Consider the following 125,973-nt stretch of genomic DNA (forward strand, 5'->3'; position numbering starts at 1 on the left):
ATTTCTTCATCTGTCTCCTCTTCAAGACAATCAACTCTGATGTTTGATGTGAGCACAAAGCCTCATTTGTCTGGTCCAAATATCCAGATATGTGGGCGGACGCATTCTACCGAGGAATGTCATCAAAGTTCATGTCTGCAGATTCCACAGCATGAGGCATCTGACCATTTGCCTCTCAGAATATCCTGTAAAGAGTTTTTTTCTACCTGAAAATAAGTTGTTTTCACTCCCTCCCCAAATGTATTATTGACAATGAACCACATGAAAGGCTCTCTACAGGTTACTACACAGGCCTTAAAGAGAGATAAGTAGGTTCCTGCTTTTGTAAAGAACTTTATACATCACATACTTAAATACAGGTCTCAGACTAAGTTCTCTAAAAGGAGATGGTAGTATATTTGTCTCTCTATCCTCAGAGGTGGTGATATAATTTGACTAAATTAATGAATAAAAAGTAGGGGGGGAGTGAATGCTCTGTTGAAGTCCTTTCCTGTTCTAAGATACCAACCACAAGAAATTATTTCTACTCTGTATAGTCTGATCCCAATTGTTTAAAAACAGGATAAGGACTGATGGGCCCGAGAACTAGTACAGCTAACAGGGTACTTGCCTTGCACTCAGCCATCCCGGGTTTAGTCCCCAGTTTGGTTTCAGGAAGGGCAATGTCACTTCAGCTAAAGCATGTACTATTCAGAAGAATTATTAAATTGTCGAGCCTGCTATTTGCACAGCATAGGATATGAACATCACCTGGCATGGTTCTCTGCGCTTTCATTACTGGGTCGGCATTTCTGCTTGAAATCTGGTTTTTGTGCCCTTTTTATTTTATTATCTAGTTATTTATTTTAGCGGCTGCACTCAGCAATGCTCAGGGGTTACTTCTGACTCTGCACTCAGGAATCACTCTTGGTTGTGCTCTGGTACGGAATGCCAGAGATTGATGCTGGTTGAGCTATGTGCAAAGCAAACATGAAACTGTCTTTCCACCCTCTCGCTTTAACCTCTCTAACAGTTATCCAACTGACCTAGTGTGGTGGTAGAACACTTGCCCTGAGGATGTGAAGCCCTGAGTTTGGATTCCAACACCACAGCAACTAAATAAATAAAACAAAAACTTTCCTATGGTCCCAAGTATTTTATTTATGTAAGCTATAGCTAATGATACGTAATACATTACATGTTAAAATTGAGAGCATTTCCAAGTATTAGTTCAGACCAGAAAAGAAAGTGTGCATCTTTTTTTGTTTTTTCTACATAAAGAAAAGTTCAGAAAAAAAAAAAGATTTCAATATAGCTTTTTTAAAAGGAAAATGAAATTATACTGATCCTGGCAGACATGACACAGGGAGCTAAGAACAGTATAGAAGTGTGAAACTTTACATCTCTATAATGAACATAAATATTGGGGACCAGAAATGTGGCTCAGTGATGCCTTGCAGGTAATAGGTCCTGGGTTCCCCCTACATAAGGTGGGATGGCGAGGATTGGGGCGGGGCGTAGGGGGGGAAATATTGATAAACATTCTACCATAGAAAATGATAAATAGAAATCACAAGATGATACATGCAGACGTTCTATTAGCAGAGGGATGACATAGTTGCATATCAAGTTGCTAATGGAAATTTCCACGGTACATTCACAGGAGAATAAAAGTGAAGGCATATCCTGTCTCATCATAATGCAAATAGTTTCGACCACTCCGGGGTCGAAACTTGAAAAAGATCTCGGAGAAGTCCCAGGCCTGGCAGATCCCAGGGAGAACTGGTCCATAAATATTCAGGTGACTTCCCACTTCAGTGTCCTAATAAGGTGTCATTTTCTCCTCCGACTCTTTCGTTCTCCTTTCCCGGACCACCCTCTCAAGACACTTGGCAGGAAACTCCCGAAGACCTAGGCTGGTGGGATCCCAAACTCCAAGGGGGGCTTGGCTGGAAGCGCCCATCGGTAGCCCTGCTGAGCACAGACAGAACTGAAATGCTACGCTGAGTTCGCCCGCTCGACAAACGAATTCCAAACCCGCCACCCGCGCGCCCAAGGCGGAGCCAGAACCGGCGACAGGCTGCCGGGCTCGCCCAGAGCCCAGGGCAGAAGCCTGGGCGGCAGAACCCAGCGACGCGCGGCTTCTCCGGAGACGCCCCGCCGAGGCAGGGCCCGCGCGGTGCGAGGGAGGCCGGCCCCCGGGGGGCGGAGCGCGGCGGGCGGCCACAGGTAGCCGCCGCCTCCCGCGGCCACTGCCCCGCTGCGCCGCTTCCCGGATCGTCCCCGCCGCCAGCCAGGGCGCCGCCGCCGACCCCCGGCGCCTCCCGTCTCGGTGCGCGGCCCTGCGAGGAGCCAGGCCCGGAGCAGCGCGGCGAGGGGCGTGGACCGTCGCGCCCGAGCGCGGGCAGCATCTCACCGCCCCACCGCGGGGCTCCCCGCGCGCGGAGCTGCTGGAACATGAGCGCGGAGCTGCAGGTGCGCGGCGCCCAGCCCAGGGGGAAGGGCTTTGACTCCAAAGTCGAGGAAGAGTTGACAGGTGCCCGTTCGGCCTCCGGCATCGTGGCGGGGGAGAAAAAAAACCTTTTGCTTCCAGGCGCTGGCTCGGGCCGCTGTGCCCGCGCGTGTTGGAGGACAGCCGTCACCCGCTCCCAGGGACCGAAAACACACGCGCGGGCCGCCGTGGGCGCCGACTCCGTTCCCCCAGGAACCCCCGGTGCCGGGCTGGGAGAACTTTCTGTTCTCTCCTTTTCACTTTGTATTGCTGTTCTTTTCGTTTGTTTCAGCTTGTCTGACGGTTTGCTGGACTATGTTGACACTCTTGGTTCTGCTCGGTCAACTGCCCAGAGTTACCGTCGCGTTTCCTCATTGCACAAGAAGACCGCAGGAGTCCAGGCATGCCGGAGAAAGTAAGCGCGCAAATCCGAGCTACGTTGGCAGGTCTCAAATGAGAAGGGGCTAGCAAGTGAGGGGCTTGCCTTTAGCAATCACAGAAATACTAAAAAAAAAAATGTTTTTTTTCATTTGGTCACTGGCCTATTTGGTCGTTTTGCGGTTGTTGTGTTCAGGTTCAATCTGTACAAATTATTTCTATAGGTCTTCTTTGGTAAGTATATGTTTAATTAACATATGGTTTAACAAGCTGAATGGAAAACCTATTGCAATTCGAGAAAAAACCACCGGGTGCTGTTTTTTCTAGATGAGGCTTACTTGGTAATTATAACGAACATAATTACTTGTGCTTCCTGGAAAGATGGCATTCAGGGAGTCCAGAATCTAGCCCGGACTTGTTGTGAGATACTGGGCAAGTTTCTTACCCCTTTTCAGCTTGAATTTCTTTGTAAAACAGTGGAAGGAAGTGAGGAGCGATCATGGGTCCTTACTGACTGGTTAGTTTTGTTCAGGGGGGTCACACCTAGCTCATGGGTTACTCCTGGCTCTGTACTCAGAAATTACTCCTAGCAATCCATGGGGATCATAAGGGATGCAGGGGACTAAACCAAGTGGCAGAGTGCACAGGACCAATTCTTATTGATTTTTAAGTGTCTGATAATTAGGACTTTAAAAAAGTCAGATGTTTCCCAAAAAATTAGATTTAGGGCTTGCTAACCTACATGCCTCTTGAGTTCCTGTCCTATACACTCAGACGCATTCTTGCCCATATTTTTAAAACCTAATCTAGAAAAATAAGAAAAGGGGGGAAACAAGGAAAAGAAACCTTTGGCACTCAGCCTTCTTTTTCTGTGTGACCATTGTGTTTTCTCACCAGAACCAACGCATTAGATCTACTCCCCCACAACCCCCGTCCCTCATTCCTTCTTAGCTGCTCCTATTCTCAGCTTTCATTTGGGAAGAATTCGTTACACTCTTACTCCTGAATTACTTATTAATCATTAATATAGCTAATTGTGTTCAACATCTTAAGTGTATGTCTTTGTGTGTACATGCATGTGTGCATTAGATAATACCAACCTGGGATGGCAAAGCAACTGGATAGTCTAGAGAGATTTTGGAGGAATATTATTAGTATCTTCCAGGTTTACTCACATATAAGATTGATGGTCCTTAATGGGACTACAGACTGATCCCCAAAATATTTGTGAGTGTAGAGTATAAGACAGGAAAGACATCAGAAACTATGAAAGGAATTTAGAGGTCATGCTTGAATGGGAAAGTCTGGTCATGTCTGTGAGAGATGTAAATAAGGGATCCTATATATTTTAAAAGCTGATTTGTTCAGTTAGTAACCATTTTGCTTAACATATGCTATGTGTTAAACTTTTTTGCTGCTTCATGCTATGTATTGAAGATGCGGAAGTTAAAGGCTATACGACTTTTTTTAAAATTTTAATCTGGCAGAGGCTCCATAAAATATATGGCAGAGGCGCATATGCTGCCTGAGCCCATGTGCTGCTTGCGCCCACGTGGCCGAGCACATTCGGTGCCTGAGCATATGTGTCGCCCGCATCTCCCCTCATTTTTTTTGTTTGTTTTTTGGGTCACACCCAGCAATGCACAGGGGTTACTCCTGACTCACGCAATCAGGAATTACTCCTGGCGGTGCTCGGGGGACTGTATGGGATGCTGGGAATCGAACCCGGGTCAGCCGTGTGCAAGGCAAACGCCCTACCCACTATACTATCACTCCAGCCCCCCACATCTCCCTCTTGAGATGTGTACTTTCATGCTTTCATGTCTAGTGCTAGAATGTGTGTAGAGCTCTCTCCACCCTTGGAGAAGCCCACATTCTCTCTTGAGCACGCTACTCTTACTCTTCTCTCTCCCACTTATCCCTTCCTCCTTTCCTCAAAAACCTCTAAATAAAATATGTTTACTTCAAAAAAAATATGGCAGAGGCTGGAACCCAGTGCCAAAAGCAGAGAAAGAGTAGGGATAAGGTGTGGGAAGATGGCTCGAAGGGCTGAAGCACATGTTTGCATGTAGGAATATCAGTTTTGATCCTCAACACCACATGGTTACCCCAAGAAGAAACTGGGAATAGCCATAAACATGACTGGGTGTGGTCTAAAAATAAAAAGTAGTGGTAAATCTGTTTCTGGAGGAGCTGGAGTGATAGTACAGCCGGTAGGGTGTTTGCCTTGCACTCGGTCAACCCAGTTTGATTTCCAGCATCCCATATGGTCCCCTGAGCACCTCCAGGAGTAATTCCTGAGTGCATGAGCCAGGAGTAACTCCTGTGCATTGCCGGGTATGACCCAAAAAGTCAAAAAAAAGAAAAAAGACTGTTTCTGGAGAATTACATGTGGAAGCAGTCAATGCTCTCTAACTGCAAATGGAAGTCAGGAGGAAAATAAGAGACCTTCCTCTGAATCCTGATAAAGACTTAGGGCAGAGTTGAAAATGACTTCAAAGGAATTTATAAAACTATGGAGATAAAATATAAAATTATGGGAAAAGAAAGGAGGAAATAGACTATCTGGATTAATGATTTGAAGCAACAAAATGTGCTCTTCAGATGACAACAGCCTTCGAGGATAGCTACCAAAAGAGACTAGTAATATAAAGAGAATCTGGGGAGCCATTACAAAAGCAAAGAATGTAGGGATAAACAATGGTGCTTAGTGGCAGAGCCCACTCTTGCATTGTGAGGGCTTGGGTTCAATTTCTGGAACTATCAACAAAAATTAGAAAAAAGTCACTGGAGAGATAGTACAGCAATAAGGCACTTGTGTCACACACTGCAGACCTGAGTTCAATACCTGGTACACTATATGGCATCCCGAGCCCTTTCAAGAGTGATCACTGAGTACAGAGTCAGAAGTAAGCCCTGTATAGTCCCAAAACAGCAAACAAAAAAAAGAAGAGTGGGGTTGGGGTATTGATAGTAGGGCTCATAAAATCATAGAGAGACAAGGGAATGTTTTATAAGACTCTGAAGGTCTAAGGTCAACCACAAACAAATTGAGCCAGAGAGAGTGTAGAGTGGCTAGAGCATTTGATGTTTGGCATCTCTATGGTCCCTCTACCACCTCTGAGTGCAGAGTCAGGAGTAGACCTTGAACACTGCTTATTGTTGCCACCCCCTCAAAAAATCAGAACAAACAATTTAAAAATAAAATACAATCAAAATATAAACCTTCACACTTAGGAAGCTCAAAAGGACAACATATTTCATGAGGGATAAAGATTTTCATTGGCATAAATCTCATTTCAATGGCAATAAAAGTTTTTCTCAGTAGTTATTATTTAAATTGAAAGTAGGAGAATGGGAAGGTAGGGAATATTTTAGGGTTTTCTTTTTTTTGGTTTTTGTTGGCTTTTGTTTTTTGGGTCACACCCGGCGATGCTCAGGGATTACTCCTGGCTCTGCACTCAGGAATTACTCCTGGCAGTGCTTGGGGGACCATATGGGATGCTGGGAATTGAGCCTGGGTCGGCTCAATTGAGCCACGTGCAAGGCAAATGCCCTGCTGTGGTATTGCTCCAGTCCGAAGGTAGGGAATATTTTTATTAGATAGCATTGTTGAACAAAAGACTGTGCTAGATAAGAAATTTAGAGTGTTTTTTTTAAGCCAATAAAATGTAAAACTTGACGTGTATGTGGAATGTAACAGTACAGAAGCAGAATTTTTTTTTGCTTTTTTTTGGGTCACACCCAGAGATGCACAGGGGTTATTCTTGGCTCATGCACTCAGGAATTACTCCTGGCGGTGCTCGGGGGACCATATGGGATGCTGGGAATCGAACCTGGGTCGACTGCATGCAAGGCAAACTCCCTACCCGCTGTGCTATCGCTCTAGCCCCAGAAGCAGGATTTTAATTCCCCTTTCTTTTATGGGTGGTAGGATTGGGTCACACTCAGAGGTGTTCAGAGGCTGTTCTTGGCTCTATGCTTTGGAGTGACCCCTGGAGGTGCTTGGAAAACCATGTTTGGTGCCTGATATCAAACCAGAGTCAAATCAGAGTCAACATTCGAGGCTTTATGTCCTTTATTCTCTCCAGCCTTGTTCTCCATTCTAAAAATAGATTTCATATAGCAGGTATAGCTAAGTCAGTCTCATTACTAGCTTAGTATTTCAAACCCCTTGCTGGGCCAGAACAATACTACAGCAGGTAGGGTGCTTGCCTTGCATGCAGCCAACCTAGGTTCTATCCCTGGCACCCCATGTGGTTCCCCCAAGCATTGCCAGGAGTGATCCCTGAGTGCAGAGCCAGGAGTAAGCCCTGAACACAGCTGGGTGTGGCCACCAATCAAAAACAAAAACAAAATACCCTAAGCCAAGCTAACTATCACCAACTATACTTATCAAATTGCTTCAACAGATAGATTTGAGGTTTAAGACTTTTCCCACTATAGGAAACTTTTTGAGCACCTCTTATGTGACAGGTACCAACACCCTGCTTATGAAGCTTCTTTTCTCAGTGAAGGGAGCAAAGAAAATATTTTTTTAAAAAACTATTGCATACCAGGTGATGATAGGTAGTACTGAAAAAACAAAGTCTCAAAGGGTCAGGGAGTGACAGGGAACAATGGGTGGAGATGCTGGTTCAAGGTAACACTAAACCAGATACCACAGGAGGTGAGAAAAAAAGCTCAAAGTTTATTGAAGGAAATAGCAAGAATAAAGGCAAATGAGGTTAGGCCTTGACAGCCATAGCTGCTCCAGAATGTTAATAATAACAGCAACAGCAACAACAACGGGCTATAGGAGAACAAGGAGACTACTTAGAACTCTACTTAAAAAAAAAACAAAAATTAGGGCTCGAGCGATAACACAACTGGTAGGGCATTTGCTTGCACGTGGCCGACCTGGGTTCAATTCCCAGCATCCCATATGGTCCCCCAAGCACTGCCAGGAGTGATTCCTGAGAGCAGAGCCAGGAGTAACCCCTGAGCATTGCCAGGTGTGACCCAAAAAGCTAAAAAAAAATTTTTTTTTAATCATAGCCATTGCAAGAATGTTGATGTGTGTTGGTAGAAATTTGGACATTTTTAGTTCTATCCCCATTTGGTGGTAGCATAAAACTACAAGAATAAAAAGGAGATGAAAGTACAGAAATATTTCATCACATTGGACTGCCTTTTAGAGTATGTCTTCAAACAACTACTCTAGCTTTTCCTTGGATTCAGATAACTCATCTGCCTTAATTAGAACATAGGAACAATTACTCTAGTATTGCATTAGTCAACAGAAGCCTAATGACTACCATTTAACAAATAAAAAATTACATAATAGCCATCTTAGAAGGGTTGAAAATTTATATTTATTATAATTTTAGTAATAAAATTATTACTGTACTTAATCCAACATGTCTAAAATAGTTTAAAATATAATTAAAATAAAGATTATTAGTGAAATATTTCACATTATTTTTAAAACATAATCTTTGGGCCAGAGTGATAGTACAACAGGTATGGTGCTTGCCTTACATGTGGCCAACGCAGATTCAATTCCCAGCACCACATCCCCCAGGGCCTCCCAGGAGTGGTCTGTGAATGCAGATCCAGGAATAAGTCCTGAGCACTGCAGGATGTGGCTGGCCCCCAAACCAAAATAAAATAAAGTCTTTGAAATCTTGTGCCTGTTTTACACTTAGAGGATTTTTTAACTCAGATGAGTCATATTTCACCTTCTCAGAAGCTGCTGAATCTAGAGGATACTGTACTGAACAGAGCAGCTGAATAAGATTCAGAGTTATTTGGAAGGGCGATTATTTACCGCAGTGTTTCCCAAAGTGGTCAATATGCTCAGGAAGTGCACCCCCATCACTATCTGGGGAGGAGTAATGGTCGCAGGTACAATAGGGTGGTGCTGTTGTTCACTTAATAAAGGTAGATTTTTCTAGGGACACTGAATGAGATATATTTTTTAAGTCTGGTAGATCAAATAAGTTGGGAAACATTTAGTTTAATAGAAAAATATCCTGGACAAGGCTTGACTGTTCTCGAGTGTTTAGGAGTAAATATCAATCTGAGATGGCTCAAAAATCCTGCTGGTTTTTCAAGCCATGCTCTCTCAGTCTTGAGCTGCCTTGATTGTCTATTTGAATATAGTCTTCCTTTTTATAGTAGGTTACAGTGAGAAAAACAAACACTTTTCAGTTCTTTTAAGCATTTGTGGGGTGGGGGCTGTTTTGCTTTCTTTTTCGTTTGTTTCTTTCTTCAGTGTCAGAGAGAGAATCCAGGACCTTACACATGCAAGGCAAGTTTATCCGACCACTGAGTGATACCCCGGTCCTTTCCCCTTGGTGTAGTTAGTCTCAGAGAGTTTCTGAGTTCCAGTCTTGGTAATATGAGCTGGAGCAAGATCATTAGTTTTATTTATGTGACACCCAAATGGGTCTCAACTTTGTGAGTCTTGGGACGCAGGATGTAGCTAGATTAGAGAGTTTGTGTCTTCCTTGGGCAAGGTCCTGGATGTGATTCCTGTATTATTTATTTAAATATTTTACATATTTAAACTATTCTTTTAAAACTTAAAAACCTAAGTGATTATTTAGTTCATGTCCTCGTGAAATTTTACCGGCGGTACATGATACATAATTAATAACACCAAATCAAAACTAATAATCTCTTTCCTCTAATTCTTGGCCCAATACCCTGTGCATTACATCAGTCTAATTTTCCCAGTGAAGGTAATCAGGAACTCTTTAGAAATAGAATATTCTGGGTTAATGGAGCGATAGTACTGCCAGTAGCGCATTTGCAGTTGAACCAAGTTCGTTCACAGGCATCCCATATGGTCCCCTGAGCACTGCCAAGAGTAATTCCTGAGTGCAGAGTCAAAAGTCACCCCTGAGTATGACTGGGTGTGGCTCCCAAGATAAAAAGAAAAAAGAAATAAAGAAATAGAATAACATGGACTTTCATTAATGGGAAAATAATTGTCTAGGGGGAAATTTGATATTCAGACAGTTGGCTCTGTTAATGATTTTTAATGTAATCAATTATACTAATATTTATAGTTTATATTCAGAGAAAGTTATTTTGCTAATGTTCTCTCTGCAAGATTTAAAAACCATGCAAAAAAGTCTGGTGCAGGGCCGGAGCGATAATACAGCAGGTAGGGCGTTTTTGCCTTGCATGTGGTCAATTCAGGTTCAATTCCTGGCATCCCATATAGTCCCCTGAGCATCACCAGTAGTAGTAATTCCTGAGTGCAGAGCCAGAAGTAATCCCTGAGTTTCACCAGGTGTGACCCAAAAAGCCAAAAACAGAAAAAAGAAAGTCTGGTGTAATTTAACTACGTCTAAAGATCTGTCTATTTTTCATACAGTTAAAACAGCAATTTTCTGCCTTTTTTTTTTTTTGGCTTTTTGGGTCACACCCGGCAATGCACAGGGGTTATTCCTGGCTCTGCACTCAAGAATTACCCCCTGGCGGTGCTCAGGGGACCATATGGGATGCTGGGAATCGAACCTGGCTTGGCCACATGCAAGGCAAGCACCCTACCCGCTGTGCTATCGATCCAGCCCTTTCTGCCTTATTTTTTTATAACTGTTTGAAATTTTTCTTTCTTTATTAGTCTTTACATCAAAAGAAGAAGCAAGCCTTTTCATACATAGACGCCTTCTATATAACAGATTTGATTTGGAGCTCTTCACTCCCGGTGACCTAGAAAGAGAGTGTATGGAAGAACTTTGTAATTATGAGGAAGCCAGAGAAATTTTTCTGGATGAAGATAAAACGGTAATTTGATTGATGATTTGGGGTCAGGGTTGGGGGAGAACACTGGGCCATACCTGGCAATGCTTTGGGGTCGGTCCCTGGAAAGCCATCTGCTGTCCCATATGCAAGGCAAACATCTTAACCCCTGTACTTTCTTCTGGCTTCTGGTTGATGACGTTAATTGAAATTTATTACATTTTAAGAAAATGGCACTCTTGTTATTAGTGATTTTGTGGTTAAAATAAATCAGAACTGGGAGCATGAGAGATAGCATAGAGATAAGATGTTTGTCTTCTGGTGGCCCTAGTTCCATCCCTGGCAATGCATATGGTCTTGCAAGCAACACCAGAGTTACTCCTGAGCACAAAGCCAGGAATATCTCCTGAGATGTGGCCCAAATTTTTTTAAAAGATAGTGAGGAGCCAGTGAGATAGCATAGTAGGTAAAGGTGCATCCCTTACGTGTGGCTGACCTGGGTTCAATCCCTAGAACCCCAGATGGTCTCGCAAGTCTACCAGGAATGATCCCTAAGCACAAACACAGGAGTAAGCCTGAGCACCATCCTGAGCACAGCTGGGCGTGGGTCACTGTCACTGTCATCCCGTTGCTCATTGATTTGCTTGGGCACCAGTAACATGTCCATTGTGAGACTTGCTGTTACTGTTTTTGGCATATTGAATACGCCACGGGTTGCTTGCCAGGCTGTACCGTGCATGCAAGATACTCTTGGTAGCTTGCCGAACCCAGGTCGGCCGCATGAAAGGCAAACGACCTACTGCTGTGCTATTGCTCCAGCCCAAAAGTCAGGATTATGTACCTGTCATATCTTTCCATTTTATTGAGATGCTAACAGCCTATTTCAGCTTGATTTTGTACTAATTGTCATAACTAATGAACTATCAATTATGCTGTGGTTTTTATGTGTGTTTAGTGTTACATAAAAAAATTATGAGGACTGGAGTGATAGCACAGTAGGTAGGGCATTTGCCTTGCATGCGACTGACCCGGGTTTGATTCCCAGCAACCCATATGGTCCCCTGAGCATCGCCAGGAGTGATTCCAGAGTGCAGAGCCAGGAGTGATCCCTGTGCATTGCTGGGTGTGACCCAAAAAAGCAAAAATAAATAAATTTTAAAATTATGAAAAGAAATCATAAAACAGTGAACTAAACATCAGGATATTATTTGAATTAGTTCTCTGACCCAGGCTTCAATCATCCAAGGTTCAAAGCAGTGTCTTTTCTCAGTGACCTTACCTTTTTTGATTTCTATATTTATATTTCGAGTATGTATTAACTCTACTATAAGCCAAGTGCTTTGCTAGTCCCTGAGGATCACTGTATCACTGTATCACTGTCATCCTGTTGTTCATCGATTTGCTCAAGCAGGCACCAGTAACATCTCCATTCATCCCTGTTGCGTGCTAGTGTAGCTCAATGGCATATCAGGGGCTCTTTCAGGATCAGAAGAATGAGGACCATCATTGTTACTGTTTATGGCATATCAAGTACGCCACGGGTAGCTTTCCAGGCTCTGCTGTTTGGACGGGATACTTTCGGGTTCTCCAAGAGGGACAGAGGCTTTTGGGGTGGCCTCTAATTGTCCTTACATGTGCTCCCGGTCTACTGAATGCAAGCTTTTGGTCGACTGGCACGTTGTAACGATCTGCACACTGACAAACACGCACCTGCCTGCGTCTCTGGGCAGTACCTGTTGGTTCACTCTTCGCCGGTTGGCACCGTTGCCACCCTCCTGCCACGATGAGACAGTGAACCATCAAGGGGGTCCCTGAGGATACAAAATATAAAACTCTCGAATTCAGAAGTTTTATATTTTGGTATATATGTAATTTAAGGGAGAAACCTTTGTAAGGTCTTCCTTAAAGTACAATTAAACCCTGTTTATTGACCTAGACAAGGTACAAAAGAGACAGATAGCACTGTCTTGTGATAATCTGACATTGTCTTGAAGAATGTGACTCATATCTTGACTTTTGTAAGTTAAATAATGCAGCTCTTTTCCCCCTTTCTCAGGAGTTCCATTTCACTCTTTAGTCATTAAGTATCTTCCCAGGTATCTTGCCTAACCAGCGTAATGGAACCCAGTTCTTCATTCTTCAATTATTGTTCCCCCTCCTCCCATTTCCCTGCAGGCATCTGTTGCACTTTACTGGAAAGAAAAACAAAGTGTGTGTTTTATAGTTGGTCCTGTTGAAATTTTGCTCTATTTTTCACAAACTTATTTTCTAATTTCATCATGGTACCTTAAAATCTACTTTCATTCTTTTATGTAGCAATGAATTTGAACAGTTTCAGGATGTCTTTCCAAATCAGCAATACTTCTCAAAAAAAATTGTGTTAATAAAGGAGCACAAAGCTTAGAAACATTTTGACTTCTTTTCACTTCACTCTTTTTTTTTTTTTTTGGGTCACACCCGACGATGCACAGGGGTTATTCCTGGCTCTTCACTCAGGAATTATCCCTGGCGGTGCTCAGGGGACCATATGAGATGCTGGGATTAGAACCTGGGTCGGCCACGTGCAAGGCAAATGCCCTACCCGCTGTGCTATCGCTCCAGCCCCATTGACTTCTTTTCATAACTAAGGAGTCCACTGCCTTAATATTAACCTTTGGTATAAGTTCACCAATTTTTTTCTACTTTTTTTTCCTTGGTTTTTGACCTGCACCCAGGGCCCTGCCTTCTGAACTGTTTCTCAGGCATACCTGGTGGTACTCAGGGCTTGCTCCTGGCTCTGCTCTGAAGGATCATTCTTGGTGGGACTCAGGGTCCAGGGGTACCAGGAATTTAACCCGGGCCAGCTGAGTGCAAAGCAAGCACCCTGCCCACGGTACTATCGCTCTGGCTCCTCACCAACTTTTTACTTTTTTATTTTATTATTACTTTTCTCTTTGGTTTTGGGGCCACACTGGCGATGTTCATGGGTTACTCCTAGCTCAGCACTCAGGGATCACTCCTGCTGGTGCTCAAAGGTCCATATGGGATGCTGGAGATCCAACCCAGATTGGTTGTGTGCAAGGCAAGTGCCTTACCTGCTGTACTATCTCTGGCCCCTCACCAATATTATTATGCTAAAATTTTTCTTGATGTTTGAGTTGTGGCTCTTGGCAGGAGACAGGAGAGTAGTGGGGTACAGTGGTAGAATGCTGGCGCTGGTGGTAACTTCCTGAACAATTCTGGAGTTGGGTGAAACACTGGTGAGTGGTAAATTTAATTAAAGTGAGTCATGCCCTCCAGCTTGAATGAACTGGTCTCATACCTGTAACATATGCCAAGAATATACTGCCCCAAGTCTTGGTCAGTGTGACCAAGTGAGATGATAATAAAGACATTAAATAAACATTAAGTAAACTTGATGTTTTTAACTTCTTCTTAGATGAAATTTTGGCAAGACTATTCAACAAAAGGACCCACCACAAAAACAGGTAACGCAAAAATGAATGTAATCGAATATTTTTCCCATCTCTCTAATAGGTAGATATATTAGTTTCATTGTTCAAGTTGGGTTGTTGCTCAACATGCATGCCTTGTAAATCCAAATAATTTTTCTCAATTACACAGTAGGCTCCTGAAACAGAGAAAGCCATATTCATCTACACACTGAGAATCAAGTTTGGTGAGATACTAGGGAAATGAGATAATTGGCTAAAAGGTATTTTAAACAGCCAACAAGTCAAGACTTGTACAGAATAAAAATAGGACCTAATTAGTTTCAAGTAGTCAACTTTACAATTTTTTTTACTATTATAGATAGAATTAATATGATTCTAGAGAAATTAAGATATCTAGATATTGGGATTAGGGGTGGGAACATTGTTTACCTGAAAAATTATTGTAAACAACTATAAAAATCACTATATCACTGTATCACTGTTATTTAATAAAATAGATAAGACTGCTTGATAGTATACCTAACTTCTAGGTAGGGGATGCCTTATTTGTTTAATGTATTAACCACTTCATATGCTTTTTAGGCAATTTTTTCCTAGTCACATTTCCATTTTCCTTAAGTAGGATCCAACCTAGAGAGACAATATCATAAATAACTACACTATAGTTGTTTAATACATTAACCTGAATTAATGCCAAAGTGTATGTAGCTGAGCAAAGACTGTATCTATTCCACTTACTGTTCAATATCCATTTAATATATCCTTTTAAAAAAGAAATATAGCCATAATTGGTGCCAGAGCAATAGTGCAGCAGGTAGAGCACTTACCTTGCACACAACCAGCCTAGATTCAATCTTCAGACCGTATATTGTCACCCAAGCTCTGCAAGAGTGATCCCTGAGTGCAGAGGCAGGAGTAAGCCCTGATCACTGTTGGGTGTGGGAGGAAGAGAAGGAAAAAGAAGAGAAGGGGAGGGAAGAAATAAAACCATAACAAGAGATTTCAGGGAGAGCATTTAAAATTCATTGAGATCAGGGCTATAGAGACAGTATAGCAAGTAACGCACTTGCCTTGCACACATCAGACCTTGGTTCAATCGTCAGCACCCCATATGGTTCCTAAGTCCTGCCAGGAATGATCCCTGAGCATAGAATTAGGAATACATCCTGAGCACTCCTGGGTGTGCCCCCCACACACACACACAAAAAAAAATCATTCAAGTCTTATTTTCAGTATAGTCTTCTTTGGAGGGGAGAGGGCGTATTTGTTGTGCTGATAGGGTTGGAACCCTGGGTTTCACACATGAGAATCATGCTGTGTAACTGAGCCACACCCCAGCCCCTAGCACAAAGGCTTTTTAAAGAATCAGTGTTAATTATGAGACACCTAATGGTATGCTTAAACCCTATTGAAATCAAAAGGTAGTGCTTTTCACATGTTATATTTATGTCTTTTAAATTCTTTCTAAGATGAAAACAGAGAGAAAATTGATGTTATGGGCATTCTTACTGGACTGATTGCTGCTGGAGTATTCTTGGTCATTTTTGGATTACTTGGGTACTATCTTTGTATTACTAAATGTAACAGACAACAACATCTAGGGTAAGTATCAAAATTTAAAATACTTCATTCACTATTATGTATTATGTGTTGTGATTTTTAAATAGATTGAGCAAACAGCTAAGTTTTGTAACTAAGTTTTTTATTTTGGAAAATTTTAGATAGATATAAAAGTTGCAACAATAGCACAGAGTCCCCATATATCTTTCCCTCCATTTTCACAATTACCAGAGTGCATTTGTCAAAACTGAAACACCAACACAGGTACATTGCTATTAATTGAACTCCAGACTTTATTTAGATCAGTTCTTTTCAAGTGCCATTCTTCAGACCATTGTGCCACCACTGACTTTAATGTTAGCAGTTTTTCTATTGGTTTTCTCTTCCTGCTCCAAGATTGAGATACCACATGGCATTGAGCTGTTGTGTCTCCCCAGTTTCCTCCAATCTGTGACACTTGTCCATTCTTTACTTAACAACCACATAAACATCTTGGTGATGTTATTTCTAACGGCCTTCAAAAGAATTAGTTCCACAAATGTCAGCTTGATTTTTTTCAGCATTTCCTTCTAAGACAGGAGGCAGAAAGCAATTATTTCCAAAGGTAAGAGCTCCTGCAGTTTGTTCTGAGTCAGAGAGTTAACTGATTGGGTCATGTGATTACCAAAATTGAAAAATAATTTTTTATTATGTTTTTAAGGGTCAAAGAGATAGTACAGTGAGTAAGGCACTTCCTTTGCACACAGCCAACCCGGATTTAATCCCTGGCACCTTATATGGTCTCCCAAGCACTGCCAGAAGTAATTCCTAAATGCAGAGCCAGGAGTAACCTCTAGCATTGCCAAGTGTGGCCCAAAAGTAAACAACAACAATAAAAATCTTTTAGTATCCTTGTTAAAATTTAAAGGTTACTATATCCTATACAGCTAGCAAATACAGGTATGTAAGTATAGAAATAAGGCTATTCCAAAACAAAATCAAGAACAACAACAACAAAAAAATACAGGGCTGGAGACATATGCTTTGCATGCAGGAGACCAGATTCAATCCCTGGCACCACATCGTCCCCTGAGCACAGAGTTAGCTTTAGCTAGGAGTAACTCCTAAGCACTTCCAAATAAAACAAACAAGCAAAAACAAAAATTATGATGTGCTGACATTTACATAACCCAATTCACACTTTTAAATTCTGTAACTAAGCTCTTGATGGTGAAAGAATTGTGGAACTAGTTATGATATGCATAATTCTGTGAATAAAATTCTGTCACTGTCATTCTGTTGCTCATCAATTTGCTCGAGCGGGCACCAGTAATGTCTCCAAGTGAGACTTGTTACTGTTTTTGACATATCGACTATGCCATGGGTAGTTTGCCAGGCTCTGCCATGCGGGCAAGATACTCTCGGTAGTTTTCCAGGCTCTCTGAGAGGGATGGAGGAATCGAACCCAGGTCAGCCACGTACAAGGCAAACGCCCTACCCGCTGTGCCATAGCTCCAGCCCCAGGTATAAATAAAATTAATACCACTCAATTACACATATTAAATATTTAAAGGGCATATTTTGTTATATATATGCATACATACATATATGTATGCACATATATACCTTGCTACAATTTTAAAAAAGTTGTTAGGGTAAGACTCTGAGGGAACAGATGTGATTTAGGAGTCATCTACTGGCAGATCAAAGCTAATGCTGTGAGAGTAGGCAAGTTCCTTGAATGAGATGAGAGAAAGGACAGAAGGATACAGATGTACAGGATGCACAGAACCCAAGTGAAGAAAGAAAGCAGGCTGAAGATATAAACATAAAATAAGTTTATATCCCCAGGCTGGAATTCCAGAACAGCCCCATTGGGAATTAACATGACTTACGAGCAAGGCAAGTGCCTTAACCCTATATTCTCTCTACTCTAAATTTTCCTTTCTATGTTGAGGTATACTTGACATTATTATTGTTTCAGGTATAGAATATAGTGGTTTTGTAAGTTTAGTTTGTCCATCACCACACATAGTTGCAAAATGTTTATTTTGTTGTTTAGTTTTGTTTTGGAGGCACAGCTGGCAATAATCAGGGGTTACTCCTGGCTCTGCACTCACTCCTACTGGTGCACTGGGGACCACATGGGGTGCCAAGGGTCAAACCAGAGTTGGCTACGTGCAAGGCAAGTATCTTACTTGCTGTACTATCTCTCCAGCCCCAGTTACAAAATATTTTTTCTTGTTTATGAGATCTGTTAAGAACTATTCTTTATAACCCTCAAATATATATGCAGCATGGTATTTGTTCATCTTTTTATTTTTAGGAACACCACACCCAGTAGTGCCCTGACATTCCTGGTGGAGCATAGCCTGAGTGGGCAGTAGAGCTCACGCCACTGGTCAGCACTGCGGTCACCAGACTCAGGGGTCACTAGAGTTGCCCCGGTAGTGCTCAGGGAGACATTTGGTGCCAGGGATCCAACTCAGAATCTTGCATATGCTAGCCATGTGCACTACCACTTGAGTATCTCCCCAGCTCAATACAGAGTTAGCTTTGGTCACAATGCTCTACATTTGTAATTTGTACTAATTTAGTTAATTACTGGAAGTCTGGACCTTTTAATTCCCTGGTTCTAGCAACTTACTTTATTTTTCTTAATTTCTTAACAAAATTATCTTTTGTTTGTTTGTTTGTTTGCTTGCTTTTTGGGTCACACCAAGAGATGGTCATAGGTTATTCCTGACATTGCACTTAGGAATCACTGCTGGCGGTGCTCAGGGGACCATATGGATGCTGAGAATTGAACCTGGGTCGGCCGCATACAAGGCAAATGCCCTACCTGCTGTGCTATCGCTCCAGCCTCAGCCATTATCTTTTAAGCAGACAGATTTCTTTGGGGAGTGTTGGGGGATCAGTACCTGGGAACTGTTCTTGGCTCTTGCTTAGGAGTTGCTTGTAGTAGTTTTTTGGGGGGCAGTGTGTGGTGCCTGGTATCTAGCTGAGGTCAACTGCATGCAAGGCAAGCACCTTAATCCCTGTACCATTTCTCCATCCCAAGCTTTGTAGTAAAGTTCCTATTAAACAGATAGGAAATGAACCAGGTCATTATGTTTTCTAGGATTGTGGACTAAGGTTTTATTCCAAATGGCTTTTTTCACAAGTTGGAGGACTCCTGGAAACTCAAAGATGATGAAGAAATAGGCAAAAAAAATATTTTGGAGATTCTTCTTGCCTTTTATCTTACCCTTCTTTTTTTTCTTTTTTCTTTCTTGTTTTTTTTTCTTTTTGGGTCATACCTGGCGATGCACAGGGGTCACTCCTGGCTCTACACTCAGGAATTACCCCTGGTGGTGCTCAGGGGACCATATGGGATGCTGGGAATTGAACCCAGGTCGGCCGCGTGCAAGGCAAACGCCCTATCCGCTGTGCTATCTCTCCAGCCCCCTTGTTTTTCTTTTTACCATACTTGGCAGTGCTCAATGCTTACTCCTGGCAGGCTTGGGATCATATGGGATGCCAGGGATTGAGCCCTATCCTTGCCCACAATAGACTGGCCTATTGCCCAGTCACTTAACTCACTCTTCTTTCTTTTCCACCCTACTCATATTTTCTCCAGAAAGTTTTGTATGCCCTCATGTTACGTTTCACTTGGCATTTATGATAGCACAGCCATTGTTCAGTGTCCTCACATGTGCTATTTGCTTCTCCCATCTCCTCTGTTTTCCTTCCAGGTTTCTACTCTTCTGCATTGCTATATCTCTCTACCTGATACCTTTTAGCCATGAAACTTAGCTTCTTCCCTGCATGAGAATAGAAGCATAATTCAAAGACAGGGAGAGCAAAATGGTATCATGATGGTGTTGATCTTCTATATATGTCACTGTACCATTGCTGGGGTTTCCCCCAAAAAAGAAAAAGACAGTCCTATTGCCAAGGAAGCATTTGATAGTTCTCCATTGCTAAGAATATAGAGATATTAAGTCCCGCTGTTTGTTACATAACTTTTCTTTTTCCCTCCTTGCCCCGCGCCACCAAGTTCACGCCTGTTTAGTAATCGCCACGCTGCCTGACAAAGGGAAAAAAACCGAAAAGGATGGTTATTTCCCGTCATCAGCCGGCGTGGGGCTCTGGCTTAGTTGATAGTCTAGTAGAGTGTCTGCAAGCACTTTCTGGAACCAAAGGTATTGTGCTGGTATCGGCTCCGGCTCGATATTCCACCAGCGTCCTGCTGTTCCATGTACATAATTCTTCCCCTTGTATCCCATTCCCACGCCGCCAGGTCTGTTTGCTTAATGGACATCACACTATGGTTGACGCCACGCCGCATTTCTTTTTTTTTTTTAATTTAAATTTTATTGAATCACCATGTGGAGGGTTACAAAGTTCTCAGGATTATGTCAGTTATACAGTACTCAAACACCCCTCCCTTCACCCGTGCCCATATTCCATCACCAACCACCTCATTATACCTCCTGCCCCCTCCCGCCCCCCCAGTCCCCGCCCTTGTAAGTGATAAGTTTCACTTCGTTTACGCTTTATCTTGGTTACAGTCCATGTTTCAACACATAATTCACTATTGTTGCTAGGGTTTCCCCCCAAAAAAGAGAAGACAGTCCCACTGTCAAGGAAGCATTTGATGGCTCTCCATTGCTGAGAATGTAGAGATATTAAGTCCCGCTGTTTGTTACATAACTTTTCTATTTTTTCCCCCCTCGTCCCGTGCCACCGAGATCACGCCTGTTTAGTAATCACCACGCTGCCTGACAAAGGGAAAACAAACCAAAAGAGATGGTTATTTCTCGTCATCAGCCGGCGTGGGGCTCTGGCTTAGTTAATAGTCTGGTAGAATGTCTGCAAGCAGTTTCTGGAACCAAAAGTAATACGCTGGTATCGGCCCCGGCTCAAGATTCCACCAGCGTCCCGCTGTTCCAAGTACATAATAATTTATTCCCTTGTATCCGATTCCCACGCCACCAGGTCCGTGTCAGCTTAATGGACATCATACTATGGTTAACGCCACGCCTCGTTTCTTCCCGAGAAAGAAGGATATTTCTTCTCAGCCGGCGTGGGGATATGGCTTAGTTCAGTCTATAGAGATGGCTACCACTTTGGTGGCCTTCAATATTTCAGCAAAAGACTTACTATTCTTGTTAGGATTTCCCACCAAAGTCCGACCCGTTAAAAGGGAACCATTTCATATTGGTGATGATTAAATGACAATAGGTTGCGCGGCCATGGCAGCAGCCTCGCGGCTTTGAATTTCTGTATAAAGTCCAGGGAAAGTACAGCCAGAAATTACACATCGCTACAAACTTTAACCCTATTATGGTCCCCCCAAAGTCCAACCCATTACAAAGGAACCATTTCATATTGCTGATGATTAGATGACATTAGGCTGCCGCGGCCACGCGGTTTTGGGTTTCTATATAAAGTCCAGGGAAAATTCTGCCTAAAATTCTATCGCTACAATCTTTTACCCTTTAACAAAAAAGCTTAGTACTATTGTTTGGAGTTTCCCCCCACGTTAAGCCCTGCCAAAAAGGAACATTTACACGTTGCTGACAATCAAGAGACATTAGGCCGCGCGGTTTTGGATTTCTATATGAAGTCCAAGGAAAATTCTTTTGGTAATTGCATCACTCGCTGGCAGCGCCTGGGCCAGAAGCTCCCAGCACACAGTTTGGAGGCATTTTGGGGGCGCCGCTCCTGTCCAAAGTGGTTCAGTTGCCTCCGGGGTTGATCTCGCGCGGGGCCGCAAAGGAGCGTCCCCACATGGCTCTGTGCTTAAATGTCGGCCGGCACAGGGCGGATCTGGGAGTCCCGCCCATCGGCTATCCCGGGCTTCCTGTAGAGTCTAAAAACCGGCTATGGTCTCGCTGGCCACGCCGCGTTTCTTCCCGAGAAAGAAGGATATTTCTTCTCAGCCGGCGTGGGGATATAGCTTAGTTCAGTCTAGAGAGATGGCTACCCCTTTGATTGCCTTCAATATTTCAGCAAAAGACTTACTATTCTTGTTAGGATCTCCCACAAAAGTCCAACCCGTTATAAAGGAACCATTACATATTGCTGAGGCAGCGGCCGCGCGGTTTTGGGTTTCTATATAAAGTCCAGGGAAAGTACAACCAGAAATAACATCACTACAAACTTTTACCCTTTTATGGTGCTCATAAGATGGAGAAACCTAGAGAGAGGCTCGGCATCTCCATTTTGCGCTCAGAAAGCCATGGACCCTGCGCTGTGCTCGGGAGGAAGGGATTGAGAGAGAGAGGTTAAAAGAATTGGGGAATGCCCGGTTTCCACTCTCGCAGCCCGCCATGGGGTCTCCGATCCTGTGCCGGAATTAGTTCAGTGGGCTGCTTGGAGTCCAAGGGCGCTCTTTTGGGGTCTTCCATCATGCTCGATCCGCAGCAGGGCCCAAAGGCACACTCTCAAGTCTTCAAGTGGGAGAAAGGTGAGGGAATAATTGAGAAAGAAATGAGTGAAAAATAAGATCATCACCAGAAAAGTTTGTTTCTCAAAAATAAAATTCCAAGAAATGAGAAATAAGATCTTCTTATTTCTTAATTTCTATAATTTTTGAAGGAAAAAATTAGATTATTTGAGATGTCACTGATGCATATGTTCTGTTTTCAGTTATTTGAGATGTGTGTCAGAAATTAATTTGGAGAGCTAGAGCAATGTGTAGTACAGTGGGTAGGGTGCTTGCCTCCCTGAAGGTGACGAGTCCAATTCTCAGCATCCTATATGGTCCCCTAAACCACCAGGAGTGATCCCAGAGTGCAGAACCAGAAGTCCTGAGCACCACCAGGTGTGGCCTAATTATTGCTTATAGTGTCAGACATATCATTCCCTGAGCACTTGATTTGTATGCAGAAGGCATCTCTGTGATATCTGGAGAACCTTCCAGAGTGAGCCCCAAATACAGTCAGGAGCAGTCCCTGAGCACTGTCAGGTGTGACCTCAAAACTAGAAAAAGGGGAAAAAAAGAAACTACTGTGTAAATATTTAAATTACTTTGATGATAATTTTATATTATTTCTGTATCTTAAAGTTTGAAAATCTGGGTCAGAGTGGGTAAAGCACTTGATTTGCATATTTCTGACCCAGGTTTGATACCCTTCAAGTCTCACCAGGAGTGATCCCTGGGCACAGAGCCAGGACTAAGCCCTAAGCACCACTAGGTGTGCCTCACACCTCCAAAAATTTGAAAGCCAACAGAGAAGAATACAAATAGAACTTCAGTTACAAGCAATAAAAGTGGCAAGTGATTAGCCTACAATAAATACATTCCAGATTTCTGACAGCAGGACTATGTTAAGCCCATAACTAGATCTGTGATGCTCTTAGTCACCTCTCCACTATTTAACGACTAATATTCCTGTTCCTATATCTATACATATCTTCTGTTTTTCTTCTCTCTTTCTCCTTCCCTCCAGTTTCTTTTAGCAAGGCACCACATCTGGGGTTCTCAGGGCTTACTTCTGGCTCTGTGCTCAGGAATCATTCCTGAGGTGCTCAGGGAACCACTGGTGGTACCAGAGATCAAACCCAAGTTGGCCATGTGCAAGACAATTGCCCAGTCCACTCCAGCCCTGCTTCCCTCCAATTTTAGATCTTATTACCTCTCAAGAAAACTGATTTAGTTTGGACAAGTTTGCAGTATCGTGGGTCTGCTACACAGTCTACTTATTGATTTGAATAGTGTAAATACTGACTAGAGTATACTAGAGTATACTAGTCATAGACTACTGTGAATTTTTAAAAAACATTTTGGGTCGGGGCTGGAGAGATAGCACAGCGGGTAGGGCGTTTGCCTTGCATGCGGCCGACCCGGGTTCAAATCCCAGCATCCCATATGGTCCCCTGAGCACGGCCAGGGGTAATTCCTGAGTGCAGAGCCAGGAGTAACCCCTGTGCATCGCCAGGCGTGACCCAAAAAGCAAAAAAAAAAAAAAAAAAACATTTTGGGTCACACTCGATGAAGCTCAAGGGTTACTCCTGGCTCTGTGCTCAGGAATTACTCCTGGCAAGCTCAGAGGACCATATGGGGTGCCAGGAATCAAACCCTGTTTGTTAGTCTCATGAAAGGCAAACACCCTACTCACTGTATTATAGCTCCAGTCCCTTACTGTGAATTTTGATTTTTCTTTCGCCTTTACTAAACAGCTCGATTCACAATATTTATTTATTATTAAGTTTAGATTTGGGGGCTACTCTGTGGTGCTCATGGGCTACACCTGGCTCTGTGATTAGGAATTGCTCCTGGGGTGCTGGGATCAATCTTGGGACTCCTGCATGTAGAGCATGCACCCCAGCCTGTTGGGCTCTCTCAGGTTCTTGATTTTAAAGCTCTTGGTCTTTCACCATACCAAGACTATTTCAGAATTCATGAATAAAACTAATTATTTTATTTAATATATTAGGTTCAACTTTTTTCAAAGTAGTTTGGTCTCTTAACTTTGCCATCTTAACTCTTATAGACCTAAAATGCTGCCTTTTCTAGACCTTAATGTTGTTTTTCTATGTTTAGTTCTTCGACTGCCTACATGAGAAGGGACAGACATGGCCCCACCATCATTTTCAGAAGCCCTGAAGAAACTTTCTTGAACCTACCACCACCTTCAGTGGAGGACTCAGCACTCCCTTCTTATGAACAAGCAGTGGCACTGACCAGGAAACACAATGCTTCGCCACCACCACCATATCCTGGGCCAACAAAAGAGTTTAGGGTGTTTAAAAAGTCTATGTCTCTCCCATCTCATTAAGCCCATCTCATTAGGCCTTGGTGGAAGAGGACATTTGTGTTATGTGACTGCATTTTCCCCCTAGATCAAAAAGGGAACATCGCTTTCACACTTTTATGACAAACTGCAGGGAATAAAGGAGGAATAAGCGTGTGTCTGACACACTCCAGAATGTCTCTCACACCCTGAAACTGAGTGGGCTGGAGCAATAGTACAGTGAGTAGGATATTTGCCTTGCATGCAATGGACTCAAGGTTTGATTCCTGACATCGCAGATGATCCCCAAGCCCTGTCATAAGTGATCTCTGAGTACAGGGCTTAGGAGTAAGCCCTAAGCTCCACTGGGTTTGGCCCAAAATTTTTTTTAAAGAAAGAAGAAGAGAACCCTTCTGAGGCTGGGGCGATGACTCCAAGTACACATGTTATGCGTGTGGGAGACTGTTTAATCCTGGCTCCACATGGTCCACTGTGCACCTCTTGAATGATCCTCACGCACTGAACTGGGAGTAGCCCTCAGTAACACTAGGTGTGTCCCTCGAGCTGTGCCCTCAAAAAAAAAAAAAAAAAAAGAAAGGAAGGAAGGAAGAGCACTTTTGAGATCTGGGAATTCAGGAAAAGCAGCCTACCTTGCAGGTATGAAGCCTTGAGTTTGATCTGCAGCAACACCCACATGCTGAGTTCAGTCCAGTCAGCACTGTTGTGTGCATTCCCTGTGTCACAAAAAAGCTGTATGAACTCTGGTATACCACAGGCCAGTGTGTAAGAACACAGAGATGAAAGTGTAAGTGCATGGCAACCAAGTATGCAATCCCCACTAGCAAATCAACAACAAAGGGAAAGGAAGGGGAGGAAGAAAGAGTGCATTTTGTTTATGTTAACAGTTTTTTTTTTAAAGTGTTGAGCCAAAAAGATAGTCCAAGAATAAGGCGCTTGCTTTGCATGCAGGTGACGCTGGGTCAGTCTCCAGCATTGCATCTGGTCCCCTCAGCGCTATCAGAAGTAAGCCCTGAGCACTTCCAGGTTTAGCCCCAAAACAAAACAGATAAAAATATTATTTTATGGATGGCATAGCTAAAACTGGCAAGCTGTTCATAAATATTTTTTGTGTGAAATCAAAGTCCTAGATTTTTTGTGCTGAATATTAAAGTATTAGACTTTCTAATTATTATATGATCTCAAGTCATAATATTGGATCCACTCTTTATAAGATTTCATTTTAGTTATAAGAACTTCAAAGAATTTAACATTTCAGTATAAACTGGTGACTTGATATAATCACTTTGTTTTACATGTATGTATTATTTCAGTGCTAAAGATTGAACCAGATTGAACCCAGTCCCTCACACATGCAAAGCTAGTGTTCTGCCATTCCCATGGTGAATTAAATCCCCATCTCCTATATTTCAAATTATTTCTTAGAATTTACCACATTTTGTAGGTTTTACTGCTAACTTGTGCTACCAGTCATGTTTCATTATAAGTGGGGTGAGTGAGTTTTTTTTAAGAAAAAACAAACTTAACAATTGAGGCGTCAGAGTGATAGTATAAGTGCAGGTAAGGTATTTGCCATGGGCACAGCCATTTTGGGTTCAATTGTCATCACCACATGTGGTCTTCCAAGAACCACCAGTAATGATCCCTGAACTCCCTCATGTGGACCAGTGTCCATTCCACACCTCCACTCTTCCCTCCCCCGCAAAAAACACAACTTATGAGAGCTCTCACTCTTTCTGTTGCCCTGAGGTGAGGTAAGGCCAGAACCATACACCATGTTGAAGCTAAGTTGAGTTTCTTGAGGTCTCAGGAGCCCAGACCACAGGTGTGTGATCTGGATCATCATGTGGGCAAGACAGGTCATGTCGAGGCTTCCACTACACCTCAATCTGGGCCGGCAAGACCTTTCCATCAACAACTTCTGTGAAGTGGTCAGCAAGAAGAGCGGAGATAAAGAACATCAAAGAAGATAACTTTCCTGCTTACCAAGATTTTTGTGCTGCCTGAAAGGACATTTGGAATAAAACCTGGGCACTCCATTGTTTCCTATTTCCTGAGAGTACCAGCTGAGATTGAGCTGAGACTCTCTATTAAAACCAAATCATCTTATTTGTTTTGGGGCAGTTTGGTGTATGTGTGGAGAAGGCACACCTACCTGTGCGCAGGGCTTACTCCTGGCTCTGTGGCTTACTCCTGGTGGGACTCAGAGACCATATGGAGTGCTGAGATCAAATCCAGGTCAGCCACATGCAAGACAAAATGCCCTACCTACTTTACTGTCTCTCCAGTCCCTAAAACTAAATCTTAAATCAGATAAAAACAAGACCTCAATCCTTTCAGATGCCAAGGACTCTCATTTTAGATTCTCAGAGACTGTTTATTTATTGCAAACAAATCATCTGACAGCCTTAAGCTGGAATTATGAAAATGTTCTTTTTGAAGTTATTATATTATCTATTAAAAGTTTATTACTATTAGTCATACTTTGATTTTTACATAAACACTTTCTTTAATCCTCTTTGAAAGATCAGAGATAAATTCTACTTTGCCCACATTTTTTTGAGCTGGGAGACGCAGGGGGAGGAGCTGGCTCTCCCAAGTTTCTCAGGAGGTTCAGGCTCCCCACAGCAATTCACAGCCAATGGGGCAGGTGGCTCAATGCAAAGAGCAGAGGATGTGATGCTGCTCCAGCCCTGCCAGGCCAACAGCAAGGGCCTCTAGGGCCATATGCCATGGTGCTCAGGGGCTCCAGGTCTGGACCACTCAATGCTCAATGTTTGGGGGACAATATGGAGCTGAGAATCAAGCCCAGATAAAACTGCTGTAATATTTCCTGGCCTCTTTATTCACCTTCAACAATCATACTAAGGCAGAGAAGAAAAACTTGCCCCAAGCCCAGAATATTAGTCAAGGCTAGGTTTAGAATCAACAAAAACACTCTGAGGCCCATTTTTTAGAAGCAAAATTGTTAAATCCAGACAACTTGTTACTTAATTTTAAGAATAATTTATAAGCATTACCATATGAATATAGATACAATTATATTCACCTCATACATATTTTTAGAGTGAATATAAGTATTAGATGTTGTATTTTTATTGAATCATAATTTGAAATATTCCAGTAACTTGTTTACTCCCATTGACTCACAAGAGGTCTTTTGCAAATTAACCTCAGAACCTGTGACAGTCACTTCCTCCCATCAGCCGCCTAGATTTGTCATAATCCATTATTGGGTGTCAGACTGTTGCTCTAAATGGAGTGAATCTAGAATTCATCATCAAGGTTGTGAAATCAGGGCTGGAGTGATAGTACAGCAGGTAGGGTGCTTGCCTTGCATGCAGCCATCCCAGGTTCAATAACTGTCATCCCATATGGTCCCCCAAGCCCCACCAGCATTGATCCCTGGATAAGAGCCAGGAGTCAGTCCTGAGCACCTATGGGTATGACCAAAAAAAAAAATTGTGAAAACACTAATATTTGTACGGCACTCTATGTTGTACTCATAATTCTTAAATATAAAAAGGAAACTGCAATGGATTCATAACTGACAAATGCTAATAATAATCAAAAGGAAAATGTCTCCGTATAAAATTAATGACATATCTGTCTTGTTTACCTCTTCTTATTCCTGTTTTACTTTTGATGGTGAATATTTTTTTTTATTTTTAAGAATTTTATTTTATTGAATCACCATGTGGAAAATTACAATGCTTTCAGGCTTAAGTCTCAGTTATACAATGCTGAAACAACCATCCCTTCACCAGTGCCCATATCCCACCACCTAAAAAAAAAAAGCACAGTACACCTCCCATCCCACCCCCGCCGTTCCCCCCCCACCTTGTAACTGATAAATTTCACTTTACTTTCTATTTACTTTGGTTACATTCTATATTTCAACACAAACCTCACTATTATTGTTAGGAGTACCCCACTAGAGCGAGACCTGTTGCAAGGAGATATGAGGTTGTGCGGCCATGGTAGCGACCGCGCGGTTTTGGATTTCTGTACTTTAGCAACTAGGTCCAGGGATATTTCTTCTAGATATTAGATCATTGCAAGCTTGTAAACCCCATCTGTGGTCGTCATAATATGGCGGTCATCACGCCCTTCACCCCCGGCAAGGAAGAGGCGAGAGAGAGAAATACCTTTCCCCTCCTGGGTGGGCATGGGGCCGAGGCTTAGTTCTCAGTCTGGAGACATTCTGCGAGGAGCTGCCCATGCCGGAAAATTTAGCTGGCGTCTGGAGTCATGCTCGTGCAGCTGCGGAGAGGCCGCACACACGTGTGGCCCCCGGGATCACATCTTGGCAGCAGGCGGGGCCGGTGCCACCCACCTTCCCAAGAGCACCCTCGTGTCCTATTGCTGCAGTTCCGTAAATCCCATCTGCGGTCCTCATAATATGGCGGTCACCACGCCCTTCAGATGGTGAATATTTTTTTATTGCTCTATTCTGTTGTGTTTCTTTCCAAGGCAATGGATTAGCATTAATCCTTAATCTGTTTTAACACAGGTTTTATGTGTAATTAAATCAGTTTTCCCTATTCTCACAAGCAGGAAATTAGTGAAAGATGTATAAAAATGGTATATGGGTGGCCAGTGCTGTGACTCAGGTGATGAGCATGTTCCTTGCTTGTACAAGGTACTGGGTTCAATCCCCAGCATCACATATCCCCTCTCTCCTGCACCGTTAGAGAGTGACCTCAACACACACAAATATAAGGAACTGTAAGCCCAGAGAGAGAGAGAGAGAGTTCAATGGATTACATGCATTCTTTGCATGCAGGATTCTCAGGCTTGATCCCCAGCACCAAATTCTACCCACCCTCCTGAGCACCACAGGAACAACTCCCAAAATTAGAGCTGAGAGTAATCTTTAAGCACTGCTAGGTGAGGCCTAAACCAGGGAGCGGGAGGAGGAGGAGCAAAGAGAAGACTAGAAAAAGACATTATAACGTTACACCTTCTGTAGGAATGATACTTACCACAGAATACTCTCTTCAAAATGGAAAAAAAAAAGCACAAATTCTGATTGCCAAACTTTTTGCATCTGTGAATATGATCGCCAAGACTGGGATGAAAATTCAGAGTAGAATTAAAAACTAGAGCAACAGGGCGCGTGCCTTGCACACGGCTGATGCTAGACCTGTCCACAGCACTGCATATGGTTCCCTACAGTCCACCCCAACTCTCAGAGCTGACATCCCTGAGTATAGATCCCTAGCTGTGCTCAGGTGTGGGTGCCCCCACAGAAAGTCCAATACTTGAGTAAAGTATCTTCTGCTTCCTGTTTACCTATAAAATTCTGATCATTTTTTCTATTTCTTAGATAATTTTTATCATATGCATATTTCTCTATATTTAAAAGAAAACGTTTTGGGGCTGGAGAGAGAGTACAGAGGGTAGGGCATTTGCCTTGCACACAGCTGACCCACACTCCCTATGGTCCCCTGAGCCTGCCAGGATTACCCCTGAGCATCACCAAATAAAATACAATAAATAAAAGAAAATTACTAACATGTCGCTAGAGATTGAGCCTTGTGCACTAATATATTTTTTTATTGAGATAGATTGCCTTCTACTTTACACCCCATAAAATGTGGTGTCTACTCCTGGTACATCAGTGGTGTGGCATATGAGATGTTACACGGCCGCAACGCAGCCTCGCACTGCAGGAATTCTAAAACTTTAAATAGGGTGATACAGCTGGAGTTAAATTTTTAACTGGATGGTGACTTTGGGGTCCAGAGGCATCTCTGCAGCTTGTTGATCTCTTCTGACATTTATTTGTGAGTCTCTGGATCATGGCTGTTAATGAGCTTATATGGTACCAGGAGCAGTTTATGGGCGTGACTGTCAGGTTCTAGAAGAACAGAGAGATTGGTGTAGATCACACATCCCCAACTCCATGTGAGCTTGGAGACTTCAGTCACAAAACAGGCATACCGGAGTTTTTCAACAAATTTACTCATGGATGAGCTCATCCCAAGGTTTTAAAGATCATAATAAGCATGATAGCTATTGAGTTCTAAAGGTTTTAAGCTGTAGGGGCAATATTGGGGCAGGTAGAGGGACTCACTTGCCACCACTTATCTGGATGCCCCAGATAAGACTCAGTCTAGTGAAGAGTCTGGAGGCATCAGACATCACTCTTGGGTTTCGGGGACCATGTGTAGTGCCAGGGATTGAACCTGGGCTGGCCTCATGCAATTAAGGCTCCCTAACCACTGTACATCTCTCCAGTCTTCATCATCCTTTTTTTTAAAGCACAGTGTATAGGGCACCTATCTTTCATGCAGCTGGCTCAGGTTCAATCCTTAGCACCACACATACACATTTCCAGGAGTGATTCCTGAGTATAGAGCCAAGATAAAACCCTGAGCACTGTCAGACTTGTCCCAAATAGCAAAAACAAACAAACAAACAGGAAAAACCATTTTCTTGAGGCTGAAGAGATAATACAAAGCTTAAGGTATCTTGCATGTAGTCAACCCCAGTTCAATTCCTGGAACCAAATATGATCTCTCAAGCACCTCCAAGAGTGATCCCTGAGGGGGCCGGAGCGATAGCACAGCGGGTAGGGCGTTTGCCTTGCACGCGGCCGACCCGGGTTCGATCCCCGGCATCCCATATGGTCCCCCAAGCACTGCCAGGAGTAATTCCTGAGTGCAGAGCCAGGAGTAACCCCTGAGCATCGCTGGGTGTGACCCAAAAAAGCAAAAAAAAAAAAAAAAAAAAAAAAAAAGAGTGATCCCTGAGCACTGGGGGGCATGTTCCCAAGAGAAAAATAAAATAAAACTATTATTTTGTACATTTCATCTTTATGGAAATTTGAAACATATATGACATACATTTATGCCTTCTGTATTATGTGTTTCCTCCAATAAACTTTGTTTTTAAAAAAGTGGTTTTCGACAGTATGGATGTTTCTCAAAAATTAGAAATTGAGCTCCCATTTGACCCAGCAATACCACTTCTGGGACAATTCCCAGAGATGCAAAAAAGCATAGTAGAAATGACATCTGCACTTGTATGTTCATTGCAGCACTGTTTACAATAGCCAGAATCTGGAAACAACCCAAGTGCCCGAGAACAGATGACTGGCTAAAGAAACTTTGGTACATCTACACAATGGAATACTATGCAGCTGTTAGAAATGATGAAGTCATGAAATTTGCATATAAGTGGATCAACATGGAGAGTATCATGTTATGTGAAAGAGTCAGAAAGAGAGGAACAGACATAGAAGGACTGCACTCATTTGTGGACTATAAAGTAACAGAATGGGAGACTAACACCCAAGGATAGTAGAGATAAGAACCAGGAGGATTGCTCCACGGCTTGGAAGCCGGCCTTACATGCTGGGGGAAAAGGCAGCTCAGATAGAGAAGGGACCACCAAGTAAAGGATGCTTGGAGAGCCCACTCGGGATGGGAGATGTGTGCTGAAAGTAGACTATAGACTGAACATGATGGCCACTTAACACCTGCATTGCAGCCCACAACACCCTAAAGGAGAGAGAGTATAAGGGAATGTGCCTGCAACAGAGGCGGAGCATGAGAGATGGGGTGGGGGTGGTGGGTGGGATACTGGGACCATTGGTGGTAGAGAATGGGCACTGGTGGAGGGATGGGTACTCGATCATTGTATGACTGAAACGTAAGCACAGAAGTTTGTAAGTCTGTAACTGTACCTCACTGTGACTCATTAAAAAATAAAATTTAAAAAAATAAATAAAATGTAAAAAAAAAGGTTTTTGAACCCAAGAGATAGTTTAGTGCAGCAGATAAGGAGCTTGCCTTGCATACAGTTGACCTGGGTTTGATTCCCTGGCATCCCATATGGTCTCCTGAGCACTGCCAGGAGTGATTTCTGAGTACAGAGTCAGAAGTAACATTGTTGTTACAACATTGAACATTGGACCCAAAACAACCCTTCCAAAAAGTTTCAGTTCAAGATAATCTACTAGAAATAAAAATGTTGCATTTTCATTATCTAGGAAGAGTGATAATTTTGAATACATATTTTTCCTAAACTTCTCCAGGAGTTTAAGCACTGCTAGATGTGAACAAAACCCATCCCTCAACAGACAATCTATTGTCCTGTTTGCTCTGTTGATGTCTGTCTATACTATCTTTCTGACTAACCTTAGTTTTCCAATTTTGCCAAGCCCATACTATTTTGTATCTTGTACTTTTGGAATGTCTTGAAAACAAGCAGTGGAAATCCTCCATCTTTATTTTTCTCAAGATTAGTTTGATTAGTTTGATTATTCAGGTATTTTGCACTTCCCAGTGTATTTCCATCTATAATGTTAATATGTTGAAAACAGCTTGTTAATCTCTATATAAAAAGGCTTTGGGATTTTTAAAATAGGAATTGCATTTAATTTATAGAAATTTGAGGAGATTCAGCTCCTTAACAATTTTGAGTCCTCCCATCTAAAATATACTTTTCAAGATATTAAGGTCTTTAAATGTTTTCTCAATGGAACACCAGGTAAAGTGTGGTTTGAGGACCCACACGGGATAGAAGATGTGCACTGAAGATAAACTATAGACCAAACAAAATGCTACTCAGTGACTCTATTGCAAACCACAACACCCAAAAGGAGAGAGAGAACAAAAGGGAGTGCCCTGCCACAGAGGTGGGGTGGGGTGGGGGGATGGGATGAGAGGGTGGGAGGGACACTGGGAAAATTGGTGGAGGAGAATGGGCACTGGTGAAGGGATGTAAACAAAATGCAAACATGAAAGTTCATAAGTTTGCAACTGTACCTCACGGTCATTCACTAATAAAAATTTAAAAAAATAGTTTTCTCAGCAGCATCTATTTGTTTTAGAGTAGAAATGTTGACTACAATAAATATATCCTTCAGTCTTTCATAAGCTTTTACTATTTCAAATGTATTTTTAATTTGATTTTTCATATCCTAGATATGTAGCCAAGAGAATTAAAAACATATGCTCACAGATTTGTATACAAATATTCATTACAGCAGTATTCATAATAACAACAAGATTTTTAAAAAATGCCCACCAAACTACAAATGTATATACAAAATGTGGTATAAAGGAAATTTAGGGAGTTAGGGAATGTAGCACAGTGGTATAGGACTGCATTGTACACATGAGAGCCCAGGATCAACCCTCAGCAGAAAAAAAGAAACAAGCAAATAATTAAAAGGAATGACTACGGTTTTTTATTTATTTATTTATTTTTTTTTTTTGCTTTTTTTTTTTTGGGTCACACCTGGCGATGCACAAGGGTCACTCCTGGCTCTGCACTCAGGAATTACCCCTGGCGGTGCTCAGGGGACCATATGGGATGCTGGGAATCGAACCCGGGTCGGCCGCGTGCAAGGCAAACGCCCTACCCGCTGTGCTATCACTCCAGCCCCTGACTACGGTTTTTTAAGTAAATTGTAACACTGTAGCACTGTCCTCCCATTGTTTATCGACTTGCTCTAGGGGGCACCAGTAATGTCTCCATTGACCAGGCGATGCACAGGGGTCACTACTGGCTCTGTACTCAGGAATCACCCCTGGCGGTGCTCAGGGAACCATGTGGGATGCTGGAAACCAAACCGGGGTCGTTGGTGTACAAGGCAAACGCCATACCCGCTGTGGTATCACTCTAGTTCCGTGTTGTTACTATTTTTGGCATATTGAATATACCACGGGGAGTTTGCCAGGGTGTGCCGTGTGGGCGGGATACTCTCAGTAGCTTGCCAGGTTCTCCGAGAGGGATGGAGGAATCAAACCCAGGTCAGCCTCGTGCAAGGCAAACGCCCTAACCACTATGCTAAACAAAAGGAATTATGTCCTGACATATGCTACAGCATGAATAAACCTTGAAAACCGTTGTGCTAAATGAAAGAAGTCAGACACAAAAGGCCATCTATATTGTATGGTTGCATTGAGATGAAACGCCAGTCTGTAAAAGAGAAAGTCGATTAGTGATTGTCAGGGGCTAGAGGAATGAGGGACCTAGCTTTGCCAATGAATGAGGTTTCTAGGAGCAGAGAGAGGTGGGGTGGGAAATAATATGAATGTTCTAGAATTAGGTGGTGGTGATGATTATTGTACAATATTAAAGATATACTGAAAACATTATATCCCCTGATGATTTAATATAGAGGTCATCCCCATAATGCTCTGCTCAGTGGTATACACTAGACGCTGGTTCGCTGGTTCGGTGCTGGACCCTGTGGTGAAGGAGTGTGTCAACCCTGGGGACCATCAGGGCTAGCCCTGACTGTGAAGGGTAAGGAGTGTGTGTGGTATGGTGTGGGGGCTGGAACCCATGTGACCTCATGCATACTAAGCATAGACCCCATCACCTGATTTATCTTTCTGCCTCCTGAATCATACACGTTAAAATGCATACTTTATTTTGGGGTGTAGCCAGCGATGCTCAAGGGTTACTCCTGGCTCTGCATTCAGGAAATACTTTTGGTGGTACTCAGAGGACCTAATGGGATACAGGGTATTGAACCAGGGTTGGCTATATGCAAGGCAAGCACCCTACCCACTGTACTATCTCTCTAGGCCCAAAATGTAGATATTTTATGTTTGTGAATTATAACTTTAAATTTGTTATTTTTCTAATTGTTTTTGTTATTACATATAAAAAATGTAATTTTAGGGTCCAGAACAATAAATAGGTAGGGCACTTGTCTTGTACGAAGCCAACCTGGGTACTAGCCCCTGTACCATGTAAGGTCCCAATGCCCTGACAGGAGTGATCCCTGAGGGCAGAGCCAGGAGCAAGCCCTAAGCACAGTGGGTGTGACCCCAAAACATATGTGTGTATGAATGTGTTGTGTGTATGTATATATGTAGTTTGTTGACCTAGTGTCCTGTAACCTTGCTTAATTCAACTGTTTCTTTCTCTTTTTTCCAATTCCTTAGACTTTTCAAAGACATAGTCATGATACTCACAGTGTGTGTGTGTGTGTGTGTGTATGTATGTGTGTGTGTGTGTGTGAGTGTGTGTGAATTTAGGGATCAGAAATCAGAACCACTAGCAAGGCAAATATGTTACCAGTGAGCTACATCCCTTATCTTGAGTTTTACCTTTTCTTTCTGTTTTTCTCAACTTATTGTACTGACTAAATTTGTGTTTCTCAGTCTCTTGACATGGATCCCTCCCCACCTTGCTTCCTTCCTTTCTGCCCCACCTCTCATACCACCTGCTGGTCCCCTAGTCTCATGCATTTACAAATTTTTAATATCTCAAGGGCCCAGAGGGGGATCCCTGATAAAGAAATGTACTAAACTATCACTGGTATAATATTGGTTGGAATTGTGTGTGAGGTTGAATGCAATTGTGGGGGATGATGACATTGTTGGAATGATAATGAAAGGTATAAGGGTCCTTCATACTATACTTTAACTTTATTTATGTCAAAAAAAGTTCTAAACAAATGAGCAATCACTATGTGCTAAGAAATTCTCTTAACATGTATGATGCTATTGAATTCTCTCACCACCTTTATAAAGCAGCTATACTTATCCAATTTAACAAAAGGAAACTGAGGCACAAAAAAATTAAGTTCAAGTGTGCTTTAAATCACACAAACTTATAAAGTAGCAGAGATAACATTTGAAATAAAAATGACTGACCCAGATTCTGTGTGTTAATCACTGTGCCTTTCGACTATCTTCACCAAGGTCTCAGAGTTTCACAGATTGCATGGGATATTGTGCTGGGAAACAAGGGAGACTCTACTTTTATTGTATTATATACTTAGAAGGAAAGTCAGCTTTTGTTTTGAAGAGTCTATAGTGTTTAAAAAATTTAAGACCTGTTACTGGTTCTGCACCTCCTATGGATAACATCTTTGGGATTGTTTCTCCTGGTTCTGATGTGAGGATGTAACTTTCAGCAGCATACCTTCCCTTGTCTTGTCCTCTTGGGCAAACTGCAGTCAATATGGTGTTGATTCAATAACTACTGAGATCTGAGGACAGCCACTTTCCCCCCTCTTTTTATTTATTTTTATTTATGTATTTATTTTGTGTGTGTGTGTGTGTTCCAACACCCATCCCTCCACTAGTGTACATTTCCTGGCACCAGTGTCCCCAGTTTCCCTCTCATCACCCCTCACCCTCCACCCCCTTTGGCACTTTTCTCTCTCTCTCTTTCTCTCTCCTCTGTCTTTCTCTCTTTCTCTCTCTCTCCTCTCTCTCTTTCTCTTGCTCTCTGTTTTTGGGCATTGTGCTTTGCAGTACAGATACTGAAAGGTTAGCTGGTATATTTCTTTATCTACTTTTGACATTCAGTTCTTATTGTCCGTGATAATTTCCAGCTATTATTCTTTATCTACTTTTGACATTCAGTTCTTATTGACCGTGATAATTTCCAGCTATTATTGTCATACTGTCCTTTCTCTATCTTACCTATGCTCCATCCCACACACACCTGTGGTTGATTTCAACCATTGACCAGTCCTGCATTGACTGCACTCATTTGTGGTATATAAATAAATATATATATATAGACATAGACATATTAGAAGATTAATATCCCCCTCTTTTAAAACTTCACTTAAGCACCATGATTTATAAAGTTATTCACAATTGTTTTAGGTATTTAATGTTCTGACACCAATCTTACCACCAGTGTGTTCAATGTCCTCAGTGACCAATGTCCTCTGTCATTGTCCCCAGTTTCCCAATGTCACCATCCCAAGCCTGCCCCCTTAGCAGGCACAAAATACTTTCCTTTATATTGCTTGTTACAAAATATACTAAAATATAAAATTACTCTTGCATTACTCTTTTAACAACCCCTTTTTGTAGTGGGGGTAATTTCTGGGATGAATGAGGTGGCATATGTATACTGGCTTTCTGAGGTTGCACATGTGTTGTGGACAGCCACTTTTTAAAAGGCATACATAAAAACTTCAATCACAACTGTCACTGTCATGTTCATCCTGTTGCTCATCAATTTGCTTGAGCGGGCACCAGTAACGTCAATCACAACACTAAAATAAAATTGTTATATAAAATAATAGAACAAGCCCGGTTTTCCCCAAAGCTGAACCCCAGATAAAGGATTGAGGCAGATGTTTTATTCAAGAGGGAACAAAAATCCTACAACAGGGGCTGGAGCAATAGCACAGTGGGTAGGGCATTTGCCTTGCATACGGCCAACCCGGGTTCGATTCCCAGCATCCCATATGGTCCCCTGAACACCGCCAGGGGTAGTTTCTGAATGCAGAGCCAGGAGTGGCCCTGTGCATCACTGGGTGTGACCCAAAAAGCAAAAAAAAAAAAAAATCCTACAACAGAATTGCTCCTGTCAGAAACACTCAAGAACTCCAGTGAGTTCCTGTGATACTAAAGAAAGCAGAATGCACAGAGACACATGGCAGGGCCTTGGAGTGGACAGGTACACCTGGAACGAGCATGAATTAAGTTAGAATTATTTTAGAGACAAACCAGGGAGTGTGATCTAGATGTAGGCACCAGAGGGACCCTCTATGACATGTCTTGAGCAATATTTTCAATGAGTTTTTGTTTGGAGGAGGGGCACACATGGTGTGTGCTCAGGGCTTACTCCTGGCTCTGCTGGCTCTGACTTAGGGATCACTCCTGGTAGAGCTTGGGGAACCTTTTGGGATGCAAGGGACTGAATCTGGTTTGGTCATGTACAAGGCAAGTGCCTTACCTGCTGCACTATCTCTCCAGTCCCTCTAGGGAGGTTTTTAAGTTATGAACAGAGCCAGAGAGATAGTATAAGAATTAAGTAGATTGCCTTGCATGCTACTGATATTGGCACATGGTCTCCTGAGCACTGCCAGAGGTCACTCCTAGGCAGAGTCTAGAATAGCCCCTGATGTCTACTGGGTGTGGCACGAGAATTAAAATATCAAACTTAAGTTGTGAGCAAGCAGCCCAAAAATAATTATATGAAAATATATAGGTGGTCTAACCAAATGCAGTGAGCATAATGAATAGTATAGTACTTACTATGTTATTTTCTTAATTTTCTCTATGAATGAATGCTTTCTGTGTGAATTCTATTCAAAAACTGAATTTTAGTGTCTCTGCTGAACAGAGAATTTGCTCATGAGAGCAGAAGAAAACTGAAAACACACAGATCAAGAGATTGGGTTTTCTCAGAAGAGATACCAACGCACTTTTGAACTTCCACAAGATTTTTGAAATGACTATATCTGGTACAAAAGAATTAAGAAATCCTTAATGACAAAACTAAATGTTACCAAGTAATTATATGCTTAGTAGTTAGTATTTATAATAACAAGCATGATAATTAGGGAAATTTTAGATGCTTCCTTTACCATCACCATATCTGGGGTTTTAGGAATCAAGAAACCACCCCTTAAGGGAGAGTTTAAGTGAGCCCTGCAGGGAAGCTTTCTGCTCAAATTATACCTAGTGTCTTTGGACTAGACTGTAGATGAGAGGAGTTGGTGCTTAAGAGCACTTGCCGTGGGTCAGAGAGACAGTCTGTATTTTATAGTCTGTATCCTAATTTTTATGTAGAATGTGACTTTATTTGCAGAGAAAAAGAAAAGGGTGTAACTTTGCAGTTGTAATTAATTAAGAATCTTGAGGGGCTGGAGCTATAGCACAGCGGGTAGGGCGTTTGCCTTGCATGTGGCCGACCCGGGTTCGATTCCCAGGATCCCATATGGTCCCCTGAGCACTGCCAGGGGTGATTCCTGAGTGCAGAGCCAGGAGTAACCCCTGTGGTGCATTGTCAGGTGTGATCCAAAAAGAAAAAAAAATCTTGAGATGACACCACCTTGAATGACCCAAGTGAATCCTAAATCCAGTGGTAAGTGTTCCATAAAGGACAGAAGAGGAACTGGGGGTGTAGTCTAGTGATAGATCACCTGATTCACTCCAAAGCATGCCCAAAACAGTAACAACGATGGTCCTTATTCCCCTGATCCTGAAAGAGCCCCCAGTACAGTATTGGGCTCCACTAGCATGCAACAGGGACGAATGGAGATGTTGGAGACAATGGAGATAGTGTCATCCTGTAGTTCGAACAGGCGCCAATAACATCTCCATTGTGAGACTTATTGTTACTGTTTCTGGCATATCCAATATGGGATATCCGATGAGCAACGGGATGACAGTGACAGTCACAGTTTTTGGCATATCAAATATGCCATGGGTAGCTTGCCAGGCTCTGCCGTGTGGGCCAGATACTCTTGGTAGCTTGCCAGGCTCTCTGAGAGGGATGGAGGAATCAAAACTGGGTCGGCCGTGTGCAAGGTAAACACCCTACCCGCTGTGCAATCACCTGATACAGTGATCATCATCATCCCGTTGATCTTCGATTTTCTCCAGCGGTCTCAATAACGTCTCCATTCATCCTAGCCCTGAGATTTTTAGAAGCCTTTCATTACTCATCCTTCCCAATAGTGCTGCATTGGAGGCTCTTTCAGGGTCAGGGGAAAGAGACCCATTATTGTTACTGGTTTTCGCATATGAATACGCCACAGAAAGCTTGCCAGGCTCTTCTATAAGGGCAGGAAATTCTCAGTAGCTTGTCAGGTTCTCCTTCTCTATAAGAGGCTATAAGAGGTCTTCTAGGAGCTTTGTTTCATAGTCTCTGGATCTTGGCCATTGGTGAGATTACACCGCGCTGGGGGCAGTTTGTGGGTGTGACCGCCTAGCTACTGGAAAATGGGGGATCTGAGCGGAAGAGGCCCAGTCTGATCTGAGCAGGCTTAGAGATCTCAGACTCGGGTCCAACACACCTGGGTTCCTTCCTTCACGAGCAAGGCTCATCCGAGCATGTGGAGAGAGGCCTTGAGCATGGCAGTGGCTGGGTTCTGGAGGTCTTCAACTGTGGGGAGTCTGCTCGAGGCAGGGAGAAAAACTCAACCCACCTCCTCCAAGGGATTCCAGTGAAGACAGCCAGGTGTGGGGACAAGCTGCCATGGTGCAATGATACAGTGATATATATATATATATATATATATATATATATATATATATGTATTTTGTAAAAGTAATTCACAATAGTTCATTATCCCTATCTTCTTATAGAACAAAAAAAGAACTACTAAGGTAGGAAAGTAAAGGCAAAATTGATTGTCTTTCATGAAAAGAAGAATCTTAAGTATTATAACAATTTGGCCAAAATCAATTACAACTTTGAAAGCACATCCTCTGGCTTGCTAGAAAACTAATCCAAGACCCTAAATTGGAGTTTTTAGCATGTCTTCTCTTCACTGCCAGAGGTTGTCAGAGATGCAGTTTTGCCCTGTAGAAATTACTAGCTTTGACCTGAGCATGGTGTGGAAATTACAGCCACCTTTCTGGATGAGGAAAGGATAGCAAAAAGATAAAACTGGAGCCCACCATCAAAAGTATAGTTTTATAGACAATTGTCTGTGGTATCAGTGGTGTAGTGGGTTTGCCACTTTATTATATAGCTCAGGAGATCATGTGCTTAATATCTTCAGGATGCTGAAGAAGATCAACAGGCTTCAGAATGAATTTGGCAGTTAGAACAGCACCACCTCAGGTGATGAATGTAGCTCAGGGGCAAAGCACATGTCCTATATGTATGAGGTCGTGGGCTAGAGCCCCCCAATTTTTTTGGGGGGGGCTTTGGGGTCACACCTGGTGATGCACAGGACTTACTCCTGGCTTTGCACTCAGGAATTACTCCTGGTGGTGTTCAGGGGACCATATGGAATGCTGGGGATCGAACCCGGATTGACTGTATGCAAGGCAAATGCCCTACCCACCGTACTATCGCTCCAGTCCATTTTTTTTATCTCATTTTTTGGTATTGTGTATTTAGTTACTGGAAAACACATTTGTTCCCTTTTGAATTCCCAATATAAGACTGCTACAGTTGGGCCAGAGAGCACCAAGACTGAAGCAAATATTTTGTATGTGGAAGCCCCATGTTTGATCCCTCGTTCGATCACTGACAGGTGTTATTCCCAACAAATATACTCTAGTCACAACACACACACACACACACACACACACACGTAAAAGAAGACAAGACAGATGCACAGAGAAAGCAATGTGTAGACCAGCTAGATGTTGGAAGAATGTGGCCACAAACCAAGGAACGCTACAAGAAATAGGGAGTGATGAGGAAGAACTCTTTTCTAGAGTCTCCAGAGTACTTATGGCTCTGTGGTATCTTGATTTCTGATTTCCAGTTCCCAGAACTATGAGCCAATTAATTTCTGTTGTCTCTAATCACCAGCTTGCAATCATTTGTTGTAGCAACCAAAAGAAAGTAACATAGGTGGTAAAACCAGTGGTGAAAGAATGTTACCTCAGGAATTTACAAAGGTCTTAATGTACCCACAACACACAACATACTTGTTAATTATAAAAGAAAACATAGTTACTCTTCTGTGGAGAAAATTGCTATAGATCCTGAAACCAAGTATTTTTCTGAGGAGAGGGCGGATATTATGAGTTAAACATATCTGGTCTGGGGATCCTCTGGTACTATTGTTAATTTTCATTTGTTTGCAAGCTTTGGGGAGTTATTTAACTGTATTACAACTTAATTTCTTGGGCTTGTGAAAATAGCATAGAGGTGGAGATTCTTTCCTTGTATCAAGCAGACCCTGGTTTGAATCCCTGACACTAAGTATGATCTCCTGAGCACTGTCAGGGATCACTCCTGAGCACAGAGCAAGGGATAGCCATTGAGCGATGGTCTGTTGGCTATGGTCTCCTACCCCCCACTCAAAGATTCAATTTCCTAAGAAATGGGGATAATTATCAGCAACACCCTCATATTAAGGACATTTTGCTTTCTGTGCTGGCACTCATTGTGAGGGCACTGGCTGCCCCCTCATCATGCAGATCAATAGATGAGTTTGTAGACCTGTATATATACAGAAATGCTCCCTCAGCAATTGTATCATCATCAATGCCGAGGACCACACATGCACCTGAATAAAATTTGGGATGGATTAAGTGATGGGTAGGTTCAGTGGCTAGTTTATTATTTTTATTTTTGTTATTACTATTATTATTTTTATTTTTACAGACTTACAACTTTCCATGCTTGTGTTTCAGTCATACAATGCTTGAGTACCCATTCCACCACTAGTGCCTGTACTCCACCACCGATGATCCCAGTATCCCTCCCACCCTCCCACCCCATCCCCTCCCACCCCGCCCCACCTCTGTGGCAGGGCATTCCCTTTTGTTCTCTCTCTCCTTTTGGGTGTTGTGGTTTGAAATAGATGCACTGAGTTGCCATCGTGTTTGGTCTACAGTCTATTTTCAGTGCGCATCTCCTATCCCCTGTGGGTCCTCAAACCACGCTTTACCTGGTGTTCCCTTCTCTTTCTGAGCTGCCCCTTCCTCCAGCATGTGAGGCCAGCTTCCAAGCCTTGGAGCCAACCTCCTGGTTCAGTGGCTAGTTTAAAATCCAGCAGGGGACTGGAACGATAGTACAGTGAGCAGGGTGTTTGCTTTTCATGCAGCTCATCTGGTTCAATACTCAGCATTGCATATGGTCCCCAAGTACTGCCAGGAGTAATTCTTTTTCTTTCTTTTCTCTTTTATTTTTTGCTTTTTGGGTCATACCCAACGATGCACAGGGGTTACTCCTGGCTCATGCACTCAGGAATTACTCCCGGTGGTGCTCGGGGGACCATATGGGATGCTGGGAATTGAACCTGGGTTGGCTGCATGCAAGGCAAACGTCCTACCCACTCTACTATCGCTCCAGCCCCAGGAGTTATTCTTGAGTGTAGAGCCAGGAGTCACCCTTAAGCATCACCGTGTATGACCCAAAGAATCTAAATAAATAAATAAATAAAATCTATGTGGGGCACATTCTCTGGTGCCTACAACATAGTCCTTGATGTGTCCTCTCTTTCTTTCTTTTCTTTTTTTTTTTTTTTGCTTTTGGGTCACACCTGGCAATGCACAGGGGTTACTCCTGGCTCTGCACTCAGGAATTACCCCTGGCGGTGCTCAGGGGACCATATAAGATGCTGAGAATTGAACCTGGGTCAGCTGTGTGCAAGGCAAATGCCCTACCTGCTGTGCTATCACTCCAGCCCCTCTCTCTCTCTCTAACCCACTCTCTCATCCATTCTCTTTCTCTCTCTCTCCCTTAAATTTTTCTAAATAAAAGTATTTACTTAAAAGACGTAACTCGATGTGGTGTCCAGGATCAAGGCCAATGGCTAGGGGGGCCAAAGAGATAGTACAGTGGGAAGAGGGTTTCCCTTTCATGTAAATGACCCAAGTTTGTTCCCCACTACCCTTGAGTGATAGTACAGCGGGTAGAGTGTTTGCCTTGCACGTGGCCGACCCAGGTTCGATTCCTCCATCCCTCTCGGAGAGCCTGGCAACCTACCGAGAGTATCCCGCCCACACGGCATATCCTGGCAAGCTCCCCGTGACGTATTCGATATGCCAAAAGCAGTAACAAGTCTCACAATGGAGATGTTACTGGTGCCCGTTTGAGCAAATAGATGAACAACGGGATGACAGTGCTACAGTGCTACCCTTGCCAGGAATAATCCTGAGCACAGAGCCAGAAGTAAGCCCTAAGCATTGCCGGTTGTTGTACCGCCTCCAAATCTATTACCTAAGATACAGCACATATGTATTTAATACATATTGATTAACTGGAGATTTTGTCTACAGAACCGAGCTTACCCGGTGGGGGTTGGCTAAGAGAGGCCATTGGAACACTGGTGGAGAAAAGTGGTATTCTGGTGATGGACGTGGTGCAGAAACAATGTAATTATACTTTACGTGGCACCTCAATAAAAATGGTAAAGAGGGGCTGGACATGTAGTACAGTAAATAAGGCACTTACCTTGCACACAGTTGACCTGGGTTTGCTCCACAGTGCTCCGTATGGTTGGTCCTCTGAGTCCACCAGCAGTGATCCCTGAACACAGAACCAGGAGTAAGCCCTGAGCAAAGCTGGGTATACCCTGAAAGCAAGCAAACAAACAAAAAATGGTAAAGAAAAAAAATAAAATAGCAAAAAAAAAAAAAAGAAAGAAACTCATGATTGGAATCAGAGCAATAGTACAGTAGGTGGGAGGCATGCCTCGTATGCAGCTGACCCTTTTGGATCCCAGGCACCACTTATGGTCCCCTGCCCCGTGAAGACTCATCTCTGAATGCAGAGTAGGGAGTAAGCCCTGTTGCTTGCCTTGCATATGCCACCCAGTTTTTGATCCCTGGCACCCCATATGACTCCTGGAGTCTGCCAGAAGTTGAGCACAGATCAGGAGTAAACTCTGAGCACCACTGGATATGGCACAAAAACCAAGAAAAGAAAAAAAGGGGGTGAGGGGGAAGAATCTCATGATCTGCAAGATCTGTATGATCTGTAAGAGAGAAAAGATATGCAACTAATTGTAATGCAAAATGGTAGTGTTGAATATTGTCAATGTAATGAGTAGCAAAGGGCAGTTAAGAAGAAAGCAATTGATGGGGGAAATGCCATGTTTGAGCTGAATCTTGAAAGATGAGTATTTCTACAAACCCTCATTTGTAGAAATGAATAGAAAAACGGAATGAATATTGGGGCTGGAGCAATAGCACAGCGGGTAGGGCATTTGCCTTGCACACAGCCGACCCAGGTTTGATTCCCGGCATCCCATATGGTCCCCTGAGCACTGCCAGGGGTAATTCCTGAGTGCAGAGCCAGGAGTGGCCCCTGTGCGTCACCGGGTGTGACCCAAAAAGCAATATATATATATATATATATATAATATTATTATTTAAGAGCAACAAAATCCACTGCAAATTTTTAACACTGTCTAGATCAGATTTAAGGAGCTTGGTTGCCTAATACTTGAAAGACAGAATCAGCATGATAAGTTTAGGGACAGCAGTATATTTCCAGGAGGGAAAGACATTTTCCAAATAATATGAATTTTACCAAAAAGGATTTATTTTATTTTATTTATTTATGCTTTGCTTTTTTGGGTCACACTCGCCGATGCACAGGGGATACTCCTAGCTCTGCACTCAGGAATTAACTCCTGGTAGTGGTCAGGAGACCATTGGGATGCTGGGAATCGAACCCGGGTTAGCCCTGTGCAAGGCCAATGCCCTACCCGCTGTGCTATTGCTCCAGCTCCCCAAAAGGATTTATTGATGTTATCTGCAGATACATTACAACACTGAAAACATACTTATATGATTTAGGGTAAACTAAGGAAATTTCATTTACAAGGCAAAGAAACATAGCATGTTTAGTAATAATATTTAAAAGTACTTGCTAAAATTTCTCCTTAATATTTTTTTCTGATTTATGTGGCATAAACAAATTACATAATGGTGTGAGAGACTATAAAGGTTTTATTGCTGCTTGTTTGGTATTGCCTGCATAACTCACACTGAGTACCAGTTGTGGGTATCTTAAACTAAGTGCCATAAAACATTTATAGCACACTAGTCCACGGCCTACACTTACCGTAGAAGAAAAAAAAATTAGTGCTCACAAAAATACTTATAAATGCAATTGCTTGAGCGAAAACTTTTTGTTTTATTTAGATTACAGATCTCCAGGCTGCAGTAAGAAAATAAATGCTGTAACAAAGATTTATGTGTTTTCTCTGCAGGATCTCAGATTATCAGGCAAATTCCATTCCCAAGGAAAACCACTTTCCAAAGATATCCTCAGTTAAACGCATTCTGGAATTAACATAAAATTGGCAATGTCCCTTGTGACTACAAGTTTGAATTCATTTGTAAATAACGGCCACTCACTTCCTCGCTTCCCCACCCCCGGACCGGACTCCTAGCATCACAGGTGCCGAAAGGCTTTCAGAAAGGAATGAATAGGGACAAAAGGATGTAGGCGCCTGGAGGAAAACAATCTCTTAGAACTGAAATAATCTCTGACCCGCAGATCCAACAGCGGATCCAACCAAAACTTAAACTGCTTTAAAAGTATTGATTAAATTTATTAGGCCATCGACTATTTGCTTAAATCTTTATTTTAGGTTTGAGGGATAACATAATAGGTGTGAAAACAGTATTGATTTCCTAAGCGTAGTGGACAATACATAGTTTCAAGTTTTAATTCATGCAGTAAGGACCAAACGATTACTTTTTATGAACTCCCAGTTTCACTATTCACGCGTCACACAAATCGGATACACAATAGATCCTCAAATAAAGATCAAATTACGCCCGGACCCTACAACAGCCTGGAGGTCAGGTCGGTAATGTTTGGGTAGAGTCCGGCTGAATGAAGTTTCCATACTCAAACAAACAAAAAACTCCAACGCCGAGTGTGCCGAGTGAGTTTAAATTTATTCTAATTAAAGTCATCCAGATGGCGGCAGGATTAATCAATGAAGAGGCGGTATTTATCTTGGGATAGACGATTCCGAAAATGCAGAATCAAGAAAAATCCCCAATGTGGGGGTGGGGAACAACTAATAAGCGCCCCGGGGAAAGATCCTTTCAACCCAGGACTGAAAACAAATACGTCTGAATTGGAATCTCTTTGAATATAAATCTCCCCCTAACAGCAGGAAAAGGGTCCTCTGAGCCCAGCGAGTTCAGGGGGCAGGAAGGGGAGTCAGCGGAACTGGGAAACAGCGCGCTCAGCTGTTTCTGCTTTGGGACTCGGCGCCGAGGAAAGAAGGCGCGAAGTGTGGGGAACTGAGTTATTTTCGAGTCGCGCGCACACACGCACGCACGCACGCACACACACAGATGCGCACACATCCGAAGACACACAAAACTCCCAGGGTCAACTATCCCACCCCAGGCACGGCGTTGACATGCCTTCCCGTGGGCAGCCCTGGACGCTGGGTTTCCGCTGCGCAACCGCCTCCCGGGCGAGGGGCCCCCGCGGCCGGCGCCCTCTTCCCACGCGGGGCGCGCGGGGACCGGGGCAGCTCCCCGAGGGGCGGCCGCGGGCTGGGGACCCCCGCGACCCGCGGCCCCCTCTCCCCGAGGCCGGGCTCGCGCCTTCTCCCGGGGCCGCGGGGCGGGGGGGGGAGGAGAGGCGGGGCTGAGGGAGGTGGCGGTGTAGGGGTGGGGGGGGGACGGGAGGTGCATCCTGGGAAATCCAGCAACATGGGGCGCAGCGGCCGCCGCCGCCGCCGCCGCCGCCGCCGCGGCGAGTCCCGGCCGCGGGAACCGCCGCTTCGCTGACGCCCAGCTGCGGCCTGGCCCGCGCGCGCGTCGCGGCGGCCCGGGTGCCCCCCGCCACGCACTGGCCCAGCCCGCCCTCCGCCCAGCCCGCGCGCCGGGGCCATGTGAGGGGGCAGCTCCCTCGGTCGCCGCCTCCTCCTCCTCTTCCTCCCCCCCGCCCCCTCCCTCCCCTCCCGCCCCCCTCGCTCGGGGCCCTGGAGGAGCCCCCGCTGCAGCCCGCCCTCCCCTGAGCAACCCCCACGATGGACAGGAACTACGCGACCTCCGGCTTCGCCGAGCCGCCGCCGCCGCCGCCCGCGCCCCCCGTCGCCCCCGCCAGCGCCGCCGCGCCACCCCCCGCCCCTGCCTGGGCCTACGAACCCCGCGCGATCGCCGCCACCAGCAGCAGCAACGGCGGCGGCAGCGGCGGCGGCGGCGGCGGCAGCAGCAGCGGTAGCGGCGGCGGCAGCGGCGGCAGCAGCCCCAGCCTCAAGCCCAGGTAGCGAGGGTGGGCGGCGGGGTCGTGCTGCGCCGGGCAAGGCCGGGGATGCATTTGGGGCCTTCGCCCCTTGTGCAGGCGCAGCCCCGGGGTCCGGGCGGGGCGAGGGAAGCCCGCCACTCACCCCCCCCCCCCCGTCCCACGCCTTCTTCTCCCCCCCCCCAGCCTCGGCTGGAGAGGAGACTGAGGACTCCCAACGGGGGCGTGGGGTGGAGGGGGGGGGAAGAGGGGCGTCCGGGGCAGGATTCGCGCCTGGGGCTGGCTCCCGAGACGCCCCGGCTGCAGGCAGGCAGGGCCGGGCGGGAGAGTCGTGGGTTTTCCCCGTCACCTCCCGGGTCCCGGGCTCTTCTCACATGGTGAAGTTTGGGTTCGTGGCTGAACTCGGCGGATCCCGGAGACTCTCGGGAATGACTCCGGGCCGGGAGGTGGTGGAGGGCGCCCCCCCCGCCCCCACCCCGCAAGGAGTCCGGGGCAATGACATTCCATTGTAAGGAACCTCGGCGGCCGACAATGTGGTCTGGGGTGTGGGGCTGGGGGCCCGCCGGCGCAGGGGAGGGGAGGCGGGAGTGGGAGAGGCGCCGAGCCGGGGTCCCCCTGGCACTGGGGGGCGGGGGGCGGGTAGACCCGGGATGGCCGGGCTGCAGAAGTCCGGCCCAGGAGGGCGCCTGGTGGGGGCGCGAAGGCAGCGCCGAGGCTGGCTGACATATGTTTGCAGCGGTGGCCCGGCCAGGAGCTGTTTCTCGTCCACGCGTTCAAAGTTACTCAGGGGTTTCCTCCCCTTTCCCCAGCAATAGGAAGTGAGGAAATCTCTTCGCCTTCTGTGTCTTGGTGGGGGGGGGGGTGGACTTAAGAGTGGAGCAGCCACCGGAGAGATGGGGATGGGGGTGGGGTGGGGGGCGTTGGGGGAAAGAAAGCTGCAGAGGGCCGTTAAAGGTTGCAGAACCGGCGCCTGCTTCTCCGGCCTCGGCTTCATTCTCCAGCCCCGGGTTCATTGTGGAGCGCCGAGGTTCAAGAGTTCATCTTTTTTGCTCTCGCCTGACCGAGGGAATTTAAAATGTTGACTCTCGCTCCATCTGGAAGCTCGCGGGAAGCGTGTGCTAGTGGCCCACTGAGAAACGGTTCCTTTGAGTGATGGCTGGAAGGCGTGGTCTGCTTGGGGACGGTTCGGAGCGGGGTGTTTCAAAGCCACCTCCGGCGAACAATGCAGGATCTGGTAGGTGCGGGCTCTGAGCTCTGATTGCGAGGGGACCGGGGAATCCTGGGTTGCTAATGACTTCATCCCCAGCTCCCCGCAAGCAAGCAAGCTCCGCCGCAGGGTGATCGCATCAGATTTCTTCTTATTGTCACAGCAGAAGTGAACTTTTATTTATTTTTACCTTGCATATTTTTACAGTGTACTGGGTTCGCCTCTTTGTTTTTTTTTTAGGAAAAGTTCCACGTTCGTGATTTGGAGACGGTGTGGGAAGGGTAGCTGTGGCCTTTGTCTTTCGTAGCACCTTGGGGGTGATTGTGAAAGAATGAGAAAAATTTGGTTCCAAAAAAGGGAAATAAGGCTTCTTAGAATATTTTCGGTGCTTTATGAAAACCAAACAAACACACTAGGATTTAAGAATAAAGAATGTGATAGATCAGTATGGAGCTAAATAATTAAATGCTGAAGGCATTTAGAAATAGTCTGAACTTTCTATTATATACAATAAAGGCATTTTAGGAGTTTTATGAAAGATGTTGGGCACTTTCCCATTAATTTTTCTTTCCTTGGTAATTTGATTATCATTATTCACTAATTTTTTCATTGAATATGATAGTTTACAAAATAAGAGTACTTTCTCTTCAGTGGAGCAATGACAGAGGTATTTGTGCTACATTTTTTTTGTTTCAAGTAAAAAAATGTTTATTAGGTAAAATTAAACTAAAATGCTGCCTAGTTATTTCTATTATTTCTTTTAGCAGAATACTTCTGAGGCAAGAAACTAAAATCTACTTGTCATATTTTCCAAATGTTATTTATCAAAGTAACAAAGAATGACTTCCAAACACATTTGAAAACAGTAAGTAGATTCATTTAGAACACATAATCTAAAAGAGATTTATTTATTTCTTTGTTTATTGGAAGTTATTGACTCATGTTAATTCGTCCAACACCTTTTTGAAAAATATTTTAGGGGTGGGGTCAGCTAAATTATACCATGTAAAATTCAGGCTTTCCCCCCTCCCCCACCAACTTGCTTTGTTAACATTTTGTGTTGGGATCAGGCCATCTGTACAGGGCTCCACACATTTCTTAATTGTACCACATTTTATTCCTCAAACTGTGCAGTATCTTCAATTTCAGATAGAAAATACTGAATCTGAAATATGCCCTGCAAATCTCTTACTATGTTTTCCGATGCTTATTCATAATTTTACAATATTGAGAATGTTTTTTCAGAATACAGGCATCAGTTGACTGTTCTTGTTTGCCTTGTGGCAGTTTCTTCTTGAGGTGCAAATGAGTACTAGTCCTGATTGTGATATGGATACTTATTCATAAAGAATTAGCCTGTCTGTCACATTGTTTCCAGTAGCCTATTCAGAAACTCACAGAAATGACACTCCGTTTCTTTGTTACTGACATAGGATCTAACATCCCACTTTACTGCATTGCTTTGCTTAATCCTGAATTGCCAAATGGGCAGGAACTGAAGGGAAAGAAGCATGGTAGACATTTCTTAGAGTTTGAAAGGATACTTTTTGGGGTATAGCAGTTCCATCAGGTGCCAGGTATTTCTATTGTTTTAGCAATTGAAAAAGGGAATGGAGAAACCATCAGCATTTTTACCTCTTAAGGCTTATATTTCGACTAAGTAGAATATTTCTACTAAGGTTATGCTTTGAAATTCAGGAGTAAGAACTGTCTTATAAATCTTTTTATTTGTCCTCTTCTCAAATGAGCCTATCTTTGTTTCCAACCATGCACTTGGAAATACTTTTCTTGGAACTCTTAGACAATCTGAATGCCACTGCCTGCACTTGGAAATAAGACTGTCAAAAGAAAACTGCAGATTGGCTTTATCTGATAGTTATATCTTGTGCAGAACAGGAGGAGATAGGCTGCTTCATCATGGTGATGTTAGATGATACTTTCATAGTTGAATATGTACTAGAAATTGACTAAATGAAAATGTTTTACAACACCATATGTTTGCTTTTAGCTTTTTTATTTTTTGCTTTTTGGGTCACACCCAGCGATGCTCAGGGGTCACTCCTGGCTCTGCACTCCGGAATTACCCCTGACCGTGCTCAGGGGACCATAAGGGATGCTGGGAATCGAACCCGGGTCAGCCGTGTGCAAGGCAAACGCCCTACCCGCTGTGCTATCACTCCAGCCCCTGCTTTTAGCTTTTTTTTTTTAAAAAAAAAAAAACTGGAACAGTCAGGTAGTGTGGTTTATTTTTCCCCCATCAGTTTTATAGAATTTCCTAATATTGGGACCAGAGATAGTATAGTGAGGAGGGTGTTTGCCTTGTACACGGCTGATCCAGGTTCGGTTCACATCATCCCATATGGGCTCCCAAGGACCACCAGGAGTTATTTCTCAGTGCAGAACCAGGAATAACCCCTGAACATCGCCAGGTGTGACCCAAAAAAGACCCCCCCCAAAAAAAAGAATTTCCTAATGTTTAGTTCTTCCTGTTACAGTATGAATGTGTAATAGATATGATTGTTACCATTCCCCCAGTGACCAGCTTCTATATGAAAGACATTATAGTAAGTTTTAAATGTAGAGTTTCTTTGTGGGCTTTTGAAAGACCTTGTAAGATGACAGTTGTTAAGGACCTCCAAATAAATTATTGAAAGGTCATTTTAAACAAACTGTTCAGAAATTAATTCCCATAGAAACCATTGGAATAGTTATTATTTACCAAGCCACTAATTTGTATTTGCTAGCTTGTTTTAAATAGTACACTTCTTTAGGGGAGGGCGGATCACACTCAGCAGTGCTCAGGGTTCACTCCTGGCAGTGCTCAGGGGACCACACTAGATACTGGGGATTGAACAAGCATCCTATCCCTTATTATTGCTCCACCCATCCCCCCCTTTTTTTTCCTTTTGGTTTTGAGCTACACACTCAAGGAATATTTTCAGCTTGTTGCTTGGGTATTGCCCCCAGCAGTGTTCAAGAGAGTACAGTGCCAGAAATTAAACCTAACCATGCACTTAGCCCTTTTAGCTATTACTCTGGCTCCAATACATTCATTTATAAAAATTCTCAGTACAGTCTTTTAATGTAGTAGTTATTGTTGTATTTTTTTTATTCATCTTTTTTTTTTTTTGAAATAGGTTTATTGGAAAGGAAAAGGGTAAAAGAAGGAAACTTCCCCCAACACAGAGGAACTTAGTATAGGACTAAATTCTTTTTTTTTTTTTTTTCTTTTTGGATTACACCTGGCTCTGCACTCAGGAATTTCTCCTGGTGGAGCTCAGGGGACGATATGGGATGCTGGGAATCGAACCTGGGTTGGCCGTGTGCAAGGCAAATGCCCTACCTGCTGTGCAATTGCTCCAGCCCCAGAACTAAATTCTTACCTTGTTTTTTGAAGAGTACTATACACTAGCCACATGGTTAGTAAGTAGTGGAACTGGGATTTATATGTGGCCAGAAGCCCACATTTTTAACTATATTCCCCACTGCTGTAAGGTAAAATAGTTTAGTGCTGTAATATACCTGTATTATGAGTTAAAGGAGCCTTTGTTGGCTGGCCTGAAACCTAATCATTGTTAGTATCCTTATTTCGGTATTCTTTGTTATTGTTAATTTCTAATTGGAGCATGCTTCCTTACATGTCATAGCTCTTTCCCGCCTCAGTCTCTGGTTCACTACTTCTACCCTTTTCTTCACTAGTTCTCCCTCTTCTGATCTAATTTCCTCATGTTGGGATTAATACTATTTTTTGTTCATGGTGTGCTCTGCGCTAAGTAAGTGTATTACTTCTGTGCCCAATACAAGATGCTGTGCCCAATGTAGTGTATTATTTCTGTGTCTGTGTATGTGCGCCTGAAGCCCAAATTTCTTGCGAGCACCTCATCACATACCCAGCTTTCTCCTTTAGCTTTTATGTGAGTAGATAAAGGGCATTTAGTGATAAGCATATGTTTCCTCATCTGTCCACCTCTGCTTCTCTAATGAAGCCCTTCTTAGTAAGTTACAGAATTATCCACCTGGGTATTCAAGTCAGAATCTGGTAATGTGTTTTTAGTCACCAAGCCATGATGCTGTTGTCTCTCACTCTGGTTTTTGGCCATGCCTAGTAGTGCCCACCAGAAATGGGCTCTGGGGACCATATATGGTGCCTGGGATCAAATATAAATTCTGCCATACATACAGAGAGACAGTATAGCCAACTACCCTGTTGGCTATACTGTCTCTCTGGCTCCCTGTTGCTCTCACCTAAATGTATCTTAAAGCTGACTGCACATCCTTGTTTTCATTCCTCCATGCTAATCAAAGCTATCATTACTTTTCACTTGAATAACTTTAGTAGCTTGCTAAATTATCTTGAACATTTTTTTGGAGGGGGGGTGGCTTTTTGGGTCACCCCCGGCGATGCATGGGGGTTATTCCTGGCTCTGCACTCAGAAATTAATCTTGGCGATGCTCGGTGGACCATATGGGATGCCAGGGATCAAACTTGTTTGGTTGCATTCAAGGCAAATGCCCTACCCGCTGTACTAGTGCTCCAGCCCCATTGAACTTTTTCTTCCTCCTTCAACTCATCCTTTTAGTAGTTTCCAGGATGATTTTTTAAAACAAAAAATTAGCTTCTCCCCATCAACTCCACGAAGAGATTGTATATGACTTTCAAGCACAATTTATCCAAAACATGATTATCGGTCTAAGTTATAACCTGTTCTTCCTTAATCTTCCCCACCTCAAAAAATGATATACCAGGGCTGGAGCAATAGCACAGCGGGTAGGGCATTTGCCTTGCACGCGGCCGACCTGGGTTTGATTCCCAGCATCCCATATGGTCCCCCGAGCACCGCCAGGAGTAATTCCTGAGTGCATGAGCCAGGAGTGACCCCTGTGCTGGGTGTGACCCAAAAAGCAAAAAAAAAAAAAAAAAAAAAAAGATATACCATAAATTTTGTAACTTAGGCCCAAAGACTAAGTGATCTACAATTCTTTTTCTGTTTTTGTTTGTTTGTTTGTTTGTTTTTGGCCCACAGCTGGCTGTGCTTAGACTTACTCCTGGCTTTGTGCTCAGAGATCACTCCTGTGGGGGCTCAGGGCACTCAATGGGGATTGAACTTGAGTTGACCATGTGTAAGGCAAGTGCCTTACCTGCTATACTATTGCTCCGACTCCTACAATTCTTTTTTCCTCCCACCCATCCTAATCAGCAAATCTTGTTGGTTTGATTTCCATATTCATACATGTACTATTTCAGTTGCTTCCTTTCTTTCCTATTGCTTTCATTTGTTTGGTGTCACACCTTGTACTGCTCAGTCCATTGAATGTCTCTCTGACTCTGAGCTAATGTTAATGTTGCATAAATAGAATAAGGGATTAATTAGCAAAGAGTCTTTACAGTTTAAAGAGGAAGGAAGCAGAATCTTCTAGACCAGTTTAGGATTCATCCTCAACAGATAATAGCATCACAGTCTACTTACATCAGAGTATTGATGAAAACAGTCTTGGTCCCAGTGTGAAGTTATGGGTGTGAAGCTATAAAAGTGTGTTTCACTGAGTAAGTCACCATAGAAACACTCTACCACAGTAGATTATTAATATAGTAATTCCTTATATTAGTCATTATTGGGTACAGTTCAATAGAATAAATTCTCCAGATGGCAACCTTAAGTAAAACAATGTCTCTTGAAAGCTGGTCCCTGAATATTATTCATGTCCAGTGGAAGCCAGGATTTTTGTTTCAATGTTGAAAGCAGTATTGAAATAAATGAAGACCTGTTGTACTTCCTAGATTTTAGAAGGCCTTTGATGGCAAGCCATAGACTTTATTCTCTATCGCTAATCGAGGAGCTGTGTAAGGTTTTTGAGAAGTATAATGATGATTGGAGCCCAAAAAGTGTTTTGATAAGATTAGTTTGGCAGTGAAATGACAAATGGATTAGAGCTGCTAGAGACTGAAAAGAAGATACGTATGAGAAGCAATTCATGACACCAGACAGGAGGAAGGTTATATTAGGGTTTTCTATAGAAACAGAGCAAATAGGAGGGGAGCAGAAAACTATGATATTATGGGAAATTAGCTGGGGTCTAAGAAGTCCCTAGACCCAGGGAAGCTGGTAATGTGATTCAGTCTCTGTCCTATGGCCCAAGAACCAACGCCCAGGATATAAACACAAGTCTGAGGATAAGACGAAATGTCCCAGCTCAACAGTGAAGTGAAGCAAACTCCTCCCTTTTGTTGTATTAATACCTTCAATGCATTGAACCATGCTCACCCACATAGGGGAGAACATTCTAATTTTCTGAATCTATCTATTCAAGTGCTAATCTCATCCAGAACACCCAGAAATTATGGTTAATTTTGGTAGCCCGTGGCTTGTCAGTTGACATGAAACTAACCTCCTTAAGTCCACCCTTGTCAGCTTTCCACCCATGAGCGCTTCCTTAAACCTCACTTAATCTCTAAATAAAGACAATAATGGTTTCATATTTTTTTTCTTAACATGATATGCCTATCCTGCATAGAACTGAGAACATGCCTTTTTCCCAGGAAAGGAGATAAAATCCTTGAGTAATATTTTCTCCTGGATATCCCATGACTTCAATACTATGAATGCAAGATCAGCAACACTTGAGTAGTGAGATATAAAAATTAGCTCATCTTTCATTTCATGATAAGGGAATAAGGGAGAAAAGGTGGAAACTCTCCAGTTCAGTGGAATAGGATTTCCTGCTGGAGTATTTCCCCATTTGGACCTTGGATCTCTAGGATAGCAGAACGTAAAAGCTTCTTGGAGGGCCAGGGTGGTAGTACAGTGGATAAAGCATTTACCTTGCACATGGCCAACCCAGGTTTGTTCCTCAGCACCCATATGGTCCCTGAAGTCCTCCAGGAGTGATCCCTGAATGCAGAGCCAGGATTAAGCCAGGAGTGGCCCAGACACAAACAAAAGTTCTTGGGACAGGAAACAAAAATTTGCTAGTGGTCCATAAAAGGTGTTAGTAATGGTGTTTCTTCCATCCCATCCCTCGTTTATTGGCTCTTTGAATCTTGACTCTCTTTATCAGGCATTGGCACCCAACTGGTGCTTTTAATAGTTTTCAAAAGGTCATTCCATTGTTCTGTTAAGTCAGATGCTTCACCTTGGTGTCAAATATGAAATACCATTTATTTCCATAAGCATGTTTTACTGATTTTTATAAGAAGCATAGCTGTGTAGAATACCATCATTGCAGATAAAGTACTGACAATCTCTCACTCCACAGATGGTAATTTTGGCAGAGTCATTGTATATAGGAAAGGCAAATCCATATTCATATTAAGCATCTATTTGATAGGAACAAGACACTGTTCCTTCCATGGTGGGAGATGTTCCATATAATCAGCCTGTCATCGCCTGTCAGGTAGCTGACTGATCACCCTGGAGACTAGTTCCATATCAGAGGCTCAGTGTTGATCACTGGTTGCCATGTTGGGCACTTAGCAATGTCCATAATCAGATCGGTCAGGTTGCATAAGCTTCCATTCCTGCCTTCATGGGTACTTTGTTCATGAACTCAGCAATGGCTGTGAAGAGAGAAGTTGACTAGTAACCAAAGAAGGGGTCATATTATCAGCTTGGTACAGTCCTTCTATGCTGAGGTCACCAAGGTTAAATGGAACACAAATATCTTCCGTATTTTGCCCATTTACAGAGGCTAATAATGCACACCTCTTATCCAGATTTCTTTGTCACCAATTTTTCCTGGCCATCCTGCCAAAACATTTGCTTCATTAGTCAGAATATAAGTGCTCAGTAAGTTGTTTCTCCTTCCAAGCAAATGGTCCACCAAATGTGTTTCTTGAAGCTCTTCCCACTGGCAGGATTTCCCTTCACAATTATTATTTCTCTTCACAAGGATGTCCCAGAGGGGGCTATCATGCTGCAGCTATTCACTCTTAGGTGGTCCCTGCAATATCTCACAGAAACATCTGTCAGTCATGTGTAAAACGGAAGGAAGTCTTCTCTTCCTCTGTCAATGGATTTTGAGTATGCAGACAGGGAGAGAGAAGGAGAGAAGGCAGTGTGGCAGGAGTTGGGGCCATGGACATTTGAACACTTCTTTCGCTAACTTTTGCCTTCAGGACTCCCCTGGTTATACCATATCTGTTTAGTGATGGAGTATGTCTGTGTATGCCCAACCTTACGGTTTCATGAGTCAGGTATCAGCCACTTCAGAATGGTTACTTCAAGTTGGTTGGTATCTTGGTTAAAGACCCAGCAGCAGGCCAAGAACTATTTCTCTACTTTCCCTGGAGTGATAGCACAGTGGGTAAGGTGTTTGCTTTGCACACACCTGACCTGGGTTCAACCTTTGGCACCCATGTGGTCACCTAGCCCACCAGGAGTGATCCCTGAGCACAGAGGCAGGAGTAAGCCCTGAGCACTGCTGGGTGTGGCAAAACAAAACAAAATACCACCACCACCCCAGAGAGAGAGAGAGAGAGAGAGAGAGAGAAGTAATTACCCACAGATAGCAGGGTCTTTCCAAAGGAGAGAGAGAGAGAGAGAGAGGGAGAGAGAGGGAGAGGGAGAGAGAGAGAGAGAGAGAGAGAGAGAGAGAGAGAGAGAGAGAGAGAGAGAGAGAGAGAGAGAGAGAGAGAGAGAGAGAGATAGCAGGGTCTTTCCAAACTTCTAAAAGCCTGTGTGTAGGGGCTAGCCAGAGGCTCCAAATGACATCACTGTCTGTCATACTGGGTCCTTCAGGAGCCATTAAACTTACTGGATCATCTCGCCCAAGTTGCAGACCGCCACTTTCAGTAACTTTTGTTACTCAAAATGAGAACTTTGGGGGTCACTTGGTACATGGCATATAACAAAATATCCAAGCATATTTTGAATGTGCTACTTCTAAAATCTGAAGAGGGTAACTTAAGAGATCTGACAGGGAATAAGGCTAGCCTTGCATGCAGCTAGCCCTCGTTGGAATTCTCTGCACTGCATCTGGTCCCCCAAACACCACCAGGAAAAATCCATGAGTACAAAGCCAGAAATACCCCTGAACACTGCTGAGTGTGATTTCCCCCCAAAAAAAATCGAGGGGTTCAAAAGATAGTATAGGGGGTAGGGTATTTGCCTTGCATGCCTTGATCTCTGGCACCCCAAGCTCACCAGGAATGATCCCTGAGTGCAGAACCAGGAGTAAGCTCTGAGCACTGCTGTGTGGGCTCCCTACCCCCACCCCCCAACCAAATCCAAAGAGAACTTTTAAGCATTTCCTACTTCTTGGTTGTAGGAGTGTCAGAGATAACAATTTATCTTTCACCTCAGGGATATTTCAACATGTCTCATTCCTCTGGACTCCGAGGAACTTCACTGAGGTAGAATACCCATGAATTTTATTTTATTTATTTATTGTTATTATTTTTTAAATTTTATTGAATCACCATGAGATAGTTACAAGCTTTCATGCTTGGGTTACAATCTCACAGTGATCACCCATCCCTCCACCAGTGCACATTCTCCACCACCAATATCCCGGGTATACCCCCCTTTCCCACCCTCCCCCTGCCTCTATGCCAGACAATATTCCCCATACTCTCTCCTTTTGGGCATTATGATAGCCATGAATTTTAGTCCAGTTTATTTCCTATCCTGCACATTTAAATAACCTACAGTAGTTACTTAGTTACAACTTGCTTATTATATCCAGTCAGCTTAATGTTTTTGGTGTAATAGGCTAATTTGGTATGTAGTGAAAGGAAAAGGTAATTAGATTCTCTGAACTAAATTTGACATCAGGCTCAAGAGTGATCTACCCTCTCTCTACATATATGGTAAGGGTGAAGATGTATTTATTATTCACCTTGCCAGGTAAAAGCAAACTGTTGTTAGTGGGCATTATGACCTTGAATTATTATTCAGTCAGTTACAAGATGATCTTCTACATCTGATTTTTAGTGATTTCAATGTTACCAGGAGAAAGGAGGCTTACCTAGAAGTAGTTGGGTTTTTTATACAGTTCTTGGTTGAACGGAGAATTCAGATATCTGAGTTTTCCTTTCCTCTCACCACTTTGTCAGCCACATTTAGAGTGACCAACAATATACACCTGTTTTCCCATAATCGATTGACTCTGCCCTCAGGAATTACCCTTAGCAGTGCTTGGGCGTAATCATATGGGATGTCAGGAATCAAACCTGGGTCGACCGCTTGCAAAGCAAACACCCTACCCACTGTGCTATCACCCCGTCCCTTCCCATACTATTTGAATGTATAATATAGAGAGTCATTTAGACTCATGTGTCATGTAAGGGATCTATCAGGAGTACCCAGTAGTAGTAATGAAAGGGTTGATGTAGGAGCCCTTAAAGATTAAATTGCCTGAAGATGTTGTAAAGCACATATTAAAAAGCTAGTAAAGGAGAAATACAGACACTTCATGGTTACCAGAACAATAAAGCTGTAAAGAAAAAATTTTGAGCTGGAGAGATAGTAAAGCAGTAAGATGCAGCCTTGCATGAGGCTGACCAGGGTTCAATCCCTGGTATTATTCCATGTGGTCCTCTCAGCCAAGCAGGAGTAATTTCTAAGTGCAGAGCCAGGACTGACCTCAGAGCACTGCTGGGTGTGGCCCCAAAACGCAAATGAAAAAAAGCAGAAATGTTAATTCACTTATTTTAGACATTGTGGATTCAGTGTCAAGACAGATTAATTTTGGTGGAACTTACATTCTTGAGAGACGAGTCAGACACTCAAATAAACAAGAAAATTCCCTCTGTGGAAAACAGCATGGAGATTTCTCACAGAAAGAAAGCAGAATTACGGGACGAGCCAGCAATTCCTCTTTGAAGCATGTATTTTGAAAAGATAGCTGCATGCCTATGTTCATTGCAGTGCTATGACGATGGCCAAGATCTGGAAACAACTTGAATATGCAGTGACAGAGGAGTGCTAGAGAAGTTCTGCTTTATCTAGCCACACAACTGAAGACTACGCAACTAGAAGAAAAGATGAAGTTTTACTTTCTGCTATAACATGAACCCAAACAAGAAACCAAACCCGGTCAAGTTACAGCAAAAGGAAAAAAAGAGGCCTGGGAATGTAGGCCAGAGAAACACCACTGTGTGCAAAAGATTTTGCCTGCCTGGAGAGGAGCAGACGTCCATCCACAGAAAGATGGGTGAGGGCACATGCTTTATGCAGATGAGTTTCTCAGTCAGTACAGTTCCGTACAGTTCTGACTGGTGGAAAGCTTGTCTCATGATGACGCTTAAGTTTTAATTCTGGCTGGCTTAGTTGGCCAGTGTGGTTCAGCTGTGTCTGGGGCATTCCTGAGCATTCCTGAATCTTGGTTCTCAGTCATCTCCTTCCTAGTTAGTTACCCAGTCTCCAGTGACTTCAGAAATGGATTGCTATTTCTTCTGAGGATGAGGTAGAATGTGCAAATGAAGCCAGAGAAGGAACTAGGGTCTCTGGAGATGAACATTTGTCCTGGGAGGTTCTGCCATTAGTTATTTTCCCAGAGTATACTTCTGCTAAGTTTGGGGGGTGGGTGGGGGGAGAGCAGGGAATCTGATTTTGTGCGCCTATACCATAAAATATGTCATTTCAGAGAGCTCCTATCATATATCTGGAGTTTGGGATACATTGTGAGCAAAATCAGGGTAAGCAAAAGTCCTGATAGAGGGAGACAGATGTTAAATAATAAAACTAAGTTACCTAGCAAGTTGAAGAGGCAGTGAGAAATAAGTAATGGAATGTGACTGGGAGACGCATTACGTTTTTCAGTTAGGTAAACGGCACAGGCTCATGGAGATCCTGATCATTGAACAGAAATTTGATGGTAATGATTTTCAGAAATGAAAGGCCTGTTTCCCTTTTGTTTTCTTTTGGGTTGCGCCACACCCAGCTATGCCCAGTGCTTATTTCTGGCTCTGTGCTCAGGAATCACTCCAGCTGGTGCTCACGGAACCATATGTGGTATTGGGGATTGACCCCAGGTTGGCCACGTGCAAGGGAAGTGCCCCGCCCACTGTACTATTGCTCTGGCCCTAAAAGACCTACTTTTCATTGAGTGTTTGATTTACTGGCCTGCTTCTTGCACAGTTTGCTGATTTTTACTCAGACAGGTCTAACTAGACCTTTCAAGTCTAGGCTTTTTTACTGTTAGTTCTTTCTTTCTTTTTTTTTTTTTTTCTATTTTGACCAGTAGCAAGCATTTGATCATCATTGTGCAAACTGTATACACATGTTATATAATATGAAAGAAGTAAATGGGAGAATATGGGCTTGGCTTCAGCATATCACTTATTGATTGCAGCGGAACCATGACTAGAGCCTACCTTTACTTCTGTCTCTCTTAGTTTGGGGGCCACACCCAGTAGTGCTCAGGGCTTACTCCTGTCTGCACTCAGGGATCACTCCTATTGGAGCTTGAGGAGCATATGGGTTGCTGGAATTAACTCCATGTCAGCTGCATTCAAGGCAAGCACCCTACCTGCTGTACTATCTTCAGCCCCTTTTCGTTCTTTTATCTCCAAATGAAACATCCATTTTTTTTTATTATTATTCTTTGAATGATACTAGCAGTGCCTTGATCTTGGGTGTCCTCTTCTCAGACCACTTTTCTCTCAACATTCTGCAGTGGTTCTCTCCTCACTTTATTCACTTCAGAATGTCACATTGTTAGAAAAGACTTCTCCTTAGTGCCATGAATGATATGGTGTCTGTCCCTCCTTCTCCAGTCACCAGGTGACCAAATACCGTGCTTGAACTTTCTTCATAGCAGCCATCAGTCCTTGATACTAAATAGCTGTCTTGTTCATTGTTCATCTTTGACCATTAAATTGAGTTTTTCTTGGTTTTTCCCACCCCCTCCCAGAAGCCTATATTCTCCCTTGAACTTGGACTTCTCTCTTTCTCTCCTCTCACATTTCTCTATGTAATTTTTTTTCTAAGGGAGACATATTTGGCAGTGCTCAGGGATTACTCCTCAGGGATTATTTGGGGGTTGTTCTTGGTGGGGGAAGGGGGACCATATGGGGTACCAGGGATTGAACCTGGGTTGGCTGCACACAGACAATTTCCCTACCTGCTCTGACCTCTATGTAAATTTCTTTCCTTTTATTTTTTTTTTGGGGGGTCACACCCAGTGATGCTCAGGGGTTACTCCTGACTGTACTCAGGAATTATTCCTGCTGGTGCTCGGGGAACCATATGGGATGTGAGAGTTGAACCTAGGTTGGCCACATGCAAGGCACAACACCTTCCCCGCTGTACTAATGCTCTGGCCCCCCATGTAAATTTTTTTTTCTTTTTGGGTCATACCCGGCAACGCACAGGGGTTATTCCTGGCTCTGCACTCAGGAATTACCCCTGGCAGTGCTCAGGGGACCATATGGGATACTGGGAATCGAACTCAGGTCGGCCACGTGCAAGGCAAACGCCCTACCCGCTGTGCTATTGCTCCAGCCTCTGTAAATTTTTTTAATAAAAAGATTTTACTTCACACACAAATCATTTTAGTAAATGTTTAGTAAATTGGGTATTTTTAAATTAATTTTTATTTAAAATTTTTTTTATTGAATAACTGTGAGATATACCTTTACAAAGCTATTCAAGGTTTCACCATTCAGTGTTCCAACACCGATCCCTCCACCAGTGTACATTTCCCAGCACCAAACCAATGTCCCCAGTTTCCCTCCCATCACCACTCCCCCCACCCCCCACTCCCGCCTCTATGGCAGATGCGCTCTCTCTCTCTCTCTCTCTCTCTCTCTCTCACTGGGTATTTCTTGACAGAACTTAGGTATTTTTATTTTTCCCCTATGTTTAAAATATGTGCTTAATAAAATAATTTAATAAATGATGTGTTCAGTGCTGGAGTATATTCTTCTTTAACTTGGTATCTAATACTTCAAATTCTAAATTCGGTTCCTATTAAAATTTTTTAGAGATCTTATTCATGTATCTTGTCCAGGAGATATTTATGAACTATAAATAAATACAAAGTAATGCAATTTTATATGCCTTATTGCCATCATTCTCATTACTGGGTGATCACTAATCCTATTTAAATAACCTGAGACCAGATTTGTCGGACCCAGTGAAGCATGGCAAATACAAAAATATGGGTAAGCTAAAATCCTCTGCTTGGATCTGCTTAAACTAGATGGCTTAACATTTTAAGCAGTTTCTCTGAGCAAACTGCAAGATGAATATTGCTCTGGTAAAGCAGCTGGTATAATCCTCACTTAACAGACACTAAACTATTTAATTCAGTTTGATTAGGCTGGAGCCACATTGGGTCCAATGGAATGATGCCAGTATAAAATTGTGAACCATTTGGAAAGATGGGATTTAAGTAGAACTATTATAAAATTAACTTTAAATTTAATAACAATGTAAATTTATATAAAAGCTATATAAAAATGTAAAATCCAAAACTAAAAGTGATCTTTTGGGGAAGGGGTCACATACCTGGGGTATTGACTCAGGGCTGTTCCTAGCACATAGCTTGTGTGTTGTTTCCAGCTGATCTAGGGGTCCCTTAGCGTACCATGGATCAAACTTAGTCATGCTTACTAGTTTTTTGAGTTGCCTCCCATACCAGGATGATCTTTTGCTATTAGAATCTTTACTTTTTCCATATAAGAGCATGTTTCAGCTTCAATGTGATTTTTAACATCCTGATGAATAGAGTTGTTTCTAAATCTTAATTATGTTTTGATATGGCATAGGGGAAGATGATTCCAAAATTATTATTGGAGGCTAATTTAATATACCAGCTGTTAACCTTAATCTATTGTTTATCCTAATATGGTTATTTTAGCATTGTTCTCATATAATTAAAATTGGAGTCATTGTAGTATGTCTTTTATTGATACTTAATAGACTTGTTAGGAAATTTTAAGTTCTTAAGCTTACAACATATGGAACAATATTTTTTGAAATCTTTTTTTATTCTCTCAAAATAGACACATATTGTCTAATGTTTATTATCATTTCCTTGTCTGCACAAATCATGTTGGAACCAGAAATTCAGGAAATGTTATAGGATAGGTAGAAACCGACTTCTTTCTTCTTACCAGCAATAATATTTTTATTAGGAAAATTTGCAAACCAGATACATTTAGAGAAAAAAATCCAATAAATTCCTTATCATTAACCAATGACAAAGGTCAGTCCTTTCCATATATATATATACACACATATACATATATATATATTCCCACCTACTCTTCATATTTTGGCTTTATATTAATTCAAAGCAAATATCTTTATTTTTTTTCTTTTTGGGTCACACCCGGCAATGCACAGGGGGTTACCTCCTGGCTTTGCACTCAGGAATTACTCCTGGCGGTGCTCAGGGGGCCATATGGGATGCTGGGAATTGAAGCCGGGTCGGCCGCGTGCAAGGCAAATGCCCTACCCACTGTGCTATCGCTCCAGCCCCTTTTTCAGCTTCTGGGGGTTGAAGTGATAGTATAGCAGATAGGGCATTTGCCTTACACGTGGCCAACCCAGATTTAATCCTTGGCATTCCATGTGGTCCTCAGAGTCCCACTGAGAGTGAGCTAATAAACTTTGGGGTTTGAGTCACTTGAAAATCTTTCTAATACATGGAAGTTCTTAGTCACCTTGATATTGGCGTTCTTTCTTTTGGATACTTATTACAAATGGCAAAACTGGTGACTCTTTATTGTGAATAATGTTCGGATCTGACAAATTTGGGGTATGGTCTATTGATCTCCTGGGCAGATAGTACTTAAACACCATGGTTTACAAAGTTGTTCATAATACAATTGTTCCGGGCTTTCAGTGTTCCAGCACCAATCCTGCCACCAGAGTCACCTACCCTCCACCATTGTCCCCATTTTCCCAACTGCCTCTTAGTAGGCACATAGTAATTTGTTTTATATTGCTTGTTACAACAATGGCAAAAAGAATTATCAAAAATACTTCAGTAAGACAAAATTTGTGAAAATGGTTATATCTCACTCCGGGGGTTATTAAGTCCTTGTCTGAGAATTTACTAAGTTGTTTGTTGCTAGTTGAACCTTCTGTGTTACTATTTTTGTTTGTTGAGTTCAGTTGTCTTTGATGTTACGTTTCCGGAAATCTAATTTGGTATGCTCCGACTGGGATTTCAGTATTGTGGGATTTGGAGGTGTTGCGTGTGGTATAGGTGGGGAGGGCAGTCCAGAAATTCAAGATCTGCAAGACCAGGCCAAGGAGTTGAGGTGGCAGAGCCTGTGAGGGGTGGCCGTGGCTGCCAGGGCTTCCGGAAGAACTGGGCTAGAGGGGAGGCTGCCCACCCCACTCAGAGAAGACTCCAAAGTTCCCAGCCTTCTAAACCTGAAGTTTTCATGGGCTGGTGGCCACAGAGGTGGTTTGTGAAGCAGTGGAATTGGGCCATTGGTGCGGCAGTGGTGGTTGAGTGTGGGTGAGGCTGGCGGGGCAGCAGCATGACCCCTCCCCCTTCCCCTGGGTGCCCCAGAGTTTCACCTGGGAGACCATCGTGTCTGTGAATGTTAGCTGCTTGATTCGCATCTTCTCCGAGAGTTTGGGACTCCGAAGAGCAGGGCTGGTGGGTGTGTCAACACGGCGGTGGCTGGGGGCTATCCCTCTCTTATTTCACTGTTGCATAGTGAATTCAGAAACACTTGATGCTTAAGCAACTTAAAAGAATCATTCATATAAAATGGTGTGGGGTATCTTGGCAAAGATCACCAATGACAAATATGAGCGAATATATTTGCCTTAAAAAGAGATTCTTGGGAGGGTGGAGCGATAGCAGGTGGGGCCTTTGCCTTGCATGCGGCTGACCTGGGTTCGAATCTCAGCATCCCATATGGTCCCCTGATCACCACCAGGAATGATTCATGAGTGCAGAGCCAGGGGTAACCCCTGTGCATTGCCGGGTGTGACCCAAAAAGCAAAAAAAAAAAAAAAATGATTATTGGGCCAGAGAGATACAGTACAGTGAGAAAGGCCGTGTGTACAGCCAATCCAGATTCAGTCTCCAGCGCTGCATATGGTTTCCAAGCACCACCAGGAGTGATCCTGAGCACAGTGGGGTGTGGTCTAAAAACCAGAAGACATGACACTTGCATGTAGAGAGATAGTGCAGTGGGTAAGGTGCTTGCCTTGTACGAAGCCTACCCTGTTAAGCCCCCAACACTAGCTGAGTGTGAAGCACAGCAACCTAAGTGATTCCTACACACAGCTAAAAAAATATGTGCAAACACCAGTCAGATATGTGTACAACCTCTGGTTGTTTCAGTGACCACAATAAAAGGAAGGAAAATTTGGAGAGGGAATTTAAATAAAACACTTTACAGCCAATAAATAAATGGCAACTCTATGAATGCTGATCTCACCTGAAGTGCTGTAATAATGACATTGGTTGGCTGTTGTGTGCCGTAGTCTACTGTGTATGCTTTATTATTTATTTATGACAGGAGTGTTGTTAATGTTTATCTTTCACAGGTTGGAAAGTGGAGGAGAAGCAAACTATGTGGTTAGCCTCAGTTTGCAGAACTTGTAAAGTACAGAGCTGGATTTTAATTCTATAGCTTATTTTGCAATGCATTTTGCTTTTACTAAGTTTTGACATAGTTAATTCAAAGCTTGTTAACTTTTTTAAAATTCACAGTTAATAACTCCTTGATAAAGTGCTGATAATTTTTATCCTTTTTATTTTAAACTCAGACTTTGATTAGCTAAACGTGTTACTTAAGTACGAATGAGATAACATGCTAAATTTCCACACCAAGTTCAGTACAGCTTGCAGTTATACTCCATTTAGAAGGTAGATTCTATGCCAAAAATACTGTATGATAGAGAATGTAAGAATATATAGCTTAACTAAGAAAACTAGAATTTTTGTGTAAAATTGTGTTTAGCTGAAAATTTTGAAACATGTTGTTTATAGTCTTGGGACTAGATTCTGAGAGATCTTAGTTCTAGTCCAGGCCTCTTCTCTTTCTTACCTTTGAAAATATGTATCTCAAAATAAAACAGTGTTTTTTCAAAGCTTAAAATTAATTATTTTTATTATGTTAGAATGTTTATCTTTTCATATTTTTATATGAAAAAGTTATATGATTTCTTAAGGCAAAATTATTCATTGAGCACTTAAGTAATTCACCCCTGCTTAGAGCAACTTAATATGAACAAGTACTGGCTTGTTTACCTGGGTTTAACATATTTTATGGAACTTTCACTAATTGATTTTTAAACTTGGAATGTGTTTTGTTTCTTAAGTATAATGAATAAAGGAGTACGCTATCAATAGGTAGATTTGTATATATTTTTAATATGGGAATATAAACCACTAAACGGCTTATTCTGCAAAAACAGAAGCAGAGCGATCGAAGACATGGTTTTCCTTTGTTAAAGAAATGATTGGCATTGCCATGGGTTTATAAGAAACAAGAAAATAATCAACCCAAACAACAGACACCCCTGGAAAAAAAATTGTTTTTATTGGTGCCAGGGATTGAACAGAGCCTCACTCATGGAAAGTTGGTGCTCCCTAAACCCAACATTTATAAAGTATCCTGACTCTTATCCCACGTTTTAAAAAACTGACTATATATTCCTTCCCACCTCCTTCCTCTCATGGTTTGCAGTGTTACTATGATGACGGCGGGGTATAGACATGCTGGCTGTGGTACGTGTCTGGGTCCCTGTATCTGATGGTGCTCCTTGAGGTTTGCACCCCTCCTGTATCAGCGCTTGCCAAAGGTGACACTCGTAGCTGAGGCCTACAAGTTAGTGGTATAATGCCTGATGGAGTGCTGCAGTGCTCCTGGGACTTAAGAAACCCACACTCCTTTTTTTTTTCTTCAACGTTTTTATTGAGCTACTGTGACATACCCCTTTTTGTGTGTTTATACATACCAGGCTGTGATGGCAGCCAAGAAAAAAAAATCATTGGCTTTGTGGAGGATCACACTCGCCTGTGTGGAGCTCCAGGGATTTGAACTTGTGACTATATACGCTTGTGCTAAGCCTTTGCACCATCCCCTCTGAGCCCGATTATTCTAATTTGTAGAAAGTTTTTTTTTTTTTTCAGTTTTGACATGGTTGCAGATAATTGCAAGGTTTTGTTGTTGTTAAGTGTATGATAAGTGGTTTTTAGTTGCCAGTCTTTGGAGCAGTGATATTGTTGTGCAGATATGAAACAGTGGAAGTCACAGTGTAGGCTGTGTTTTGGGGAATTGTTTTTATCGTTTGTTTGTTTGGTTTCTGGTTTGGAGCACTGCTTAGGGCATAATCCTGGCATTGCTCTGGGGACCATTTGTAGTGCCAGGGATTGAATCCAGGTCAGCTGCATGCAAGGCAATTGCCATACTCATAGTATCTCTTCAGCCCCAGAAAATTGTTTCAAATTAGCAGAGAAATTGAGAAGATAATACTGAGATCCCATATTGCTTCCTCACTCATAGTCCTAGTTGATAACTTCCCCTCTCTCTCTCTCTCTCTCTCTCTCTCTATATATATATATATATATATATATACATATATATATTTCTTTTTGGGTCACACCTTGTGATGCTCAGGGGTTACTCCTGGCTCTGCACTCAGGAATCACTCCTAGTGGTGCTCAGAGGACCATATAGAATGCTTGGGATCGAACCTGGGTAGGCGTGTGCAAGGCAAACACCTTACCTACTGTACTATCACTCAGGCCCTACTTCTTATATTCTTAAGATATGTGTATTGCGATTAATGAATCTTGTTTGTTTTGTTTTGGGGCCATACCTAGTGGTGCTCAGAAGTTACTCTTGGCTGTGCACTCAGGAATCACTCCTGGCAGGTCTCAGGGGACCATATGTGGGATGCCAGGGATTGAACCTAGATTGGCCTCATGTAAGGGAAGCACCTTACCTGTACAATGTCTCTGGCCCCTAATGAATCATTATTGATATATATTATTAGTTGCAATCCATAGTTTTTTTTAAATAACCATTTTTATTGTGGTACCGTGATTTATAATACTGTCAATTATACTTTTTGTGTGTAGATTCATTGTTCCAGCATCACATCCATCATCAGAATATCTGTAAAAGTTTGTAATTTATTCATGTTTTCTTAGTGGTTGCTAAATTTCTCTTTTTTTACAGGGATGCCACTTTACACTTCTTTATCTTAGTAGGTTTTTCTTGACTGACAATTTCTTAGGTTTTCTTCTTTTTGATGACCTTCATTGTAAAGCTTGAGGAGTTCTGGCCAGCTGTTTTGCAAAACTGAAAGAGAACTAAAATATCTGGCCCCTCTATTGAAAATGGCCATTTTTGTTTTTCATGGAGTTGGGTTGTGATTTTGTTAGAGGGAAACTTATTATAATATTCATGATTTGTCACTGTTGATACTTAATCTTTAAAACTGGCTTAGGTAGTGTTCATTACATTTCTTCATTAAGTCATTTTTTCATGTATATATTCTGGGGATTGAATTAATTTACTCTTTTTTTACCATGTTCCCCCCAGCCTTTGAAATGAAGTCACTATGTGAAGTCCACGTTTAAGGAGTAGGGAGGTATGAGCTACCTTCTTAAGGACAAATCATCTTCATAAAACATTCAGAATTCTTTAAGGTGGATTTGTGTGTTTTCTTTTTACTGACTTAATAATTGTATTAGCATGGATTCAAGGATATTTTGTACTGGTTAAAATCAGTAGTACTTATTTGCAAAATGTTCCAGCTTTAGTGATTGGACACTTTTTCAGTTGGTATTTATATCCCTTTAACATGTTCCCATAAATGTAGCATTTTGGCATCTTCTTTTTGTTTATTTTTCTCTCTTTGGAAGCAGTTTAATTTTATTGCACTCCAGATGCTTTAAGCTCATCTGTCTTATTTTATATCCCAGTAGTAAAGTTAGTTATTTCTCCAGGGAGCTGTGGTTATTTTTTCTTGAACAGTGGTATTAGGAACTGAGATCTGCAACCGAGGTGCTTAAAGCTGCTGGAGTGTCATTGTTCTCGGTTGTCAGCTGATAGAATAAGGAAATTTTGTACAACAAATTGTTTCAATACAGATTGTGGTAGCTTTGATCATTTGAAAAGAAGATAAAATGGTAGGAATACTTTAAAACAACAGTTGGGTATTTTAAAACAATTTCTGTTTTAAAGAATTTCAAATCATACAAAAAAAAAAAAAACAAGTAGCAAACAATGAAGTTCACGGGCCAAAAAGATAGTCTACAGGTAGAGGTATTTGCCTTGCATCCTTCTAATCGCAGTTTGATTCCTGGGACCACATCTGGACTAGAGGTGTGGTGGGCTGGGGTTACTACAAAGGGACTTGGGGAAATCACGAAATGAAATTATGTTTCTCTTGTGTTTCTGTAGTGTTTACTGTTTGTTGAAATTCACTGCCTGTATGTATTCTAGAAAGGGTGAATTTTATTGCATGCATATTATACTTTTTAAAGAAATTAAAACTAAGAACCTTGTGAAGTAGGGACCATATACCATACACAAAAGTTATTTCAAAATTATTTGTTTACTAAATATAGAAAATACTTTCAAACAAGAAAAATCTGGGTCGCAAAGGGATAGTATAGGGGTTAAACTTTTGCCTGGTTTCTGGCTGACAGTGGTTCAGTTCCTGGCACCATGTGGTCTGCAGACATGGACAGGAGCAGCCCTTGGAGGGCTCTTGATCTGAACTGCAACCAGGGGCCCCCACACTGAAGTGCTTAGTTAGGCCAAGATTTACCTGGAGGGATCCTTTCGCCTCCTGAACACCACTTAAGAAGCCCCTCCCAGAAAAGTAAAAGAAAACTTTGGAGAATATAATAGTTGACAAAGACTTCATAGACAGAGCACTAAAAGTATTATTTTTGACATGGTAATTTAAGTTGATCAAAAATTAGAACATTGTTAGTAAACTCAGAAACAAAGAATAGAATGGATGCCAGAAGCAGGAGGTAGAACGCAAGGAGTTCAATAGATTAAAAAAAAAAAAGTTCCAATTATAAGATGGTTTAAAAAGTTGAACCATTCTTTGCATTTGGGAGCCTGAGTTCAGTTCTTACCACCACCTGGTGCTCTGAGCACTGCCAGGCAGGTGTGGCCTCAAGATAAAAAGTAATGCTTCGTTTAAATAAAATGAATGAGTTCTTGAGAGATTTAACATTTAGTGCCCATAATCATCAACACTGTTTTGGATACTTCAAAATTTGTTAGGTAGAATTTATTTTAATTGTCTTTCAGGATTAAAAATAATTAAAAATTTGTATTTAAAAACAGTAGGAAAACAAAGAAAGACAAGACATTAGGAAAAGCATTTATAACAGATATCTGGCCAAAATGCAAATGCAGAATATATATTTTTTAAATACTTAGAACCTAGTAAGATGTCTTTAACAACAGTTCTGTTTTGTTTTGTGGCCACATTCAGCAGTGCTCAGGGATTACTCCAGACTCTGTGCTCAGGGATCACTCCTAATGAGGTTCCAGAGATCATATGTGATGCTGGGAATTGAACCTGGGTCTACCACGTGCAAGGGAAGCGCCCTACCCACTGTACTATTTCTAAGGTCAACTTTTTTTCCTTGGTGAAATTTTGTATTTGGGGGGCACAAGAAACAGCATTTAGTCAACATTTTTTTTTTTGGCTTTTTGGGTCACACCCAGCGATGCTCAGGGGTTACTCCTGGCTTTGCACTCAGGAATTGCTCCTGGCAGTGCTTTGGGGACTATATGGGATGCCGGGGATCGAACCCGGGTCGGCCGAGTGCAAGGCAAACGCCCTACCCGCCGCGCTATCGCTCAGGCCCCAGTCAACATTTTTTAAAGGGAAAAGGTTTTGGGGCTGGAGCGATAGCACAGCGGGTAGGGCGTTTGCCTTGCACGCGGCCGACCCGGGTTCGAATCCCAGCATCCCATATGGTCCCTTGAGCACCGCCAGGGGTGATTCCTGAGTGCATGAGCCAGGAGTGACCCCTGTGCATCGCCAGGTGTGACCCCCCAAAAAAAAAAGGGGAAAAGGTTTTGAACAAACTGAACAAGAGAAGCTTAAAGAGTAGTAAAAGCATATTAAAAAAGCCGTTCAATAAGGCCAGAGTGAAGGTACAGCAGATAGGGCAATGGCTTGCTCTTGCCAGATACATATTTGGTCTCCCACACCCAGTATGATTTCCTTAACTCCTCCAGGAATTAATCCCTGAGCACAGAGCCAGGAGCATTGCTCGGTGTGAACCCACAACAACAACATCAAATCCCAAATGTTTCGGCAGAGATTAGAGAGATTGGAATGTATTATCTGTTACTTGCTGTTCATCATCATCATCATCATCATCATCATCCCATTGACCATCGAATTTCTCGAGTGGTCTCAGTAACATATTTGTCCTAGCCCTGAGGAGCCTCTCTTTACTCGTCCTTTCCAATGGTACCACATTGGAGACTCTTTCAGGGTCAGGGGAATGAGACCCATCATTGTTACTGGTTTTGGCATATGAATACGCCATGGGGAGTTTGCAAGGCTCTTCCATGTGGGGAAGAAACTGTTGGTAGCTTGCCAGGTTCTCCCAGAGCGAGAAATAGGCTATAAGAGCTTACAAGAGCTTGGTTTTATAGTCTCTGGATGTTGGCCATTGGTGGGATTACAGTGCGCCGGGGGCAGTCCCTGTGTGTGGCTGCCTAGCTACTGGAAAATGGGGGATCTGGGTGGAAGAGGCCCAGACCCGATCCAAGCAGGATTCTAGGTTTCAGCCCTGGGTCCCACACATCTGGGTTCCTTTACTGGTTCCTTCATGCATGAGGCTCGTATAAACGTGTGGAGAGGGGCCTTGAGCATGGCTGTGGCTGGGCTCTGGAAGTCTTTGGCTGCGGGGGCTCTGCTCAGGGCGGGTTGGGAAACTGAAGCCCATCCCCTCCCAGGGAAGACAGCCAGGTGTGTGGGCAAGAGACTCTCTGCCTACTTGTTGTTACAGACTTAATATTACATTTCTTCATGCTTCAAGTCTAATAATGATAGAGGATGATGAATTTGCTAGGAGATAGAATAATCCTAAAAGAAGTTATTTTCAGGGTCTGGAGCAATAGCACAGTGGGTAGGGCATTTGCCTTGCACGAGGCTGACCTGGGTTTGATGCCCAGCATCCCATATGGTCCCTGAGCACCGCCCAGGGTAATTCCTGAGTGAAGAACCAGGAGTAACCCCTGTGCATCGCCGGGTGTAACCCAAAAAGCAGGGGAAAAAAAGTTATTTTCAGGTGGTTTAGTAAAGAAAAGTGTGTGTGTGTGTGTGTGTGTGTGTACACAAAGAAAGATAAGACACAAAACATTAAGCTGTTGAATTTTGAATGACAGATATGTAGATATGTGTGGGTATTTATTATACTATTCCAGTTTTTCTGGGTTTCAGATATCCAAATGGGGGCCCAAGAGATAAGATAGTGTAGGAGGTGAGCCACTTGCCTAACATGTAGTTAACCCTGATTCAAATCCCTGGCACCATTTTTGGTCAGGGTCACTCCTGAGCTAGAGCAATGAAGAGTCCCTGAGCACTATTAGATGTGGTCCCCAGTTGACCCCCTACACCCCAGTAAGGAAATAAATGTGTCTAAAATAAGAATCATAGTGGAGGGGAAATTCTTGCTCTAATAATCACTTTAAAGATTATATGAGATTTTCTTGAAGTTTTCTTTTGAGTTACTGGGAAATACTGATTATTAATTTATTTGAATTTAGGGCCAACCCAGGTTTGATCCTGGACACCAAACCCCACCAGGAGTGACACCTGAGCTCAGAGGTGGAACTAAACCCTGGACATTGCCAGGTGTGGCCCCAAAATAAATAAACACAATGCAATTTATTTGAATTGCATGGTATTTCATTTGGTAATATCAGAGGAACTGTAGAAATGACCTTGGCAAAAAGAGAGAGAAAGCAAGAAGGAAAGTGCCTTCCATAGAGGGAGATTGGGGGGAAACTGGGGGTATCGGGTGGGAGGGTGGGGGATGTGGTCAGGAAATGGGGAACATTGGTGGTGGGAGGTGTGCACTGGTGGAGGGATGGGTGCTGGATCATTGTATAACTGAAACCCAATTGTGAACAGCTTTGTAATGGCTTATGTCATGGAAATTTACCAAAAAATAATGTGTTCATGTCCAGCTCAATCAGCCTAATGAATAGCTGAAAAATTAGCAGTACTCCTACATTAAAAGAAAAAAAAAGGAAGGAGGAAGGAAGGAAGGAAGGAAGGAAGGAAGGAAGGAAGGAAGGAAGGAAGGAAGGAAGGAAGGAAGGAAGAAAAGAAAAGAAATAATCTTGGCTCTTAGAGTGATAGTCCACTCGGAAGGACACTTGCCTTGCATGAGACCAACCCGAGTTCAATCCCTGGTACCCTATACGGTCCCCTGAGCTCTGCCAAGAGTAACCCATGAGCACAGAGTCAGGAGTAAACCCTGGGTATTGCCAGGTGTGGCCCAAAAACAAAACAAAAAGAAAAAAAGAAATGATCTTGATTGGTTTCTTTCTCATACAGATGGAAATTAATTTCAAAAACAGTTGAACTATTGAGTCACTTACTAAAGTCGTACTGTAAGCCATAAGTAGAACTTAGGCAGTGAATTCAGCCCTGTTTTCCAGCATGTCAATCTTTCCAGTGTGCTATGTTACCTTTCCCAGTCATAGGACTCAGTTTGAGGGAAAGTTAGGTTATGGAGAATGCTACGTGTTGTTTTCATTCCAGTTATAGCCTGTGTATTTTCCCCATTTTGAGAGTATTATCAGACTATGTTATTTGATCTACTCATCTGTAGACCAGGTATTTTGTTAAAAAACAAAATTTTTAACAAATTTTAAAAGACTAGAAAGACTAGAAATTTTTAAAAAAAGACTAGAAACTTTTTATCATATGTTTTGGACTGTGGTTTTGGTTACTAGTTTTTATTATCCTCTAGTTTAAGCTATGAAGAAGGACATCCCTCACACTCTGAAACAGATCTCCTGCAGAGACAGACCTTTGCAGCCTCTCACCAGCTTCCTGGATATACTTCCACACCTCAGCCAACTGGTAAAGATTCTCATGTGCACTATTTGAACAGTCTTGGCACAGTTGGTCAGTCTAAAGGTTAGTTAGGTTTATTGTGTTGAGTTATGAATGTGTACAAAGTAACTGTGCTGTGGGAAATGTTAAAACGAGATGAAAAGTCTTACCTTTTTCTGAAAGGGAATATCTATTTAATCATCTGAAAGACCTTTTTCATGCATCTTTGTTGATTTCAAATCATAAGTATATTTGGTTAATACTTGATATTTTTAAATAAAAATACAGGTTCACTGAGTATTTAGTCTCAGTTTTCAGAGACTTAAAAAGGTCAGAGAGGGACCAGAGAGATAGTATAGCGGGAAAGGCACTTACCTTGCACCCACGCTGATCTGATCCCCAGCATCCCCTCCAGTGCCCCAAGCACCACCAGGAGTGAGTCTAGAGCCAGGAGTTAACCATTGAGCATTGCTGGGCATGGCCCCAAACCGGAAAAAAAAAAACACTAAAACCAGCAGAATATGATTTATGTATATGCATATATTTTACTTTGGGATATATTTTATTTTCAAATGCAGGTCTTTCTGGAATATTTGATACTAGTGTGAACGGTGCCAGCAGTAACAGTAAAGAATCTTCGGTGATGAATTTTCTCTCTGCTGTTGAATCTCGAACTGCTCAGGCTGCTTCTTCAGGAACTACTCTTTTACCACAATTCAGGGCTCCATCCTGGCAGACAGGTGATACTTGATTTTTAGAATTTTGAAGTCCTGTGAGAATAGTGAGAAAATTAAAAAATTTTATCATCTTGTTATGGTAGTGGGCAAAATGCAAATTATTTATTTTCCAGTGAACTTTAAATTGTAGTATTTTTTTCTTCCACAATTCCATGTAAACAAATTTAAGAAATTTTTACTGACAAATTCAGTTTTAGCACTGTTGTGAGAACTAACAAATTGAAGATAGATAATGATAAAATAAAGCTCTAGGTCTGGGGGTATAATTTAAAAGTCTACAGCTCAAGCCTTGAATGTGTGGAACCCAAATTTCAATTCTTTTATGGCCCAAAGCACCACCAGGCTCAGGAAGCATCATATTGTTGGGTCTGAACTTTGAACCGTCTGTTTGCTTGGCTGATCATTGCTGGGAGTAGCCCTGATTCCCTGACCATTGCTTAGGAGACAAACCTCTAGATGTGAAGTTATTAAATGACAGTGTAGTTATTTGTATACCTGACTAACGCAAAATTGAATTTTTAAAAAAATTTTAACCTTATTGAGATTTAATTGTAACATTTAAAGTATATGACATAGTAACTTGAGGTGTTTGGTTAATAAGTACATATCAGTTACATATTTATCCTTTCTGTGAGAGAACAAATTTCATATATTTTAGTGACTTCAGCCTAGTTGGTTGATATAATTAAAAAGTTCTGGGGGGCCAAAGAGATATTACAAGAAGTAAAGTAAGGCTCACCTGTCTTGATACGGATGCACTTGGATAGGGATCCCTAGTACCACATACGGTGGTTCCCTGAACAGAGCACTGGCAAGGGTCACCCCTGAGCACAAAGCCAGAAAAAGTACTTGAGCATCTCAAATGTGACCAAAAAACAATCTTAGGACTGATTTTTATCATTAGTATAAAATTGTTCTTAGTTGAACAGGTTTTTATTACTATTTAATAATGGTCACCGAGAAGCTGGAGAGATCATGTATTGGATTGCCTCCCAAACAGTCCACCCAGATTTGATCCCTCGTTTACCATGCACCAGCAGGAGTAATTCTTAAGTACCAGGACTAACTCCTGAGCATTGCTTGGTGTATTTCCCCCTCCCAAAACAATGTCATTGTAAGTTGATACTAATATATTGTGTTCTTCAATGCATTCCAAATTTTTCCCATTTTATTTTTCAGTTGTTTCTAAAACCAAATGATAAGTTTTGTAATTATTTTTTTCAAGATGAAAAAAAAATCAGTTGACAGTGCCAGGGCATAATTCCTGGTGGAGATAATAGGAGGACCATGATGGAGATTGAACCCAGGTTTTTCACATAGGGCGTGCATGAACTCGGTTTATTAATCTATAACTCTCTAACTTCAAGACTTATTATCTGTTTTAAGGAGTAAGAAATGTTATAACATTTCAGAAGACAGCATTGAGAGATAACTGTAGGGAAAAATGGCCAGAGATATTGTACAGTGGGTAGGTTACTTGCCTTGCACGTGTCTGACCCTGGTTTGATCCCTGACATCCAATGTGGCTCCCTGAACTCCTTGATTCCTGAGTGCAAAGGTGTGATTAACTCCTGAGCGCCACTGGGAATGGTCCAAGCAGATAGGGTGCTTGCTTGTCTTACAACCTGCTGACCTGGTTTTGGTTTCCTGGCACCACATGTACCCGGACCAGGATTGATCCTTGAGCACAGAGCCAGGAATAAACCAAGCACTGCTTGTGTGGCTCCAAAACAAAGCAAACTAATACCCCCAAATCTATAGAAACTTTTATTTTTAACTCAGTCCACTAATAGAGCGCCTAAGTATTTTTTTTTTTTTTGCGCCTAAGTATTCTTTAGCATTGTTTGTTCTTTTTTCCTGTTTGTGAGAAAAGAATGAACATTTTGGTGTGAAGTAGAACAATATAGAAAACTGGAGTTTTCGTCTTTCTTTCTGGGATATCTTCATTACTCTTATTTAATTCATTTTCTATTCTAGTTCCTATGAAGTGTTAGTCTTTCAGGTGTAAGTATACTTAGATATTTTCTGTCTGTAATAGTAGTACTTTTGTTTTAGTGTTTTTGGTTGTTTTTTTTGTTCTGTCTTGGACCACAGCCAGCAATGCTCAGGGATTCCTCCTGGCTCTGTACTCAAGGGATCATTCAGAGGCTTGGTTCAGAGGACCACAAAGGGTAGACCTTATGCAAGGCAAGCATCATACCTGCAGTATTATCTCTTTAGCCCTGTAATAATAAATCTTTCATGACATTACATGGAAAAAAGTAAGAGAAAATTTTTTAAAAGGTGAGGGAATCATTTCCCCCTGTTTTACCAAAATAGTTAATGTTTGTGTGTGTATGTTGGTACAAGAGATTAAATCCAGGACCTTCCACACATGTTAAGCCAGTGCTCTGCTACTGAGTCTCATCCTTGACCCTAAAATTTGTTTTTATGAAAGTACACTTAAAACAATTCAAAAATAAAATGGAAATAATTACAATAAATAATAATTATGATTATAATCTACTTTTCAGAGACAAATTAAGATTAATATTTACTTTTCTTTGATATCTTTATATAGCAAAATATACACAACTGTAATCAATGATAAATTATTAGGCTATGCCGCAATTACTTGCTCATTCTCCTTTGGATGTACACTTAGGTAATTTCTCCTTAACATTATACATAACATACACAATAATTTTGAACAAATTAAAATTTCATAAGTTGGGTCAAAGATATAGTATAGTGGAGTCGTACACTTTCCTTGCATGTGGCCGACCAAGTTCGATCCTCAGCATCCCTTATGGTCCCCTGAGGACCAGCAGGAGTAATTCTTGAGTGCAGAGCTAGGAACAAGCCCTGATCACTGCTAATTGTGGCCTCAAAACAAAAACAAAAAGTAAAATTAAAATTTCATAATTCTTTATTTTGGGGGGACACACCCTGTGGTGCTCAGGGGTCTATCTGGTGCCCCAGGGTGTCACTGTGGTGTCAGGGATCTAATCCAGGCATTCTAGCCCTTTGAGCTAGCTCTCTGGCCCTCTCATTATTTTCATGAGATTAATTTCTAGAATTAGATATACTGGATTATAAGGATAAATACGGTTTTACTTTTGTTGTATGTAATAGAATGCTTTTCTGAAATATTAACTGTATCTTCATAGTACTTCATTCATTTTTTATCAGTCTTTTATCAGTATGCACCTGCTATTGCTGGAAGTCATTCATCAGAAGTCATAACTTGAAATGTAACAGGATTTTCAACTGGGTATCTTTGGATAAAAGAAGCTCCACTGTTAACTTCACTATTATATGTATCCCATTAGATGTAGACCTTCAGTTTCCATTTTAATCTTGATTTTTTTTTTTTTTTTTTTTGCACAGGGGTTACTCCTGGCTCATGCACTCAGGAATTACTACTGGCGGTGCTTGGGGGACCATATGGGATGCTGGGATTCAAGCCCGGGTCGGCCACATGCAAGGCAAATGCCCTACCCCCATCCATTTTAATCTTAATGTTTTGTTTTTTTCATTGATATTTTGACTTTGATGTTTCAGAGTAAGTTAATATTAGAGATAAGGAAAAGTTTTAGTGGTTTCTTAATTTTCAATGAACTTTTTCTTTTTCAAATGTATTTGCATAATATAATTTGGAATAGTATATCCAATTATAGATATGAATTGGAGAAGCCTTTGTGAATGTATTAAGAAAGTGAGATGTTGGGATCCGAGCAGTAGCATAGTAGGTAGGGTTCTTCCCTTGTATGAGGCCGACTTGGGTTTGATCCCTGGTATCCCATATGATCCCCTAATCCCCACCAGAAATGATCTCTGAACTCAGAGCCAATAGTAAGCCCTGAGCACTTCTGGGTGTGACCCCCCCCATTTTTTTTTAAAAAAAAGGGAGAAAAATGAGGTGTTTTGAAATGCAATATTCAAAACTTAAGGAAAAATTTTCTGACCTTTAATAGAATTTAAACAATCTTAAGCACATAAAATCTGTATTAGTCTGTTGAGTTTTAATAAATATTTCTAATATGAAAGCATAAGCATTTGCTGTAATTGCATAAATTGTTTTCATAGGTATGCATTCTTCATCGGCAGCTGAGCTTTTTGTTACTGGACCTTTGCCAACCACTGGAACACTTCCACCTTCTGCGCTCTCTGCTTATCAGCATCCTACTACCTTTAGCAATAGAAACTTCGCTACCACCTCACCTTTGGTGCTTCCAGATTCAACTTTTAACACTACATCAAATGGAATTTTAAGTCCTCATGATCCTTTGCTGTCAATCAAGACTTCCCAGGGAACTATTCCAACTGCTTTGGCATTTGAGCGTCTGGGAAATTCTGCATTAAGTAACAGCGTACCACCTCAGTCATCGACATATCGCTCAGCTCAAGAATCTGCACCCCATCTTTTACAACCTCAATTTAGTTTGTTGCCTTCAGCACTGGGAGGAGCCCAGCAGACTCCTCAAGCCTACAATTCAACTCTCTTTAATAGTTCAACTGCGTCCATTGATAGAGCTCTTCTTCGAGAATGTAGTGTTATCAAACACCATCAGAGGCCTTCAGGTACCCAGTCTATTCAGGCACAACTGACTGGTCCACAGCATTCCTTACATAGTTATCTTCCAAATGCAAGTGTAGTTAATTTTCAGGAAACAACTAGGCAGCCATCTTTATCCTGTAGCCCAATAGGAGATTCTACTCAGGTGAGCAATGGAGGATTACAACAAAAACCCTCCCAAGTCTCTGTGGAACTTGATCAGTCTTATTCATCTGCAATTCCGTCATCAGGATATCCTCCTCATTCTACTACAGAAGTAAAGAGCTGTCCTACGAAACAACCACTAATATCTACTAAGACCCTTAAACCTCAGAGTGTAATTCCTCCTGTGCAAACACTAAGCTATTCAAAAACTTTACATAACCAGAGTTCTGTAGTATCAGGCCAAGCACAAATATATTCTACAGCGCAGCTACCAAGCCTTTTATCTGTTAGTCAGTCTCAAAATTATGGTTTAGTACAGCCACATAATGTGCCATCAATTGTTCATTCACAGGTTTATAGGTCCAGCAAAGTAGAGAAGATGCCACCTTTATATAAAACATTGACTTTTTCTGGATCATCTCAGACTTCTGAAAACCAGACACTAAATTATTCGTCTAATCAGCAAGAGGTATTATCTCCAGTTACAAATGAGAATTACCCTGCTCAAACAAGAGATCTGTCTTCAGTTAGCCAGTCTCAGAGTTATTCATCTGGTCATGCTCAGGGTTTATCACCAGTTAGCCAGACACAGGCTAGCTATTCATCTCAATCACAAGTTTTGTCAGTTGTTAGTCCTTCAGAAAGCTATGCTTCAGGGCAGTCCCTAACATTAACAGCCCCTTCTCTTTCATATTCTTCTGCCTCTCGGGCTCAGAATTTGCCAGATTCTAGCCCAACACAGAATTACATTTCCGTGCATTCTTCCCAAAATGTTCAGACTCAAGGGTCATCTCCTCCTCAATCCCAAAAGTTTTTGCCTGTTGTCCAGTCACCATCTTTTGCATCCTCTACCCATTGTCAGACTTTACAGGATAATATACCATCCCCTGATCCAAAGACCTATGCAGAAAGGAAACTTGATTCAACTGTGTACACACCTTCCAAGCAAGAAGGTGATTTTCCAATGCAAGAGTTACCGGTATTACAGCCACAAGTATCTCTTGAGTCTTCGACCCAAAGGCTTTCAGATGGGGAAATTAATACTCAAGAATCTGCTTATAAAGTGTCAAAGGCAGATGACAGATATTCCCAGAGTGTAATCAGAAGTAATTCCCGTCTTGAAGATCAAGTTGTTGGGATTGCCTTGCAGGGATCCAAAAAAGAAGAAAGCGTGGTTGGTTCAGTGACACAACTTAACCCAACAATTGGGCAAGTCAGTAATGCCGCAACCCTTGATATGAAGAAGGCAGCTAATTTAATGCAGACCCCACAAATAAGGTTGAATGCTAAAGACCTGAGCCAGCAGCATTCTCTTATTCATAAGGTACATGAGACTAAGGTCCAGGAACAGCACGATCAAATAATCAATCCCTCATCTCAGATTCAAATTCCAAATCATGCCTTAGGGCATGGCCATCAAGCAACCCTTCCCAATACACAGGTCCTTTTAGATCCTGCCTGTGATTTACAGATTCTTCAGCAGTCAATACTGCAGGCAGGTTTAGGACCAGTAAAGGCATCTCTGCAAGTACAGTGTGTTCAAAGTCCTCAACAAATAGTACATCCTTTTCTTCAAATGGATAGTCATATTCAGAGCAATGGTGATCCTTCTCAACAACAGCAGCTCCATCCTCAGAATTCTGAAATTATGAAAATGGACCTTTCAGAATCTTCAAAACCATTGCATCTAACAACAAAGGATCATTTTAGTGAAACAAATCAGCATGATTCAAAGAATCAGTTTGTGTCTCTTGGATCAATATGTTTCCCAGAGGCAATGCTTCTTGGTGATGAAAGGAATATTTTATCAAATGTAGATGATATTTTAGCTGCTACAGCAGTAGCTTGTGGGGTCACACCTTCTGATTTTAGCAAGGCAACGTCAAATGCAGCCATTCCGACTGTCGAAGATGGTGATTCTAAATCTCATTTTCAACAGCCATTAAATGTAGGACCTGTGACTTCAGATTTTAACTCCATCACTGCTGCAGTAGGCAAGCCACAGACTCTAAGTGATATTTCTTTAAATGGAAATCAGGTTACTGTAAACCTTTCACCAGTGTCTAGCCTTCAGTCAAAAATGACTCTTGATCAACAGCATGTTGAAACATCTTGTCAAAGTAGAACATCTAAAGTAATTTCTCCAGGGGTTGGATCAAGTCATGAAGTTCAGGAGACAAGTTCTGGCCCATTCAAAACAGAGTCTGCTGCCAATCAAGAATCTGAAGAGGACAACGAGGTTCCTGTTGATAGTGCGTTAAATAGTAACAGAAACCAAGAATTTGTCTCTAGTAGTAGAAGTATAAGCGGAGAGAGTGCTACATCAGAGAGCGAATTCACCTTAGGAGGCGATGACGGTGGTGGACCTGTGAACCCCTCTCGGAGCACACTTGCACTGTTGACCATGGCTCAGCCTGGGGATACAGTCGGTGGGAAGCTGGAAGAAGAAAACCAAGATTTAATGCATCTCAACCTTCAGAAGAAAAAAACGAAAGGAAAAGGGCAAACTAAAGAAGACGACAGCAGTAATCAAAAACAGCTGAAAAGACCTGCCCACCACAAACGCCAGAACCCAAGGGGAGCAGATACCTATTTCCCCTATACTCCTCCTTCCTCAGAAAGCTGCCATGAAGGTTATCAGCATCAAGAAAAAATGAGACAGAAAATCAGAGAAGTGGAGGAAAAACAGCCAGAAGTCAAGACAGGATTTATTGCCTCTTTCTTAGATTTTCTGAAGTCGGGGCCCAAGCAGCAGTTTTCCACTCTTGCTGTGCGAATGCCAAACAGGACCAGACGATCAGGGACCCAGAGTGTTCGTACATTTTGTCCCCCATCACTTCCAAAGACCTCGTCTACAGCACCCACACCTTTTGTACCTGAAACTGGAAGTAATAGCCCATCAGAAAAAGCGGATAATGAACTGAAGAACTTGGAACCTTTATCTTCATTTTCTTCTGATGAAGAAGACCCTGGAGTATGCGGTCAGGATAGTCATAAAAGCTCCTCTACCACTTTAACTTCTTCGGATGCTCCTTCCGATAAAAAGAAGAAAACAGGTAAAGTTTTATTAGAATTTAGATTTACATGTATGGTTTTTTGGGAGCATAGACTCTTTCAAGCTTTCGTGGCTTGATACAAGCTGCAAATTTTTAAGACAGTATGCATAGGTATATATCTCAGGGACTTTTTAAAAACGTTCGTTGCCTGTGAAATAAATTCTGGGTTTTTTTAGGTCAGTTAACTTCTGTTTTATGTGTGTGTGTGTGTGTGTGTGTGTGTGTGCATTTTTTTTTGAGGAATAGGGGCTCTTCTTCATGTGTACCTTACATAGTATGCTTTTCAGACCTCTAATCTGAGATGTTATGAGATGGCTTATAGATCTAAAGCATTGTGTGAGGGGGCCTTGTTCATAAACTAGCATGTTTTCTAGGCATGTTGATTTAACTGAAGAATAGTATTTTACTATTAAATAAGGTTATATTTCATCTTATGCTCTTTGTTACCAACAATAGAAAACATACAATCTAATGATGCCATTCCGACAGGTCTGACTGTTGGGGGGAAAACTCCAAATAATGATAGTGAGTTTCCTGTCGAAAATTGAATGTAATCAAAGTAAGGAAAAAGTAAAGTGAAAATCATCTGCCACACAGGCAGAGGGGGAGTGGGAGGGGGTTATGCTGAGGTTATTGGTGGTGGAACATGTGCACTAGTGAAGGGATGGGTGTTTGAGCATAGTATGACTGAGACTCAATTCTAAAAGCCCTGTAACTGTTCTCACAGTGACTCAATTAAAAAATTTAAAAAATGGTTATATTTAATTTATACTTTATATTTAATTTATAAAATATAAATTATATTTAATTTATATTTGATTAAATATGGTTATATATAATTTGTGGTTATATGCACATTAATTAAGATAAAATTGAAAACTTCCTTTCTGACTCTAGACTATATGCCCAGTTATTGGGTGTGTATTTCACTTTCCTCTGTGGTTATAGAAAATATTACCAAAGTAGATGGGTTTTGGGCACACCTGACAGTGCTCAGGGGTTACTCCTGGCTCTATTCAGTGATCAGTAATGTGGCATTCCCAAAGTAGATGATACTGTGTCATTTCTTTTCCCATGCCCCCAATACTGGAATAATCCAGGGGATAACAACCTAGGGTGGAATTGAGGGTGCTCTTTTTTTTTTTTCCATAAAGAAGGTAGATTTTCAACTGCTGAGATTCTTTTTTTTTTTCCTGAAAAGGAACTGATTCTAAACTACTATCTAAAATATAAAATTATAAACTTGTTCTATGAAATATGCTCAAAAAAGAAGTGTAAAAAAATGTTTTTGTAGCTTCCACCTCCATAGCATGACCTAGTAGGATGTTGTGGGAAATGCACGGCTGTTTTTTCTTTCGTGATGGGGGCACCCCTGGCTGTTCTCAGGGCTTACTCCTGAGTCTCTTCAGGGAATCACTCCTGATAGTGCTGGGGGCAGTATATGGTATCGGGGGTTGAATCCTGGTTGGTCGCATACAGGGCAAGCACCTCACTGGCTGCACTATCACTCTGACCATCAATACACATTTGTAGCTGCAGTGTACAACTAATGAATATTCCGGGTCCATATAGTTAGTGAAGGGCAGAGCTGGAATCTGAACTCAGGGTTTGGTTGATTTCGAGAGCTGCTAGTCCTACTGAAATCCTTTGTGTAGAGTGGTATATTTTATTGTGTGGGTTTTTTGTTATCTTTTCTTTTGATTTGAGACCACCTTCAACTATTAAAGTAATAGAGCTGATGATAGCCCAGGGACTCTGTTAACATAAATGTCAATACACTTGTAAAAAAAAAAAATCTTGTCATAGAGAGAAATAAAACCTTTTGTATCTCTGTTCTAGTGTATGAATTGAAAACCATTTTCCAGGGCCAGAGCGATAGAGAGTACAGTGGGTAAGATGCCTGCTTTGTATGCAGCCAAGCGGGTTTGATCCTCAGTTCCATATGGTCCCCTGAGTCCTGCCAGGAGTGACCACTGACTTCAGAGCCAGAAGGAACCCCTGAGCATTGTCAGGTATGGCCCAAAAGCCAAAAAAAAGAAAAAAAGAAAGGAAGAAGAAGAAAACCACTTTCCTCCAGGCAACTATTGTCATTTCGTTTTAGTTTTTTATGTGAAATGTTTTATTTAATTTAAAAAAATTTGTTTGTTTTTGGGACACACCCAGTGATGCTCAGGAGTTGCTCCTGGCTCTGCATTCAGGAATTACTCCTGGTGGTTTGGGGGACTAGGTGGAGTGCCGAGATTTGGACTGGGTTGGCCTTGTGGAAGGCAAACATCCAACCCCCGGTAATATCACTGTAGCCTGTGAAATGTTTTATTTTCTTTTTAATGTAGTTTAGTCATTTATAGTTTTTTTCTGGGGGGGGTGGTCACACCCAGCAGTGCTCAGGGGTTACTCCTGGCTCTGAACTCAGGAATGGGGCTGGGTGGTGTCCAGAATTGAACCCATGTTGGACATTTGCAAACTATCTCTCTGGGGCCCTGTCAGGCAACACTTGGTGATGCTCAGGTTTATTCCTGGCTCTGCACTCAGGAATCACTCCTGGCAGACTGGGAGATCCATGTGAGGTATCAGGGATTGAACCCTGGTCGGACACTTACAAGGCAAATGCCCTACCCACTGTATTATCACTCTGTTTTTCATTTCTTATAGATTCTTTTTTAAAAGGTCTCCCAAACAGCCGTGCGGTGCTTTGGGCCTTGCAGTGCTGGGAATTGCCTGGTCATCTCTGCTGTGCTCAGGGGCCTCCATGGCTGCACCTGGCAGTGCTTGAGGGACTATGTGAAGTCTATGTGAAGTCCCTCAAACATTGTGGGGATCAGACTGGGCATGGCCTATACAGCTATTATCTCTGGCTGTAGATACTTTTGACCACATTGAAGACTTTTCTTGCAGGGGTCAGGGAGAGATAGCTCAGTGGACAGCAGCACTTAACCTAGTTCTGATAATATGCAAATATTATCTCTCTGGCCGTGGATACTTTTGGTTCACATTGAAGAGTTTTCTTGCAGGGGTCAGAGGGAGATCACTTAGTGGACAGCAGCACTTAACCTAGTTCTGTCTAAGGTACACTTGACCTTCCTGAAGACCACTAGGTGTATCTTCCATGGCCCCCAACACTGCCAAGCCTGAGCATTGAACCTGCTAATTGGTTGCATATCACCAGGAGTAGTCTTGGGGCCTTGGAGCATTGCTGCAGAAGCCTCCCCACCAAAAAAAAAAAAGTCCTTGCATTTCTTAGTTTATGAATAGTTGTTCTGGATCCCTCCCGCCACCCCCAGTCTCTCTGAGGCATCCCCTAGATCCTGTACAATGTTGAATTTTTTTTCTCAATGTTTTCCTCCATTTGTTGAGATAACCCTGTGTTTTTGAATTACATTGATTAATTTTCAAATATATTCTAGACCTTACATGCCCAGAGTGAATCCCACTAACTATTCTTTTTTTTTCTTAATGTATCGATAGACTGATTTTTCTGTGTAGTTTGTATCTGTTTAATAGTGGATATTAGTTTCTGCTTTTTGTTATTTCTTTGTCTGGTTTTGTTTTCTGGTTATGATTATCTCATGAATGACTTAAGAAATGCTCCCTTTTCAGTTTTTACCCTTTTTCTTGGGGTGGGTGGCGGGCAGGAGACCAAAAATCACCCTGTAATGATTTGGAGTCACTTCTAGCAGTGCTCAAGGGACCAACCTGTTTCAGCTCTGTGGGCTACCTTCCCTCTCTGCTTTTCAGCCTCCTCCCCTTTCCCATCCCTCTCCTCCTCTTCCTTCTCTTCCTTTTAAACACTGGTTTACAAAGTCGGTCATGATGATTTGTTACAGGCATTCAGTATTCCAGCACTAATCCCACCACCTCTGTCACCTTCCCTCCTGTTTTCTGGCCACTCCAAATGATGCTTAGGGCCTACTCCTGATTCTTAGGAAGCACTCCTGGCAGGCTCCAGAGACTATATAGGATGCTGGGGATCAAACCTGAGTTGGCTGCATACAAGGCAAGCACCCTATCTTCTATACTGTTTCTCTGGCCCTAGCCCCTTTTCAATTTTCTGAAATAAATTGGAGAGTTGTATTTTTTTTCTACAAATGATTGGTTGCATTAGTAAACCCACTTGGACCTGCAATTTTCTTTGTCAGAAAGCTACTAGCTTATAATTCAGTTTCTTTCCCTATAAAGCCACTAAACGTTTCTCTTCTCTTTCTTCTTCGCTGTTTAGGCAGTTGGTTTCTTTGTGTTAGTTTTGTTCTCACCTTCCCTTGTTGCTCTTGTTGTTTTGATGGCTGGGGATGGTTGCACAGGCCTGACAGTTTTGAACTCACTTGGTTACGCTGCTTTCCAGGGGTTTTACTTGTTCTTTGTGGTGCCCCTTCACAATCTGGTGCCCAGTAGGGGTCTAACACTTGAATTGTAATGCTTCCCGGGGATTGCCCACTAGGCTACAGTGCTTGTTTTGTTTGTTTTTGTGTTAAGGCTACCCACCCCTGGTCGTGCTCAGGGCTTACTTCTGGCTCTATGTTCCAGGATCACTCTTAGTAGAGTTGGGATTGCCTGATGCACTACTGAGGACTGGACCAGCGTCAGCGCAAGGCAAGAGCCTTACCCGTGTACTATCTCTCTGGCTCCTTCAGTGCTTATACATCTTTAGTTGTGGTGCTGTCATGTCTGAGAGTATGCTGGAGATCACATAGTGTGTTGCATGCCAGCATGAATAGAACTAGAGGATATTATTATGCTTAGTAAAGTCAGAAAGAAAGGGATAGGTACAGAATGATTTCTCTCTTGTGTGATCATCTCTGCACTGTATACAGCAAGATAGCCAAAAAAAAAAAAAGCCAAAGGCAAAAACAACAGAAAAACTTATCCACATGATTGAGTTGGTAGATGAAGGATCGAAAGGAAGGTGCATTGTGCATTGTGGCCCTTGGGAAGAGAGTTGGGTACACTGATGTAGTGTTGGAGTTATGTGCGTGAGAAACCATCATTAACAGTATTATAAACCACAAAACCTCAATCAGTTAAAGAGGGAAAAATATACACTACAAATTAGGATGTGTCTGTGGGAGCGGGGTTATCTTCAGCATGAAACACCAGTTTTAGCACTTTTTAAGTGTTATTTTCTCCACTATTTTCTAATTTATTGTAATAATGTATGATAATTTTCCTATCTGATTTGTTTGTAGGAATTTTGTTGAATTTTCTTTTTAATGTTTTTGTCAACCTGATATTTTGGGTATTTTTTAGATGATTATACCTTCGAAAATGATGGTATTTTTTCTTTTTCAGTTTTTTTTCCCTAGGGGGAGGGGGAAACTACAGGGGGGCCTCCCAAGCAGTGCTCAAAAATTCCAGGGCTACATCCAGCTAATCTTGACTTGGTAGTTCAATGCAAGCGCAAGATACTGTACTGCATCAAGAGCTCGGGATTATCCAGGGTACTCCAAGTAATCCCAGGGTCTCCAGGGCCATATTTGGCGGTACTTGGGAGACTGTGTGGTATCAGATATTGAACTGGTGTTGCCCACATGCAAGGCATACACCTTAACTCCTGTATTGACTCTCAGCCCTTTTTTTGTTTGAATTCAGTACATACCCAGTGGTGCCAGGATTGAACTTGGGGCATCCTCATGTGTGCATTATAGCCCTGTGTCTTCAGCTCCTACTAAAACTTTCGTGCTGTTTTTGGTTTCATTTAATAATAGCAATGAGAGCAAGCATCCTGCTCTTCTCCTTGATAATGTATAGTGTTTGGTAATTTATTATTTGTTGCCAGGTTCTGGTATGTTACTGAATTAATTTTTTCATTGTTTTGGTTTTTATGATTTGTCAAAATTAGTCGTGCATACTGGATTTAGTCAGATGCTTATATAAGCTTCTTCTGAAAAATCTTTTGTCCCATATTAATGTATCACTTGACTTTGTAATGCTTATAAAAATTTTTTTTTGCTAGGGCCATTCCTGTTGTTATTCTGGGCCCAGCAGGGCAACACCCGGCAGTGCTCACTGGGCATGTTCATTTTGAGGTGCCAGGGATCTTGCTCTGGCTTCAGGCATGCCAAGTATGTACCCTGCCATTGGAGCAATCTTCTGAGACCCAGGATCTATTTCAATCTAGTGGTTCAAAAATGGCAGTCTAGTAACTATTGTCCATCTGCAGGTGTGAAATGTTGACAGTCACATTGTAAGATTTAAGTAACAACACTTTTATTTGGGACATTTCACTCCTGGAGTCATGATTGAAAAATTGCTTAATAGTGTATTTTGTCTTATTCTTTACTTCTGTGATCAGGAAGAGGTTGTTCTTTTTTTTTTTATTAGTTTATTTTTAATTAGAGAGTCATCGTGAGGGTACAGTTACAGATCCATACATCTTTGTGCTCATGTTTACCCCATACAAAGTTCGATAACCCATCCCTTCACCAGTGCCCATTCTCCACCACCAGTAAACCCAACATCCCTCCCACCCTCCCAAGTCCCATCTCCCCCCACCCCACACTGCCACTATGGCAGGGTATTCCCTTTTGTTCTCTCTCTCTGATTAGGTGCTGTGGTTTGCAATAAAGGTGTTGAGTGGCCATTGTGTTCAGTCTGGAAGAGGTTGTTCTTTTAAATGAATAGGAATAATTTTGTCTTAGGTTTGGAAAAATTTGTATCATATAACAGATTTGGTGGAATTTTCTAGGAATATCTCTAGAATCTGCTAAATTTTTTTTTGAGATCTCAGGTTTGATCTATCTAGGTTAAATCAAAAAGTAGATGAAAAGATATTTTTTTGTTTGGTTTTGGGGGTGTTTTTTTTTTTTTGCTTGTTTTGGGGGCACATGCAGCGGTTACTTCTGGCTTTGCACTTAGAAATCATTCCTGACAGGTCTGAGGGATCATATCAGATACTGAGGATTGAATCTGGATTGGTGACAAGGAATGCAAGCACCCTACCTGCTGTAGTGACTCTCCAGCCCCTAAAAAGATATTCTAAGAAATGTAAAAATCATTCCTTTGATTTTGACGTTTTTTATAAAGTCACTGTCACTGTCATCTCGTTGTTCATCGATTTGCTCAAGCAGGCACCAGTAATGTCTCCATTGTGAGACTTGCTGTTACTGTTTTTGACATATCGAATATACCACGGGTAGCTTGCCAGGCTCTGCCGTCTGGGCAGGATACTCTCGGTAGCTTACTAGGCTCTCCGAGAGGGACAGAAGAATCAAACCCGGGTCAGCCGCGTGCAAGGCATATTCCCTACCCGCTGTGCTATATCATTCCAGCCAAGAACCAGGAAGTAGACCCAATCTGTCAGCAGTCTTATTAACTGAGCGAGTGGCTGGAAAATCTTCTCACAGGGACTCGGTTTGGGGTGCACTGCCTTGCAATGCCCTGTGCAAATATCTTGCAGGGATGAAAGTAGTCTATAATAGTCTCAGAAATGTGTGGGCCAAAGCCATAGTAACAGTGGGTAGGGCATTTGCCTTGCATGCTGCTTACCTAGGTTCAATCCCTAGTACCACGTATAGTCCCCCAAACCCTGCCAGGGTGATCCCTGAGCACAGAGGCAGGAGCAAGCTCTGAGTACCACCAGGTGTGACCCCACCCCCAAAAAAGACAAAAAGTTTAGTCTCTTGTTTTTTATATTTATGGTCCTTTCTTACCCAAATGATTAGTCAAACCTAAAACATAAGTAAAATCTTAGTCTCTCGGCTCTTTGGGTCAAAGCTGGCTGTGCTCAGGGCTTACTCCAGGCCCTGTGCTTGGCAGGTCACTCCTGATGATGCTCAGGGGATTGTACAGTGGTACCAGGGATCAAGCCTGGACTTCTCAGCACATTGAGCTCTTTCTCTGGCCCCATACTTTGCTTTCTCATTTTTATTAGCAGTTATTTTTATCTACGCTCCTTGAGTTTACTTAATATATGCTTCCTGATTTCTTGAGTAAATAACTAAAATACTCATTATTTTTTAACTGTTTACTTTCTAATGAATGGCATTACCATTTTTGTCTTTGCATCATAAACTGGTTTTATTAAAGCTTTGCCCATTTTTAGATTTTGCTTATTGTATTTCTTTATTACTAGTTTATGGTCCTAATATATAATGATCAAGAAAGTATATCGTAAGTATAATGCCTGCATTTTGAAATTCATGGAATCAGTGATTTAGTAAATAGTCAGCTTTAAAAAATATCGTATCAGGTGCTAAGAGATTTATTTGATGATTTTCTTTATATTTTGTTTAATACATGATTAGATTATGTAAGAAAATGTGTGTATATGTTGGAAATAAATGACTGATCTATAATTTGCCTTAAAATATCCCAACAAATATAAAATTGATATGGATGTTTAGACCAAAATGTCCAGGGTTGTTACAACTTGGTTATGGTATGTGAGGATTTATATTTTTTCTTCTGATATATGCTTGAAATTTTAAATTAAAAAGTTTCAATAAATCCCTCCTATCCTTGTTTGTAGGTTACTTGATCTGTTGATTTCTGGAAAAGATTTGTTAAAATTTACAACTCTGTTGCGTTTTTCTAAGACTGCTTATATATTTTAAATCTGTGTAATTGGATGCATTAAAATTTATCATAATAAATGTCTCTTCCCATTTAGTTTATCATTTATTTTTAAATATTACTGTTCTAACTTTATTGATAGCATCTTAAGTGTATTTCCAGAATATCTTTTCCTGGAAAAATATAATTATGTGTGGAAGTATGATATGCACAAGGAAAGCACATTGGGGCCAGAGTGATAACCAGCATGTAGGTCGCCTGCCTTGCTTGTGCCCCATTCAGGTTTGATCCCCGGCATCCCATATGGTCCCCTGAGCCCACCAGGAATGATCCCGGAGCAGAGAGCCAGGAGTAAGTCCTGAGTAACACTGGGTGTGGCCCTAAAACAAAACAAAACGAAACAAACAAACAAAAAAGAACAGGAAAAAAGCACATGTAACAATTTCTGTAAATTTGAAAATGCAGACATTATTTAAGCCATATTCTCTGACCATAGTATAGTAATTTTATAAAAGAGTAGCCAAAAGAAAAAGGGAACACAAAATAAATTTCTGTTTTGGGGCTGGAGCGATAGCACAGAGGGTAGGGCGTTTGCCTTGCACGCGGCCGACCTGGGTTCGATCCCCAGCATCGCATATGGTCCCCTGAGCACCGCCAGGAGTAATTCCTGAGTGCAGAGCCAGGAGTAACACCTGTGCATCGCCAGGTGTGACCCAAAAAAGCAAATAAATATATAAATAAGTAAATAAATAAATTCCTGTTTTCCCCTTCCCTTTGTTATGTCGATGATGGTTGGAGATTGTGTTCTTGGTTGCTATGCTTGCACACCATCCACATTTTCAGCCTCTCAAACATTAACAGCTATCTCCTGTGCTATGTAGACTTTACAGTGGAGCTCCATGAATGATGCCCTCCTAACTAACATGATATTAAAAAAAAAAAATCCACTGCTCTTTCTTTTTTTTCTTTCTCCTTTTTTGTTTGTTTTTTCCTGATAGTGCTCGGGAGACCATGTGGGATGCTAGGGATCGAACCCAGGTTGTGTATGCAAGGCAAACGTCCTACCCGCTGTTCTTTCTCTAGCCCTCCACTGCCCTTTCTGTTGCTGGAATGATTTGGGGGGGTCACTTACTTGGCTGTAGTACTGTAGTTTTGTAGTACATTGTAGTACAGTGTAGTACACTGTAGTTGTAGTACTTCCTAGGGGGCAGCACTTCTTTTGTTTTTTGTGTTTTTTGACTTACACACTTGGTTGTGATACTTCAGAGATTGCATAATTTGTTGTACTTGCGGATCCCTAAATAGCATTGCGGGGGGAATTTATGGGCGCATGCCATCGGGGATGTGGGGTCATGCTTCAGGAAGCAATTGCTATGCCGCTGAGCTACCCAGAGGCCCCTGCCATATTATTGTTACTGGGGCTCCTAATTCTGTCATGTTTTTTAACACTCAGTAAGATATACATATGTTTTAAGTAGTTGGTGTTTGTTTAGATGTACTTCTGTATTTCCCACATTCTTTCTATTATCCTATTATCCCTATTATCTTAACTTATTAGGGGATTCATTGGTTACAACCAAAACTTAGCTTATATTTGCTTTTCTGGGAGATAACTCATGTTAATGTCTCAGTGTTTATCCATAAATAGTTATGTGGTTTTTACCACATCACTTAGCATTTAAAAATTTGGTGAACTAGTAAACAAAGGTTCTTAGTTGTTAGGGTGCTTGCCTTGAATGCTGCTGACTTGTGTTTGATCCCCGGCCACCCAGGTTCTCCAGGCCCTTTAGGAGTAATTCCTGAGTGGAAAGCCAGGAGTAAACCCTGAGTACTGTTGAGTGTGGCCCCCAGACAGAAACCAAAAAGAATAAAATGGCTAGTAGATCTGTATTAATAAGTAATACTTGTATGATATACCAAAGTAACGTATCTCTCTGACCCTCAGAAAAGTTTTTAAAAGAGGTTAATATGTGTCCATAAATACTACTAGAGGAATAATACTGATTTTCAGTAGTGTAAGAGATTGAACGCAGGGCCTTATTGGTGTGAAACCTGTGCTCTACCATTGAGCAACACTGCTGTCCCATGAGTAAAATTTTTTGCTAGGAAATGGTGGTGCATGAGCCGAACCAGCAGTGTTCAAAGGCTCCTCTGAACTCAGGATTCCCTGAGGAACCATTCCTGACAGTCTTCGAAGAGGGGCCGTTTGTGGTGTCAGCAATCAAACTGGAATTGGCTAAATGCAAGGCAAGCGCCTTTCCCCCTGTACTATTTCTCTGGCTGCCCACGAGTCATTTTTTAGTGGGTGGGAGGGATATGGAGCCACACCCAGCAGTGTTCAGGAATTGCTCTTGGCAGTGCTCAGGGCATTATATGTGGTACCCGAGACTGAATCTGTGTGGGCTACACACAAGACAGACAGTCTAATCATAATTCATCCTGTACATCTTAGGCGGGAGGAATCATGTTAGGAGCTACAAAATTCTATCCAAATGAGTTCCGAGCACCCAGCAAAAGCATTCTTTTTACATTTAAAGTACTTTTGTATTTTAAAATGCTAGTTTCTATCATTGTTATTGTTTAATATTTGGTGCCTTTTGGTTGCAGGTTAGTGTTTAATATTTGGTACCTATTGGTCACAGGACATTAAAAAAGTGACTATCTGGGCTAGTGCAATAGCTCAGAGGCTGGTGTGCAAAGTTTGTGGACTGGGGCCTCTGGGTCCATCTGCAGCACCACCAGGACCAACCCTGAGCACCTTGCTGGGAGCAATTTCGGCACTCTGTGTGCCCAGTCTCCTCACCTCCAAAGTCAACTTCGCTTTATACACAATTGTTGACCAAAAAGTTCTTTCAAGACTCACATAGCTAGAATATTGTGATGAAATTTGAGGGTGCCTGGGATCTAACTTGGTGGTCGAGCACTGTATGAGGCCTGGGACTTGATCCCCTCCCCTCGTAGGGCATTTGGATAAAATTTTGTAGTACAGGCTCCCTCCTGCCCAAGATGTACGGTGTGAATTATGATTAGACTATTCACACGTACTTCCTCATCAGAACCTCTTTTGACTTGACAGAATCATCTAGACGTGTGATGATAGTTTTAATCTGGAGTGCAGAACTGTAGGCCGATTGACTGGTAGCACCCTGCTTAGCCCCTTCTCTCCCCAATTAGATCTTGAATAAGATCTTTGTTCTGGTTGTCCAACAAGACTTCAGCTCACTAATTTTTCTTGCCAGTTTGTTTTCTATTCTAAATGAAGATCTGGATTTGCCTCGGGCTCTGCTTTGATTCCCTCTTTACCGGCACACTTTTCGGGAAGAGTGTGCTCCGTTCCTTGTGTTTCCCGCCGTGATCCAAACACTCCTACCGTGATGCAAACACTCCTACCGCCAACAGCGTTGTGTGAACTAGGGATCACTCACCTGAGTTTTACTTCTTTGTTACTAAGTTTATTAAACTATTATGCTATTTCTGAAGTCTGCTTATAGTCATTAAACTATTATAATAGGATAATAATTACTACTATTACTACTATACTAAATTACTGTTTAAGATTAAAGGGGCTAGAGAGTCAATGAAGCATGCAGTTTCTCCCTCAAGGGAAACCCTTGAGGCATCTCCCTGGCTCTAGAAAATATAAAGACATTACACTTTAATTAATGGGGGCAGAGTCTCTTGCCCCCCTGCCTGGCTATCTTCACTGGGGGCCCTCCGAGCGGGTTGGTTGAGTTTCTCTCCCTGCCTCAAGTGGGGCCCTGGCAGCTGAAGACTTCCAGAACCCAGCTACAGCCATGCTCAAGGCCCCTCTCCACACGATCGGACGAGCCTCACGCATGAAGGAACGGCAGAGGAATCCAGGTGTGCAGGACCCGGGGCTGAGATCTCCAAGCCTGCTTGGATTGGGATGGGGCCTCCTCCACCCAGACCCCCCATTTTCCAGTATCTGGCAGCCACATCCATGAGCAGCCCTTGGATCCATGTAATCCCATCAATGGCCAAGATCCAGAGACTATAAAACCAAGCTCCAGGAAGCAACATCTTATAGCCTAGTTCTCTTGGAGAACCTGGCAAGCTATCAAGAGTTTCCTGCCTGCACGGGAGAGCCCCGTGGCGTATTCATGTGCCAAAACCAGTAACAATGATGTGTCTCATTCTCCTGACCCTGAAAGAGCCTCCAATGCGGCACCATTGGGAAGAACAAGAAAGGCTGCTAAAATCTCAGGGCTAGGACCAATGGAGACGATAATAGACCCGCTCAATCAAATCGACAATCAACAGGATGACAGTGATACAGTGATACAGTTTTTCAATAGATTCTTAAGATCTTCTGTATCATGTCATGTTATCTGAAAATAGAGATAGTTTTATTTCTTCGGGAATCTCTAAAGGGGAAACATCTAATTTTTCACCATTAAGTATAATGTTAGCTGTTAGATTTTAGTAAGTGCTCTTTATCATGCTCAAGAATCTTCCATCTTTTTTTAGGTTGTGTTTTTATCCTGAAAGTGTTTAACTACTTTATATTTTACCTAATGCAAAATATATTTTTGTATCTGTTAAGGTGATTCTATGTTCTTGACCCTCACTTTATGTGGTGATTGATGTTACACTTCCGCATACATCCCCAGGATAAAACCAACTTGAACATGGGCAGGAGATAGTACAGTGCTTAGGGCCCTTGTCTGGCATGCACCCAATGTGGTTTCAGTTGTCGGTACTACCTGGTCCTCCAAGCATCACTGGATTTAGCCCTGGAGTTTCCTTAGGTCCAGGTATCCCCTGCACTGTAGGACCCAAATAGCATTGCATGCTCAAGCCCTTGTGCTGAGTGCTGACCCTGATTGGTGGAGAAATTGCCTATAAGAGTCTCTATACATCCTGAACATAGCTTCCCCCCTTAACAAAACAAAACAAAACAAAAACCAACTTGCTCATGAAATATATGCAGGGGAATGGGAAGATAGAGGCTTCCAGCTAGATGCTCTTGTCTGGTGGCCCAGGGACCACTTCTGGTAGTACTTGACCAACTAGGCTAGTTGTTCAATGCTAGAGTCAGAGGATGTGGTGGTTCTTAGGGCCTGCAATTGTGGGGGCCACCAGGGTGACATTAGTGGTGCTCAGAGCCTCCTGACCATGCTTAAGAGAACTTGTGGTATCACAGATGAGGTCACTGTTGGACTCATGGTTCTATCTCCAGGCTTAGGATGTTTATGTTATATAAATATCTTTCTATGCATTGATTGGTGTACTCATTTTCTTGAAAAATTTTGTGTTTTCATTTTATATATGAGAGATATTGGTTTATAGTTTTTCCATGTTTTTGTCTGATTTGTTTTGAATTAATACTGATTGATAAAATGAATTACAGTATGTGTCATTCTTTTTTTTTTTTTTTTTTTTTGCTTTTTGGGTCACACCCAGCGATGCTCAGGGGTTACTCCTGGCTTCTGCACTCAGGAATTACTCCTGGCAGTGCTTGGGGGACCATATGGGATGCCGGGGATCGAACCCGGGTCAGCCGCGTGCAAGGCAAACGCCCTACCTGCTGTGCTATCGCTCCGGCCCCTGTGTCATTCATTTTTTTTGGAATTAATGATGGGTTGGTATTCATAGTTGACTGTTGGTGGAATGTATCTTGTACTTTATTTGTGGAATATAAAAAAAAATTTCCCTCTTTGCTGTTGGGCTTTCCAGGTATTCTCCTTTTATTTTTTTCCTTTTTGATTCATACCCAGTGGCACCCAGGGCTTACTCCTGGTTCTGCATTCAGAGATCACTCCTGCAGGCACTCAAGGGACCCTATGAAATGCCAAAGATTGGACCTGGGTAGGCAATATGTTAGGCAAGCACCCTACCTGCTACACTGTATCTTGCCCTGTTATTCTATTTCTTGGACACCTTTATTATAGTTGGTTTCTTTCAAAGAATTTGTCTAGTTTCATCTAAATGTTTTGTTGGCATTGATTTTTCATGTTGTTGCTATATTGTCCATTTTCTTTCTGTAGCTTCGAATGCAAGTATTTGGGGGCTGTTTTCCACAACTAGCTTTCCTTCTAGGAATTCTTCACAACTTTGGTCAATTGTTATTTTCTGTTTGTTTGTTTGTTTGTTTGTTTATGTCTGGAGTCTACACCAGTAGTGCCCAGGGCTTACTCCTGGCTCTGCGCTCAGAGATCAAATCCCAGTTGGCCAAGTGCAAAAGCAACCTACATCTGTGTTATCTCTCTGGCCCCTGATGTTTTATTCACTTTTGTATCTCTATTTTTAAAAATCTTTGTGTGGATGAGCTTAAGTACAAGTTGCTGGATACTTAGGTTGTCATCTAGATGTAATTATCAGCACTTTGATTCTTGGAATTAACTGAAATTAACTGTTTTTTCATTTCCGGTGGTTTTTGTTGCATATCAAAAGTCTTTATTGATTGATTGGTCTGGGGCCACACCTATTGATGCTCAGGGTTTACTTCTTGCTCTGCACTCAGGGATTGCCCTTGGCAGTGCTCAGAGACCATATCAGGTGTTGGGGGTATCGAGCCAAGATCAACTGCATGCAAAGCACATGCCCTACCCACTGTACTATCTCTTCGGCCCACAAGAAAAAAAAAAACCTTGTAATTTCTTTTAAATTTGCAGATGTTATGCAAACAATTAAGTGTCTAATTACTTGTATCATTGATTTTCATTTCCTTGCTCTTATTTCAGAAGCCATACAAGTAGCAGCCACTAGCTCAGCTGCCAACACTGCTGGTTCTGCTACTCCGTCTTCTACCACTGCGGGCGTAGTGAAGCCAGACCCTCCCTACTCAGCTTCATCCACAGTAAATAACTTGGAAAATACGAATTCTGCAGAACCCCCAAAACCTGTTGAACTTGATAGTCTTCCTTTGGACCAGTTTGCAAAAGGACAAGACACTATAGCCATAGAAGGTTTTACAGATGAGGAGAATACAGAAAGTGGAGGAGAAGGCCAATACAGAGAACGTGACGAATTTGTTGTAAAGATAGAAGATATAGAGACTTTTAAGGTGATGTCACTATTCACCGTTGTATTTGTCATAGCTTAGGCCTGTGACAAGAGGTCTGCCCTTATGATGGGTTTCATGATAATTTCTAGCTTCGGATGCAAATGCTTTAGGTTTATAATTATTTGTAGTTTTCATGATTGTTGATAAAATTAAGCTGTACAGATCAGATATTTTGCAAAATAAAATCTGGGAGTGGCCCGTATAACCCAGCACCACTGGAGGAGCTCCCCAGACAAAAATAAAATGATTTAAAATAATTTTAAATTATATCTTTAATTTAATACTTTGTGACCAATCAGAATGTTGCATTTAGTTACTAGTAATTAAAGAGGTTTTAAGTGTTGATTTTTTGTCAAAGTTTCTAACTCATTATTAGAAGTTTGTATATGATTATCTAGTTTAAGAGGTTTTTTGTTTTAGTTTGGGGCCCATACCTGGCAATGCTCAGACATCAGTTTTAGTGTTGCTCGGGGTATCCTGGGGTGCCAGGGACCAAACTCAGGGTTCCTGCATGCAAAGCATGTATTCTTGCTCTTTAAGCCATTGCCATAGCCCTTAATTAAAAAAAAAATTTTTTCTTATTCAGAATGCTAATTTTATTTATTATTTTTTAAAATCACCATGAGATACAGTTACAAAACTTTCCTGTTTGAGTTTCAGTCATACAATGATCGATCACCCAACCTCCACCAGTGCATACCACCAATGTCTCCAGTATCCCCCCTCCCACGCCTCCCCCTGCCTCTATGGCAGACAATCTCCCCCATACTCTCTTTTGTAAAGCTTGTTATGAATAGCATAAGATGTTGTGCGCTTGCAAGAATGGCCTCGTACTCCTGGGATTCTAAAATTTTAGACAATTAGGGTCTAGAGAAATCTCTGCAGCAAGCTGCTGGGTTCGGAGATTCTTTTTTATGTTTCAGGATCATGGCCATTAAGGAGTGTAAGTAGCAGCTGGAGGCAGTTTGTGGGCATGACCTGCAGGGTCCCATGGGGAGTGGGGATGAGAGGGAACGGCCCATCTCCTATCCCTTGAGGCCTGGAGTTTGTCGTCACTGAACCCGCATACCTGCACTTCTCATTGGGTTCTGGAAGTTAGTGGCCGCTGGGTTTTTAGGGGGCAGGTGGAGGGACGATGCCTGCCCCCACCTGAGGCACCCAGTGAAGTTGGCCTGGCTTAAAGTCCAGAGGCGTCTCTGCAGTGAGCTGCTCAGCTCGGAGATTCTTTTGTGTGTCTCTGGGTCATGGCCCTTGTTTCCATCTTTTCCAGAGAAATAAACTATCGGCATATGCCCTACAGGGGGCACCTACTCACCTGCAGTGCACACACCACCAGCCCTAACCGCAACTTTTGATCTCTTTAGAGATTTATGGGTTTCTGAATTAAGGCCAATAAATGAGTCTGTATAGCTGAGCAATAGAGCACATGCCCTGGGTGTGGCTCCCACATACCTAACTTCTGGCTATTTAATTCTCGGTAAACTTGGCCCCGAGTTGTTGGGGTCTGGCCAAAGGCACAGCGGCAATTTTGGGGTATCAGATAGTCTGAAGGCACCATCAGGCTTCTGATGCACTTGCCCCACAGGTACAGGTTGACCTGGCGGCACCATACCCTCTTCTTAATTTAAAATTTTTTAACCCAAAAAACTTTTGAACTGCATTGTGATATGTGGGTCTGTAATAATAATAATAATAATAATAATAATAATAACAACAACAATAATAACAACAACAAGTTGCTAGTGCTAGTTGTTATAAATACCATTAATTCTGCTTATTGTAGGAAGCTTTACAAACAGGGAAAGAACCTCCAGCTATTTGGAAAGTACAAAAAGCTTTATTACAGAAATTTGTTCCTGAAATTCGAGATGGACAAAGAGAATTTGCTGCTACAAATAGTGTAAGTAAAGTGCTTATTTTATGTTCGCCTCCCCCGCCTCGCCTGGGCTTCTGTGCTGGGGGTCAGACCCGGACCTCACGCAGGGCATGTTGCTGAGCCACATCCCCCTGTCTAACTCTTGTTTGTTTGTTTGTTTTTGTTTTGGGGTCTCACCCAACAGTGGTCAAGTCATACTCCTGACTCTGCACTCAGAGATCACTCCTGTGGGTGCCTGGGGGGACCATATGGGATACCAGGGATCACACCTGGGTCATCTGTGTGTAAGGCAGTTGCCTTACACACTGTATTACCTCATTGCCCCAGAAATATCTACCCCCCATCTCTCCCTCCCTCTATCCATCCCTCCCTCTCAGAATAACCCCTGCTGCGCAACTGTCTCTCTGGCCCCACCTTTATATTTTTGATCCTAGAAAAAATACAGAATGATTTTTAGTTTAAATGCATATTATGGCAGGCTTGGGAGACCTTATGGTTTCCCAGGGATCAAACCTGGGTAAGCCACATGCAAGGCAAATACTCTACCCACTGTATTATGGGTCCAGCCCCTGAAATCATTTTTATTCAGGGTGATAATTAGCTTAGCTAGAGACGCTTTTTTTTTTTTTTTTGCTTTTTTGGGTCACACTCGGCAATGCACAGGGGTTACTCCTGGCTCTGCACTCAGGAATTACTCCTGGCGGTGCTCAGAGGACCATATAGGATGCTGGGAATCAAAGTCAGGTCGGCCGCATGCAAGGCAAACGCCCTACCCGCTGTGTTATTGCTTCAGCCCCTAGAGACACATTTTTAAAAACAAGAATACTGGTTTTAATTATGAACTGAAAAAGAAATACTTTATGTACAGAATATATAGTTATGTAATTAAAGTGTTTTTTTTTTCTTAGTACCTTGGATACTTTGGAGATGCAAAGAGTAAATACAAAAGGATATATGTGAAGTTCGTTGAAAGTTCAAACAAAAAGGAATATGTTAGAGTCTGTTCCAAAAAACCAAGAAATAAGCCTTCGCAAAATATCAGGTATTTTCTTATGTAACTGTGTAGTGGTTGTATGAAAGCTTATTACTGGCAGAATTATGAAAGCTTTTTACTGGCAGAATTACATCAACCAAAAAGACTTTTTTGTTGTTCTATACAAGTTTAAAGCCAAGCACCTAATGTATCTTTTAAGGTAATGAGACAGGAACTGTAAAGCTCATGACTAAACATGGTAAGTCTGGCACCATTTTCTTTCCCAGGGTCCTTTTGCATCATGGGGGTGGGGTGGGGATAGGATTTACAGTCCGAAGATTCAGGTACAGCTTTTTGCAGCCTGGAGTTAAAACAGCATTACAGGATGCATCTCACCCCCTCCCCTTTATGTGTATAAAATGAAACTAATGGAGTGTCAAATTCCAGTGAAATAAATGCTTGACAAAACTCCAAAACCTGTTTGTAAGTAGGCAGGTAGACAGTAGAGTTACTAAATATTAATTCAACTTGGTTGTCTGGAGCATGGATCCAGAGGATAACGGATCGAGCCACATTTCTTGTGGTATGTATCGGAAAGAGGGTATGACCCTAGGTTATTTTCACTCTAGGAGAATAACTAGGAAGGTATAAGAAACATCCCACCTCATGTTACGACTCAAGTGTCTAGAATACCACACTGTAGGTCTCCTGGAGGGGATCTAGGACTAGTGCAGTTGAGTCTTCACATAAAAACTTAGCACCCCCAGAGCCTGTGTGTTTCTGGTGAGCTGTCAGTAATTAGTTGTGTTTCAGTCCTGAAGCCCTCTGTGATAGTCTGATTCTCTGGAAAATAAGTTAGTGACTGGAAGGGAGGAAGAAGGAGAGAGAAATAAATTGCATCTCTGGAGCCTTAATAACTGAGTATTGAATGTCAGCAGATAAAGAATGTATGAGAATTTCATCCGGGGGCATCACCCCTGGATATCAATTTGTAGGACTTGGATTTTATTTTGCAGGTGTGGTAAGACCATTGTTTTTCTTCTTCAGTGAGTCTCATTGTTTAGTCTTTTAATTTGACAAGATTACAGTACTTTAGTGAAACTTTTTTGTAACATTACAGAACTGTTCCATCAAAACCAAGTAGTAGCAGTAAAACTTCTGACCCTCCAACACCAAAAACTGTGACTACAAAAACCCCTTCTGTGAAACCCAAAGTTAAGCAGCTGAAAGTAAAAGCTGAGCCACCACCAAAGAAACGGAAGAAATGGAAAGAAGAATTTTCATCATCCCAATCTGATTCATCTCCTGAGATTCATTCTAATAGTAGCGATAATGAGGGTGAGTATCCTAATAAGATTATCTGCATGATTGAAGAGATGTGATGTTGACAATTTAGAACTTGTTTCGTCATACTATTCTTGGCTCTGTGCTCAGTGGGGATTCGACCCAGGGTTGGTGGGACACAAGACCAGTACCTTAATCCCTATACTATATCTCTGGCCCTCAAAAAACATTTTTCAAGAGTTTTAGCTGCCTAATTAAGTCCTGCTTAAACTATTTTTTTAATTGAATCACAGTGAGATACACAATTACAAAATTGTTCATGACTGGGTTTCAATACACCCATCCCTTCACCAGTCTACCTTTCCCACCACTCATGTCTCCAGTTTCACTCCCACCCCACCCACCCCCACCCCCAGCATTCTCGATCTCTCTCTCTCTCTCTCACATTCTCTCTCTCGTTCTCTCTGTCTCCCCCCCTCCTTTTGGGCCTTATACTTTGTAATACTGAAAGGTTATCACATATATCCCCTTACCTACTTTAATCACTCAGTTCTGCTTAAACTTTTATAAAAATGAACTCCCATTTACTGTAAGTGAAAACTCTGTTTGCCTACACACAGCTTTGTAAAGTAGAAAGGGCTATAAAGGAAGACTTGTGCATTCTAGCCTTAGTGATGTCAGTAACCTCCCCACTTTGGGGAAAATGGGAATTAGATCAGAGTACTGACTCAGAGTCTCTCTAGTTCTGAACTTCTGAGTCATGCTTGTACCATGAGAAAAGAATTAAGCAAGCCTAGGAAGGATAGGAAGGAAGGAAGCCCTAGGAAGCAGTAACTCTGGAACTATAAAGAATTAGCTCTGATAAAGTGTTGTACATATGGTGTATATTCCATATATACCCATTTATGAATGTTAAATGTTATAGTGCTATGTAGTCGCAACAGGCAGCTGCCAGTTATTAAGCTAGGTGCCTTAGTTATTTCTTTTATAAAATGAAATTGTTGAAGCCGGTTGGAAGTTATCGTACTGCTTTAGAAGCACATGAGATACCACCTCACACCACAGAGACTAGCACACATCCAAAAGAACAAAAGCAATCGCTGTTGGAGAGGATGTGGGGAGAAAGGGACCCTTCTACACTGCTGGTGGGAATGCCGGCTAGTTCAGCCCTTTTGGAAAACAGTATGGACGATTCTCAAAAAACTAGAGGTTGAGCTCCCATTTGACCCAGCAATACCACTGCTGAGAATATATCCCAGAAAAGCCAAAAAGTATAGTCGAAGTGACATATGCACTTATATGTTCACCGCAGCACTGTTTACAATAGCCAGAATCTGGAAAAAACCCGAGTGCCCTAGAACAGATGACTGGTTGAAGAAACTCTGGTACATCTATACAATGGAATACTATGCAGCTATTAGAAAAAAAGAGGTCATGACGTTTGCATATAAGTGGATCAACATGGAAAGTATCATGCTAAGTGAAATGAGTCAGAAAGAGAGAGACAGACATAGAAAGATTGCACTCATCTGTGGAATATAGAATAATAGACTATAAGACTAACGTCCAAGAATAGTAGAAATAAGTACCAGGAGATTGTCTCCATGGCTTGGAGGCTGGTCTCTCATTCTGGGTAACTCAGGGAAGGGACCACCAAGTAAAATGTGGTTGGAGGTCATGTGGGGGAAGGGTGATGCAGGCCGAATACAGACTAGAGACTGAACACAATGGCCACTCAACACCCTTATTGCAAACCACAACACCTAATCAGAGAGAGAGAACAAAAGGGAATTCCCTGCCATAGTGGCAGGGTGGGGAGGGGGGGAGGGATGTTGGGTTTACTGGTAGTGGAGAATGGGCACTGGTGAAGGGATGGGTTATCGAACTTTGTATGGGGGAAACATGAGCACAAAGATGTATGGATCTGTAACTGTACCCTCACGATGACTCTCTAATTAAAAATAAACTAATAAAAAAATTATTGAATGCATGAAAGAGTTTATTTAGCTTATACCTATTTATAATAGTCTTTAAAGTTAAATCTGAGGCTGTTGTAAAACCAAGAATACAACAGCACATATTCTATTAATCATGAAACTTGTGTGCTATTTGCTAAGTACTATTTGTAGTTCAGTAGTCTAGAGCAGTAACTGACAGCTATGATAAGTGGACCAAATTTTAGCCACAGCCTACTTTGGATGGTGTGATGAATGGTGGCACATCCTGCAACACCATACCTGGCATTTTAAAGCCTATACTTTAACCCTTCAGTCTAATGCTCTCCCAACTGAGCTATTTCAACCTTGGGCTGGAGCAATAGCATAGCAAATAGGGTGTTTGCCTTGCATATAGCCAACCCGGGTTCGATTCCTCTGCCCCTCTTACAGAGCCCGGCAAGCTACCGAGAGTATCCAGCTCGCACAGCAGAGTCTGGCAAGCTGCCTGTGGCGTATTCAATATGCCAAAAACAGTAACAGCAAGTCTCACGTGGACATGTTACTGGTGCCTGCTCAAGCAAATCAATGAGCAGTGGGATGACAATGATAGTGACAGTGACTTTAAGCCTTGAAGATAACTGATGGATGTTTCTCTTGGGGATAACTGTCAGACTGTATGGCATAAGTGCTTTCTGGTAGTACTTCTTATTTATCACATAGAATATTAAGGAATTTATTCAGGAGTAAGGTTTTTGGGCCACACCCAGTGTTGCTCAGGGCTTACTCTTGGCTCTGCATGCAGGGATCACTCTTGGTAGTCTCGGGGACCATATGGGGTAGGTGCCAGGGATTAAACCTGAGTCGGGTGCTGCAAGGCAAATGCCCTGCCAGTTGTACTAAGTATATAAAGTATATAGTCACTATCAGTACCATCCCATTTCTCATCGATTTGCTCAAGCGGGCACCAGTAACATCTCTCATTGTGAGACTTATTGTTACTGTTTTTGGCATATCCAATACACCATGGGTAGCTCGCCACGCTCTGTCGTGCGGGCGCGATACTCTTGGTAGCTTGCCGGGCTCTCTGAGAGGGGCGGAGGAATCGAATACAGGTTGGCCGCGTGAAAGGTGTACTATTATAAAAGAATTTATATGTCTGACTGCTGAAAGGGTCTTAAGTATAGCATTATGAGTTGGGTTTTTTAAAGTCTCCAGGGAAAGGGGCCAGAGCAATAGTATAGCAGATAAGGTGTTTGCCTTGCGCACACGCACGGCCGACCCAAGTTCAATTCTCAGCATTCCAGATGGTCCCCCAAGCACTGACAGGAGTAATTCCTGAGTGTGGAGCCAGAAGTAACCCCTGAGCATCGCTGGGTGTGAGTGACCCAAAAAGAAAAAAAAGATCTCCAGGGAAATGATTTAAAAAAAGAAAAAAAGGCCCAGTGATTTTGGTGTATGAACCAGGAGAAAGAGCATCTGAAATATATCTATACCATATATTTGCTAATAGGTTCTTTTGCTTTTAAAGTTTTCAGTAAAGAAAATGTGGTATTTCATCTTTTCTCCCTTCCAGAATTTGATCCTCCAGCTCCCCTGGTCACTCGTTTTTTGAACACAAGAGCCATGAAGGAAACCTTTAAGAGCTACATGGAATTGCTTGTTAGCATTGCTCTGGATCCTGACACAATGCAAGCCTTGGAGAAGAGCAATGGTATGTACTTAGTATTTTCTAGATTTTAAAACTCCTATATAGGGGCAGGAGTGAGAGTACAGTGGATAGGCGTTTGCTTGCATGTGACCGACCTGGGTTCGATCCCCAGCATCCCATATGGTCCCCCAAGCACCACGAGGAGTAATTCCTGAGTGCAGAGCGAGGAGTAACCCCTGTGCATCGCTGGGTGTGACCCAAAAAAAGTGAAAATAAATAAATAAATAAATAAAACCCTATATATTATTGCATGTTTAATCTGTGATTTATGTCATATTTTCTATATACTTTCAGTTAACAAATTATGTAATTTTATTAATATTCATGATAAATTAGTTTACAACCCACTAATTTCTTCTACTCAAGAATATCATATAGGTTCTGCTTTGAGGACAGAATTTGGGGATTAAGGTAGAAATATTCAAAATATGGTGGTGGGAAGGTGTAAAGATGGTGGGATTGTTGTTGAAATATTAAATGTAGTAAATTATTGTGAACTTTATAAAAATAAAATTTTTAAAAATCTTTATCATAATATTTCACTGCTGTATATTATATGGAAACTCCTGGTGATCATATATTCTGTTATTTAATAATTGGAAAGATTAGCCAGATAATGTGAAGATTAAAATCGTGTATTTGTGTCCAGTAAAAGATTATCTCTTATCAATTAAACGGATTATTACATATGAACAATGTCTTATACTCATTGATACTATTCCTCTATTCTCTTTCTTTTATTCTTTTTTTTTTCTTTTTCAGTCACACTCAGCAATATACTGGGGTTACTCCTGGCTTTGTATTCAGAAGTTACTCCTGACAGTGCTCGGGGGGCCACATGGGATGCTGGGAATCAACCCAGGTCGTTCGTGTGCAAGGCAAAAATGTCCTACCCGCTGTACTTTTGTTCCAGCCCCTGTAATTTCTTTTTTTTTTCTTTTTGGGTCACACCTGGCGATGCACAGGGATTACCCCTGACTTTGCACTCAGGAATTACTCCCGGCGGTGCTTGGGGCACCACATGGGATGCTGGGAATGGAACCCAGGTTGGCCACGTGCAAGGCAGACGCCCTACCCACTCTCCTATCACCCCAGCCCCATGTATGTAATTTCTATTCTTAAAGAATGACATTGATCATTTTTAGATCTAATGTTCTTCAGCTATTACAGCATTCACCAGAAGCTACTAAAAATGTACAGTAGTCATCTTTGTCATGTAAAACTGGAAGGAACATTAGAGATTACCTAGTATAAAGTATTTTTTGTAACAGATTCCAAGAAATTCAGGTATTTCCTAAAGTTACAGAGCAAATTAGTGTTTAAAACACCCCAGTTTGATCACAGTAGTTAAGACTGGGATGAAGCTGAGGGGGGGGTGGGGTTGAGCACTGTGTAGCTGGGCTCCAGCCCTAAATCTGTGGCCACAGTGCCCCTTCAGTGCCCTGGGTGTTGTCCCTGACCTCCCCATTCCAGCACCATTATAAAAAACTATAAAAATTTAGTAAAATTTTAAAACTCAGTAGTTAATTCCCTAATTTTTGTTGTTGTTGTTGTTGTTTGGGTGTTTTTGTTTGTTTGTTTTTGGAGAGGAAGTGTTGTTTTTAATTATGGTTTTTTCCCCTCAATTTGTTAGTAGTGGCTATTTCTGGTTAGCACATAGATAAGTGGATAGGTAAATGGATGGATGGGTGGATGGATGGATGATCTATGGGCCTCAGATCTGCTGCTGGCAATGTGCTCAGGAATTACTCCTGGTGCTGCTCAGGGTGAGACCAAAACATGATTAGCTACATGCAAAACAAGCAACTTACCCCCTGTGCCGTTTCTATGGCATTATGGCATGGGGTAATTACATTTTAGATTTTTTTCTTTTATGCTTATCATTTCTGATATTCATTTAGAATTAGGGAGATATTTTTGTGACTAATTTAAAATAATTACAAATAGTTGAATGTTTTTGTAAAATGTAAATCTTTATATTATTTGAAAAGTTTAATCTCTCTATAAAGAATTTTTTTTTTAATTCCCAGGGGTCAGAAAGATAGTTTATTGGATTGAGATATAATTTGCATGTGAGAAACCCAGGTTCAATCCTGGGCATAACCTGATCCCCCAAGCACTGTTGGAGTTATGACTGAGCACAGAGCCAGGAGTAGGCTTCCCCTTCCTACCCCAGCATCACCAGGTAGCCCAAAAACACAGAGACAGGTGTGTGGCTCAAGTGCTAGAGCAGATACACGCCTTGAATATGCAAGACTGGGTTCTATGACGGATACCACACAATTGCCCAAGTGTGACCAGAGGAGGACCCCTGAGTACTGTAGGGTGTGACCCCTCACACCCTAAGTAACCCCACACACCCTAAGTAACAAAAAGCCACAAAATTTTCATTTATATTATAGTGTCCTTAGAAACTCTGCCTCACTAAGGCTATTTCTCCAACAAGAGAAAGTGGTCTTTCACAGGTCATTGCCCTGGTGCTTTACTCCAAATACATAACATCTTTCTCAGCTCTGAAGTTCGTAACTAGATTCTGGTAATTATATATACATTTCAGAAAGGGAACTAGAAGTGATTAGTATCCTTTAAAAAAAAAGTGGAGGGTGTAGCTGAATGGCAGAACACATGCTTTGAATCTGTAAAGCCCTTGGTTGGATCCCCAGCACTGCAAAGTTAATAAATGTTATTCAGCTTATAAATGAGGGGATTCTAGCTAACCAAAAATACTTAATGCAGCACCGAAAGTAATTCATTTATATTTTGATAGTACTAAAGGAGCTTAATGTCGGTTCATTGTTTGCACAGAGGAAATCCTGGGATCCTTCCTAGCAGTGTATCTCCCTCATGGACCATCTGCCCAGGGAGGTGACCCCTGCAACAAGCACATCAAAAACTATATATACATATTTCTTTTTTGTCTTTTTTTGGGTCACACCTGGCGATGCACAGGGATTACTCCTGACTCTGCACTCAAGAATCACTCTTGGCGGTGCTCGGGGGACTATATGGGACGCTGGGAATCGAACCCAGGTCGGCCACGTGCAAGGCAAATGCCCTATCCACTGTGCTATTGCTCCAGCCCCACATACGTATTTCTTAATGAAAACAAGCTTAACTTTTAAGGGTTAAAAGGGAAGCAGAAGTTTTGGGTGGAAATCTTTGTCATACTTTTTACTCTTCCTTTTTCTAAAAATAATCAGACTCTTCCCTTCTGTTTTTGACGCTGGATTTTGGTTATTTTTCTTTACCTACTTTTTTCTCTGCCTCTAACTACTGCAAATTGGGAATATCATAAAATTTTTTGTAATGTTCAAGCTGGATCAGTGCATTTCATTCTGATTAATATTTGAGAAAAGGATTGATTTTTCTAACAAATTTATGTGTTAACATTTCATCTTAATATAATGCACTTTTATCTTGTTTTAGATGAGCTACTTTTGCCTCATATGAAAAAAATAGATAGTATGCTGAATGATAACAGAAAGAGACTTCTTTTGAATCTTCATTTGGATCAGCCGTTTAAGGTATTTCCTTTAGACTTACTAGCAAAAATCAACAGCAGTCATAGCCTTTCTTAATTATAATCTGAAGGAAATTTTATGGGAGTAATTCTCATTTTATAGAATTTTTGCCCAGTAGAAATTTGTTTTTATTAGTGTTTATCTTGCCTTTTTATCATGTGACTTCTTTGTGTCAATCATCTTTTTTTCTCTATTTAAATTCAATTTCAGGCATTAGATTCATTCTACCTAGTGATTTTCAAGTGTGTTTCATAAGTAATCCCTTTAAACTAAGTTTTTGGCTTTAAAACCTCTTCCAAACTTTCCCAGTTTTTCCTTTAATTAGGATCAGTGTTCTCTTACTCTAGAGGGGAAGGTGGAGTGGGTAGAATGGGTGGGTAGGGGTAGGATGGCACTGGGACCGTGGTGGTGGGTACAGTGCATCTAGTATGCATAGAGAAGGATTTCGGTATATCCTTATAACAGAGTTAGCTTTTCCCTGGTGCAGTTGTCACAATTTTCTTTCCTTACTGATTTACTCACACATACACACAACCTGTTCATTTATCTTGACACCACTGGGTGTCGACAGACACCAGACCAAAACAAAAGAATGGCTTAATGTAAGGTATTGCAAATAAATACTTAAAATAATGTTCTATTGTCAGAAAGATCACACTCATCTGTGGAATATAAAGTAGCAGAATGGGAGACTAACACCCAAGAGTAGTAGAGATAAGAACCAGGAGGTCTGCCCCACAGCTTGGAAACTGGCCTCACATGCTGGGGGAAAAGGCAGCTGAGATAGAGAAGGGAACACTTAGTAGAGGATGTTGGGAGGACCCACTCTGGTTGAAAGCTGCGTGCCGAAAGTAGACTATAGACCGAACATGATGGCCACTCAATACCTCTATTGCAAACTACAACATCCAACAGGAAAGAGAACAAAAGGGAATGCTCTGCCACAGAGGCAGGGTGGGGTGGTGGGTGTTGGTGTAGGGGTGTTGGGAGAGATACTGGGAACATTGGTAGAGGAAATGGACACGGGTGGAGGGATATAAACCAAATGCAGACCTGAAAGTTCATAAGTTTGTAACTGTACCGCACGGTGATTCACTAATAAAAAAATTTTCTTAAATATGTTCTATTGTCTTTAGAAATAATTACCACCATTTCTTAATTACCATTATCTTGGTAATTTAAGATTCAAGAAAAGCTTTTTGTGTGTGTCTGTATGCTGGCAATCAAATCTAGGGCCTCATTCATATAAAACATGTGCTCACCATTGGACTCTATTTTACCGCTCTCAAATCTTTTTTTTTTTTTTTTTTTTTTTTTTGAGGAGGTGAGGTTTGGGGTTTTGTTGTTATTTTCAAAATTTACTCTTTTTTACCTTATTTTTTGTTTTGGGGGCCATACTCAGTGATGCTCGATCTTAACTCCTGGCTCCCTGCTCAGGGGTCACATCTGGTGGCACATAGATGCTCCCCTTGGCTCGAGGCCAACCCCGTTTCTGCCCTCAGCACTGCACCACGGCCGAAGGATCCCTGAGCTCAGCCAGGAGTAAGGCTTAAGCGCTGCTAGGTGTGTCCCCTCTCCAAAAATACTAGCAACAAAGCTTTCTCCTTTCATTGTCCTTGGCTGTTGTTTCCAATTTAGAGTCTACTTAGTTTCTTTTAATCATTAATTTGGCACTGATTTACAGAATTTGAGGGCTTTAGCTTAAAACCTGTGGATGTCCAATTTTCCCAGCAGCATTTGTTGAAGAGATTTTGCTTTTTACATTACATGATCTTAGCTCCTTTATCATAGGTTAGATGTCTATATGTGCATTTATTTCTGAACTCTATTCCATTGATTTTGGTGCCTAATTTTGCTCCAACACTAATAATGTTCTAATTATTATTACTTTGTTAATCTTGTATTTAGTACACTGTAAATATCCCTCACATGTATTTGTGTGTATGAGTATGTATGTGTTTATTTTTTATGTTAGAAGAATAGCAATTTAGATTTTCTCCTGGTGTCTTTTTATCTTTTCAAGAATGCTTTGGAAAGCTTTCCTGAGTTAACGATAATTACTCGAGACTCTAAGGCAAAAAGTGGGGGATCGGCTATTCCTAAAATCAAAATGAATGGCAAAGCTTATAATAAGAAAACTCTAAGAACTTCTAAGACAACCTCTAAATCTACACAGGTAGGTGTATTTGAATTCATGGAATTATATCTTTTACCATTGTTGCCAAACGTGAAATCTTTCCAGGCAGAAATGAACAGCTCTGACTCAAGGACTTGGGCTTGGTTTATTTTTAAATCAGTGCCTAACACAGTATCTGACATTAATATGACATAATTATATAAATTAAATTTTTATTTAATTTTCTTTGTAGCCTTACTAAAAGTTATTTCATGCTTATATTTATAGACTTATTAAAGAGGATTTTTTATTAAAGGGGGTGGGGCCAATACCAGAGTTCAAGCACAGTCTAAATATGCAAAATACCAAGTGCTCTGTCACTGAGTTGCATCCTACACAACACACACCAAATATGCTCATATAGTTAATTTTGATGTTGGCTGCCGATGCATAACAGGTAAGTTAACCTGCCCACATCCCATAAGAAGAATTCACAGGGATTCCATAGCTTCAAAATGCTCAACTTTAGGGGCCAGGAAGATAGCTCAAAAGACTGGAGCATATGCTTTAATTTGACGGATGCCCAGGTTTGAGCCCAGCCATCCTATGGTCCCCTGAGTGCCATCAGGAGAAATACCCAGCACTTCCAGTTTACTAACTGGTCGGATCCCCTGAGCATTGGAAAATGTGGCCCACCCCAAAACAAGGAAGTTCAGTGGCCTGAGATATAGTATAGCGGGTAAAACACTTGCCTTGCATGCAGCTGACCTGGTCTTCTTGACCAGCACTACATATGGTCCCCGGGTCCCTCCAGGAGTGATCCCCGGATGCATAGCAAAGTGTAAGGCCTGTGTACCATTGGGCCTGGTCCCCAAACAAAAACAAATTCAACATTGAAATTTGTTCATTTTCAAAGATAGTTTGAGTTACTGCCTTTTCAGAAACAGTTTAACAACATCAGTTCCAACTCAAGATTATATCCTGTGGAAACATATTCACAGATACATAAGAATATAGGGATGGGAGCAGTAGTACAGCAGGTAGAGTGTTTGCTTCACATGTTCAATCCCCGGCATCTCATATGGTTCCCCAACCATTGCCAGGAGCGATTTCTGAGTGCAGAGCCAGGAATAAGCTCTGAGCATTGCTGGGTGTGGTGCCTCTAAGAAGAAATACATAAGAATATATGCCTTTGTTCGTTGCAGAAATATTTTTTCATTACATTGGATGTAAGACCAATCCAGTAATGTATCATTAGTGTAAGACTAAATAGCCACCTCAGTATTGTAATGCATTGTTGTTGTTGTTGTTATTGTTTTAAGAAAAGATTCACTCATTTTTTTCAAGAAAAATTTTTTGAGGGATTCGAGAGATGGAATCGTACAGTGGGGCCAACATCGATTTGATTCACATACCCATATAGTCCCCTGAGTACCACCAGGGGATCAAAAAACCAAGAGAGTTTAAAAAAAAAAAAAGTTCTGAGTTCTTAGAGCATGCCAAATAGTACTGAGAACATAATTGTGAAAAACAGTAAAAAGAAAAACTCTGTACTCATGGGGCTGAAGCAGTAATATAGCAAGTAAGATACTTGCCTTGGATGCAGCTGACCCGGGTTCTATCCCCAACGCCTCGTTTGGTCCTCTGATCCCCACCAGGAGTGATCTCTGAGTGCAGAGCCAGGGGTAAGCTGGAGTAAGTGACCCAAAAACAAAGCACAAAAAAGAAAAGAAAATATTTTTTGTCTGGGAGGCATCTCCACTCAGAGGTACTCAGGGAACCATGCAGTGCCAGGCATCTAACCCAGGTCTGCAGCATACAAAGTATGTGCTCCGTTTCATTGCAGTGCACTATCTCGCAGATCCCTACAGAGTCATCCTTAATATTTGCATCGACGCTTTTTTTTTTCCATGAAAATAAAGTTATATATCAGGAATCAGGTATCAGGAATAAAACTGAGAGGTTCACACATGCGCAGATACTCTACTGAAGAGCTGCACCCACAGCTCCATGAAAAAAAGTTGCAAAAGGGCCCGGGAGAAAGTATAGCAATCAGGGTTAATACCTTGCATATGTACAACCTGAGTTTGATCCCTACCACCACCAGGTGGCCCCCTCGCCCTCAGCACCACTGGGGTGACCTGGTAATTCCTGGCACCCAGGACCTGCGTTAACTCTGCATTTTTGGACTCCAGCATTGAATCACAGGTCTGCTTCACCGAGAATCCTCACTGGTGCCCCCAGGCCTCCCAAGTACCACTGGGAAGTCACTCTCGTCCCCCTAAAAAAAGCATTCTTAGGTCAGATGTTCTAAGAAAAATATATCTCTATGATCAAATATATATCTATAGTCTTTTTTTTTCTTTTTATAGGAGTTTGCTGTTGATCCAGAGAAGATCCAGTTGTATTCTTTGTATCATTCACTCCATCATTATAAATATCATGTTTATCTTATATGTAAAGATGAGGTAATAATTTTAAACTTCTTTTCAATAGTAATGCATTTTTTTTTGCAGACTTCAGGGATATCATAGCTATACTCTTTTTTTTTATGTTTAAAGAGATTTTTTTTCAGTGTGTTTGTAATATATAAAGAATGGGGGCTGGAGCACAGCACAGCAGGTAGGGCATTTGCCTTGCACACAGCCGACCCGGGTTCGATTCCCAGCATCCCATATGGTCTCCTGAGCACCGCAAGGAGTAATTCCTGAGTGCAGAGCCAGAAGTAACTCCTGTGCATCGCCAGGTGTGACCCAAAAAGCAAAAAAAGAAGAATGACGAGATTTATTGTTGTGGGTTCTTATATAATGAAGAGCTCTGTGGTAATGTTTTTAATGTGTTAGTACTCACTTCACATTACTGTAATCAGTGTTGCTTAATTGAATGTTCTCCATAAGACATAATGATCCTATGTTAGTTTAGTTTAGCCACTGTTTTGATAATTCAGTCTTTCATATTACCATAATGACTTTATCACACTTAACTGTAGAGAAATAAGAGGTTTATACCCTGGCATGATAGAAATGATAGTTAAAATTTAATTTTAACTTTCAAGTATCCTATTTGAAGTTGCTCACACATTACTCTAGTAGAAGAGCATACCATTTCGTGGTTTGAGAATAAGTATTCATTTCCTCCTAGGTCAAATAGAGATATATCAAGTAGGTTATGGATAATACTGCCCTTTTTTGACTGCTGCTGTCAGTTTTTTAATTAAAAAGGGGTGAATTGGCTTAAAGTTTTATCTGATGTATTTGTAGTGATGTGATATAGAAAGGTGTTTATGAAATGTTATCTCTATCTAGTAAAGGTGAAAAAAAGTCATGCAAAATATGTGGACTATTCTTACAGCACTGTAAAGGCATAATTGACCCCTCCAAATTTGTCATTTAGCTTTTAATACATAGGACACATGGGGAAAGCTTGGGTCGTTTTTGAGTTTTCTTCTTGTCTCCAGGAGCCAAAATTCATAGGGCTAGACTTTAATCATTTTACTTTAGTTATTTTCTATGACTGGAATTTTAAATGTTTTTGTTTTTATTTGGGGATCATGCCCAGTGATGCTCAGGGGTTCCTTCTGACTCTTCTACTCCCAGTGGTACTCAGGGGACCATATAGGATGTCAGGCATCAAACCTGGGTCAACCGCAGTCAAGGCAAGCACCCTACCCACTAGATTATTGCTTTGGTGCTTGGAATTATAAATTTTAAATATTTTTCTTGGGGTAACATAAGTTTACCAGAATGTAAATGTTTTTTGGTTTGTTTGGGGGTTGGGAGGTTGGTCTTTTTTTGTTGTTTTGGGGCCATATCCTGCGGTGCTCAGGTGTTACTTCTGCCTCTGCACTTATGAATTACTCCTGGCAGTGCCTGGAAGGCTGGGTCGGCCGTGTGCAAGACAAACACCCTGCCCGTTGTACTATTGCTCCAGCCCCCCAGAATGTAAATGTTCATGTATTTTAGGGAGTCAGCGTTACCACACCCACCTCCAAAGTGCCAGCACCCCTCCTCCACTGACCATTACACCCTTCAAGCTTCCTCTCCTACCTCTTCAGTAACCAAACATATACTCAGGTGCGAGGTGGGTTTTTTTTGTTGTTGCTGTTAGACACTGTATCCTTGCGTTGTTGATCCTTCCATGGATGGAATTGCTTTTAAATGATCGATAAAGGTGAATTAATAAATCTTCTTTCCATCGGGATTTAGAAAGAGTAAATAAGTCTTTGCAAAGAGCTAATAAAGTCATTGCGTATAAGCTCATGTGGCAATTCTCTTTCTTTTAGATTTCGTCTGTGCAGAAAAAAAATGAAGATTTAGGGCAGGAAGAAATTGTTCAACTTTGTATGAAAAATGTGAAATGGGTGGAAGACCTATTTGAAAAATTTGGAGAACTTCTAAATCATGTACAGCAGAAATGTTCCTAACATTTCCGCAAAAATCCCACCTACTTGAGATAGCACTCATAACAAGGCGCCGCGGGGTGGTCAGAGAGGGTCTAGGGCCTCAGATAACCGATGTTCAGCGTAGTCTCCTGCAGGCACACCTGCTTTGATCGTGGAATTTGCATCGTGACCTCTGCTCAAGGACAGTGGTGCTGCCAAGGAAGTCACTCCTTCGGAAGTGGACCTAAATCCCAACCACATTTTTATTCGAATGAATGATTTTTCTATTTTGTAAATCATCGAGGAACTGAGTTTTATTTTCAGAAATGGTTTTTGACAAATGATGAAGCATGCACTAAATATAATTTTTTCTTTATTGCTAGAGAGATAACACTTAAGTAACTTTGTTTTTGTTTTTGTTGTTCTGTTTTGTTTTCTGTTTTCCCTGTCTGACGAAACACCAGAATGAAAGAGAGGTGGCAGAAAGCGTGTGTTTGTATCATGTCTTGCCACACAAGCGGACGTGTTGTACAATATGTAAAAGGGATCTGGTGTTATGTGACATTCTGTATGAGAATATCATCAATTTAAAATATAAAATTCAGAAACTACATTCTGCTTTATGAACTCCTTTTACTCTTAACATGTTCAGGAAACTGGATATGGATTTTGGTGCAATTATGTGACTGCTTTTTATGTCAAATTATATTGTGATTAAAAATAACAGTGACATACTATTTTACCTATCTCAAAGAAAAGTATTTTCCTTTATACTGTTTTTCCTTTGGAAAATTTTTCACTTGTACTTTTTATTTCACTGGTAGTTGTATTTTTCACAAGAAATATTGTGGTTATAATTATGTTTGTATTTTCTACTATACTTTTATTATTTTCAGTAAATTTTATTTAGTTATATATTGAATTTCTGTTGACTTCTATCTTGAGGTAACCTTTTTGTTGTTGTTTAAACAGACTTGCTTCAGTGTTATCCAGAATATGCATTCAGTACCAGAATTAGTGTAGCTTTATAAATGGGGCTGTGTTAGACACTGCATTGATTTTCTAATTCATGAAAGTAGATTTCTCATTAAACTAGCACTTGATTGACTGGTTTGTTAAAATAAGAATCTAGGCACATTTTCCTATGAAAGAAATAAAATTCATAATCAGAATACATGCAGTGTAAAACACAACCACCTGATTCTTAGAACTGGAAGTGGCAGACCTCTCCTTTTGGTGCCTTTCAGACCTCTATACATACTATTGTAGCTTTCTTTAGTTCATAGTATTTCAAGTAGATTAGCTGAGACAGTGAATGTATTAGGTTCGACATGACCTTGTGTTTTATTTGTGTTTGCCAACAGGATGCCTTATTTGTTTGAGAAAAAAGTTTTACTAGTGTTCTATGAGATTTCCTTTTTTTGGATTCTAAAGAAATTGTTAATCATCATATGTTTGTTTCTTTTAACACCATTTAGTGCCTTAAGTCCTATCAAGAAAGCAGTGTTACTGCTGATTGCCCAAATAAGAGGTGCTTATGTAGATTTTGCTGTTGTCTTGATGTTGAAGTAAAAGGCCAATTTCTTATACTTAAGCTGCAAAAGCAAACTGAAGGTAACTTTAGACTTGATTTGAGAATAAAAGACTGTTACATTTGGTAAAAATTAGTATTTGAGTTAAGCTTACATATTTATTTATGATGGTTATCTTATTAAAAGCAATAATCCTAATCAAATAATCCTTGTATCAGACAAGATCCTCAATAATAGCAGTTTCTCTCAAGGATTAAATGTTTCAATTCTAAAAGCTACTTTTTAAAAGCTTGCTTAGACACCTTTTTTTATAGATAAAAGTAATCTAATTAGATTCTTGAAGTTAATTTTGCTAAGTGGGTAAGAGTAAGAAGCAGCCATATTTCTTTCTGAGATGAACTCTGGACGAAATTGGTTTCTTTCCAAAGCCAAGAGTGATCACTGTTACCTCCTAATGGACTATTCGAAGTATATGTTTTTATATTGCTTCCCAGCTTACTTTCCTGAATAATTAATGGTTTAAATATTTCTAATAGCCATCTTGTATTTGGATAGATTCTGAAGTATATTTTCAAACTCACTAGCTTTATTTTCTTCATGAAAAGATCTACAAAAAATGTTTCCCTAAAGTTAATCTGTACAAAATAATCATTTTCTTTTCAACTACTGTTACCCTCTTATTGTTTGCAGTTGTACTAATTTTGGCCAAACTAATGTTTTCATAATATCAGAAGCCAAGTCTGTGATGTTTCTAGAGGAGAAATACTGTTTTGCACCATCCTCACTTGACACATCGCCTATCGAACTTTGGCTTTAGAGAAAAGTGAAATTCTCATTTTGACAGCCGAAAATGAATCCTTTTTTTTGTATGAAGTTGAGTAAATACTTAGCTGGCTAGCATTCACATTCCTTGTCAGGTCTTCAAAATTTATAATATAGTCATAATTTAAAGATGTAGCTACAGTTAAAAAGGTAAAGCACATAATAATTGCCACAACCAGGGTCGGAGTGATTAGTATAGCGGGTAAGGCATTTGCCTTGCACATGGCTGACCCAGGTTGGATCCCTGGCATCCCATATCATCTCCTGAGCACTGCTAGGAGTAATTTCTCAGTGCAGAACCAGGAATAACCCCTGAGCATTGCCGGGTATGACCTAAAATAAAAAGAGAGAAAGAGCATATTGCCACAACCTAGAAGGACATTTTTAAGTCAGGTTAAACATGCCTACCTGCAAATACCTGAAACTAACAGAAAAAAAACTATTTCATTGGTGTTTATTTCTTGTTCAGTTTAGTGGTGGGAGAAGCAACCTCCTTGTTCCTTCTTGCATGATAACCCAGTTTTGTACTTGATCCTCGAATGACATCACAAATTTATGAGTTAGAAGTCAACCATAGATATTGCCTGTTTTTGTAAAATTACATTGTCCAATAGAGAACATCAGTAAAAGGAAAAATCTCTGCTTAAGATGGCCTTAAAAGTCTTTAAATTTCTCCACTTCTTTTTCTAAAATTGAAAATATATATGTACTGGAGAGATAGCTCAGAGGACTGGACATGCTCTGCATGAAGGAAGGAGCACTGGAAGTGGTTCCTGAGCACTGCAGGGTGTGACCCAAATCAAAACCAGCCAGAAAAAGAGACACAGATGACTTATCCAGTCTTGTTTTCAAATCTTTCCTTGTGTTTTTAAATATCTCACTTTTCAGGGCTGATGAGATATGACCTTGGTAAGGCCTTGCACATGGCTTACCCAGGCTCAGTCACTGGCACCCATATGACACCTCCCCCTCAGAGTGATCCCTGAGCATTACAGAGTGTCCCTGAGCATCATCCATATGATACCTCCCCCCCCCCCCCCAGAGTGATCCCTGGTCCCAAAACAAAGATTAAAAAAAAAAGTCTCACTTTTATTTTAATATACATTTATTTTAATTACGTAGCTACTATCCAACCTGTGACTTTGAAGATACATTCATAAACCGGTGCAGTTGAAAGGTTATTGAGTCACTTTAGTCCCCAAAAGTTGCTTCGGATATGAACATTATGGATTTTATTGCATTTATAGGATGCAGCTTTTGTTTTAAACCGTACTTCTGTTTCTCAAAAAATGTTTTTCAAGTAGTTTGAAATATTCCAGAATAGCTGTGACTTTGTCAGTTGCTTTTCATATGTAACTGCACAAATGTACACAAATGTGATAGTGAACAATGTACACTATTGGTTGTGCATAAACTTACATGTGCATCTTTGATATCTGTATTCACAAATGCATGTTTTCACAAATCACCTTTATAAGTGAAAATATTGAAATCAAGGATACAAGGAAACTTGCATTTGTAGTCCAGAGTTTTAAGTGGTCCATAACACAATGTATGGAAATGTGAAAGACAATTTTGTATATCTGTTTGTTACTAACTCAGATCATTAAAATGAGAACAATTTTTTAAACAACAAGAGCAGAATGTTTTGGGGTTTGGTTTCTGTTGTCAAGAATTGTGTGATTCAACAACATCATGATGTAGATTCCTAACAACATACATCATGTTTGTAGAATCTTAAAGTTATTAGGTACAAATGGTGTAGGCCCCATCTCATTTTTGCAAATGATTAAGTCAGCCTTATTGATGATATTTAATAATAATAATAATAAATAATATATTGGTACTTAAAGTTTTATGTCATTTTACATGGTTTGAAAATTTTTTAATTTTGTAACTTTTTTAATTGTTTTTAAGTTTAGGTAACATTATCTCAATACTGTTAACTTTCATGAACTTAATGTGCAAAATGCCTTCAGCAGCAGTGAAGTGCCCAGATCCCCTCCCCTTCACTGTCCCCAAGTCACCTCAGGCATGTCCTTTCTCTCCCTACTCCCTCAGCCCCCTCCTCCACTGCTTAATGATCCAAATTCTGCAATCAGAGGTCTAGGATTTGTCTCCTTTTGATATTGTTTCCTTTTTTTCTTTTTATGCCACAGACGAGTTTTATATACTTCTAACTTTCAAGTTTTATATACTTCTAACTTTTTTCACCTAACAAGATGTCCTCCAGTTTCCTCTAAATTGCCATGAACTGCAAGATTTTATTTTCTCTTACCATTACTTAGTGTTCCATTGTGTGTATGTGTATTACAGTGTCTTTATCTATTGATTTGTCACTGACGTATTGTTTCCATATCGTATTATACTTAATGTTGCAGTTAATGTTTTTGTGTTTTGGGGATAGACGTGGAGAAGTGGGATTACTGGATCCTTTCTTTTTTTTTTTTTTTTTTTTTTCATAGTCCAGGAGTCTCTTTATTTTTAAACAAACACTTCCATGCCATGAATTCATAGGGGATGGGCTCCAGCAGCTCAGGTTCCTTTCCATTGGTTCTTACAAAGTGGGCTTCTCTGGGTGGAGCAGGCTGGCGCTTCAGTTGAACCCAAGTCCCTTTCCCTTTGGCTTCCTTCTTTTTTTGATCATTTTCCTTCACCCGTTTCAGGAAGCTGTCTCGACTCTTAGAGTGCTTAATATGCTCAATGCGGACATTAATTCTCTTGGCAAGAATCTTGCCCTTGACTTGTTTGTTAACGACAATGCCAACAGCATGCTGGGTAACATTGTAGACTCTTCCAGTTTTGCCATGATAACACTTGTGGGGCATTCCTTTTTGGACTGTGCCCATTCCCTTTATGTCTATGATATCACCTTTCTTGTATATACGCATGTATGTGGCCAAAGGAACAACTCCATGTTTTCTGAAAGGTCTAGAGAACATATAGCGAGTCCCCCTCCTCTTTCCCTTTGTGTTGGTCATTTTGGCGATTTACTGGGCGCTGGTGGTTCCGGCCGAAAAAAAGCGATTACTGGATCCTTTCAAAGATAAATTCTCAGGTTTGACTTTGTTTTGTTTTGGACCACACACAGTGATGCTCAGGTCTTTTGGCTCTATACTCAGGATCACTTCTGGGAGGCTCTGGGGTCACGATATGTGGTGCTAAATATCAAACCCAGGTCAGCTGCACTCAAGGGAGGTATCCTGCCTGATATATTATCTTTCCAGCCCCTATCTTTTTTTTTTTCTTTTTGGGTCACAGGTTCTGCACTCAGGAATTACACCTGGTGGTGCTCAGGGGACCTGTGGGATGCTGGGAATTGAACCCAGATTGGCTGCGTGCAAGGCAGAAGTCTTTGTACTATTTTCCATAGAAATAGCCATACAACATTTACACCAACGATGAAAGAGTATTCCTTTTTGCACCACATTCCTGCCATTATTATTTTGTTTCCAGTCATTTTTATATATACCATTCTCACTGGTGTGCGATAGCATCTTGTCATTTTGATTTTCATTACCCAGATAACATGTGACAGCACTTTTCATGTGCCACTGACTACCCATATCCACTTTGAGGAAGTATTTCTTAATTCCTTTTCCCATTTTTTTTGTTTTGGGATGGCATCCAGCAGTGTTTAAGGGTTACTCTTGGCTCTGCTGCTCTCAGGAATCACTCCTGGCAAATCTGGGGGAACATATGGGATGCCAGGGATTGAACCTCTCTCCATCCATTCCTTTCTACATTTTTAAGACTTTTGTTGTGTTGTTGAGGTTTATATATCTTGGATGTTACATCAGCCCTTTATCTGATGTATTGTGTGTAAACATTTTCTCCCCTTCAGTAGATTGGTTTTATTTTAGATGAGTTTCTTTGGCTAGGGAAAAACTTTGGTTTGATGTAGTTCCATTTGTTTATATTTGTTTTTGTTAAAAGTCAAATCTAAGAGAAAAAACCTCAGGTTCATATCCTCAAGAATTCTGCCTATATTTTCTTCAATGTGTTTTATGAATTCTGGTTTAATCTCAAAGTCTTTTATCCATTTTGGTTTTTTTGTTTGTTTGTTTGTTTGTTTTGTTTGTTTGTTTGTTTTTTGCTTTTTGGGTCACACCAGGCGATGCACAGGGGTTATTCCTGGCTCTGAACTCAGGAATTGCTCCTGGCGGTGCTCAGGGGACCATATGGGATGCTGGGAATCGAACCTGGGTCGATTTGCAAGGCAAACGCCCTACCCGCTGTGCTATTGCTCCAGCCCCCTTTGATCCATTTTGAATTAGCTTCTCTATTAGTTGCTAAAATTACTGTTTAGTATTTTTTATAAAGTATTTAATATTATTCAACTATATACAAGCCTCAATGATAGTGCTTACAGTACATAACTTTGTTGACACATTGTTGGTTATATTATAAATTGATATTTTTAATGTATTTCGCACCTCAGATGCTGTCTCTTATTTTTAATGTAGGAGTAAGTGAAAAATTTTTTTTAGAAAAATAGTGGTACTTATGCTTGTTTTTGAAAGTCAAAAGTATATGAAAAGTTTTTTAAAAGGTTATAAACAATTCTCTACATAGTTAAAAATATATTGGCTTTTATTACTATTATTGTTATTATAGGGGCATACCCCTGAGTTTTATGGAGGAGAGCCCTAGGCCTCTCCTAGTGATGTGGGCCTGGCATTTGGTGCTTGAGGACCCTGAGGGCTGTTCCAGTAGTACTTGGAGGTGGGAGTACACCTCAGGTGGTGCCAGGGAATCGAACTCAGAACCTCAAACTGCTGAGAATCTGCTTTAATACTTGACCTATTTCCCTGGCCTCTCTGTAAAGTTGGATTTGTTTTTTTTTTTCCCCACCCCCTTCTTCCCTTCATCGTACACATACCTGACTGTGGTGCTCATGCTTATAAATTTTTCAGCTGTGGTGCTCTTGGGGCTTGCACATCAGCGTTTAGAACCTGCACACCTGGCCCGAATTGGTGCTCACTGAGGTTCACTCTCTTTTATAGGGCTTCCACGCGTGCTTCTCTAGGTAACACTGTTGGTTGAAGCTCACAGATTATGGTTATGGTGTTTGCCAGGAGTCATGCCCCTTTGTAGTGCTTATGCACACCTGTGTTTGATGCACGTAACATTTGCTTGTAGCACCAGGACTACAGACAGTAGAACTGCCACACTTTGCCATAGCAAAGCTGCCAGGACAGCACACAACATATACTCAACACGGGAGATTTGAACTCATGACCACAAACTTGCGAAGTGGGGCTCTAAGTCTCTGCACTGTTTCTTCAGGGCATCCTCTCATTACTTTGGACATCAGCGTAAAATGCTTCCAGTTTTCAACATGGGGAGGACAAAATTACTGATTGATCTTTTCCGAGATTCAGAAGTACTCAAGCTAAAAAAAAAAAAAAACACTAAAAAGTACATTCTAAAGTGAAAGTAATTATCTGGATTATTTATCATTTTGGGCTATGTTTATATCTCCTCATGGGGTAGGTCTATCTGTTCTTAGGTTAGCATTAATAATTTAGAGCTAACTGGTTTCAAATAAAGGGGATACAATTACCTGTTAGTCATGTTAAACCTTATCTATATTGTGATGATAACCAGGAGTCAATAAATTGATTGATTGCAAAAACAACATTCCTTTTCCATATAATTTGCCTATGGCAAATTTTCACTGAGGGACAAATATAAATTGGGGGGTGTCTCCCAAGCAGTACTCAGGGGCCACCCCTAGGAATTACTGGCTCAGCTCAGAAGACTAGAAAGTTCAGTGTGAGGATCTATTCAGGCTCTGCGGTGCCAAGGAACACCAGTTTGTATCCTGGCAGTTCACAACCAACTCGGGGTTCCTGTCTGCTCCAGGCTCACTCCCATAGACAGAAATAAGAATCATACTGGGGTTGACTGCCTGCAAGGCAAGTGCCTTACTTATCCCCTTTGCTATCTTTCTGGCCCCTAGCTTTTCTTTTAACTAGCTCCTTCAAGAACTTGTAAAACTAAGCAAGACATAAAAAAGAATGGACATGTTGGAACTGTGTTTCTTAGACTGCAGCTAGAATTACCTTTCTCCATCATTTCCTTCACAACTTTTCTATTAACTTTTTGGGTTAACTGCCTTTAATTCAAACCCAAGTTCTTTATGGAAGTCATGCCTTAATCCCCTTCTATTCCCCCCATTTTAACCAAGTCTTAAGGAATTTTTTTTTTAATCTCAGGGGCCGGAGTGATAGTACAGTGGGTATGATACGGTGTTTGCCTTGCTCACAGCCAATCCAGGTTTGATCCCTCGCATCCCATATAGTCCCCCAAGCCCACCAGAAATGATCTCAGTGCAGGACCAGGAGTCAGCCCCCGTTAGTGCTGGATCTGAAAACTATCTGCATGGCTGTGAAAACTTCACGCAGAGCTGTGTAGACCCCTTCTCTTAGGGATTACACATTAAAGGTTGTTCACGGGCTCTCCAGGCAGCTCTTGAGCTGCTTCCCCACCAGAGACGCTGTTGCCTTGGACGGACAAAGAAAGAACGGGGGCCAAGCTGGTTGCTGATTAATTGCCATTCATTCAATCTCTCATCACTCCCAGCTCTCCCCAACCCTCTCTCTAACTCACTCTATAATGCTCTCCGTGACTCCTCTCCAATATCCCCAGCCACTCTGTCTCAACCCTCTCCGTTTCTACCTTCTAACTCCTCCAATCTACTTTACTTTTTTCTCCCC

The 125,973-nt window shown here is 41.7% G+C and overlaps 2 protein-coding genes and 1 long non-coding RNA gene across 6 annotated transcripts; 2 read left to right on the forward strand and 1 right to left on the reverse strand.

Moving 5' to 3' along the window:
• The first annotated feature begins 2,785 nt into the window (after positions 1 to 2,785).
• Positions 2,786 to 24,911, forward strand: PRRG4 (proline rich and Gla domain 4). The gene is made up of 5 exons (XM_004607882.2): positions 2,786 to 2,885; positions 10,464 to 10,627; positions 14,001 to 14,049; positions 15,486 to 15,618; positions 24,089 to 24,911. The coding sequence occupies exons 1-5, from the start codon at positions 2,786 to 2,788 to the stop codon at positions 24,321 to 24,323; spliced, it is 681 nt and encodes a 226-aa protein (XP_004607939.1). The 3' UTR covers positions 24,324 to 24,911.
• On the reverse strand, positions 20,062 to 48,013 carry LOC129405620 (uncharacterized). The gene is made up of 4 exons (XR_008630693.1): positions 47,786 to 48,013; positions 44,112 to 44,232; positions 24,929 to 25,012; positions 20,062 to 21,992 (listed from the first exon to the last, which is right to left on the reverse strand). It is a non-coding gene; the product is annotated as an uncharacterized LOC129405620 (long non-coding RNA).
• Positions 47,413 to 121,119, forward strand: QSER1 (glutamine and serine rich 1). 4 transcript variants are annotated; one of them, XM_055142175.1, is made up of 13 exons: positions 47,413 to 47,903; positions 74,989 to 75,158; positions 75,653 to 75,814; positions 79,880 to 83,569; positions 98,779 to 99,101; positions 100,885 to 101,001; positions 101,886 to 102,019; positions 103,071 to 103,288; positions 106,745 to 106,882; positions 110,306 to 110,403; positions 112,424 to 112,576; positions 114,889 to 114,984; positions 116,799 to 121,119. In XM_055142175.1, the coding sequence occupies exons 1-13, from the start codon at positions 47,668 to 47,670 to the stop codon at positions 116,937 to 116,939; spliced, it is 5,676 nt and encodes a 1,891-aa protein (XP_054998150.1). In that variant the 5' UTR covers positions 47,413 to 47,667; the 3' UTR covers positions 116,940 to 121,119. The 4 variants fall into 4 exon arrangements, with proteins under 4 accessions (XP_054998150.1, XP_054998151.1, XP_054998152.1 ...); XM_055142176.1 differs by having other exon boundaries at positions 74,989 to 75,101; XM_055142177.1 differs by lacking the exon at positions 47,413 to 47,903 and adding an exon at positions 59,883 to 60,240 and having other exon boundaries at positions 74,989 to 75,101.
• Positions 121,120 to 125,973: the final 4,854 nt, after the last annotated feature.

This window comes from Sorex araneus, chromosome 6, assembly GCF_027595985.1.
Source record: "Sorex araneus isolate mSorAra2 chromosome 6, mSorAra2.pri, whole genome shotgun sequence".
Taxonomy (NCBI): Eukaryota; Metazoa; Chordata; class Mammalia; order Eulipotyphla; family Soricidae; genus Sorex; species Sorex araneus.

What these genes read in the sequence shown, in the direction of transcription:
- PRRG4 (XM_004607882.2), top strand. Translation starts at nt 2,786, where the DNA reads ATGTTGACACTCTTGGTTCTGCTCGGTCAACTGCCCAGAGTTACCGTC. An exon ending in TTCTGGATGAAGATAAAACG is followed by an intron (nt 10,628 to 14,000) that starts GTAATTTGATTG and finishes ACTTCTTCTTAG; the next exon opens with ATGAAATTTTGGCAAGACTA. An exon ending in AACAGACAACAACATCTAGG is followed by an intron (nt 15,619 to 24,088) that starts GTAAGTATCAAA and finishes TTCTATGTTTAG; the next exon opens with TTCTTCGACTGCCTACATGA.
- QSER1 (XM_055142175.1), top strand. Translation starts at nt 47,668, where the DNA reads ATGGACAGGAACTACGCGACCTCCGGCTTCGCCGAGCCGCCGCCGCCG. An exon ending in GGCTCCATCCTGGCAGACAG is followed by an intron (nt 75,815 to 79,879) that starts GTGATACTTGAT and finishes TTGTTTTCATAG; the next exon opens with GTATGCATTCTTCATCGGCA. An exon ending in CGATAAAAAGAAGAAAACAG is followed by an intron (nt 83,570 to 98,778) that starts GTAAAGTTTTAT and finishes CTCTTATTTCAG; the next exon opens with AAGCCATACAAGTAGCAGCC.